At 39.8% G+C, this 122,703-nt stretch overlaps 10 protein-coding genes across 17 annotated transcripts; 7 read left to right on the forward strand and 3 right to left on the reverse strand.

The window, feature by feature from the left end:
• Positions 1–27,021: 27,021 nt before the first annotated feature.
• Positions 27,022–31,260, forward strand: LOC110975614 (alkaline ceramidase 2-like). Its single transcript, XM_022228213.2, has 4 exons — positions 27,022–27,328; positions 28,084–28,340; positions 29,182–29,319; positions 29,901–31,260. Exons 1-4 carry the CDS (start codon positions 27,236–27,238, stop codon positions 30,235–30,237), a joined length of 825 nt encoding a protein of 274 aa, XP_022083905.1. The 5' UTR covers positions 27,022–27,235; the 3' UTR covers positions 30,238–31,260.
• Positions 31,261–31,399: 139 nt separating this feature from the next.
• Positions 31,400–40,059, reverse strand: LOC110975721 (SHC SH2 domain-binding protein 1-like). Its single transcript, XM_022228438.2, has 10 exons — positions 39,383–40,059; positions 38,686–38,811; positions 38,428–38,522; positions 38,045–38,143; positions 36,372–37,016; positions 35,669–35,801; positions 34,730–34,883; positions 34,056–34,321; positions 33,578–33,697; positions 31,400–32,608 (listed from the first exon to the last, which is right to left on the reverse strand). Exons 1-10 carry the CDS (start codon positions 39,899–39,901, stop codon positions 32,351–32,353), a joined length of 2,415 nt encoding a protein of 804 aa, XP_022084130.2. The 5' UTR covers positions 39,902–40,059; the 3' UTR covers positions 31,400–32,350.
• Positions 40,060–41,465: 1,406 nt separating this feature from the next.
• Positions 41,466–65,327, forward strand: LOC110975625 (cytoplasmic dynein 1 light intermediate chain 2-like). 2 transcript variants are annotated; one of them, XM_022228237.2, is made up of 12 exons: positions 41,466–41,604; positions 41,689–41,762; positions 44,157–44,273; positions 52,569–52,799; positions 57,027–57,202; positions 57,375–57,468; positions 58,166–58,301; positions 58,411–58,522; positions 58,969–59,070; positions 59,763–59,858; positions 60,235–60,352; positions 61,206–65,327. In XM_022228237.2, exons 1-12 carry the CDS (start codon positions 41,528–41,530, stop codon positions 61,301–61,303), a joined length of 1,431 nt encoding a protein of 476 aa, XP_022083929.2. In that variant the 5' UTR covers positions 41,466–41,527; the 3' UTR covers positions 61,304–65,327. The 2 variants fall into 2 exon arrangements, with proteins under 2 accessions (XP_022083929.2, XP_022083930.2); XM_022228238.2 differs by having other exon boundaries at positions 59,766–59,858.
• impact (impact RWD domain protein) lies at positions 59,081–75,203 on the reverse strand. 2 transcript variants are annotated; one of them, XR_015425595.1, is made up of 11 exons: positions 75,087–75,203; positions 72,305–72,442; positions 71,470–71,522; positions 71,086–71,148; positions 70,735–70,826; positions 68,937–69,112; positions 68,357–68,430; positions 67,856–67,946; positions 67,258–67,389; positions 66,310–66,413; positions 59,081–59,262 (listed from the first exon to the last, which is right to left on the reverse strand). XR_015425595.1 is itself a non-coding variant. In XM_087137799.1 (10 exons), exons 1-10 carry the CDS (start codon positions 75,114–75,116, stop codon positions 66,369–66,371), a joined length of 894 nt encoding a protein of 297 aa, XP_086993925.1. In that variant the 5' UTR covers positions 75,117–75,203; the 3' UTR covers positions 65,205–66,368. The 2 variants fall into 2 exon arrangements, 1 of the variants encoding a protein (XP_086993925.1); XM_087137799.1 differs by lacking the exon at positions 59,081–59,262 and having other exon boundaries at positions 65,205–66,413.
• Positions 75,204–75,304: 101 nt separating this feature from the next.
• On the forward strand, positions 75,305–80,346 carry LOC110975722 (glucose-fructose oxidoreductase domain-containing protein 2-like). The gene is made up of 2 exons (XM_087137798.1): positions 75,305–75,470; positions 77,913–80,346. The coding sequence occupies exon 2, from the start codon at positions 77,962–77,964 to the stop codon at positions 79,081–79,083; it is 1,122 nt and encodes a 373-aa protein (XP_086993924.1). The 5' UTR covers positions 75,305–75,470; positions 77,913–77,961; the 3' UTR covers positions 79,084–80,346.
• An 882-nt stretch (positions 80,347–81,228) lies between these two features.
• cnot10 (CCR4-NOT transcription complex subunit 10) lies at positions 81,229–95,522 on the forward strand. Of its 6 annotated transcripts, none has more exons than XM_022228275.2 (14): positions 81,229–81,309; positions 86,076–86,597; positions 87,104–87,255; positions 87,627–87,701; positions 88,811–88,894; positions 89,008–89,260; positions 89,569–89,777; positions 90,323–90,447; positions 91,197–91,364; positions 91,751–91,945; positions 92,388–92,515; positions 92,721–92,908; positions 93,285–93,360; positions 93,917–95,522. In XM_022228275.2, exons 2-14 carry the CDS (start codon positions 86,162–86,164, stop codon positions 94,105–94,107), a joined length of 2,280 nt encoding a protein of 759 aa, XP_022083967.2. In that variant the 5' UTR covers positions 81,229–81,309; positions 86,076–86,161; the 3' UTR covers positions 94,108–95,522. The 6 variants fall into 6 exon arrangements, with proteins under 6 accessions (XP_022083967.2, XP_022083973.2, XP_022083968.2 ...); XM_022228281.2 differs by having other exon boundaries at positions 91,754–91,945; XM_022228276.2 differs by having other exon boundaries at positions 86,093–86,597.
• Positions 95,523–96,115: 593 nt separating this feature from the next.
• Positions 96,116–100,519, reverse strand: LOC110975644 (peptidyl-prolyl cis-trans isomerase B-like). The gene is made up of 4 exons (XM_022228282.2): positions 100,251–100,519; positions 99,584–99,794; positions 99,102–99,221; positions 96,116–97,496 (listed from the first exon to the last, which is right to left on the reverse strand). The coding sequence occupies exons 1-4, from the start codon at positions 100,317–100,319 to the stop codon at positions 97,234–97,236; spliced, it is 663 nt and encodes a 220-aa protein (XP_022083974.1). The 5' UTR covers positions 100,320–100,519; the 3' UTR covers positions 96,116–97,233.
• A 584-nt stretch (positions 100,520–101,103) lies between these two features.
• LOC147798798 (calmodulin-like) lies at positions 101,104–103,841 on the forward strand. Its single transcript, XM_087138400.1, has 6 exons — positions 101,104–101,265; positions 101,630–101,663; positions 101,875–102,018; positions 102,131–102,257; positions 102,360–102,475; positions 102,575–103,841. Exons 1-6 carry the CDS (start codon positions 101,263–101,265, stop codon positions 102,604–102,606), a joined length of 456 nt encoding a protein of 151 aa, XP_086994526.1. The 5' UTR covers positions 101,104–101,262; the 3' UTR covers positions 102,607–103,841.
• Positions 103,842–104,131: 290 nt separating this feature from the next.
• Positions 104,132–110,138, forward strand: LOC110975612 (calmodulin). Its single transcript, XM_022228210.2, has 6 exons — positions 104,132–104,334; positions 105,381–105,414; positions 107,086–107,229; positions 107,459–107,585; positions 107,725–107,840; positions 107,959–110,138. Exons 1-6 carry the CDS (start codon positions 104,332–104,334, stop codon positions 107,988–107,990), a joined length of 456 nt encoding a protein of 151 aa, XP_022083902.2. The 5' UTR covers positions 104,132–104,331; the 3' UTR covers positions 107,991–110,138.
• A 3,948-nt stretch (positions 110,139–114,086) lies between these two features.
• On the forward strand, positions 114,087–121,012 carry LOC110975611 (calmodulin-like). The gene is made up of 6 exons (XM_022228209.2): positions 114,087–114,241; positions 117,696–117,726; positions 118,180–118,323; positions 119,221–119,347; positions 119,525–119,640; positions 120,021–121,012. The coding sequence occupies exons 1-6, from the start codon at positions 114,239–114,241 to the stop codon at positions 120,056–120,058; spliced, it is 459 nt and encodes a 152-aa protein (XP_022083901.2). The 5' UTR covers positions 114,087–114,238; the 3' UTR covers positions 120,059–121,012.
• The last annotated feature ends 1,691 nt before the right edge of the window (positions 121,013–122,703 follow it).

Below are 122,703 nucleotides of genomic sequence, written 5' to 3' on the forward strand. Positions count from 1 at the left end.
GATATATCGCCTAATAAAAGACCTGAATAGTGTCCAAATCTCCAACTCTTGGTGGCATCTGAAAGGCCGTATGTTCCTCTTTCCATTGATGTAAGTTTTATATTCATATTCGTTGTAGTTATGAAATTATTAGCAAAAGAAGGCAGAAGTTCTGGTTTTGCTGCTTGCTTTTTTACGAAATTCCCGCTCTGTCTGCACATTACAAGTCGTGTTCCCGTCGAACGTTGGCCAGATATATCACCTCATTCAAGACCTGCATATTGTCCAAATCTCCAAATCCTGGTGGCATCTGAAAGGTCGTTTGTTCCTCTTTCCATTGATGTAAGTTTCACATTCATATTCGTTTTATTTATGAAATCATTAGCAAAAGAAGGCAGGGATTCTGGTTTTGCTGCTTGCTATTTTTTGGAATTCAGGCTTCGTCTTGACATTACCGGTCGTGTTTGGTCAAACGTTGGCCAGATATATCGCCTCATAAAAGAACTGAAAATTGTTCAAATCTCCAAATCTTGGGGGCATCTGAAAGGTCGTATGTTCCTCTTTCCATTGATGTAAGTTTCACATTCATATGTGTTTTATCTATGAAATCATTAGCAAAAGAAGGCAGGGGTTCTGGTTTTGCTGCTTGCTATTTTTTGGAATTCCCGCTCTGTCTGTACATTACAGGTCGTGTTTGGTCGAACGTTGGCCAGATATATCGCCTCATAAAAGAAATGAAAATTGTTCAAATCTCCAAATCTTGGCGGCATCTGAAAGGTCGTAAGTTCCCCTTTCCATTGATGTAAGTTTCATATTCATATTCGTTGTAGTTATGAAATTATTAGCAAAAGAAGGCAGAAGTTCTGGTTTTGCTGCTTGCTTTTTTACGAAATTCCCGCTCTGTCTGCACATTACAAGTCGTGTTCCCGTCGAACGTTGGCCAGATATATCACCTCATTCAAGACCTGCATATTGTCCAAATCTCCAAATCCTGGTGGCATCTGAAAGGTCGTTTGTTCCTCTTTCCATTGATGTAAGTTTCATATTCATATTCGTTGTAGTTATGAAATTATTAGCAAAAGAAGGCAGAAGTTCTGGTTTTGCTGCTTCCTTTTTTCCGGAATTACCGCTCTGTCTGCACATTACAGGTCGTGTTCCCGTCAAACGTTGGCCAGATATATCGCCTAATAAAAGACCTGAATAGTGTCCAAATCTCCAAATCTTGGTGGCATCTGAAAGGTCGTATGTTCCTCTTTCCATTGATGTAAGTTTCATATTCATATTCGTTGTAGATATGAAATTATTAGCAAAAGAAGGCAGAAGTTCTGGTTTTGCTGCTTCCTTTTTTTTGGAATTCCCGTCTGTCTGCACATTACAGGTCGTGTTCCCGTCAAACATTGGCCAGATATATCGCCTAATAAAAGACCTGAATAGTGTCCAAATCTCCAACTCTTGGTGGCATGTAAAAGGTCGTATGTTCCTCTTTCCATTGATGTAAGTTTCACGTTCATATTCGTTTTATTTATGAAATCATTAGCAAAAGAAGGCAGGGGTTCTGGTTTTGCTGCTTGCTATTTTTTGGAATTCCCGCTCTGTCTGTACATTACAGGTCGTGTTTGGTCGAACGTTGGCCAGATATATCGCCTCATAAAAGAACTGAAAATTGTTCAAATCTCCAAATCTTGGGGGCATCTGAAAGGTCGTAAATTCCTCTTTCCATTGATGTAAGTTTCATATTCATATTCGTTGTAGTTATGAAATTATTAGCAAAAGAAGGCAGAAGTTCTGGTTTTGCTGCTTCCTTTTTTCCCGGAATTACCGCTCTGTCTGCACATTACAGGTCGTGTTCCCGTCAAACGTTGGCCAGATATATCGCCTCATAAAAGAAATGAAAATTGTTCAAATCTCCAAATCTTAGAGGCATCTGAAAGGTCGTATGTTCCTCTTTCCATTGATGTAAGTTTCACATTCATATGTGTTTTATCTATGAAATCATTAGCAAAAGAAGGCAGGGGTTCTGGTTTTGCTGCTTGCTATTTTTGGGAATTCCCGCTTCATCTGGACATTACCGGTCGTGTTTGGTCGAACGTTGGCCAGATATATTGCCTCATAAAAGAACTGGAAATTGTTCAAATCTCCAAATCTTGGCGGCATCTGAAAGGTCGTAAGTTCCCCTTTCCATTGATGTAAGTTTCATATTCATATTCGTTGTAGTTATGAAATTATTAGCAAAAGAAGGCAGAAGTTCTGGTTTTGCTGCTTCCTTTTTTTCCGGAATTACCGCTCTGTCTGCACATTAAAGGTCGTGTTCCCGTCAAACGTTGGCCAGATATATCGCCTAATAAAAGACCTGAATAGTGTCCAAATCTCCAAATCTTGGTGGCATCTGAAAGGTCGTATGTTCCTCTTTCCATTGATGTAAGTTTCACATTCATATTCGTTTTATTTATGAAATCATTAGCAAAAGAAGGCAGGGGTTCTGGTTTTGCTGCTTGCTATTTTTGGGAATTCCCGCTTCATCTGGACATTACCGGTCGTATTTGGTCGAACGTTGGCCAGATATATCGCCTCATAAAAGAACTGAAAATTGTTCAAATCTCCAAATCTTGGGGGCATCTGAAAGGTCGTAAATTCCTCTTTCCATTGATGTAAGTTTCATATTCATATTCGTTGTAGTTATGAAATTATTAGCAAAAGAAGGCAGAAGTTCTGGTTTTGCTGCTTGCTTTTTTACGAAATTCCCGCTCTGTCTGCACATTACAGGTCGTGTTCCCGTCAAACGTTGGCCAGATATATCGCCTAATAAAAGACCTGAATATTGTCCAAATCTCCAAATCTTGGTGGCATCTGAAAGGTCGTATGTTCCTCTTTCCATTGATGTAAGTTTCACATTCATATTCGTTTTATTTATGAAATCATTAGCAAAAGAAGGCAGGGGTTCTGGTTTTGCTGCTTGCTATTTTTTGGAATTCCCGCTCTGTCTGTACATTACAGGTCGTGTTTGGTCGAACGTTGGCCAGATATATCGCCTCATAAAAGAAATGAAAATTGTTCAAATCTCCAAATCTTGGCGGCATCTGAAAGGTCGTAAGTTCCCCTTTCCATTGATGTAAGTTTCATATTCATATTCGTTGTAGTTATGAAATTATTAGCAAAAGAAGGCAGAAGTTCTGGTTTTGCTGCTTGCTTTTTTACGAAATTCCCGCTCTGTCTGCACATTACAAGTCGTGTTCCCGTCGAACGTTGGCCAGATATATCACCTCATTCAAGACCTGCATATTGTCCAAATCTCCAAATCTTGGTGGCATCTGAAAGGTCGTATGTTCCTCTTTCCATTGATGTAAGTTTCACATTCATATGTGTTTTATTTATGAAATCATAAGCAAAAGAAGGCAGGGATTCTGGTTTTGCTGCTTGCTATTTTTTGGAATTCAGGCTTCGTCTTGACATTACCGGTCGTGTTTGGTCAAAGGTTGGCCACATATATCGCCTCATAAAAGAACTGAAAATTGTTCAAATCTCCAAATCATGGGGGCATCTGAAAGGTCGTAAATTCCCCTTTCCATTGATGTAAGTTTTATATTCATATTCGTTGTAGTTATGAAATTATTAGCAAAAGAAGGCAGGGGTTCTGGTTTTGCTGCTTCCTTTTTTCCCGGAATTACCGCTCTGTCTGCACATTACAGGTCGTCTTCCCGTCAAACGTTGGCCAGATATATCGCCTAATAAAAGACCTGAATAGTGTCCAAATCTCCAAATCTTGGTGGCATCTGAAAGGTCGTAAGTTCCCCTTTCCATTGATGTAAGTTTCATATTCATATTCGTTGTAGTTATGAAATTATTAGCAAAAGAAGGCAGAAGTTCTGGTTTTGCTGCTTGCTTTTTTACGAAATTCCCGCTCTGTCTGCACATTACAAGTCGTGTTCCCGTCGAACGTTGGCCAGATATATCACCTCATTCAAGACCTGCATATTGTCCAAATCTCCAAATCCTGGTGGCATCTGAAAGGTCGTATGTTCCTCTTTCCATTGATGTAAGTTTCACATTCATATTCGTTTTATTTATGAAATCATTAGCAAAAGAAGGCAGGGATTCTGGTTTTGCTGCTTGCTATTTTTTGGAATTCAGGCTTCGTCTTGACATTACCGGTCGTGTTTGGTCAAACGTTGGCCAGATATATCGCCTCATAAAGGAAATGAAAATTGTTCAAATCTCCAAATCTTAGAGGCTTCTGAAAGGTCGTATGTTCCTCTTTCCATTGATGTAAGTTTCACATTCATATGTGTTTTATTTATGAAATCATAAGCAAAAGAAGGCAGGGATTCTGGTTTTGCTGCTTGCTATTTTTTGGAATTCCTGCTCTGTCTGTACATTACAGGTCGTGTTTGGTCGAACGTTGGCCAGATATATCGCCTCATAAAAGAACTGAAAATTGTTCAAATCTCCAAATCTTGGGGGCATCTGAAAGGTCGTAAATTCCTCTTTCCATTGATGTAAGTTTCATATTCATATTCGTTGCAGTTATGAAATTATTAGCAAAAGAAGGCAGAAGTTCTGGTTTTGCTGCTTCCTTTTTTTCCGGAATTATCGCTCTGTCTGCACATTAAAGGTCGTGTTCCCGTCAAACGTTGGCCAGATATATCGCCTAATAAAAGACCTGAATATTGTCCAAATCTCCAAATCTTGGTGGCATCTGAAAGGTCGTATGTTCTTCTTTCCATTGATGTAAGTTTCACATTCATATGTGTTTTATTTATGAAATCATAAGCAAAAGAAGGCAGGGATTCTGGTTTTGCTGCTTGCTATTTTTTGGAATTCAGGCTTCGTCTTGACATTACCGGTCGTGTTTGGTCAAACGTTGGCCAGATATATCGCCTCATAAAAGAACTGAAAATTGTTCAAATCTCCAAATCTTGGCGGCATCTGAAAGGTCGTAAGTTCCCCTTTCCATTGATGTAAGTTTCATATTCATATTCGTTGTAGTTATGAAATTATTAGCAAAAGAAGGCAGAAGTTCTGGTTTTGCTGCTTCCTTTTTTCCCGGAATTACCGCTCTGTCTGCACATTACAGGTCGTGTTCCCGTCAAACGTTGGCCAGATATATCGCCTAATAAAAGACCTGAATAGTGTCCAAATCTCCAAATCTTGGTGGCATCTGAAAGGTCGTATGTTCCTCTTTCCATTGATGTAAGTTTCACATTCATATTCGTTTTATTTATGAAATCATTAGCAAAAGAAGGCAGGGGTTCTGGTTTTGCTGCTTGCTATTTTTTGGAATTCCCGCTCTGTCTGTACATTACAGGTCGTGTTTGGTCGAACGTTGGCCAGATATATCGCCTCATAAAAGAAATGAAAATTGTTCAAATCTCCAAATCTTAGTGGCATCTGAAAGGTCGTATGTTCCTCTTTCCATTGATGTAAGTTTCATATTCATATTCGTTGTAGTTATGAAATTATTAGCAAAAGAAGGCAGAAGTTCTGGTTTTGCTGCTTGCTTTTTTACGAAATTCCCGCTCTGTCTGCACATTACAAGTCGTGTTCCCGTCGAACGTTGGCCAGATATATCACCTCATTCAAGACCTGCATATTGTCCAAATCTCCAAATCCTGGTGGCATCTGAAAGGTCGTTTGTTCCTCTTTCCATTGATGTAAGTTTCACATTCATATTCGTTTTATTTATGAAATCATTAGCAAAAGAAGGCAGGGGTTCTGGTTTTGCTGCTTGCTATTTTTTGGAATTCAGGCTTCGTCTTGACATTACCGGTCGTGTTTGGTCAAACGTTGGCCAGATATATCGCCTCATAAAAGAACTGAAAATTGTTCAAATCTCCAAATCATGGGGGCATCTGAAAGGTCGTAAATTCCTCTTTCCATTGATGTAAGTTTCATATTCATATTCGTTGTAGTTATGAAATTATTAGCAAAAGAAGGCAGAAGTTCTGGTTTTGCTGCTTCCTTTTTTTCTGGAATTACCGCTCTGTCTGCACATTACAGGTCGTGTTCCCGTCAAACGTTGGCCAGATATATCGCCTAATAAAAGACCTGAATAGTGTCCAAATCTCCAAATCTTGGTGGCATCTGAAAGGTCGTAAGTTCCTCTTTCCATTGATGTAAGTTTCATATTCATATTCGTTGTAGTTATGAAATTATTAGCAAAAGAAGGCAGAAGTTCTGGTTTTGCTGCTTGCTTTTTTACGAAATTCCCGCTCTGTCTGCACATTACAAGTCGTGTTCCCGTCGAACGTTGGCCAGATATATCACCTCATTCAAGACCTGCATATTGTCCAAATCTCCAAATCCTGGTGGCATCTGAAAGGTCGTATGTTCCTCTTTCCATTGATGTAAGTTTCACATTCATATTCGTTTTATTTATGAAATCATTAGCAAAAGAAGGCAGGGATTCTGGTTTTGCTGCTTGCTATTTTTTGGAATTCAGGCTTCGTCTTGACATTACCGGTCGTGTTTGGTCAAACGTTGGCCAGATATATCGCCTCATAAAAGAACTGAAAATTGTTCAAATCTCCAAATCTTGGGGGCATCTGAAAGGTCGTATGTTCCTCTTTCCATTGATGTAAGTTTCACATTCATATGTGTTTTATCTATGAAATCATTAGCAAAAGAAGGCAGGGGTTCTGGTTTTGCTGCTTGCTATTTTTTGGAATTCCCGCTCTGTCTGTACATTACAGGTCGTGTTTGGTCGAACATTGGCCAGATATATCGCCTCATAAAAGAAATGAAAATTGTTCAAATCTCCAAATCATGGCGGCATCTGAAAGGTCGTAAGTTCCTCTTTCCATTGATGTAAGTTTCATATTCATATTCGTTGTAGTTATGAAATTATTAGCAAAAGAAGGCAGAAGTTCTGGTTTTGCTGCTTGCTTTTTTACGAAATTCCCGCTCTGTCTGCACATTACAAGTCGTGTTCCCGTCGAACGTTGGCCAGATATATCGCCTCATTCAAGACCTGCATATTGTCCAAATCTCCAAATCCTGGTGGCATCTGAAAGGTCGTATGTTCCTCTTTCCATTGATGTAAGTTTCATATTCATATTCGTTGTAGTTATGAAATTATTAGCAAAAGAAGGCAGAAGTTCTGGTTTTGCTGCTTCCTTTTTTCCGGAATTACCGCTCTGTCTGCACATTACAGGTCGTGTTCCCGTCAAACGTTGGCCAGATATATCGCCTAATAAAAGACCTGAATAGTGTCCAAATCTCCAAATCTTGGTGGCATCTGAAAGGTCGTATGTTCCTCTTTCCATTGATGTAAGTTTCACATTCATATTCGTTGTAGTTATGAAATTATTAGCAAAAGAAGGCAGGGGTTCTGGTTTTGCTGCTTCCTTTTTTCCCGGAATTACCGCTCTGTCTGCACATTACAGGTCGTCTTCCCGTCAAACGTTGGCCAGATATATCGCCTAATAAAAGACCTGAATAGTGTCCAAATCTCCAAATCCTGGGGGCATCTGAAAGGTCGTATGTTCCTCTTTCCATTGATGTAAGTTTCACATTCATATTCGTTTTATTTATGAAATCATTAGCAAAAGAAGGCAGGGGTTCTGGTTTTGCTGCTTGCTATTTTTTGGAATTCCCGCTCTGTCTGTACATTACAGGTCGTGTTTGGTCGAACGTTGGCCAGATATATCGCCTCATAAAGGAAATGAAAATTGTTCAAATCTCCAAATCTTAGAGGCATCTGAAAGGTCGTAAATTCCTCTTTCCATTGATGTAAGTTTCACATTCATATTCATATTCGTTGTAGTTATGAAATTATTAGCAAAAGAAGGCAGAAGTTCTGGTTTTGCTGCTTCCTTTTTTCCCGGAATTACCGCTCTGTCTGCACATTACAGGTCGTGTTCCCGTCAAACGTTGGCCAGATATATCGCCTCATAAAAGAAATGAAAATTGTTCAAATCTCCAAATCTTAGAGGCATCTGAAAGGTCGTATGTTCCTCTTTCCATTGATGTAAGTTTCACATTCATATGTGTTTTATCTATGAAATCATTAGCAAAAGAAGGCAGGGGTTCTGGTTTTGCTGCTTGCTATTTTTGGGAATTCCCGCTTCATCTGGACATTACCGGTCGTGTTTGGTCGAACGTTGGCCAGATATATTGCCTCATAAAAGAACTGGAAATTGTTCAAATCTCCAAATCTTGGCGGCATCTGAAAGGTCGTAAGTTCCCCTTTCCATTGATGTAAGTTTCATATTCATATTCGTTGTAGTTATGAAATTATTAGCAAAAGAAGGCAGAAGTTCTGGTTTTGCTGCTTCCTTTTTTTCCGGAATTACCGCTCTGTCTGCACATTAAAGGTCGTGTTCCCGTCAAACGTTGGCCAGATATATCGCCTAATAAAAGACCTGAATAGTGTCCAAATCTCCAAATCTTGGTGGCATCTGAAAGGTCGTATGTTCCTCTTTCCATTGATGTAAGTTTCACATTCATATTCGTTTTATTTATGAAATCATTAGCAAAAGAAGGCAGGGGTTCTGGTTTTGCTGCTTGCTATTTTTGGGAATTCCCGCTTCATCTGGACATTACCGGTCGTATTTGGTCGAACGTTGGCCAGATATATCGCCTCATAAAAGAACTGAAAATTGTTCAAATCTCCAAATCTTGGGTGCATCTGAAAGGTCGTAAATTCCTCTTTCCATTGATGTAAGTTTCATATTCATATTCGTTGTAGTTATGAAATTATTAGCAAAAGAAGGCAGAAGTTCTGGTTTTGCTGCTTCCTTTTTTCCGGAATTACCGCTCTGTCTGCACATTACAGGTCGTGTTCCCGTCAAACGTTGGCCAGATATATCGCCTAATAAAAGACCTGAATAGTGTCCAAATCTCCAAATCTTGGTGGCATCTGAAAGGTCGTATGTTCCTCTTTCCATTGATGTAAGTTTCACATTCATATTCGTTTTATTTATGAAATCATTAGCAAAAGAAGGCAGGGGTTCTGGTTTTGCTGCTTGCTATTTTTTGGAATTCCCGCTCTGTCTGTACATTACAGGTCGTGTTTGGTCGAACGTTGGCCAGATATATCGCCTCATAAAAGAAATGAAAATTGTTCAAATCTCCAAATCTTGGCGGCATCTGAAAGGTCGTAAGTTCCCCTTTCCATTGATGTAAGTTTCATATTCATATTCGTTGTAGTTATGAAATTATTAGCAAAAGAAGGCAGAAGTTCTGGTTTTGCTGCTTGCTTTTTTACGAAATTCCCGCTCTGTCTGCACATTACAAGTCGTGTTCCCGTCGAACGTTGGCCAGATATATCACCTCATTCAAGACCTGCATATTGTCCAAATCTCCAAATCCTGGTGGCATCTGAAAGGTCGTTTGTTCCTCTTTCCATTGATGTAAGTTTCACATTCATATTCGTTTTATTTATGAAATCATTAGCAAAAGAAGGCAGGGGTTCTGGTTTTGCTGCTTGCTATTTTTTTGAAATTCAGGCTTCGTCTTGACATTACCGGTCGTGTTTGGTCAAACGTTGGCCAGATATATCGCCTCATAAAAGAACTGAAAATTGTTCAAATCTCCAAATCTTGGGGGCATCTGAAAGGTCGTAAATTCCTCTTTCCATTGATGTAAGTTTCATATTCATATTTGTTGTAGTTATGAAATTATTAGCAAAAGAAGGCAGAAGTTCTGGTTTTGCTGCTTCCTTTTTTTCCGGAATTACCGCTCTCTCTGCACATTAAAGGTTGTGTTCCCGTCAAACATTCGCCAGATATATCGCCTAATAAAAGACCTGAATATTGTCCAAATCTCCAAATCTTGGTGGCATCTGAAAGGTCGTAAGTTCCCCTTTCCATTGATGTAAGATTCATATTCATATTTGTTGTAGTTATGAAATTATTAGCAAAAGAAGGCAGAAGTTCTGGTTTTGCTGCTTGCTTTTTTACGAAATTCCCGCTCTGTCTGCACATTACAAGTCGTGTTCCCGTCGAACGTTGGCCAGATATATCACCTCATTCAAGACCTGCATATTGTCCAAATCTCCAAATCCTGGTGGCATCTGAAAGGTCGTATGTTCCTCTTTCCATTGATGTAAGTTTCACATTCATATTCGTTTTATTTATGAAATCATTAGCAAAAGAAGGCAGGGGTTCTGGTTTTGCTGCTTGCTATTTTTTGGAATTCAGGCTTCGTCTTGACATTTCCGGTCGTGTTTGGTCAAACGTTGGCCAGATATATCGCCTCATGAAAGAAATTAAAATTGTTCAAATCTCCAAATCTTAGTGGCATCTGAAAGGTCGTATGTTCCTCTTTCCATTGATGTAAGTTTCACATTCATATGTGTTTTATCTATGAAATCATTAGCAAAAGAAGGCAGGGGTTCTGGTTTTGCTGCTTGCTATTTTTTGGAATTCCCGCTCTGTCTGTACATTACAGGTCGTGTTTGGTCGAACGTTGGCCAGATATATCGCCTCATAAAAGAAATGAAAATTGTTCAAATCTCCAAATCATGGGGGCATCTGAAAGGTCGTAAATTCCTCTTTCCATTGATGTAAGTTTCATATTCATATTCGTTGTAGTTATGAATTTATTAGCAAAAGAAGGCAGAAGTTCTGGTTTTGCTGCTTCCTTTTTTCCCGGAATTACCGCTCTGTCTGCACATTAAAGGTCGTGTTCCCGTCAAACGTTGGCCAGGTATATCGCCTAATAAAAGACCTGAATAGTGTCCAAATCTCCAAATCCTGGTGGCATCTGAAAGGTCGTTTGTTCCTCTTTCCATTGATGTAAGTTTCACATTCATATTCGTTTTATTTATGAAATCATTAGCAAAAGAAGGCAGGGATTCTGGTTTTGCTGCTTGCTATTTTTTGGAATTCAGGCTTCGTCTTGACATTACCGGTCGTGTTTGGTCAAACGTTGGCCAGATATATCGCCTCATAAAAGAACTGAAAATTGTTCAAATCTCCAAATCCTGGACGAATCTGAAAGGTCGTAAGTTCCTCTTTCCATTGATGTAAGTTTCATATTCATATTCGTTGTAGTTATGAAATTATTAGCAAAAGAAGGCAGAAGTTCTGGTTTTGCTGCTTCCTTTTTTTCTGGAATTACCGCTCTGTCTGCACATTACAGGTCGTGTTCCCGTCAAACGTTGGCCAGATATATCGCCTAATAAAAGACCTGAATAGTGTCCAAATCTCCAAATCTTGGTGGCATCTGAAAGGTCGTATGTTCCTCTTTCCATTGATGTAAGTTTCACATTCATATTCGTTTTATTTATGAAATCATTAGCAAAAGAAGGCAGGGGTTCTGGTTTTGCTGCTTGCTATTTTTTGGAATTCCCGCTCTGTCTGTACATTACAGGTCGTGTTTGGTCGAACGTTGGCCAGATATATCGCCTCATAAAAGAACTGAAAATTGTTCAAATCTCCAAATCTTGGCGGCATCTGAAAGGTCGTAAGTTCCCCTTTCCATTGATGTAAGTTTCATATTCATATTCGTTGTAGTTATGAAATTATTAGCAAAAGAAGGCAGAAGTTCTGGTTTTGCTGCTTCCTTTTTTCCGGAATTACCGCTCTGTCTGCACATTACAGGTCGTGTTCCCGTCAAACGTTGGCCAGATATATCGCCTCATAAAAGAAATGAAAATTGTTCAAATCTCCAAATCTTAGAGGCATCTGAAAGGTCGTATGTTCCTCTTTCCATTGATGTAAGTTTCACATTCATATTCGTTTTATTTATGAAATCATTAGCAAAAGAAGGCAGGGGTTCTGGTTTTGCTGCTTGCTATTTTTGGGAATTCCCGCTTCATCTGGACATTACCGGTCGTATTTGGTCGAACGTTGGCCAGATATATCGCCTCATAAAAGAACTGAAAATTGTTCAAATCTCCAAATCCTGGCGGCACCTGAAAGGTCGTAAGTTCCTCTTTCCATTGATGTAAGTTTCATATTCATATTCGTTGTAGTTATGAAATTATTAGCAAAAGAAGGCAGAAGTTCTGGTTTTGCTGCTTCCTTTTTTTCCGGAATTACCGCTCTGTCTGCACATTAAAGGTCGTGTTCCCGTCAAACGTTGGCCAGATATATCGCCTAATAAAAGACCTGAATAGTGTCCAAATCTCCAAATCTTTGTGGCATCTGAAAGGTCGTAAATTCCTCTTTCCATTGATGTACGTTTCACATTCATATGTGTTTTATCTATGAAATCATTAGCAAAAGAAGGCAGGTGTTCTGGTTTTGCTGCTTGCTATTTTTTGGAATTCAGGCTTCGTCTTGACATTACCGGTCGTGTTTGGTCAAACGTTCGCCAGATATATCGCCTCATAAAAGAACTGAAAATTGTTCAAATCTCCAAATCCTGGACGAATCTGAAAGGTCGTAAGTTCCTCTTTCCATTGATGTAAGTTTCATATTCATATTCGTTGTAGTTATGAAATTATTAGCAAAAGAAGGCAGAAGTTCTGGTTTGGCTGCTTCCTTTTTTCCCGGAAGTACCGCTCTGTCTGCACATTACAGGTCGTGTTCCCGTCAAACGTTGGCCAGATATATCGCCTAATAAAAGACCTGAATAGTGTCCAAATCTCCAATTCTTGGTGGCATCTGAAAGGTCGTATGTTCCTCTTTCCATTGATGTAAGTTTCACATTCATATTCGTTTTTTTATGAAATCATTAGCAAAAGAAGGCAGGGGTTCTGGTTTTGCTGCTTGCTTGCTATTTTTTGGAATTCCCGCTCTGTCTGTACATTACAGGTCGTGTTTGGTCGAACGTTGGCCAGATATATCGCCTCATAAAAGAAATGAAAATTGTTCAAATCTCCAAATCTTGGCGGCATCTGAAAGGTCGTAAGTTCCCCTTTCCATTGATGTAAGTTTCATATTCATATTCGTTGTAGTTATGAAATTATTAGCAAAAGAAGGCAGAAGTTCTGGTTTTGCTGCTTGCTTTTTTACGAAATTCCCGCTCTGTCTGCACATTACAAGTTGTGTTCCCGTCGAACGTAGGCCAGATATATCACCTCATTCAAGACCTGCATATTGTCCAAATCTCCAAATCCTGGTGGCATCTGAAAGGTCGTTTGTTCCTCTTTCCATTGATGTAAGTTTCACATTCATATTCGTTTTATTTATGAAATCATTAGCAAAAGAAGGCAGGGGTTCTGGTTTTGCTGCTTGCTATTTTTTGGAATTCAGGCTTTGTCTTGACATTACCGGTCGTGTTTGGTCAAACGTTGGCCAGATATATCGCCTCATAAAAGAACTGAAAATTGTTCAAATCTCCAAATCTTGGAAGCATCTGAAAGGTCGTAAATTCCTCTTTCCATTGATGTAAGTTTCATATTCATATTCGTTGTAGTTATGAAATTATTAGCAAAAGAAGGCAGAAGTTCTGGTTTTGCTGCTTCCTTTTTTCCGGAATTACCGCTCTGTCTGCACATTACAGGTCGTGTTCCCGTCAAACGTTGGCCAGATATATCGCCTAATAAAAGACCTGAATAGTGTCCAAATCTCCAAATCTTGGTGGCATCTGAAAGGTCGTATGTTCCTCTTTCCATTGATGTAAGTTTCATATTCATATTCGTTGTAGTTATGAAATTATTAGCAAAAGAAGGCAGAAGTTCTGGTTTTGCTGCTTGCTTTTTACGAAATTCCCGCTCTGTCTGCACATTACAAGTCGTGTTCCCGTCAAACGTTGGCCAGATATATCACCTCATTCAAGACCTGCATATTGTCCAAATCTCCAAATCCTGGTGGCATCTGAAAGGTCGTATGTTCCTCTTTCCATTGATGTAAGTTTCACATTCATATTCGTTTTATTTATGAAATCATTAGCAAAAGAAGGCAGGGATTCTGGTTTTGCTGCTTGCTATTTTTTGGAATTCAGGCTTCGTCTTGACATTACCGGTCGTGTTTGGTCAAACGTTGGCCAGATATATCGCCTCATAAAAGAACTGAAAATTGTTCAAATCTCCAAATCTTGGAAGCATCTGAAAGGTCGTAAATTCCTCTTTCCATTGATGTAAGTTTCATATTCATATTCGTTGTAGTTATGAAATTATTAGCAAAAGAAGGCAGAAGTTCTGGTTTTGCTGCTTCCTTTTTTCCGGAATTACCGCTCTGTCTGCACATTACAGGTCGTGTTCCCGTCAAACGTTGGCCAGATATATCGCCTAATAAAAGACCTGAATAGTGTCCAAATCTCCAAATCTTGGTGGCATCTGAAAGGTCGTATGTTCCTCTTTCCATTGATGTAAGTTTCACATTCATATTCGTTTTATTTATGAAATCATTAGCAAAAGAAGGCAGGGGTTCTGGTTTTGCTGCTTGCTATTTTTTGGAATTCCCGCTCTGTCTGTACATTACAGGTCGTGTTTGGTCGAACGTTGGCCAGATATATCGCCTCATAAAAGAAATGAAAATTGTTCAAATCTCCAAATCTTAGAGGCATCTGAAAGGTCGTATGTTCCTCTTTCCATTGATGTAAGTTTCACATTCATATGTGTTTTATCTATGAAATCATTAGCAAAAGAAGGCAGGGGTTCTGGTTTTGCTGCTTGCTATTTTTGGGAATTCCCGCTCTGTCTGTACATTACAGGTCGTGTTTGGTCGAACGTTGGCCAGATATATCGCCTCATAAAAGAACTGAAAATTGTTCAAATCTCCAAATCATGGCGGCACCTGAAAGGTCGTAAGTTCCTCTTTCCATTGATGTAAGTTTCATATTCATATTCGTTGTAGTTATGAAATTATTAGCAAAAGAAGGCAGAAGTTCTGGTTTTGCTGCTTGCTTTTTTACGAAATTCCCGCTCTGTCTGCACATTACAAGTCGTGTTCCCGTCGAACGTTGGCCAGATATATCACCTCATTCAAGACCTGCATATTGTCCAAATCTCCAAATCCTGGTGGCATCTGAAAGGTCGTTTGTTCCTCTTTCCATTGATGTAAGTTTCACATTCATATTCGTTTTATTTATGAAATCATTAGCAAAAGAAGGCAGGGATTCTGGTTTTGCTGCTTGCTATTTTTTGGAATTCAGGCTTCGTCTTGACATTACCGGTCGTGTTTGGTCAAACGTTGGCCAGATATATCGCCTCATAAAAGAACTGAAAATTGTTCAAATCTCCAAATCTTGGGGGCATCTGAAAGGTCGTAAATTCCTCTTTCCATTGATGTAAGTTTCATATTCATATTCGTTGTAGTTATGAAATTATTAGCAAAAGAAGGCAGAAGTTCTGGTTTTGCTGCTTCCTTTTTTCCCGGAATTACCGCTCTGTCTGCACATTACAGGTCGTGTTCCCGTCAAACGTTGGCCAGATATATCGCCTAATAAAAGACCTGAATAGTGTCCAAATCTCCAAATCTTGGTGGCATCTGAAAGGTCGTATGTTCCTCTTTCCATTGATGTAAGTTTCACATTCATATTCGTTTTATTTATGAAATCATTAGCAAAAGAAGGCAGGGGTTCTGGTTTTGCTGCTTGCTATTTTTTGGAATTCCCGCTTCGTCTGGACATTACCGGTCGTGTTTGGTCGAACATTGGCCAGATATATCGCCTCATAAAAGAACTGAAAATTGTTCAAATGTCAAAATCCTAGGGGCATCTGAAAGGTCGCATGTTCCTCTTTCCACCGATGTAAGTTTCATATTCCTATTCGTTTTAATGATAAAATCATTAGCAAAAGAAGATATAAGTTCTTTCTTTGCTGCTTGCTATTTTTAGAAATTCCTGCTTTGTCTGCACATAACAGGTTGTGCTCCCTTTGAAAGTTGGCCACATATATCGCCTCATAAAAGACCTGAATATTGTCCAAATCTCCAAATCCTGGTGGCATCTGAAAGGTCGTATGTTCCTTTTTCTATTGATGTAAGTTTCATATTCATATTCGTTGTAGTTATGAAATTATGAGCAAAAGAAGGTATAGGTTCTTGCTTTCCTGCTTGCTATTTTTCTGGATTTCCCAGTCTGTCTGCACATAACAGGTTGTGCTCCCTTTGAACGTTGGCCACATATATCGCCTCATAAAAGAGCTTAAATTTGGTCAAATCCCCAAATCCTGGTGGCATCTAAAAGGTTGTATGTTCCTTTTTCTATTGATGTAAGTTTCATATTCATATTCGTTGTAGTTATGAAATTATTAGCAAAAGAAGGCAGGGGTTCTGGTTTTGCTGCTTGCTATTTTTTGGAATTCCCGCTCTGTCTGTACATTACAGGTCGTGTTTGGTCGAACGTTGGCCAGATATATCGCCTCATAAAAGAAATGAAAATTGTTCAAATCTCCAAATCTTAGAGGCATCTGAAAGGTCGTATGTTCCTCTTTCCATTGATGTAAGTTTCACATTCATATGTGTTTTATCTATGAAATCATTAGCAAAAGAAGGCAGGGGTTCTGGTTTTGCTGCTTGCTATTTTTTGGAATTCCCGCTCTGTCTGTACATTACAGGTCGTGTTTGGTCGAACGTTGGCCAGATATATCGCCTCATAAAAGAACTGAAAATTGTTCAAATCTCCAAATCTTGGCGGCATCTGAAAGGTCGTAAGTTCCCCTTTCCATTGATGTAAGTTTCATATTCATATTCGTTGTAGTTATGAAATTATTAGCAAAAGAAGGCAGAAGTTCTGGTTTTGCTGCTTGCTTTTTTACGAAATTCCCGCTCTGTCTGCACATTACAAGTCGTGTTCCCGTCGAACGTTGGCCAGATATATCACCTCATTCAAGACCTGCATATTGTCCAAATCTCCAAATCCTGGTGGCATCTGAAAGGTCGTTTGTTCCTCTTTCCATTGATGTAAGTTTCACATTCATATTCGTTTTATTTATGAAATCATTAGCAAAAGAAGGCAGGGGTTCTGGTTTTGCTGCTTGCTATTTTTTGGAATTCAGGCTTCGTCTTGACATTACCGGTCGTGTTTGGTCAAACGTTGGCCAGATATATCGCCTCATAAAAGAACTGAAAATTGTTTAAATCTCCAAATCCTGGACGAATCTGAAAGGTCGTAAGTTCCTCTTTCCATTGATGTAAGTTTCATATTCATATTCGTTGTAGTTATGAAATGATTAGCAAAAGAAGGCAGAAGTTCTGGTTTTCCTGCTTGCTTTTTTCTGGAATTCCTACTCTGTCTGCACATTACAGGTCGTGTTCCCGTCCAACGTTGGCCAGATATATCGCCTCATAAAAGACCTGAATATCGTCCAAATCTCCAAATCCTGGTGGCATCTGAAAGGTCGTATATTCCTCTTTCCATTGATGTAAGTTTCACATTCATATTCGTTTTATTTATGAAATCATTAGCAAAAGAAGGCAGGGGTTCTGGTTTTGCTGCTTGCTATTTTTTGGAATTCCCGCTCTGTCTGTACATTACAGGTCGTGTTTGGTCGAACGTTGGCCAGATATATCGCCTCATAAAAGAAATGAAAATTGTTCAAATCTCCAAATCTTAGAGGCATCTGAAAGGTCGTATGTTCCTCTTTCCATTGATGTAAGTTTCACATTCATATGTGTTTTATCTATGAAATCATTAGCAAAAGAAGGCAGGGGTTCTGGTTTTGCTGCTTGCTATTTTTGGGAATTCCCGCTTCATCTGGACATTACCGGTCGTATTTGGTCGAACGTTGGCCAGATATATCGCCTCATAAAAGAACTGAAAATTGTTCAAATCTCCAAATCTTGGCGGCATCTGAAAGGTCGTAAGTTCCTCTTTCCATTGATGTAAGTTTCATATTCATATTCGTTGTAGTTATGAAATTATTAGCAAAAGAAGGCAGAAGTTCTGGTTTTGCTGCTTGCTTTTTTACGAAATTCCCGCTCTGTCTGCACATTACAAGTCGTGTTCCCGTCGAACGTTGGCCAGATATATCACCTCATTCAAGACCTGCATATTGTCCAAATCTCCAAATCCTGGTGGCATCTGAAAGGTCGTATGTTCCTCTTTCCATTGATGTAAGTTTCACATTCATATTCGTTTTATTTATGAAATCATTAGCAAAAGAAGGCAGGGGTTCTGGTTTTGCTGCTTGCTATTTTTTGGAATTCCCGCTATGTCTGGACATTACCGGGCGTGTTTGGTCGAACGTTGGCCAGATATATCGCCTCATAAAAGACCTGAATATTGTCCAAATCTCCAAATCCTGGTGGCATCTGAAAGGTCGTATGTTCCTCTTTCCATTGATGTAAGTTTCATATTCATATTCTTTTTAGTGATAAAATCATTAGCAAAAGAATATATAGGTTCTTTCTTTGCTGCTTGCTATTTTTTGGAATTCCTGCTTCGTCTGGACATTACCGGTCGTGGTCCCGTCGAACGTTGGCCAGATATATCGCCTTGTAAAAGACCTGAATATTGTCTAAATCTCGAAATCCTGGTGGCATCTGAAAGGTCGTATGTTCCTCTTTCCATTGATGTCAGTTTCATATTCATATTCGTTGTAGTTATGAAATTATTAGCAAACAAAGGCAGAGGTTCTGGTTTTGCTGCTTGCTATTTTTCTGGATTTCCCAGTCTGTCTGCACATAACAGGTTGTGCTCCCTTTCAACGTTGGCCACATATATCGCCTCATAAAAGAGCTTAAAATTGGTCAAATCCCCAAATCCTTGTGGCATCTGAAAGGTCGTATGTTCCTTTGTTTTTGATTTAAGTTTCATATTCTCATTCGTTGTAGTTATGAAATTATTAGCAAAAGAAGGTAGAGCTTCTGGTTTTGCTGCTTCCTATTTTTCCGGAATTCCCGCTCTGTCTGCACATTACAGGTCGTTTTCCCGTCGAACGTTGGCCAGATATATCACCTCATTCAAGACCTGCATATTGTCCAAATCTCCAAATCCTGGTGGCATCTGAAAGGTCGTTTGTTCCTCTTTCCATTGATGTAAGTTTCACATTCATATTCGTTTTATTTATGAAATCATTAGCAAAAGAAGGCAGGGATTCTGGTTTTGCTGCTTGCTATTTTTTTGAAATTCAGGCTTCGTCTTGACATTACCGGTCGTGTTTGGTCAAACGTTGGCCAGATATATCGCCTCATAAAAGAACTGAAAATTGTTCAAATCTCCAAATCCTGGACGAATCTGAAAGGTCGTAAGTTCCTCTTTCCATTGATGTAAGTTTCATATTAATATTCGTTGTAGTTATGAAATTATTAGCAAAAGAAGGCAGAAGTTCTGGTTTTGCTGCTTCCTTTTTCCCGGAATTACCGCTCTGTCTGCACGTTACAGGTCGTGTTCCCGTCAAACGTTGGCCAGATATATCGCCTAATAAAAGACCTGAATAGTGTCCAAATCTCCAAATCTTCGTGGCATCTGAAAGGTCGTATGTTCCTCTTTCCATTGATGTAAGTTTCACATTCATATTCGTTTTATTTATGAAATCATTAGCAAAAGAAGGCAGGTGTTCTGGTTTTGCTGCTTGCTATTTTTTGGAATTCAGGCTTCGTCTTGACATTACCGGTCGTGTTTGGTCAAACGTTGGCCAGATATATCGCCTCATAAAAGAACTGAAAATTGTTCAAATCTCCAAATCCTGGACGAATCTGAAAGGTCGTAAGTTCCTCTTTCCATTGATGTAAGTTTCATATTCATATTCGTTGTAGTTATGAAATTATTAGCAAAAGAAGGCAGAAGTTCTGGTTTTGCTGCTTCCTTTTTTCCGGAATTACCGCTCTGTCTGCACATTACAGGTCGTGTTCCCGTCAAACGTTGGCCAGATATATCGCCTAATAAAAGACCTGAATAGTGTCCAAATCTCCAAATCTTGGTGGCATCTGAAAGGTCGTATGTTCCTCTTTCCATTGATGTAAGTTTCACATTCATATTCGTTTTATTTATGAAATCATTAGCAAAAGAAGGCAGGGGTTCTGGTTTTGCTGCTTGCTATTTTTTGGAATTCCCGCTTCGTCTGGACATTACCGGTCGTGTTTGGTCGAACGTTGGCCAGATATATCGCCTCATAAAAGAACTGAATATTCTCCAAATCTCCAAATCTTGGGGGCATCTGAAAGGTCGTATGTTCCTCTTTCCATTGATGTAAGTTTCACATTCATATTCGTTTTATTTATGAAATCATTAGCAAAAGAAGGCAGGGGTTCTGGTTTTGCTGCTTGCTATTTTTTGGAATTCCCGCTCTGTCTGTACATTACAGGTCGTGTTTGGTCGAAAGTTGGCCAGATATATCGCCTCATAAAGGAAATGAAAATTGTTCAAATCTCCAAATCTTAGGGGCATCTGAAAGGTCGTATGTTCCTCTTTCCATTGATGTAAGTTTCACATTCATATTCGTTTTATTTATGAAATCATCAGCAAAAGAAGGCAGGGATTCTGGTTTTGCTGCTTGCTATTTTTGGGAATTCCCGCTTCATCTGGACATTACCGGTCGTATTTGGTCGAACGTTGGCCAGATATATCGCCTCATAAAAGAACTGAAAATTGTTCAAATCTCCAAATCTTGGCGGCATCTGAAAGGTCGTAAGTTCCCCTTTCCATTGATGTAAGTTTCATATTCATATTCGTTGTAGTTATGAAATTATTAGCAAAAGAAGGCAGAAGTTCTGGTTTTGCTGCTTGCTTTTTTACGAAATTCCCGCTCTGTCTGCACATTACAAGTCGTGTTCCCGTCGAACGTTGGCCAGATATATCGCCTCATTCAAGACCTGCATATTGTCCAAATCTCCAAATCCTGGTGGCATCTGAAAGGTCGTTTGTTCCTCTTTCCATTGATGTAAGTTTCACATTCATATTCGTTTTATTTATGAAATCATTAGCAAAAGAAGGCATGGGATCTGGTTTTGCTGCTTGCTATTTTTTGAATTCAGGCTTCGTCTTGACATTACCGGTCGTGTTTGGTCAAACGTTGGCCAGATATATCGCCTCATAAAAGACCTGAATATTGTCCAAATCTCCAAATCTTGGTGGCATCTGAAAGGTCGTATGTTCCTCTTTCCATTGATGTAAGTTTCACATTCATATTCGTTTTATTTATGAAATCATTAGCAAAAGAAGGCAGGGGTTCTGGTTTTGCTGCTTGCTATTTTTCCAGAATTTCCGGTCTGTCTGCACATTACAGGTCGTGTTCCCGTCGAACGTTGGCCAGATATATCGCCTCATAAAAGACTTGAATATTGTCCAAATCTCCAAATCCTGGTGGCATCTGAAAGGTCGTATGTTCCTCTTTCCATTGATGTAAGTTTCATATTCATATTTGTTTTAGTGATAAAATCATTAGCAAAAGAAGATATAGGTTCTTTCTTTGCTACTTGCTATTTTTAGGAATTCCTGCTTCGTCTGCACATTACCAGTCGTCTTCCGTCGAACATTGGCCAGATATATCGCCTCATAAAAGACCTGAATATTGTCTAAATCTCCAAATCCTGGTGGCATCTGAAAGGTCGTATGTTCCTCTTTCCATTGATGTAAGTTTCACATTCATATTCGTTTTATTTATGAAATCATTAGCAAAAGAAGGCAGGGATTCTGGTTTTGCTGCTTGCTATTTTTCTGGATTTCCCAGTCTGTCTGCACATAACAGGTTGTGCTCCCTTTCAACGTTGGCCACATATATCGCCTCATAAAAGACCTGAATATTGTCTAAATCTCCAAATCCTGGTGGCATCTGAAAGGTCGTATGTTCCTCTTTCCATTGATATAACTTTCATATTATCATTCGTTGTAGTTATGAATTTATTAGCAAAGGAGGGTAGAGGTTCTGGTTTTGCTGCTTGCTTTTTTCCAGAATTCCCGCTCTGTCTGCAATTTACAGGTCGTTTTCCCGTCCAACGTTGGCCAGATTATGTAGTTATGAAATTATGAACAAAAGAAGGTATAGGTTCTTGCTTTGCTGCTTGCTATTTTTCTGGAATTCCCAGTCTGTCTGCACATTACAGGTCGTGCTCCCTTTGAACATTGGCCACATTTATCGCCTCATAAAAGACCTGAAAATTGTCCAAATCTCAAAATCCTGGTGGCATGTGAAAGGTCGTATGTTCCGTTTTTATTGATGTAAGTTTCATATTCATATTCGTTGTAGTTATGAAATCATTAGCAAAAGAAGGCAGGGTTCTGGTTTTGCTGATTGCCATTTTTTGGAATTCCCGCTTCGTCTGGACATTACCGGTCGTGTTTGGTCGAACGTTGGCCAGATATATCGCCTCATGAAAGAACTGAAAATTGTTCAAATTTTTAAATCCTGATGGCATCTAAAAGATCGTATGTTCCTCTTTCTATTGATGTCAGTTTCATATTCATATTCGTTGTAGTTATGAAATTATGAACAAAAGAAGGTATAGGTTCTTGCTTTGCTGCTTGCTATTTTTCTGGATTCCCCTTCTGTCTGCACATTACAGGTTGTGCTCCCTTTGAACGTGGGCCACATATATCGCCTCATAAAAGAACTGAAAATTGTTCCAATCTCCAAATGTTGGTGGCATCTGAAAGGTCGTATGTTTTTTGTTTTATTGATGTAAGTTTCATATTCATATTCGTTGTAGTTATGAAATTATGAGCAAAAGAAGGTATAGGTTCCTGCTTTGCTGCTTGCTATTTTTCTGTAATTCCCAGTCTGTCTGCACATTACAGGTCGTGCTCCCTTTGAACGTTGGCCACATTTATCGCCTCATAAAAGACCTGAAAATTGTCCAAATCTAAAAATCGTGGTGGCATCTGAAAGGTCGTATGTTCCTCTTTCCATTGATGTAAGTTTCACATTCATATTTGTTTTAAGTATGAAATTGTTAGCAAAAGAAAGCAGGGGTTCTGGTTTTGCTGATTGCTATTTTTTGGAATTCCAGCTTCGTCTGGACATTACAGGTCGTGTTTGGTCGAACGTTGGCCAGATATATCGCCTCATAAAAGACCTGAAAATTGTTCAAATCTCCAAATCTTGGTGGCATCTGAAAGGTCGTATGTTCCTTTTTCTATTGATGTAACTTTCATATTCTCATTCGTTGTAGTTATGAAATTATTAGCTCTTTGTTGAGATTTATGGACACGTCTCTAGCTTGATATTAAACCATACATAATTATCGGATTCTTGTAGACTCCATTCCAGTAGTTATTCGACATTAGAAATCACTCGCCACAGTTATTAGCAAACACAGCTAATAGAGTACCCCATGTACACCTAAAAACCAATACCGGGACGGTATACTTCCATCCCAACAGACGCGTCTCTAGCCGCTCAGTGAAGATCCGGTCGTGCCGTCCGCGTCGCACACCTGAAGAAGACAGCGCCCTCGCAGCTCCTGCTCCCACTGAAGGGGTGCGACGTCACAATACTTATGGTTGGTTTATGGTGAAATAACACAGTAACTAACAGACTCACCGATTGGGGGTTCGACATGCAGCTGCCATATTGTACACTCTACATTATGGGTCCTGTCCACTAATTCAAGCCCCATTGAAAACAGTGTAAAATCAGCACCGTTCAGGGCCCAATAGCATGCGCGCCAACATCTCTGAGATTTCTGAAACACAAATGAAATTCTTGTCTGGTCACATATCTTTCAATTTCTTTTCAATTTTTTGTGGGTTAACCAATTACATTTTTAACTATTCCCACAAAACAAAATCACCCCCCAAAAAGTGATTTTTCCGAAGTCTGATTGCAGCCATTTTTCAAGTGGCAACCCTCAACTTTCTGGGGCACTTAGGACCATTTTTCAACCGTAGTTTTCAGCCCTTCTGCCCTCATATGAAAGCTCAAAGACCCAGGGAGTTGATCCTGGCGACGATTTACACAATCTCACCATTTTGGGGGCCAAACAATCTCCGTTTTCAAAAGATACTGCGGGGGCACTTTTAATGCTAATGAGCAGGTCAGAAATTCTCACCTGAATTAGTGGTCTGCACCCTTATATATTCATGTATGTGGGTGCCTATAAAACGTGTAGTTCGTGCCATAACACGAAAACATAATACGATAGAGTTCTTGTCCTACTGGTTGCTACTTTTGTCAGTTCTCCATTTGTCTACACGTTTTTGGTCCTGTTCCCGCGCTAAGAGAGCTCCATTTATTGGATCAGAATAGACCTGAAACTCGTCTAAATCTGGCAATCTTGGTTACATCAGTAAGGGCGAATGGCCTTCTATCCATTGATGTACCTAAGTTTCATATCCATATTTGTTTTATTTAGGAATATATCTGGGAAAGAAGGCAGAAGTTGTGAACCTGCTGCTCGCTGTTTTTCTGAAATTTCCGCTTCGTATACATGCACAATATTGGTCCTGTGCCCGCGCAAACATGGCTCAATATTTTCCATCATAAAATACCTGACAATTGTCCAAATCTGGCAATACTGGTGGCTTCTCAAAGGGCGAATGTCCCTCTATCATTGATATAAGTTTCATATCCGTATTAGTTTTTGTTAGCAAAATATCCGCGAAATAAGGTAGAAGTTGTGATCCTGCTGCTCGCTGTTTTTCTGGAATTTTTCTGGACACGGGTCCAATACAGTGATAAGACAAGATACATGTTACTCCAGCTGAATTTGGCATAAAAGTCAGGCAGGGTTGTCCCTTTTGGGCTGTCAAAAGTATTCAGCTTAACGATCTTAATGGTATTCAGTATGCATGTTGCAATCTACTCCTACACACACACACAAGTGTGTATTTGCCCGCAACTGGGGACCCCCTATTGTTCCTCTTTTGTTTGTACTTTAACTTTTTTAGAAGACCACCCATATGTTTTGTACACAGTTGTCAATCGGGGACCCTCTGTCAATCGGGGACCTTATTGTCCTCTATTGTTCAGGGTCCCCAATTGAATGCAGAAACAAACTCAAACCAACTTACCGAAATTAGTGTGTAACTGTGTCGCGTGTGAAACGATGTTTTCAAATGCTCCCATTTCAACATGAATCACTCTCCTGGACTGAAATTTTGACATGAATGTTCCTCATTCGAAACACTTCAACTTGCGACGGATTGTTACGCATTAAAAATTTCTCCTCTTGAGCGATTGCCAAATATCAGTTTCGTGAAATCCTTGTGGAGACCTATACACCTTCAGAAATTCCTTGTGGAGACCTATTCGACCCATTCTCCTGGGTCTCTAAAAAGGCACCACATTTCGAAACACACATACAAACATACATGTAAAGTGTGGACATTCCTTTGTTCTCCTGTAGTTAAGAAAACTTGAGGAAAATGCTGCTTTTTCTCCAACTAGGATAACTCCTTCGAGCTGGATTTTTTATGATGATTTCCTGGACTTTACCTCTTCATTTTGCCTCAAATAACCTAGACCCTAATATGCCTCTTAAACCTTTTTTTTCAGAGAGGGGAAAACATTATGTGGACGTGTGCAAGTCCGCACAATGCCATCGAATCCTGCATTATGTGGACCTCTTTTGTGCAGATGTCCACACTATGTATGACACGCTTGCACACACTTTTCAAAACGGATTGACGCCCTTCGATACACGTAGGGTCTGCTACTGAACGAAACTACAGCCCTCGTCAGGGAAAAATGTACATTTTGAACGAAAAAGATGGTCGAACACCAATCACAAGGTGATATTTGGCCGCCCATACAAGTTGTAGTTGAAATGAGAATGGTCTGCTGCCAATTTCTTGTAGGCCTACGCCAGAAGACCCAAAACACGAGTTACTTTATCTTGAAGATCAATGTCATGACTAACGTGGTAGCTTCTCTTCGCATTTTTAAGAAAACCATTTGGGGAGTTCAGTTCTACAGCAAGAATGCTTAGAGAATATTTAAAAAATCGAAATGCGTCGTTGAGGGCCACAAACGAATCAAGCGATTTCATGATGCCATAATACAGCTCTCGTCCCTCAGTTTCTTGACCTTGCGGCAGTAATAGGGTTTATTGCACAAAAACAGAGAGGAAAAAACGGTAAACTAAGCTAGATTTCATTCTCGACAAGTGACTATGGCCACCTGCCGAAATTCATTAGGACCTTACTCCGGTTCAGACGGGACCGATCAACTTTGTCGTACTATCCAGTGTCGATCAACAATGCCGATGGGAAAGCAAACTTGCTCTCTCTGTCTTACATCGGGCGATTCACAACAACGCGCCTCCATGACTTTGCAACGCGTTGACTAATCATAGTGTGCAAAATCTGTCGACCCAATGCGCGTTTGAAAAGGGTCGACAGTAGGTTGCAGTAGTAATCATTAGGCATAAACACCGGTAAATGATGGTCGTGTTCCATGTATAATCACGACGCAAAGCTTCAGTTTAAGTCCAAAATTCAGTGAAGACCGAGTATTAACGTTCAGAAAGTGCTTGCTTACTTTTTGTCGTTTTATGCGCGCAAACATTATTTGTAGAACCTAATTCAACGACAAAAGAGAGAAAGCCAAGATCTTTTTGGAATATTTTATGGAATAGGGTTTTTCTTTCACCAGAGCTGAAACACGAGGAGAATATACTGCTTTGTGATGTCCCATGCAGACTATTTGGCAAGACCTACTCGGGTCCTCAGGCACGTCAGGAAGGACGTTCTTCCACTGGTAGGTTTCTGACAACCACCTGTCAAATAAACAGAAACTGAAGGGTGTAATGAGGCATTCCAAACCCAACCCCCCCCAAAAAAATCACGTTGACAGGGCATTAAGTGCATGAACGTAAATATTATGGAGATTATTTGCCATACTAAAACATTTGACAAGGGGCCTGCATGACAGTATCATCATTCCAATTGTGGGCCTACACTCTGTTACAAAAACGTAAAATAAAATCCAGTAGGCAAAGCAAGCAAAAAGTATTTTTCAATTAAACAATTGTTTACAAAGCATTAGGTAATTATTGGAATAGAAAGCTTTCTTTGATACAATGCCGTCAGGTTTGGTCGTGCTAAATACGCCAGAGAGCCTTGTACATGTACATGTGAATGAACGGAACAACGTTATGTGTTTACCCATCACAGAATTACCAGTGAGAGTGACAAGAACTCGGGACTGCCGGTTCTCTGCGTGCAGACTCGGAACTGTAGATTCGTGAACGAATGGACTTCGATTCTCTTTGACGTAATGTGGTATCCTGACATCTATTGTGCGAGCTAACCAGGATGATTGTCCATAAGATACAGGAATCAATGTAGCGAATTCAGGAACGTAAACCCGATCGATGCAACGTCAAAGCAACGGCCGGCTTTGGTCAAGCCAAGCGGTTTTACTGATGGCATTATTGAAGCAAACGCCACTGACAGCAGTCGGATCTTATCCATTTTTCTATTTTCACCAGTTTACCTTTAATCTGTGAATGTTATATTTCCAGTTCATCCTTAACCATAACTACGGTTGCCTTATTTTGTTTACAAAATCATCTTCAACATATCTTAAAACGATTTAGATTCAACGATGCTTAAGGGAATGAGTTGGGGCAGTGCTGATGTTGATTGGTGCGAGGATAACTACTCCATTTCTCCATTTGTGGCTGAATTTTACAACACTGTAAGTAGGTTTACATTTGCTTGAACATTAATTGGGTTATCTTTGAAATATTTAGTCTTTATCTGAAAATGGGAGTGCCTTGGAATATGAAAAATGTGACTTTTTTAGCTTCAAATTTGAGTATAAGGTCAAATTGAAAATATCTGTGTTTCCTGCCAAAACAATCTTATTCTAATGATGTGACCATCTCCTTGACTGGTAGCAAGCAGTGTAAGAGTGTATCGTTAATATCCTTATTATTCGCTCTAAAATCAACCTTTTCATCGGTGTACTTTTCTGCATTTGTGGTCTAAAATTTCGGCGTTGCTCGTGAAATTGTAAAACTAAAAGTTGGTGTGACATATTTCTATCCACATTATATGGTCCGCCCACCTATACATTTGATCCTCGCCAATGCCGTTATTTCTGAGACGACTCTTGACAAGTCAAAAGTATATTCTTCGTTGTCTATAAGACATCTCCGTTTTAACATTCCGTTCATATTTTAAAAAGTAGTTTGTTCGAATTCTTTAAATTCCGTGTTGAAGCAACAGCGTAAAGCAGTGGGTACTCCCCTAATGCCCATATGAAATCTGTATACATGTACAACATATATACAAGCTGTACTTTATTTTGCTTTCAGTGCCCCCTCCCCAAAGTTGCACCCCGGTCCCCCCCCCATTTCACCCCCACCGTGAACCACTGGTTAACAAAACTAGATATCAGTTTATTTAAGTTTACAATCGCCACTGATTCCCTTGTTCTTCTTGCTCCAGGTTAGTAACGCTGTCTTCTTTGTGTTCCCGCCCATCATGTGGATGCTCTGTAAGGAGTACGCCCGTTGCATCAATCCCTATATAAAACTGATGTGGGTTTTGCTGATGGTGGTTGGGGCGTTTTCCGCGTACTTCCACTGCACTTTAAGTCTGGTCGGGCAATTGCTAGATGAGGTGGCCATTTTGTGGGCGTTGTCCCTAGGGGCGGGACTCTGGTTTCCGAGGAGATACTATCCCAGGGTACTGAAGGGAGACAGGTATGTGCAGTAATATCTCGTGTATGAACGCTAACAGTATCGCATATAGCTCCACTCAAAAACAAGATGGTTACAATCTTAAAGTCCAGTGTTAAACGAGTGAAAATGTACACGTACATAATGTCCCCGTCCGCACAGTTACGGTTTACGGTTGACAATTTGGAGGATTCATTTTCGGATATATTCGAGGTAAAGCAGAAAACCGAAGGATACATTAATATGCACGCAAACTGCTTTGTGAGGTTCTCATTTTCTATTATGGTGGACATTCTGCCTATCCCGACAACGATCGTTTTTTAGTTCTTCAAAAAGAGGAAATATGCAAAGATTCAAGAAAGACATATACAAACATGTGACCTCGGAAACACCTTGGAAGTCACCAAAATTAATGAATTAGCTGTCTACCCCGGTGCTGGTTGTCTGGCGAAGTTCAAGTAAAGCTTTTAAAATCGCTCGAGCGGTAAACCATACGAGTATGTAAATTTTGCTCCATAAATCGTCTTTGATAAAACGAGACTGTCAGACAATGAAATACCAGTGAAGTAACTAACAAGAGGTGAAACTATATATAAAAGGTAAAAGTATTTCAAACAAAAGCTGTTTAAATAGAGCTCATCATGAACATCCTTGCTCAAATATTGACGAGTGTTGTTTAACTTTCAAACAGCGCGACTGGGAACATAAAATAATAACATATTTAAATAGATATCTAACATTTAGACAACCTTGTTTAATTAACATTTGAAAGAAGGTTTTTTATGTGCACTGTTTAAAAGAGTGTTTGTTTAAATTTTTATTAAATTTTTATACAGTAGGTGTTTAAAATTTGCATTATTTTCAGAAAGCTTTTCCGCAGAATGGTGTTTGCATTAACGCTTTGCGGGACGATGCTTGCTTTCATCAAGCCGTGGTTCAACTCGTTCTTACTTCTAGCCTTCGTCGTTCCGGGATTCTGGACGGCTAATCTTGAGCTTAAAAGGTAAGAGGAAGATGATAAGCGATTCAAAGAAGAGCAAGTCATCTTCTTCATTGTCTGCATTAGGGGAATGGGGAACTTTGAGGACAGGGGGTGACGATTGCTTTCTCGGTTTTTATTCGTGGAATTAATTCCCAGGTACAGAATCAGGGTTGGGTAATGACACGGAGGTGGCAACCATGCAGAAAATTGGGTAGGTCTACATGTACATTGTATCAGTGGTGTATAGTGGTGCATAGACGGGGTAAAGGGGGTAAGAGTCCCAGCCAACGGGGAAAGTGGCCCCATCCACCCCCACCCCCGCTCAGAAGTTTTGTAGGAGGCCTATCAATGAGTGTATTTTCGGCCAGTAGTATGGTCGTGCGAAAATTGCAACTGTAAAATCAACCTTCAGTTTAGAGTATTAATTAGACGGGTGCTCTGACCACCTTGACCGTAGCAACGGTGAGCGTTAGGTGAGTGATACTTATATTCTGTTTTGTTGCGTGCATTTAATCGACCAAAAAGGTTCAAGCACTTATTAAATTGTACAAAATGTTACCTGATATATTCATTGTCATTTGATAAAATCTGGTTAAATTCAGGTTGAAGAATCAGCGAGTAGACCAAATATTTCGAGCCGATGCCATCATGTGGGGAATCTCCATTGCCTGCTGGATTGCCGATCGCACCCTGTGCGATTTCTGGCTCTTTGTGTCTTTCCCCTACCTCCACAGCTTCTGGCATGTCTTCAGCTTGGTGGCTTGTTACTACTCCGTGGTTCTCTTTGCCTACTTCGACGCTACGAGCGAATGTGTCGAGCTGGGGCCTGTGCTACGTTACTGGCCCAACGACAGCGTCGCCAATTTCAAATTCGGTTTGCCGTACATTGCTCTAATGAGCAATCCTTACGAAGATGAACACATGAACAAGGGTTTGTAGCAAGCCTTTGTGATGGGATCTGGGTAAAAGTCCCTTTGGGTCAAACATTTTGTCTTCATGAGCAAAATAAATCATAGTTTCGTTGCACACCGTAAGCAAGTCTAGCTTAAGATGCGTAGGCTATTTTGTAAGATTCGATACCGGCAGTTCAACTTCAAATCGGGTTTTCTTCAATCCTGGTTAGGCACTCTCATTATAATTCCTTTGATCATATATTTTGATGTATGGGAGAACTCAGTCTCAGTTTGAAAATAAAAGGGGATTTTTCATTAGTGGTCCGGTATTTGGTGTGTGACATGAGGACCTATATAAATACAAATAAAAGTTTCATAGGCTTTTGGGAGCAAAAAGAAAAGGAATTTGATCCAAACCCCCAGGGGAATGTTGTGGAAACTCAAGGGACATGAAGGTGATGTTTAATGAAGGGCATGACAGAAGTCCACAGTGGGTAACAGTTGTCTCGGATGACAGCACGATATACGCATTGAAGAATAAAATCTCGAATAAAAAAGCAATATTTTCTGCGTACGCACGTAATAGATTTTTCGCAAGTAGGTGAAACTATCACATACGTACATGAAGCTGACAGGCACGTACGTGAAACTGTCACGTCCGTGCGTGACGCTAAAACTACCACGTAAGTGCATGTACGTGACAGTATCGAGTACGTACGCGAGTTTCAAGTTCACGTATGTTCGAGAAAAAAATATATATATTGTGTGTGAGGCGATAATTAATACGTCTCCGAAGTGAAGAGGTTTTTATACGTATTGAAACACATGTATTTATGCAAACTGGTTTTGTTTTTAATACGCAAAAATAATGTTAAATACATTCTTACGGCACCGTAGTTAGATTTGACTGTCACACGAGTTTTATTTTTAGTTAAATCCATTAAGCCTATATCTGATATATATTCATCCTTGGTTTATTCATATGATTATGAATTACATAAGTATCAAAAGTATCCAGCAACAAAGCTCGTTATTATAAGTTCCAGAATCCTGTGTGAAACTTGAAAGATATGTATTTTCCACAGAGAAGTCAAAATTTACATTCGTGTCCTCCCCCTCCCAAAAAAGTTATCGTGTGCAACTAAAAAGTATTCATACATTCTTAAATTTCATCAATGCAGCAAGGACAACTCGGACATTAATACATGTTCAAGTTTTGGAGAGTTTTTATTGAAAGTTTTTCACAATTTCAACGATCTGACAAACGAAATATTTCAACCAAAATAAAGTCATTCGTTTCTATCAACACAGATGTACTTCATAAAGAGCTTATACCGTGCACGTCCAAAAGACTCGAGTTTAATTTACTTTCAAACATACAGCAAGAGTTGCTCTGGTTTTTTTCTGAGTGTGTGTCTGTGTTTTCCTTTTTAGAATGCAAGTGTACATTTGAAACGTTGCAGAAACCTGAAACCCCAAACCAGACATGCCATGACAAAACGGCGGGGTTTCAGTAAATATAAACTGATAGCTTAAGCCACACCTTTGAGCAACTTTGAGTAAGCAGCAAGATTGCTGCATCTACTTTCTGTCGAAGTACATGATTTCTTGTCAAAATCTTCAAATGCAGCAGTAAATTTGCCAAGGAGATGACATTCCTACAGTGAAATTCACTCGAATGCTAGTTCACACCTTTACCCCTTGAAGTGTACATTTTGGAAAGGTACACCTGAAGTGTGAAGGACGTATGCATATCACCTGCCTGTTGGTCTGGTCAGACCATCCTAGTAATGGCTTCTTAAACTCTGGCGGGGGGTTAGACTGCTTGTTATTTACGTAAATTTGTTTGTTCCTCTTTACACTGTTTGTGAGTAATATTTGCACCTTTTATGAATTATTTTTCCACTTTTTATGGGGGTGAGTATCTGCAAATTCAATCACTGTTTTCGCCTGGCAAAATGGTTGTATCAAACTGTTGTTCCACATTTATCATTATTTCTCTGAACAATAAAGCTATAAATCTATTAAGAACATATTTTATATCATTCATGAGCTCCTAAACATGCTATCAATAACTGCAAGAAAATGCAATAAATTTGGAACAATTACAGAGTATTTTTTTTCGAGTTACTTTTTTAATTGTTAGTCTTGTTTTGTAATCACCATTCTTTTAATTTATAGTATGTTATCATAGCCACACCCATGGCATTTCCACTGAAATCATTGTCAGTGACCTGAAGGTCACGGCAGGTCAGAGAGCAAAGGTCACTGAGGTCAGTAGTCTTTGCCACCTCTTGTTTGTCCAAAGAGTAAATCTTGAGTAGAAGCCCCGGTCCAGCGCTGCGTTGAATCTTACAGCCTTGGATGTTCACTGATGTACTGCTTCTGGGAACTTTTCGTTCCAGCTGTTGTAGGGACTGTGATGAATAAGAAACAAATCCCTATTGTTTTGCAAATGAAGGGGTTCAGTTTACACTGCCAATAACAAAAGAGGGATTACAAAACATTACTGAGAACTTGACTTACATGATTTCCAAGCGATGAAGACTTTCAAGAAAGTTTGGCCTAATTTTGTCTCATCTGTGTTAATTTTCAAATCATTATGCAACAAAGCAATACTTGGGAGATGTTTTCTTTAGAGACAAATATTTCAATCGCTGTTAGTTAGGAAATACAGTGAGCCCAGGTAAGTGACCTTTGGGAGGTGAAATATACAGAAATGTCTGACCAAAATATCTAAACTACAAAAGAATAAATAAGAAGGATCAAAGGTCGGGAATTAAAACTAGACAATCACGAGAAATGTTCCATCTGCAATGGTGTATCACGTACAACACCTTGGCTCATACAGCAAGCATTACTCAATCTTTAGGGCACATACATTCACCAGGATGTTAAAAACAACCTGTTGGTTTCAGAGGTATTTAACACCAACACAAGACAAGCCCAGAACAGTGGCTGCTGATTGGCTATGACTCGATATAAGCAACTCAGGTGGGAAATGATAACTTCTCCCTCCCTTCTCCTGAGTAAAGGCCTCTTTTCACATGACATGTTGGTTGCATGAAAAATTGATGTGAGATATTTCGAAATGCAATTTATATTTTTGTGCTAAAGCAAATGCAACCAGTCCCCGAAAGACCCAGACAACGTCGTTACAGAGGTCAGATGACTGAACTTTGATATGGAGATTGACCTAACATTTCATGATTGGGCCAGTTCACACATGACTGTCACACCAGTCTGTTAAGCTTGCTTAATGCACAAACATCACACAGCCATGAACTATCGCCAAAAGCTGAAATCCACCAGTGCCCAGTGTTCACCACTGCATGACCAACTTTAAAGTAACTTCTGTACTTTGGGTAGATCACAGGGAAACATACATCGATACGGACTCCGCACATATCCTCCGCCATTACCGTCTCGCTGCCCTTGCCGCAATCATGGATGTAGCAGCCTTTCACGTGGAGTTTGGATCCTTGGAATGCATGGAGGCCTGGGGCCTGGTTGGTGAAAAAAAAATCATGCCACTTTGGTTTTTAGAAAGCTCTCAATGAATTCTAAATGTTTTTCTACACTCTATAAAATGGAAACATTTCCTCTCAGTTTGCCACAGCATTCCCATGATTTTGTGAATGTCTGATTATATTGTGTCAAGTGTACAATACTTTTTAAATCCCGAATTATTTCTTTTAAAATCCCGATTTTCAGTGGGTAACTCGTGAGAACATTTACCTGATATAAAGGCATTTTTTGGACATGTACATATAAATATTTGTGAAGGAAAGGACTAATAGTGTTTTCTGTTGGCATAGATTGAAGAATTTTGCACAACTCTTCTATGAACAAGAATGCACTTACCTGAGCTCCGTAGATTTCACAGTCTTGGATATCCAGATGACAATGGGTTACAACCACTCCAGTGGAACTGCAGAGAAACCGGCAGTTGGTCAGTTGTGTTGACCCAGAGACCACCTCAAGGAGTCCCCTAAAGTGGGTGGAGTCACTCTGATCGATGAAGGTCATGTTGCTCATGGAGAGACTGCGACCACAACAGCCTACAAACAAGTCATCTTCAGGATCTCGACACTTGCTGACGATCACAACATCCTCTGGACCTCCAATACCTAACAACAACTCATTTATATTTCTAATTGGCCAGTAAAACTGCTCATAAAGAGCACCTCTAAGGAAAACATGTTTTCTCTGATTTTGTCTGTTCAAATAAATGCGGAAACATCCAGATTGAATGTAGTGTCATTTGTCTTCAGAGCTCAAATATTACAAACTTAAACATGCTTTTTTCTGTTCATACAAAGATGTGAATTCTGAATGTAAAATACGTCATTCAGAGAAAACAGAAAAATGGGGAGCCCTCGCCCTGTGTTCGTAGTGGATACACCCATGTGCATGCCAAACAATGGGCTACATGCATTGTTGTGACTCCTTTTGTCAGGTTGGGTCATAAATGTTCCTTAACTTAACAACTGCTAAAGAGAAGGACTTACGGATTTGTAAATCCAACTCAATATTACCTCTTATTGTGACAGACCGTACAATGCTATTGAGACCGTCTCCAGGGTAGGTCCCGGGCAGAATGAGAATAGTGTCATCGTCATAGCAACTGGCTACAGCTGACGCGGGTGTGGCATGCGTCTCTACTACTGTCTCCTCAGGCAGCTGAAGGTCCTATGACAGATTTTTTGGGGGGTGGGGTTGTCGAATTGCTTAGTTGAAAACAATTATTCACAGATGTTTAAAGAGATCCGATTAGGATATAATGCCACAAGTGCAGGCATTATTGTGAGCCCACTTCATGGATACGTTGGGAAGTACTCAGGTCAAAAAACAACTGAGAAAGGAATCATAACAGTTACAGTTGACTCCCTCATTTTCACAAAGGGGAGTGGAAAAGAAGGAAAAACAAGAATTCTCAAAATTTGTTCTTTATAAGAGTATTTTGTTTTTAATAGTATTCTTTATAACAAGGGTCGACTGTAACATAGAATTAATTTTGGGCAGGGGACTCATCACTGCTTTGCGAATCAGTAACATTGGGTGCAATTTGCCGATCTGCGCAACGGGCCCAATCTGTGCAATTGGTCAACCCTGTATGAAATCTGCAACTTTACTGCTCTTTTTTTGAAACAATATTTCTCAACCGTAAATTAGAACAAAAATGATTGGCTGATGTTGAATTGTTGGCAAATCGTATAATATAAATTAAAGATTGACTTCTTTCACTAAGATTGAGCAATCATGCATCTCGACCAATCACTCCAAACATATAGACATGTATGTATTCTGAAGCACACTTCGAAAAGTGTATGGCAAAGAAAAGCTATCCAATGAAAGAAAGGCATGGAAAGGCAAACAATGGGAAATTGAATATAGTGGTGTTCTGCAATTCCAAATTTTAATGTAGACAAAAATTTTCCACCCTGAAGCTGGATAATCAATTTAGCAATACCAACCTGCATCATGCCAAGAGTAATTTTCTCAGCAACAATGTGTGTTACTGGCTCCTTGTGGCATCGCGTTTGACGACTCTCCACAGCCGACTTCAGCTTCCATTCCACGTCACCCCTAGGAATCTCCATCAGGTGCCTGAAAAAGAGTGACAGGGCACTAGAAGTCCTTTTCTGAAGGGCCGTAAAATATGCATTAAAAAGGGCATTCTTGTGATGGATATAAAAAATTCACGGAAAGAAACCATCAATTTCCATCAAAGTTAAATGGACAATTTGATTAAGCATAAATTGGGGGTCAAAACAAATAAGGAACCCTTGCTTCAAAGTGGAAAATAGAGAAAGGTTCAAGTAGCCATGGTGTTGAGTTTTAGTTCATATATTTTTCATTTGAGATATAAACTGCAGTGTGCACCACCGTTTGGAATGAATAACACCGGCAAGAGTCGGATGTTATCAAAAATCATCCACCCTATGACACAAAACAAAAAATCCTTTTTACTAATCCAAAAATAATGTATCGTATATGGAGAGAATATCCCAATGGATTCAGGCATTAAGACAATTTAATTTTGGATTCAAATTACTAGACGAGGAAAAACATCTATGACATGAGTTTACAATCTAACTGTTGGTTAACACACTGTTGATGAATGCTTTATTGCCAACCAAGTGATTCTGATGCACAGCCTAAGAACACCTGTTTCACCTCATTACAGGGTTCTCCATCATTTCCAAATCTCCTTCCAGAATCTCAATATCCTTCCACAGTTGTGCCATCTTGTAGACTTCTAGCTCAGGCAACGTCTTTGTAGGAAGGTCACTGGTTTGGCTGTCCTGGTCATTATCCCTCATTTTGGAGATGTCGCCACATTTGCCGTTATTGCTGTGGTCCCCAAGCTCACCTTGGTCACTCTTTTGCTCTTTGTCACCAAAACTGTCAATGTCCTCCTTATGTTTGTCACTGTCATCCATGTCCACATAGACTAGGTTCTTGTCACTCTCGATGGAAATGCCCTGGTCTTGCTCATCAATCTCTACCCGTATGTCACTGTCCATAACTTTATCAGTATGACATGTATTGCCATTGTCCTTGTCACTGTTACAATTCTGCCTGTCAGCATCCTTTTTATTGTCCCCACTCTTTTCACTTGTGTCTTTGTCTCTGCTAACATTATGGTCAACATCCTTGTCACTGTCACTGTCTGTGTCACTGTACCCAACTTCATCATACTTTTCTATGTAGTCTTGCTTTTTGCGGAGCACTCGGAACTTTGTCTGGTATTCTGTTATAGTGTTCTGGTACTTGAGTGTTAGTCCAGGGGAGACATTTTTCTCCATGACATCAAAATATCTGCAAATAAGAGGAGTCATGTATTCAGTGAATTGGTTGCAAAACATATAGTTGGCTCCACAAAACATCTGAATGTAATTGTGATTACCCTGGACAAGAAAAAGTGAGGAACTTCTTCATAAGAGAGGAATAAATCAGTGTAAATATCTCTGAACTTTCTGTTATGGTTTTATGATCAGCTAGTAGCACTGGTCCATCCAGACGAAATCCATACTTGATGCTCATATTTGTGCACTTTAATAGGTGTTTTTCAGTGAAACTATTACATCTTTAAATACCAGGATAATCAGGTCTGAGTTGAAACTCAAAGCTAAGTCAGTCCTTGTGCTTCCTAAATCAAACCTTCTGCAAGGACCAAAAATGTACTTGTGCCAAGTTCCATTAACAAAGTTTCACAGATAATATCAAACCATTATCTCCCTGATATTGAGATTGAGGCTCCCCCTGATGAGATTAAGGTGGCAAAAAACAAGAATCAAAATACATTAACACAATGGCCTGCAGCAAATGAGAGATATTTTAACCATACACGTACCAACAGGGCCTAAAATATCGGCCATAGTTTAATTCCAAAATCAAAATTAGAAGCCATTAGCCTACTGCGGTGGTGCAGCCCTTGTCCTAACCATGAAATACAAACCATGTTTTACAAATACATCACGTGCCTTTTTGACCAACACCTATACATTAAGCTTAAGAATGGGCACGAGAGTGACAATGGTACTGCAATTATGGCATCTCCTCAAAGTAGTGTTTATGATGTCATGGTCCTTCAAATAAATCAATCATGCATTCCGTGGCCTTCTTCGCCAGAATAATCTGAAGGTAAAACATTCCTCTAAATTCTTGCATTTCAGTTATTTTTACTCAGATTTTTCTTTTCTTGTTTAGCACGAATGGGCAACATTGCCCCCAAGAAAGGCTGAGGTGGCCACCAAAATGAGTGAGGTGGGCAGTCTCACATTGGAATAGGCCGGCTAAACTATGCAAATTTAGTTACCATCTGATAATACAAGTTCATATCTTACAGTTTCAATCTTGGTTGGAAATGGTGTTGGACAAACTTGCGAATTCCATACATGAAGTTGAAAACGTCACTGAGACGCCATATGTAGGTGAAGAAAAACCTGTGAGAGTGAAGTTGCCATTCAATGTTGATTTAAAGAGATAAAAATAAAATAGAAATTTTCAAGACACACTTTTATCCCTGCAATAAAGAGGGCCTTATGTTTGACCTGTGAAATGAAAATGTTTTCCCCGTCTTTCATCAGCACTAGTCAAGATCAGGCACAAGACCAGTGATACATGTAAGTAGGCCTACAGTAACAAGCTGAAGGAATGCTTTTTTACTACAGTTGATTAAAATGGCTTGTGACTTGAATTCAGATTGGTTAATTTACATATTTAGTACCTTGTGTGTTCTACAACCAATGCCGCCTCATCGATGTCGCCAGAGTCAACATGGACTGGGAACAACTCTATTACATTCACTTTGTAGTTGTGATCCTACAGAAGGAAGATTTTTGCAAACTGAGCTTGCTAAAGAAAAAAAGACAATGTTGTAGTGCTTGAAACTTGTACTTTCATTTTAACCTGTGCTCTATTTACACCTTATTATATACGATGGTCCAGGTAATTTTGAAGGGCTTCCTTCACCCAAGAAAATTACCTTCAGGTAAGAATTGACTTGTTCCTCCGTGACAGAAACACTGGTGGAACCTGGGAGGCAACAGAATGGCTCGGCTTTCTCCACAGTCATCATGATTGGAAACGACTCCCGTAGCACTACATCCATCTGGACAATTCAAAAAAAATTTAACAAATCTAAGTTTACAGGAGTGATTGAGAAAGGCTGTCCCTTTGCAAACAATTTCTGTAACTAATTCTTTGGGAACCGTCCACTTTTTCATCATTTTTCAGAAGTGTACAAGAACACTCATTTGCTGATCCCATCCTACTCTTGAGAATACTTGAACGGGTAAACATGAAATTCCTGTCCTGGGTGTAAAACTCATTTCACTATGTCTGAAAGACGTGAATCATAAAAAAAATGAAAAAAATTATGGCTCGTAACCGAAGAATTACTATGTCCTTGCTCTTTAGCAATTTTGCCTTAATTTTAAACTTGCGTTCACATTTCTGAACATTCTTCTGCAAACGAGAAAAAAAGTTGTAAGTATAGCATAAAATAACTTTTCGGGCATGATTCTGGAAAGAATTTGGGTAAATACATGTACACCTACTTCATCAGTTTGTTTTTACTTTTCGTTCATGTAGGCTACACAAGCTCCCCCATATTCATTTGTACAGTAAATTTTCAATGAAACAGCATGCAGAAACCAAAACCCCACAGTTGGCCATGCTACCTGAACCAGCAAGTCACAAGCAAGATCCACTGATCGCCATACGGCTTGATAACCCCTCAGCTCTGACGTGTTATCGGCAACATAGTAGGCAAATGTTTGCTGGACGTCGTGATGTGGTTTGTGGTACAACAAAATCTTCAAGATGCCATCACGCCGATCTTCGTAGCTCAGACTCGAAAAATCGAAAACCTCCGGCATCTTCAAGGCTGGTAGTCGGAAGTCGTCATCAGTGCGGCCTGGGTCATCCTCATTTACATGGTTAACTGGCTTTGGAACATTCTTGTCAACAAACAAGCTTTCCGCAACTTTGTTTGGTGACACGTCGGGCCTGTGGACATCTTGAATTTCCCGCCATTTATTAATGGGCGTCGTGTCTCCTCTTTTATTGCCGTTCTTTGCGCCAGGCGGATTGTCAAAATCTGAATCATCGACATCGTAACAGATCTTCTGTCTCTTCGCAGGGATGTTGAGGTCCTGGACATCGTCTGAGACCAATATTTCAGACACACCTGAGGACATTTTGACAATAGCCCTATGAACATGTATGGTGTCCACTCATGTTGAATCATTGAAGAGAAGGATTTAACTTAGCCTCACTGTCAAAGAGACCCCACGTGAAGCATAAGCAGCCGGCCTGCCGTGCAATCGTTACCACAACTTCGACCGCGTGTTACCAAAATATTGTTCAGCGTAGTAGAGGGCGCCCTGTGCCCGTTCTGAGTACGTTTGCCAAAGCTTTACGATAAGGGCGTTTTAAAATACATATTTAGTAGAAGACTGTTAACTTACGCTCGTCGATATAGCATCAGCAAGGACAGAAGGGGAAACGGAGGAGAACACACCCATCACCCATTTGCAGCGTGTAAAAGCCCTAGAACGTGGCATCACTCCTCGGGAAAGGCTGTATAACTTGAAGGTTGGCTGGAAAAATTCTACGGAAAGAAACATTTTGCAACCCCCCCCAAAAAATCCCCCCCCCAAAAAAGGATTCTGGATTAATAATGCTGGAGACATGACTAACACTGAATCTAGGTTGTATCATTGGCCTATTTTGAATTTTTTAGTCGTCGTCGATTTCGCAGTAGCAGTGTCGAGAACGGTTACGAAATCACCTTCAGCTTGAGTGTTCACACAGCTGGAAAGGCGTCCGTTATTCTGTAGTAGGTTTCATTTTTTTCGCGAACAAAAATGGGTTGACCTCGAAGCAAATTCGCCATTATCGTTATGATTCCATCCTCCAACATTGCTTCGTCTAACCTTTGATCCGAAAAAAAAAATCTATTTAAGTGTATGCATGGTGCATTGGGGTTGTTTGAATGAACAATGAATCGTATAATCTTTGAGTAGATAATTGAGGGGGATGGGTGGAGCTTTGGGGGCTGGGGTGCAGGGGACTGTGCTCTTGAAGATAAGTAGTATAGGCCAAGAGGTTATGTGAGCATCCTCAGCCAAGAATTTTTTATCACTAAGACACGCTCGTTACCAAGAAGGAGACCCTGTGCTAGTAATTAATTTTGGAATTCAAAATCTTGAACATGATTTTGGTCCCATTATTATTAGAGAACCAGTTTGCATCTTCGTTTTCTCTGATGTGGTTTTTAGAACTGTTCTATTTCTGTTATATCATAACTGACAGCCACAGACAACCTAAACATGATTGAGCTATTCCTCAGACCCAAATATTCTTTCCGGAATCATAAAGTTTGGCGATTACTCTTTGATTATTTCCACAATGAGCGCTGAAATTAAATCAATGACTCCTGCACATTAATGCTCAAACCAAAAACAAATCGCGAGCCACGCCTTCAAAAGGTGTGTCGATCACACAACCACATGATAATGTTGTCAGGGCGCCCTCTCCTGTCACTTCGAGCAGATGAGGTTTCTAAACCTTGTTATCATTTTCACATTGGATTATTTTTTGAGAATTCGTCCCGTGGATTAAGACCCCATCCCTCGATACCGCTTAGTTTTGTACGCCAGACATATCCCCGAGTATTTTTAAGCCATAAGTCTGGGTGTATTTCTTTTCTTTAACCGTACATTTTGAAAACATTTCTGGGGCACAAGCTGAAGCCGTATCGAAACCCTAACCGAGATTTAAATGACGTAAAGTCTCATCCGGGAATTTCGTACGAATCCAAGATGGCGCCGGTCGGCGAAAAAAGTGGAGCCCGATCATCAGGCATGGAAAACGGCGAAGACGAGCTGCAGAATTTATGGTAAGTTCACTTTCGATTGCGAACTTCTCATGGTGTCAGCTTGAGCTTTGTCTTGTCTAACGTTTGGTGTTTTTCACTTTTCAGGTCGTCAATTTTAGGTGAGGTTTCGTCTCATTCTGGTTCGAAGTTGCCGTCATGCAAAAACATCCTGGTTCTCGGTAAGTCGTCTGCGTGCTTTACAGTCACTTCGCCCCATTTCCACTTCACTCCCGGCCCTGACCACTTCGGCCCTATTGCCCTATTGCCACTTTTACTGTGACCAATGCGTTTCAGCCCATGGACACCGGTCAGAAGATCCATCTGACCGCCTGGTGAAGCGTTTGTTGCATTTGTCTAATCATGGAACTGCTTTTTTCTAAGGCAGTTTTCCCTACTGCCTACCTTCCATGGTCTGATTACTTCGAAGTTAAACCTACAAACTTTCAAGTGCATAAAATTGCTCAAGGAGAATATAAAGGAGAGACATGCATTTTTTTCTGTCTTATAAGTAAAGTTTGTTTGGAAACAGATTCACAGAAGTAATGGCTCAAGTGAACACGATGAAAGGATATAAATGAGACAAGACCACGGGGAATTGTGACATGTTTAATGAAACTTAAAACTAAGGAATAATGTCATTTCTTTCTTTATTCCAATTTATTATCAAATCCATTGTCACCTGCTGTCACAATCCACGCCACTTACGAAAAGGCTCCTTGTTTATGCCAGAGTTACCAAACTCAATCAGGCAAAGCTGGGGCAAAGTAGGAACTAAGAGATATGGGAATGGGGCTACAAGTGGCAATGGGGCAAAGTGGAAACGGGGCAAAGTGACTGACACCCGTCTGCATTATGTCACTGTAATACACTGTCACTGTCATCAGTCCTTCATTTTAAAGGAGTGCAGTTGCACAGGCGCTCCTACCACGTTCCTCAACACTCCTAAAGGAGCGTAACAAATCACGCCCTTACAAAAATGTTAGGGCACTTTACAAATATACCAATGATATGACAAACACAGTGGATAACATCACCAAAAAAGGACTGTGATTCATTTGTAACTTAGGCTTTCAATTTATCCCGCCGCGACTTTCATATTTGGGCCTATAATTATTATACGAATATATTACGATCATTGCATCGCAAGCACAGCCTGCTTTCACACCAGCTCTCACACCAGCTCTGCACACAACTGTACATGTACACATACGTATGCTTGCATGTGTATTGTATGTCGTGCACAGTTTTGCTGTACATGATACAATTTGTTAGGTATTTTTATCGGTCAGTAAAAAGTTTTCAGTAAAAAGAGAACAAATCGGTATCGATCTTCTTTACAGGGCACTTAAGCGGAAGGCGGTGTGCCTTGAGCTTTTGTCATCGTGAAACACTGCTCCATGCATACATACAGCTTGTGTGCTTATTGAATTTATGTCCAGCATGTCGGACCATAATCATATGTAAACATTGTTATGTTCACACGTGCATGCACGTGTGTTGGTGTGACATTTTCCTATTTTGATTGAGGTGGGTTCATTACAGTCTGCATCAACTGAACAAAGTTGAAGTGCATTTTCAACTTTCAAATCCCCTTCAGGTTTCTTTTGAAAGCAATGCTCAAATCAGGATGAAAAGGCTCATTTCCACTTTTATTTAAATCAAAGGGACAAGTACATGACGTACAACTGTGTTGAACTGTACATGTACATGTAGGTTGAAACTTACAAGTACAATGTAACAGTTAGTCAGGCCTAAATAGTTAATTTTTTAATTTGGAAGTATAAAAATTCTGGTTCAAATAAAAACAAGCAGTGAGATTATCAGTATGTATCGTAAACCTGTTTCTAACTGAACTAAAACTAACTTAATTTTAAAAATTGCCCCAAGAACATTATAAACAATCAGAGAAAGTGGAAACAATAGACTCCAGGGTACAAACTATCATTTGACCTCATTTTCCACTTCTTTTAATTGGTTTTTTTTTAAGGGAGAGATTTGAGGAGAGCAATTTATAGCTCTCCTGGATTTTCTTAAACTGTGTCATGCCCACCAGAAACTGGACCTTTTTTTCAAGGATGCAGAAACATATTCTTCTAAAGATTACTTTGTAGTGTTAGGATAGGCAATAATGTTTCAGTTAGGCATGTCAGGTTGAACATGACATGCAGACATGGATGCATGCCTTTGCATGGCTGAAGCAAAGAAATGAAATGGGATACTGGTAGGGCAAAAGCATACCTGACAAAATTTCAATTTCCTAGTTATTCAAATAATCTGATACTTTGACAGTTGTGATAAACTCTGACAACTGACATTCACTTAATAGCAATTCTTAGTTTAAGGACGGTGCTACATTTCTGTTTCAATTTTTAACTTTCACAAGGTAGGCTTAGCAGCCAAATCAGTCCAAAATTACTTCACTTGTTTTGAAAAAATCTTATGGTTTACACAGTTCTGGAACTCAGGAGTCATTGACTTGTGAACAAAGACCTTTCTACCATGCACTTTAGGCTTCCCTTTAGGAATTGTTCGAGAACCAAAATGAATGTCAGAAATTTCCGTTTGGTGTGCAGGTGAAGATGAATGTGGGAAGACAACTCTTATATCAAGGCTTCAGGGTGCAGATGATCCCAAGAAAGGTCATGGGTTGGAGTATTTATATCTGGACGTCCAGGATGAAGATCAAGATGGTGAGTAGTGTCAAGAATGCTGCCAATACTTGATAAAGTGCAAACTAGACCTGAAACTAACCTGACCTGACCCAAAACTGAGTTTGAGTTGAGTTGGGTTTTTGTTTCCACCATTTCTTAACCCCTTCGCACCGAGAAGCTGTAAGAGCTGCCGTAAAAATTGAGATCTGTCAGCCCGCTTTTCAGCTATTGTTCTCGGCCCGCTCGAGCAAACACGGTGAAAGAAGGCATACCCTGGCTCTTGTATATATGGTGATTGGCCTTTGTGTGTTGCCAAAAAATGAAAAGACCGAATTTGCATCATAATCACCAGCTTCACAATAGTACCCACTTTGAAAAGAGGCAACAGGAATGTGGAAGCATGAGTAGAGCCGCATGCCACCGAACATTAAGCCTTTTTGCTGTGTAAATCAAAGCTTGCAGAGCACGCGGGGCCACAAACCGAGAATTTGCAGTTTGGCAGGTGGCCTTCGTGGTCAAGCGAGGCTGGAATTCTCAGAGTCGGCTTTCAGAAAAAGTCCTGGTATCAAGGGGTTAACTTAAGTTGTTTCAAGTAAACCAAAACAAACAAGTATTGTAAACAGTTTGGACATTGGCATGGTGTATCACAGTACTTGTATGGCCTAGTTACAAATGTTTCCTAGATGATCCAAACAATCCAACATTCAGGCGGCATCGGCCAAAGTGTAAGAGTTGCTCAAACTCAGGTTGGTGTAGTGGTTTTTTCCTCGCCTTCCACCTTTGCGGCCCAGGTTCGATTCCCGGCTCAGTCCACATTTGGGTTGGGTTTGCAGTCCCTACGTGATTCCATGGGTTTTACCCAGGATACATGTATTTTCCTGGGGTTTTCCTCCCACCCCTAAAAGTGTAAGTGCTTCTCATACATGTACATGTACTAGTCTCCTATCTTCTCCAGATGTGGGCCATTTGGCAGCTGCCGCTGGCATCCTTGTAAGCCTTCAACCCTCAATGTTGTAAATCCGAGAGCCTCCATGGGAAACACTGATCGAAGCTTACCCTCATTAATAGATGATATACAGAAAATACAAAATACAAATACAAAACTTGCCCATAGATGTGGCAGCACAACAGAATGTTACATGTACATGTATGTGGGTTTCATTCAACAACAAGAGAAGGTGTTTTGCTATCTGGCGGTGATTTTCCTTCAGTCTGAAACGACTTTACAATGTATGCTTTTAGTTGATGCAGACTGTTTTTCTTTTATTTAATGGACATGTACATTTCCCTGGGGCTGGAAGTTGTCTTTTTCCAATCTATACATCGTTCTAACTGATGAATTGTGGAGATGGGAACTAGACAGTTGGCCCAGACATTCTGCTGTCTACCATTGAAAGGGTATTTGTACACTAAGCTCACACAGTATTCGTACTTACATGTACATGTATATAAGTAAAGTGGATATATCTGTTTACTTAGCTAAAGAGGGTCCACGTCTTTTGCACACACTGTTTGGAATAAAGACAGTTTTGGACACTGTATCAGTCCACCACACTTCTCAGCAACAGAGTCTTGGAGACAGGGTGATTTGGGGGAAAAAAATAATGGGGACCCCCTTTTAAAACATGTCATGAGCAACCTGTTTGGACACTTTTTTTTCAGTTGTAGCCAATTTTTACAGGTGTTTATAATTCATTGCCTGTCTAATTTGGGTGTTACATGTACACTTTTACAATCAACCTGAACTGTGAGACTGGCCACCTGACCTCAACTGTGAGGACATGCTAAGCCTTCACAGCTTCTTAAGTGTTACTTGTTGCTGTGACAGTTCATCCATCACCGTCGACCGATAGTCCAAGTTTTCAAGTATGCTTATTGTATATAAAGAAAGCAAAAACCCATGCAATGCAAAGATATGTTAGCATTAAGCTCTTGATGTATCCAGGTTTTGGTTTGGGACAGGAGGGGAGGCAAAAAGGGGGGTGTCAAAAAAGATTTTTATTTTTTTTAATCTGCAACAAAATTTCCCCAAGGAAAGGTGGGAGTACCATACCATTTCTGTTGTGATACTCGTAGCACTTTCAATTCCTAAAAAATGGCAATGTTTTCAATGGTTCCACTGCTGTATTATACTGAAGCTCGGGTTTAATTCACATGCTGATGACCCTGTATCTAGGATAACAAGGCAGCATTTGTGACACCTAATCTATAAGTCTCTGTGTCCTTGCAGAATTCATGGCAATTACAAATAAGTAAAAAACAAAAGGCCATTTTCATGTGTGTCTTTTAAACTTCATACTTTTCATGGTTTTCACTATCCAAGTTATTGAACACACACAACTGTCAAACAGCAAGACTTTGCGTAGCCAACTATCATCAGTACTTTCCAGTGGCGGACAATACAATGTACATAAACAGTGTGATGCACAGAAAGCCTACCAGCATTTTGGAATTGCCAGACATGCACTTTATGTTAATAAACTTCTCTAATGTCAAACACTCAAATCTGTTATTCTAAATTCTGTACATCAAGTGAATGGCATCAGAAACACATGTATGTCATGTGCTTCAATGTGCAATGATTGATATTTGAGCTGTAATTACTCAGTTCTGTCCACTGTACTTTCTGCGTTAAGTTCGGCGCCCAATTTTGAAGCTGTTTCGCAGACTGAGGCAACTCTAACATTTAGTCATTTTCACCTTAGAAATTGTCGTAAAGTTTTATTTTCATTTCAGGGATGAACAGAGATGCACATACACAAAATTTCGGCCAAACAAGTCGGTTTTGCTTTTCTGTGGACTGACCTACCGGTACATGTAACCTGGGAAATCATGCAGAGCCTGTTTCCTTTTGGTTAAAAAGTCTAATAAAAGATTTTAAAAACACATACAGCAGCAACCAAAACCTGAAGCCTATTAATTTTTAGGCCATCGTCCTGAATTTTTTCCTTGACGTTTTAAGCTGTCTGGCTTGAAAAATGTGTGCAGCTCTTGTGTATTTGTATAACCTGCTGTGAAATTTAACCACTCAACCAGTGAAAATTAATAGTTATGCACAGCATTAAGTCTGACATTGTCACTATTGATACAAAAATAACTAACCATCATCTTACCCCGATAGTTTTGGCTAAAATAATGTAGACTTTTATTGTAGAGCCCCTTCCCCCAATTTACCCACTTGTACATCCTGCCTGTACTCTAATGTATATTTAATTCATAGTGAAACTTTGGAAATGCGACTACTTTTCTTATTAAGGCAATATTATGTCTCCCTGATAGGTGTTTTGAAAAACAGGGTGTCCAATGTGCTGACGTGCTTTTACACTCAAACCTTTACATTTGTGTATACATGTACTTGTACTTGTGAATGAAAATGAGTGTTTCAAATGTGCCCTGAACCCCTGGCTCAAATGCCTCACCCCAGCGACAAGTGTTGTACATGTACCCATAGGGCAGAGGTATTGTTCGTAAGCAGGATATACGTGTATGTAGGACTCAGTATGCTCAGTATGTACCACTTAAGTTAATCAAAGTTTGATTAAAGTTGTCTGCAGTCTACTTGCTGTGATTACTGTTTTGCACTACTGTGAATCATGCAGTTATACTTTTTAGCACATACGTGTAGTTTACATTAGGTATCTGTGTTGTGCATTTACGCACATTCAAATAGGACAGATATGGATGATTCTCAATGCAGTGTACATAAAGGGGGGAAAAACACATGCACATGAACTACATGTATGCATGTAGTGTAGTTGCCTTGCTGAAACTAAACATTTCCTGTCTTGTATGAGGGACTGAAATTTTCATCAATCAAATTGCGTGCAACATACCGGTACATGTGCATGTACATGAAAGTGTACATGCACTGGTAATTGATAGCACGGTTAATGCCATTTAGGCCCACTCAGACTTAATTTCAATGAGGTTCATTCATCCTCCAGTGTGGAGTGCTAACTTCCAACACTCAACATAAACTCCAATGTATCACTTGCAGAACTCTCACATCAAACCCACTGTATTTTTCTTGAACTTGGAAAAATAGTCGCACTCCATGTGCGATGTGTGAAAATGGTTGCAGTACTAGTACACTCTTTCAATATCAAGGATGGGTTTCATAATCAGCCATTCCAAGGGTCATTGTGACTGCAAATTGGCAGTGCATTCGCCACCTGTCATTGATTTCCACATGTTGTCTAGGTAAGGGCCCTTGCCTGGTGATAAATACATGTATGTGACCTTAATGGTGGGCCAAAACAAAAAGAGCTGGCAGGTACATGTACATGTATGCACCTTGTAGTGTGTAGGCGTACATGTACGTGCAGGCCCATGTTATTTTATCACGTCACATTCATTGCATGTACAGGCATATTTTGGGTATTTTTTCCAGTGTACATGTATGTATTGTATTGAACATATTACACATATTTGTAATATTGTTTCAATTAGGGTCATCACCTTGTCAGTTTTGTTTTACCTTGAACTTGGAAGTATACAGTGTAGTTTCCAGATATATTTGTCTGTTTGTATGGCACATGCATGTGCATGTACATTGTAAAAGTACATGCACATTAAGATTTTCCTAAATAAAACATGTCTATGTCCCATGCTGAAAAAAAGGTAATCCGTGAAATCATGTGTCTAATTTTAATGAAGCAAGCAAAAATCAACTAGTACTTGATCATTTATTTGACAAAATGTCTTTAGTGTTTTCAATCCCAAGATATCTTCAGAATTTATGAGAAATATGAGCCCTTGGTGCAAAAAACCCAGAAATATATGTGTAGTGAATGTACATGTATACGATAGTCAAGTGTACATGTACATGAGCTGACATTGTACACTGTACATTATGGTTGCAGACCAGTAAATCAGTTGCCATAGACAACAGTGATAAATATCCCTACTTCAAAAATCAAGAAAAATACTCGCAAGTTTCACATTTGTTCCAAGACGCATATCGAATTAAAGCTCACTTCCTCATCTTTCATTTTCTTTTCAATTTTTAGTGGCTTAACCAATGACTTTTGAAGATATTTCTCTCCATGCAGAGAAAATCACCCCTAAAAACAGTCAGGAGGCCCATCGCCATTTTGGAAATTGATGCCTACACTCCATGGCATAATAGAGCAATTTGGAGGGCCCCGTTTGGTCCGATACTTTCAGAAAAACAAGCTGACAGTCCTGCCGCTGCATTTCGTCCACCTTTTTAGCAAACCCCCCAGTCCACGTGCCAAGAAAGGCTCTAACAGCAGAGAAATTGACAGCCTACAGTACAAATCGTGATTTGGTCCGCACAGGCAATTTTGGACCTGTACACACATGTATGTATTTATTGGCCTGCAACCTTTATGGTACATGTATGCTGCTTTTTATAAGCTTGTAAATGAATGTGTTAAAGCTTAGTCTTGTTCCAACATCCACACATGTACATGTAAACATGTACATGTAGTAGCCTGCATACCAGACTTCTTACTGTACATGTATGTACATTGCACACAAGTAAATGTAGTGTACATGGACATGTATCGGTACATGTATGGTACATGTACATGTACATGTACATAGTGGTACAATTGTACGTGTACATATTCTTCTGGATGTTCACCTACATGTAGCTGATTGATAACATTTAAAAAGAGTAGTCTGCAGTTTCTGTGTTCTTCCCCATGCTTTGGTAACATTTAACAATTGTTGACCACTGTGGAGTGGGATATGACGTTTTGAACTCCCGAGGGACGCATAGTGCCCCAAGGCGAAGTCATGGGCGCTATGTGTGCCCAAGCAGTCAACAATTGTTTTGTTATACCTCTATCTTAAGAAATTTATCCAAAGAAACAAGGTCTGAATTTCAGAAGACGATGAGCCTACTGTAAAACTGTACAATTAACACAACAGACGTAAACGATATCATTTGTGCACTGTCCCCTCACTTTCGTTAATTACGTAAACTCTAATGTGAAACTAGTGCGGGTACCAGTGATTACATTTATATAGTCTGGTTAGCGGTCCCAACATTACCTTATATACTGCAGGAATGGGAACTAGTGTTGTACGAGCACAATCATTGATCAAATTCCCGGGTAGCCTATGCACAAAATGTATCATGGGTATCATGCAAAACTGACTAAAGGACCGCAAGTTATGTTCATCCTCAAACTTCCCAAAGCTCTTCTGTTTCACGCGCATATGCGTGGGCATGAACGCACCATCAGTAGAATGAAATGTCTCACGGTGAGTGTCATATGCAGATATGTCGCCCTGTCATGTGATCGATCTGGGCCAATAAACAAACAGTATCCAAGACAGATGTATGACAAAGACAGTTGTTTGCCCACAGGCATTTAAAGAAAGGTACGATTTTCCTGCGGGAATTCAGAAGTTGTCCTTTTGAAGACAGTTTCCTTTTTCTAGTGTTACTTTTGGGGGAACTAGTGTGAGTGAGGAAGACCATCTCTTTAACTTTTCAGTTTAGACTCCGGCACAGATGGATACTTTAAAGAATTCAACAGTAAGGGCTTAAAGGGCTTTCAACATCACATGTAGAATTTATTCAGCAATGGGATCTGGGCAGACCAAGACCATTAAGGGAACTTCATCATCTACAATATCTACCATTACTTACATGCACATACATGTATGCATGTATGCCCAACCAGTTTTTCAATTTGTGCAAACCACAGCATACTGTGCAAGAGATGACACAGGTTTTTGTACACTGCTGGCAGATTATCTTCAACATGGACACCCTTTGGCTGTGTCAGAAACAACTGGCTATCGCTGGGAATAACACAAACGTCTATGAGAAGTGGCTGTACAGGGTCTGCTTCATGTACATGTAGCTAGTAGTTTCCATACGCACATGTTCTTTCCAGCCACAGTCACAGTCACAACTTTGAACACACAGCCTCAGTACATGTACCCGGTACCTACATGTATGCTCTGTACATACAACCTGTCCATGTACATCTAACATGCCATTTCCATTGTTATGCAGTCCGAAAAGGTACTACATGCAGTTGTTTCTGGCAGTTGGTTAGCAAAACATAAGATCACCCTAATGGCACCCTGTAGCAAATAGTTATAAAAAACAAAACAGTGACAGGCATCAAAAAGGAACTGAATTGTTTTGCTACTCATGTGTACGCATTCTACCGGGGTAATTTCCCAGGATTTTATTACAAACACTTTTTTAGGCTAAGCATCATTCCTCCAATCTTCATGTACATTATGCATTCACGGTAGTCTCCTTTAAGAGTCTTCATATTTGAGTGGAATCAGGTGGTAGCAATATCTGGTTGCTGTGCTGTGGGAAGTAATCAACTGCCCATGAACCAGTCAATGGGACCTGTCTAACTAAGTGTACTCTTACATGTAGATGTTACATGTACATGTACTGTACTACACTGTACAGAGCAATTGCTATTAGTACCATCTGTTATTGAATCGCCTAGACACCTTACTGTAGAATGGTAAGAAATCGGAAGTGAAGATTATGTATCCCATTATGTGGTACATGTACCGGTACATGCACTAAATGACATTCTATAATGAATAAATTTATACATTCATGTTGCTGTTGAGACTCTCTTTGGTTTCCTGCATTAATTTCTTTCTTGCCTTGATAAATTTTCAGTGTCCTTGCCAGAATACCAGCCACTGTTTGGGCTCATCTACATTTTGTAGCCAGTGCAAAGCACAGAAAGTTGGCCATGCATTGAAAATGAAAATATGTTAACAGCTATGCTGGGAAGTTGTTTTGAACAGCTGGATGTTTTTGTTCGTCATGAATTTTTCTGGTCAGTAATTAGCAGCTCTGTTAGACCCAGTATGCTCTAATTAATCAAAATTAATTTTTGATTCCAGCATTTATTTATATTTGAAAACATTGTTCTCAAAATTCTAAATTTTAAACTGAGTGGGGACTGATAAAAATATTGAAATGGGGGAGGGTAGGGCAAAGCCAATTAGGACAAGGTTACGAGCCCTCTTGCTGGAAACACCCTCTCCCATTTCTTAGTTCGGGTCTGGTGTATTTCTGGACATCTAAAGGGTAGTTTGGGTTTTTTCCCATAAGAAATGAAAGCAGTTTTACACATTTGGAGACATTTTTTTCCATCTATTATTTTACATTACATTTATATTTGTGTTAGATGAAATATTACAGAACTTTAATGTAGCACCCAGAAGTTTAAACTTGGTGGCCAGATTTCAAAGCTTACCGCTACTTATTATACTTGGCATCAGACAAGCAAAACTTGGTAGACAGCCAGGCTGCTTCCATCAGTTGGAAGACACTGCTTAAATGTTGTGTGTGACTCTTGTGCCTGGCAGACAGTACACGGTGCGGCGTGTGGATCTTGGGTGGGGAGGACGAGCACTCGGAGCTTCTCAAGTTTGCGCTGACCCCGGCCAGCCTGAGCCACAGCCTGGCCATCCTGATGGTGGACATGTCCAAGCCCTGGTCAATCCTGGATATGCTGAACAAGTGGGCGGGGCTGCTTCGACGACACATAGACACGCTGAGGATGCCGCCTGAGAGACTACGGGAACTGGAGGAGAGATGTAAGTCACTTTCTCCTTTTTGATGTGAATTTTTTATAGGGCAGCATTTGGTGTAAATTTATTGTTTTTTTTCTCACTGCTCACTCTCTTTTTCTGTCCTCCTTTTAGTTAAATTTCAAAACAATTTCACATTTTTTTGTTTCTAAAAAAAAAAAGTTAAAACTTGTTGGACTAGGTTGGATTTGAATTAGACTTTATACACGTAACAGTCAATAGTCACAAATAGTCTTGGATTGGCCGTCTTTGAAAAGATTTTTTTTTACTTGAGGTGGATTCTTCATCTTAAAACCCGAAAAAGTGTAAAGTAAACAATCTTGTTGTGTACGCGTTGCTGGAAACTGTATTGTTGATGGCATGTGCTTCCCAAAGTTCGGACTAAAATTGGTTTAGCAAAACCGCCTCAGTGCTACTGATGTCATTGACAAGATATTCCAATTAGGAGTGAGAAGAAACCGACTTATCATCAGCGTCACTGTCAGAAAACACCCTGAAGCTGAGACTGGTACTAGGCATGGAGCCCTTTATTATTATGTACATGCTGTACAGCAGCAAATAGTCGTAGGTACTGTATTCCGTCTCCCACATATTATGTAACACTTTCACAGAATGACAAATGAAACCAATGACTGTTGTTTTTCTTTTTGAGTCCGCCAGACCCCTAAAACTGCAAACTTCTTTCTTGCCATTGAGTTTTAAATACACTGTTTAAAACCTTGTCTCTGTGATGGGTATACCCTACATTATAAGACATATTGTTGGAAAGTCTCCTCCATCGTTGAACTACATCTTTAACATCACAGTAATAGAAGTGTTTTATTTGAGTTGTAGATTTCAGTGCTTGTAATTTGCAAAATCAGCTAAGGTTGTGTCATTCAAAATACATGTACATGTCAAAAATAAGTGGAACCTCAATAAAACCTGATGTACAATATTGGTGAACTGATGGACTTCATTATAAAGTGTAGAAAAATGCAGTTGGCGTACTTATTACTGTACAGTTACTCCCCATGGTAGAATTACACTGAACAAATACACATGCGCACAATTTGTGTCGGGCGAAATACCAAAATTGTACAATAACAAAAGGAATGCCCGCATTGAAAAAAAAGTAAAATAAATTTCAGTGAATGGTGGATAAGGTTAAGTTTATGTTAACGATTGGTTTTGGCTAAGCAGGCATGAGCTGTATACTTAAAATGCACGGTGACTATGACTCACTCCAGCTGAACTATAATTTGGTTTTATTATAAACAGATCCAGGTACGTGCAAATATTTTAAGTACAGATGTTGTCATTTCATTTATGTACGTAAACGATCAATCAGAATACAATTTTTTTTTTTTCAAAAGAGAGTTTCGTCCAGGATTTGGGAAGAAGAATCAATTTACATCATGTACAACTGATTTTGACTGGCATGATATTTTGGCTTGGAAATATCCTGAATTTAAAAAAACAACTAGTGTGCAGTATTACAACTAATGGGGAATCTTTGGACTGCAACAAATTGAGACATTGTGTCCATAAATGTTTTTAGGCAAAAGCCTGATTTCCGGCTATTTTAGGGGTGAGATTTCTCAGCTTTGTTTTGGATTTCAGTGTTTTATCCTCACTGGCTGTGTACGTTGTACAAAAGTATAGGATATTTTCACAGGTCAGCTTCTTTATGCCTTTTTTCAGCTGTTTTCAGCTACATGTATTTTTATCATTGGTTTAATCTCACCCCTGATATTTCATGTCAAATTTTGGGCTACTTTGAGGCCGTATTAAGGTATTCAGGCTTCTATGGCCTTATTTTTTCGCTCTGGGCAAGAACCAGACTAACATCACCGGTTTTCTGTCACGTACATTGTTTGCCAACTCTCATTACTGTGTACATGTACTGGTACCGGTTGATACATGTAGGTACCGGTAGCTGGTATTTACATGAAGATGAGGAGGTTTAAACTGTTAATCAACTGGTGCATTTTTCGAATAAGTGTCAAAATGGCACCTTAATTCCCGATACTACAGTACGTATCAGATGGCATATTGCACAGCCATCTTTAATGCAGATATTGCTGTTTAAATATGCATGCACGTTTGATACGCACAGCAATGTTTACAAATAGCAAGGCAAATGTAAATGAATCAATTTACATGTCATAGCAACGCAAACAGTTGCAAATGTCATTTTAAAAGGCCAGTGTACATTTACGTACATGTACACGTTCATGATACCGGCACGTGAAGTAAAACATCATTTTATAAAAATGTTTTACAATGCACTGCATTTTATTTAGGTTGAGTCTGCCAACTATTAATATCAGTCAGATCAATACTAGCACATGGTGTTTGAGTCCAGAATTCTTTGGAAAACACCTATCATGTTTGAGGATACCGGTATCTTTTTCCAAACTAAGTTTGGAGCAGTGTACATACAGTGTATGTACATGTGTGTACACATCTTTGTAAGCTGTACTCCCCCGATTGTTCCCCTTTTGTTCAAACCTACACTTGAACTTTTCAGGAAGACATGCCATACATGTATGTTAGGTATGCGATTGTCCATTGTGGACTTCAGTCAGTCGCACACCCTATTGTTCTGTACTGCTCAACGTCCACACTTTGAACGTGTACACTGTACACATACCGGAACAAGTACATGTACTTGAACATTTACATTATTCTCGCAATGTGCATGTGATTGCAAATCATTGCGTATTAACTGACAAGAAGCTAGGAACTTCATAGCACAAATAGGATGCACAGTCAATGACAGACAATGATATACCGTACATGTGCCTGTGAACTAAAACTCTAGCTGGCACATGCCATTGTTCTGTTTATAGCAGCTGGGCAGTCCTTGTCCATGGAAAAATCAATTAATTATGAATTATATATGTAAATTAGTTGTAAAATTAATGCATGTTGTTGTTAAGACTGGTGCATTCATCAGTAATCAAAGCATGCATTGCTTTGCTCGTCAAAGTGATGAAGAAATCACATTCCCTCCCATCTCAGTGTGACAGGTGCATCATTGTACAGAAAAAGTGATTACTGTACATGTACATGCATGCTTACATGATGTATTTAGTGACAGACTCCATTAACTACTGCTCAGCAAAATTAACTTAGTGGAGACTGAGCATGCTCCCCCCCCCCGAGTTAGGTGCTCTGTTTCATCATTAATTATTTGTAATCATTGGGTGATACTATATGCAGCAAATATGATCTTTCCTATTCAGATTTCAGAGCAAGGATTGAAAGAAACCCAGTTTTTAACCTTTAACCCCTTTGGTTATTTTGATTTGACATTCTTACAGTAACATGTTTTGTCTTGTCCTTATTTACTGTTTTTCAAAACATGTCTGCAAAGGAATGTGTTTTTTCATGGCATAGTTGTACATGTACTTGGACATGCAGTCTCATTACAACCTCACTTAAAATTTCTCGGAAAGTACATGACATTATTAACTGTCATGATACATGTCTGTGATATCCTAGCGGTAGTATTGTTATTCGCTTCCTGTCTGGCTTACGAAGGCTAACAACCTTACATTAGTGAGTGCTGATACATGTACATGTATTTCACGTACACCTTTAATTAGGTTTTGCTTCCCTGAAAGGGACATCGGTAAGATCCAATAATGTACAAGTAGAGGATAAATTTATCACATCTGTGTCCAGGACTGCTTCGTTTGGCCACTGGCACTTTGGAGGACACAGTTCACAGTGTAGCATATGTTTGTGGTGTGACCCATTGAAATGAGTGATCACAGTTACAGTATGGAATGTGCTATTCAGGTAGAGAATAGGGTGCATGTACACTGTATGTATATTTCCAGGTAGAACGGACAGAAGCCCATGTGTGTGCAGATTTGCATGTATTTAGTTAATGTGCTTTTAGCTGTTTTATTTTCTTCCCTTTTTCTGTTTGGAGGGACAGGTCATAGAATTGTAAAGCAAAGAAAGATGTTCCAAACATAGTGCTCAAATCAACACCTTACATGTAATTTGTGTGGATTCTCATTAATGGATTTCAGAGCCCTCAAGCCCAGATAAGATTACTTTTAAATTATAGGCATTATTGCCCACAGAATGTAAGGCACATGCCACCAGGGTCTTGTATCTGTACAAGATTTTGGAGGATTCAGAAAAGTTTCCAGCAGAAATGCTTGGGGAGTTACAATGACGATCTTGGTTTGATAAAAATTTGTGTCTCAACGGATTTTCTTCTGGTTCCAACAGTGGTGCAACAATTCCAAGAGTATGTTGAACCGGAAGAGGGGGAGGACCCAAAGTCACCCAGGAGAACAACAGCTCCTGGCACCGTGGGTGGGGAAGATGAGAAGATCCTGCTTCCATTAGGAGAAACCACACTCACACATAACCTGGGAATACCGATGGTGGTTGTTGTTACAAAGGTAAAGCCCATGAAGACTAAGCCATTGACTGCAGTGAAAGTGTATTTCCGTTTTGTTTGATCTAATTCTTTGGACTAAAATTATGCTTGTAAGGTTTTGAAGACTTCGGGTCATTTTAATTTTTTTAATGGCATTCTAGTATGTGAATTGCTTTATGTTGTTCATTTTACAGTCAGATGCAATCTCTAGTTTGGAAAAGGAGCATGACTTTAAGATGGAACATCTAGACTTCATCCAACAACATATCAGAAAGTTCTGCCTGAATTGTATCCTTTCCAGATTTGTTTGTTGTGCAAAATAGTGTTGGGAGATTTACTTGTGCAGAAATAGACACATGATGTTGCAGGATAAGTTGAAGAGGAGGTTGCATTCTTAAGAATATTTCCAGTAACACTGATCAAACATTGGACGGTAACTAGACAGCAATTATTGAAGCCACTGTGAACGACTTGAAGTGGACATTGGCCTCTTTCCATGAATTTTGTTCCATGGATAATGGCACACTTTTGTAAAATAGTTTCATGTCATGTTTAATAAGGAGTGAGTTCAAAAAATATGTCAGTTGTGGCCTACACTGTGTATGCTACTGGGAGGCCATGGATATCCATAAGAAATGTTGTGTTTGTTGTCTCAAAATGAAATACCTGTTTTGCCCAAGCTTTTAAAGAGTAGACTAGTTCATACATTTATTTACATTGGTAGTCAAACAGCCAATACTGTGCATGTTTGATCCACCCAAAACCTGTGGGATAACAAGTTATTGGACTTCAACCAGATGTACACTGCACACTTTGAACAGGGGAAGGTTTAAGTTATAAGAGGGATAAATCTACATGTATGTTAGTTAAAAGGTTTGTGTAAATGTACTTGCTTGAAAATCTGACAATTGCAGTATTGCCAATATGACTGTTAAAAGCTTGGCCCGTGACTATATTTATATTCCTTAAGTTATCTGTCATGTAGATGGTGCAGCATTATTCTATACATCGGTAAAGGAGGGCAAGAACTGTGATCTACTTTACAAATACCTGCTGCACAGGATATATGGCTTTCCCTTCCACAAGCCAGCACTAGTCGTAGAGAAGGACGCCTTGTTTGTGTAAGTAGTCTTTCTCTTTCCTTTTCCAACACCCCTCCTTACCTCCCTACCGACAGTGTGGTACTATGGCTCTTAACTATAATTGATGTGTATCGTTCTTTTTGTGTAGGCCTTCTGGTTGGGATAATCTTCAGAAGATAGGCATTCTTTATGAAAATATGCCCAATATAAACCCTGAAGAACCGTTTGGGGAAGTCATAGAAAAACCAGCTATCAGAAAGGTAAGTACATGTAACTGTACTCAATCAAAAAAAGCCAAGTGTTCAGATTTTTCAACTTTCCATAGGCCTAAAAATTGCACTGTTAAGATTTTCCAATTTTACAGAAGAAAAAGTAACTACCTGAAAGGATATCTTGTAAATTACCTGGCAACTTCTGGAAAGTTTGCTTGTCCCTACTGCCACAACAGCACAGTGCACTGAGAAAGGTTTATCTCCTCTGATCCAAATTTCTTGGCTGTGGCTTTATATTACATTCTATACTTGGACCCAACCTGTACAGGGTTTCGCGCCAAGACACTTGCATTGTTTGCACACTCGGTGTTCTGTTTTCTGACTTCCAATGTTGGCGTGTGCGGTGTACTGTCAAAATTGTTAATGCCTTTAGCTGCCAGCATACTTTAAGTATCGCATCAATTAATTTGTTTAGTTTTCTCTGTGAATCACAGCCATTACAAGACAGTAAAGAAGTAACAGCTGAAGATGAACAGGTCTTCCTGATGAAACAGCAAGCCATGTTGAGCAAGAACATCCCTCCAGCCAAGCAGCAGGTAAGTCTTTCCATGTGTGGTTCTTTGTCTGTCAAGCCAGCGAGAACAACCCTCTAGCCAAGCAGCAGGTTCCGGTAAGTCTCTCCTTGTGTAGTTCTGTGTCTGTCAGACTGTCAAATGAGCAAGAGTACCCTTCCAGCTAAGCAGTGGGGAAGTCTCTCCCTGTGTAGCTGTCTACCAGTATCTGTCAATCTGTCCAGTGAAATAACTAAACTATGTCAAGCAAAAATAACCCTCCAGCAATGAAACCAATGGGGAAGTCTCTCCTTGTGTATTTCTGTGTCTGAATGCCTTTCTGTCAGTCTGTCCAGTGAAACAACTAAAACCATTTTGAGCAAGATCATTCCTACAGCCAAGCAGCGAGAAAGTGTCACCATGTGTTGCTGTAAGAATGCCTGCCTATCTGTCAGTCTTGCTTTTAAAAGAAGCTGTGTTGAGCTGTGATATATTTTTCCAGCAAAGCCTCATCATGTGTTGCTTTGTTACGGTCCACCTACGTTCTAGTCTGCTTGTTAAAATAACCTGCCACATTCAACAAGATCACTTCTCCAGTTAAACAACAGATAAGCCTCAGTGTTTTTATTTTGTGCATTTCCTTGTTCATCAGCTTGTCTGCTGAAACAGCCAGCTTAGTTGAACAGTCTAGCAATCCACATTATTGTTTCCTTTTTACGTTTTTACCCGTCATACAGCAGGAATCTCCACAGAGACCGATGGGCATGAGGACGCCAGAAAGGAAAGCTAACGTAGCCAGTGTCTCACCCATCACAGCATCAGGAAAAGCAAAGGTCAGAAAGTTTGGCAAGAAATGCTCCTTTTTTTCTGTACTTTCCTCCAGTTACTACAGGTATGAATGGCATGAATAGGCGCCATGTCAGAGATGTCTAACTCCATTAACACTACAAATCTAGTTTTCTTCATTGTTATATTTCCCTTTTGCATGAATCAGTAGGCAGAGTCTGTAATTTTCTTAAGCGGCATTCACTTCCAGTACCTTAAACATAAGAAATAAACTAGATTGATTTCAGATGCAGTCCGGTTAACCTTGTTTTATTACTTTTAGGTCTCATTTGTTGGTTTTGGATTTTAGTAATGGAAACTTTTTTTTTAGACTTGTAAATTTAGGCCATTTATTGTTCAATTTTGGTGTTCCTCCTTGATCAGATGGAGCCGGGCAAGCCAGGGGCCACCAACGAGGGAGTGTTAGCGAATTTCTTCAACAGTTTACTCAGTAAGAAAACAGGGGCAGGTTCACCAGGGTCACCGGCAAGTCCGAAACCAGGTCAGTAACTGCAGATAATATCAGTGCCTCTGGGCTCATGCAGTCTAAATTGGGTATCATGATTTTACCTTTAATTTGGGATCATGGGGTCATTGGAAATTAGTGCAGATGGGAAGAACATTTATAGCATGGGTATTAGGTCAATCCTCAGTGTGCCTTTCCTAGAAGCACTGGTTAGAAATCTATCTTTCTTGACTGTTCAAGACTGTTGATATATCTCCTGATGCAGCTGCTCATGTAGCTGTTTCATGTAGATGTGCAAACTGGCCTGGAGTCTTTTCCAGATCATGGGAAATTGTTTGAAATGAGGGATAAAACACTACAAAACTGCTGACCAACTATACTATGTACTATGTTGGTATGAACTATACCACGCTTGAAAGATAGAGGGGATAGAGATTTTGCCAGGAATTCAAAGCTTTTTATTAGATCATGCCATTTCCTTTTTTCATACTTCATGCACTTTCCATGTCTTGTAGAAATTTGCCTGTTTTTCTGACTGCCCAGTACCCGAGTGCTCCTTTGAGCGAGGCTGAATTTGATCACTTCTACAGCATTAAGACTTAGAGCCTTCACTGCCAGTTTGGATAACTTTTGGTTTGCTCCAGTAACATTGCTGGCTACCTCATGCAATTTTTAGAAATAGCATGACATGACACCAGCTGTTAGCTATGTGTCTTTCTCCATAATGATTTCTGAGGGCAAGATCTGACCCGGGCAACTTTATTTTTCTGTATGCCCATAGGCAGAACAGTTCTTATATGCTCGGTTTATGTCTAAATAATTTTACCATAAATCATAGCAGCAGGTGTCTTTATAATCAGGTTTTGGGGTTTTTTTCTTGCTTCGGCAGGAGACAAATCAGTACGCAGCGATGCAGCAGCGGAGTTAGACCGCATGACAAGGGGGCGCAAGTCTGTACCCGGTCAAAACTCAACTGGCGCATCCTAGCAAGGTGATGTCTGGGTACCAGGGAACAGTAATACCAGTGGCGGCAGAACTATCAGTGTAAATGTACATGAAACCTTTTAAAGAAAATTCCGCAAATGGACGTCGCTCTTTAATTGCAGATTGAAAAGTAAATTCTGGTGCCAGTCTCTCGAGGTATGTGCGAAAAAGCTTGCCATTATGTGGAGTAAGAAATTCAATTTTGGGGTAGTTTCATGGGACGTAAATATGTGTCGCAGTTTGGCACTTGATGATGTAATGAATAAAATACTGAATAAGGTGACTTTAGGGAACACCACAGGCTCCTCATATGGCTGTGATAGAGTGATTGCATGGTTGCATATGTATTATACACAACAAATCCGGAGCTGAAGTAACTGCTGTCTGTCGCTAACTCATGCGAGGGCTCCACTTGGCATGCCAAATTTCACAGGATCAAGGAACGGCATTGTTCCTGCTCCCAAGAGGTCAAAACTGTATTACAAGGCAATGATGCTCTTTGAGGCCATATCACTGCTTGTGCGTGAACTTGTTCCCTCGTTTAAGGCGCAAAATTCATGAGCAGTTTCCTCCTGAAAGTGCACCAAGTTCCATGGGCAGTGATTTGCAGCCTCTCTCTTTGTCACAAGAGAGGGAGGTGTTGTGCAACGGCTTTATACACCCTGCCGAATCCAACAAGACCTGACAGCAAGAGCCAAATAGGTCTCATGAACTTGTCAACAAAATGCAACGGTACTTCCCTGCTGCAGGACACTTTTGCATTCAGCAGCATTATTAACTACACGCACTTGTAGCACATTAGTGTATGTCACTTTATTCTGCTCTATATTCAGGTGCTTGTCAGCTGAACGTCATATTCCTTATTTAATAGACTTTTAGACATTTCTCAAAGAACCTGACTCATTTAAAACAATGCTCATGAAAGTACCCTTTAACCTGATCCAAATAGTTTCCCTGTTTTGCTCTGCACTAATAGCTTCATTACAAAACATTTACATTTTTCAGACCGAAATCTCTGCTTGGCTCCATTTTTTTATACAAAACAACTAATGAGGTTAACCATTCTGTTTCTATTTGTACAACTTGTCTTTTTTGTCCAATGCAGAACAAAGTTTGTAATAGTATTTAAGATTGTTTCAATGGATGGAATTGTTAATGGCTGCTTCAATTCCATGATAAGCTGAGGTAACAGTTATGAACTAGTGGGTTTTTAGGGACATTTGGTAAAAGTGTGGCAGCAGTAATGTGTGCATTCCTAGGGCTTCATTAGTGGCTTCAAATTTGCACAGCTGTCAAGTCCTTTTTTTTATTCAAATAAAATTCACTTTACATTTACATTGTTTATTTTGAATCGCAACAATTTCGACCATTTTTGTAAGGTAATAAGGTTAGGTGAAGTTTTCCATTGACATAATGAGAGTTCACTTTTAATTAATGCGGCATAATTTGCTACCTCTATAAAAGATGCTTTTTTTTTCTTACATTGAAATAAATTTGAAGTTTCTTCAGTGGGCTGCTTCTCTCTAGGTTGAATATTTTTGGCAACTTGCTTGTGACAATCAAAGCTTCAAAGCAAATATCAAGTTAGTTGCACTGTCAGATTGACTGCATGTTGCAGGCACATGCTGGGGGGAATTTCTACGTTTTCAAATTAAGATTTGGTGTGGTCATTTTCACATTGGCAAGACAAGGAGGAAGACCTTCTCAGTTCATACATGTATGTAGTCTCTGTAGAGATTCTGGTAAGCAGGGAAAAAGTACAAGTTGCAGACAGTCAGTGATTGTCTGTGATGTTTTCAGTTTGGAGCCACAGTCTGTTGCAGTTACTACAAATGTAAGCACTATAAGTGCATCCATGTTAATACTTATTCAATCATTTTCATTTTCTCCAGATACCGGGGTCATTGTGCTTAAAAGAGGGCTTTTTTTATTAGAAATCGGAATCTGAAATGGGCCAGTTAATGTTCCTGGCATCACAGACTATTTCATAGTACAGTAGTTAGTATGTACAGTTCATATCACTCTTTAATGATGTCTTTTTCCCCTGCAGCAAGAATTACTTACGGTAAAAGGGAACTTCAGCTACTTTGTCTTGTCAGTAGGGAGATGGGATTTTTCTTCTGGAACTCCAGTTGAGTCATTCCTGTCCCATTGTAGATTAATGAATGTCTGTATGCGTCAGTGTGTTTCAGATAGCCCTGTCGCATGTATGAGTTTGCATCAGAAAACATGCGAATTTGTTTTGCCATTATTTGTACCCTTGGTTGTCTTTTCTACAAATCTAGATTTTTTTTTAATGGATCTGGAACTGGTCAGAGTACTAATCCTGGCATGTTAGTAAAGTGAAGCAATCAACAAGGCCAGTTGCATATTTATGTACACATAAGGTATTTATAAAAACCGCTACAAGATTTATGTGGTAACAAGTGAAAAGAAACCTCCTCATATCCACGTTTACAGCCCATACTTGTGAACATCTCTTATGTCTCGCGTATCAGTAGATATTCAGAGGACTGCAGCGAAACATTGTCCCAGAAAGCAGCTTGAAGCACACTTAGGAAAGAGATTTCAACTTGAAGTTCAAAGAAACCCCCACCTCCCCCTCCTAAAGTCTGATAATTGTCATGTTGTTGTCACATTATTAATATACTGATGAAAATAAAGGAGTATAAACAGAGCCTTTAATGAACAAGCCTCTTGTTACTTCTGCTCTAAACATGTCATGACCGATCCCAAGATCTGTCAGGAAGTTAGTACTCCGTAATGATTGACACATGATGTCGGCTCTGCCAGAAAGTAAATCGACCCGTTTTTTTGTGAGCAATGGCTTGTGTAGTCATTTTGCCATTACTGGGGGTTTCTAAAGCTGTGAATGAAGGCAAGATTTGGAAAATAGCTGCACGGATGTGTTCTTTGAGGGAAAACAAGAAAAGTGTGATAGCTAGTGTGTTAATGGCAAAAACACAATGTAGCTTTTTTAAATGCAGTCTTCGTAAAAAGCGGGGAAAAACCTGGAAGTGTTAGAGCACATTTTAGGGGAATTCTCAGTGTTTATGCATTTTTTTAAATAATTTTGATTTTTGTTAAGTATATCAAGTTGAACTGATAAAATCCCAATTTTAAATGCTTGCTGCTTAATCATATAAAAACAGTGTATAATGTGCAATTTATGACAAAAAAAAAACGGAATTGCAAACTTTGGAGCTATGACCAAAGTGGCATGGTGTTCTTCAAGTCAATGAAGCAAGCATGCAGTTTTTTAAAAAAAGTATTTTTGGAAATTCAAAACCTGTTTTGTGCTGTAAAGGGACTACATGTAGAATAGGGCAAAGGAAGAAATTTTGGGGTTGGTTTATTGAAATGATTAATTGTAACAATATGGAATGATTAATCCAATGCCCTAGCCCCCAAGTCCTTTGGCATTTTGTGGCAAGGAAGCTTTTCAACTCCACCAAAATCTGACACTGTCCAGTTCATTACTTGCAGCTTTAACCTCGCCTACTCACGGAATTGTGACAATGGGACAACTGCAGTCAGAAGTAATGCCAAGGTGGCTTATTGGCCAATGGGTGATCCGAATCAGTACAATGAGCATGACAAAATCTCTGACGAACCAGACAGTGATCAATTTTTTTATTTTTTTGGTACAAAACAGAGCGAGTCTAGGGCTTTGGAGAGATTGGGGAGGTTAGTGGTGTGAATGGAAGGATGCCGTTAGACGTAATGCTTGTTATATTGTTCAACTGTGTATATATATCTGTATATGTCCTCATGTATTTGTAGGTGTAGTATATAATTGTAGCAGCAGATGTTACCATTCAATTATAATCGGGGCTGAAAGCTCCGATTTCTGTAATGACTTCACTAATTAAAATGCAGAATGTAGAATGGAAAGAAAAAACAATTTGTTTATAAATCTACAGATTTGGGTTTTATTTTTCCAAATTTTTTTTTCTCAGTTTTCTTGAAAATGTTTGTTTTTCAAGGCACATGAAGAAATAAATTATGTAATGCGATGCATGCCACATTTCCTGGAGTTAGTATTTGCCCTCTTATTTTGTCGTTTGAAATGAGGCAAGGGCTCAGTTAGGTTAATAAAAGTGTTCAAAAATGGCAAAAAAGTTTCCATTGGTAAATCCTCCTGCGTCAACTTAAAAAGCAACATAGTTCGTTGGAGGCCATAAAAACCATTTGTTTTCTGCTCATGGTTGAGACGGGATTTACTACTACTAAATTTAGGTAACAGGCATAATTTGGAATATAAATTTTCTGTAGAGAATATTTAAAAGACACCTATGGGCATGGGAGTTTTGTTCAGAAGCACAAAGGATAGTGGGTGAACAACGTGAAGTAACAGAGTAAGCAAAACTATTTTGGTGGCGATCCCTTAAAATCAAAATGTTCTGGGTACTAGTGCAACACACGCACACAGTACAGTACGCACACTGCGCTAACCTTACCTACCTAGTGTGGACTTGTGAACAAAAGATGTCCACATGGTGCAGGAAAGGAAGATGTTCTGTGGACTTACAAACATCCACAGGACGTTTCCCCTTCTGTGAAAAAGTTTAGAGGCATTTTGTGGTAGGGGTCATCTGTCATAAAAGGAAGAGGAATAGTCAAGGAAACCTTGTACAAAAAGCCAGCTGAAAAACCGTGTTCCCAGTTCAAGAAAAATGAGTATTTTCACTGAGTTTTCTAAACTGCATGAAAAGAAAGGAATGTCCACAGTAGGTATGTAAGGTAAGTGTGTGTGTTCTCAAGGGATTATCTCGGCATGTAACAAAGATCACACAGATTTCCTGCACAGACTCCAAACAGGAGCAATTCCTGACTGAGAATGGGAAAAATACAAACGGATTGGCACCAGAAGCCAACGTTTGTGCAGCAGCATGGAGGGGCACGCTGTAAGGAAAATGATTCTCAGAAGCGTCCGCGGTTCCACCACATACATGTAAGCATCTCTGTGTGCGCATTCGAGTACTCCGAGTCATCTTGAGTCATCTTACCCATTCATCGTGGTGCTGGTCTACCGCTGAATTTACACATCAGCTGACTCTCCAGGTGATCATCTGCTTTTCTGCTTTCCCTTCTTCTTGGATCTTCCCTCATTCTGAGATGGAGATCAGAAGCAATAAGAGAATGAGACAATACTTCCATGGTGTAATCAGCAAGCAGCGTACATGTGCGGCAGTGCCATAAGACAGTACATCTCTGATATGGTTCTGAAGGAAAAGTCAGTATTCAGTCAGTAACTGGTCAGTCATTCCCTACAAACAGATCTGGCATATGGCCAAAAATGTTCAGTTTCTGCAGGGTTCTTTTCAGAACGCAGACTTGCAAGACAAATAAGCCATTACCTAATGCAACCAAATTTACTTTTGATATCAAGGAGACATCAACACAGCCAAATGCCAACTAGTGTGTGCTTTATTCTTGAAAGACCTTGCCTTTTTGAAATACTGAACTGGCTCATTTCACAGAGTGGTTAATAAGCTTTAAGATTGGCATGCCCGAACAATATTTGCTAAGCAAAAATAAGTTTAATACCAGCCAAAAGTTAATGTATGTGTATGCACACTCCATGTGACTGGTGCTCTGCTAACTCTTGTTAACACATAAAATTTGCTGAGCAGGAACACAATTGAAAGGCAAGACAAGATAGGTATTGCCAATACAACCAAAGGTTAACACACTGACTGCCGACTACGGGTATACTGAATGAAAGGCTGTTGTGATGTAAATTGAATGAACTGGCGTCACCAAAGCACACAACAAATACGCTGCTGGTAGTGTTGAAGACATACATCTGTAAAATGCTCATGTTCAAATTGACACATGAAAGGTATCTATTAAATATACATGCATGCGTACAAGACTTGGCAAATGGGAATGCCCCTTTGAAATTATGCGCAGCAATCAACGTGTTAAGATAAAATTCAAAGGCCCAGTTTTACCTTTTGTATATACCCATGCTCATCCAGGATGTTTCGGGCAGCGTTGTTGATGTGTTTGAAGCGATCTGGACCCAACATTATACCGCCATACCACCGACTTACAACTACCATCACATTCTGCACATCTAAGATCTTTGATTAAAATGAACAGTAAACAATGGGAAAATATTGATGTTGTAAAAATAAAATAAAAAATACCTCGATACAAAATTTTTTCCTGATTTCCCTAAAAGTGTTGAATAAAATTTTAGAGCTTGTTACTCTCCCTCTGAACATCCTGAGCACCTGTAGATACATGTATGCCAGTAGCATATACACAAGTAGCATGTATGTGAGTAGCTCTCTCTTTTGTTGAAAAGACCGAGAGAATATCTCAGACGTAGCCACTTTATTTTCAAACTTGGCTTTGGGAGGTTGAAAAGCCTCGTTTCAGTTTTCTTTTCATGATCCACATTTCAGACATTGGGAAAGAAGGAGCAAATGCAGCACTCCACACTGGAAAAAAATTCCTCTTTCATCCCCTATTCTGTTACTGGCTCCGCCCTTCACTGTGGGTGATCTACATGCATTCTCTAAATGCGACAGTCTTGTATCCCACCTCAAGCAGATGTAGCAACCTTGGACCAGCGGCAGCTTCCCCATCATTATCGCAGTCTTGAAGGAAGGTACCGCGATCTTCACAGTATATCCTAAAATAAGGAAGAAGACACAAATTAAAGAGATGTGACTTAAATCCAGGCATCAGCATCTCAGGCCTTAACCTCCTGGATTATTTTCAGGAAAGTGTCTGCTTCAAATGTACATGTAGAGTTCTGAGTCCATCCAAGTCATGAAAACCCAAGAGTTGAGCAGATTTGAGAGAATTATGGATAAAAGTAAAAATTCCTGAAATATCACAACAGAATGCTCTGTCATTCTCTCCAGAGAAGCAAAAATCAAAATCCATATAAAAAAATTAAGAACAGCTTACTCCAGGTTACAGTGGATTACAGTGGATTACAGTGGATTAGGGTGTGAAATCAGCCAAGGCCATAACAGTAATACATGTATTTTACCACCTCGCTGTGTTCACGGTATTAATATAAAGGGCAACGCGTACCTGTAGGCCAGGATATTGTGGGTTGCGTTGGCTATCTTCCTATTTTCTAACAACATCCGGCGTACCTGAGTGACCTGAAAGAAAACACTTCAATTGTCATGAAAAACCATGATGTGACTATTGCAATCAAATCGGTTCATGCAAGGTCTTTGTAATGTCACTATCATCTGAACTAAACAAAAAAAAACAATCTCAAGCATACATATTCACTGAGGGTATTCAGGGTATGTAGAGTGAACCACTGGGAAGAAGTTGGTTTGTGGTGTAATTCTATGCTACAAACTCCTCAAGGGCCTTACTAGCAAACCATAGGAACATGAGGCCAACAAAGTGATGAGGCAAATTCTTCAAATCTGTGTGAAGCTCCCACATACATGTACAAAGTATTCCAGCACGCAACGGACGGTACATGGATTGGTTTCCATTTTTTTTATCCTTTGGATCAAAATCTAGTACTGTTTTCATATTATCAGACGGTTCAGACCTATAAAATTGGCCTATGATTGTGGTTTTCTAAACTGTTCACTTGTCGATGGTTTGAGATGAAGATGATCATATCTGGGCAGGATGACCAACCTACCTGTTGCGCGGTGCTGATTGGTGCAGCCAAGTGGGCTTGGAATGTACTGCGTCGGTCTGTGATTGGCTCCCCATGCTTGATGGCAGGTATCTCGCAGTCAGTGGCTGACGGGAAGGCAAGCCTGGAGTGCAAATCCGATGAGAGCGACGAGCTGTCGTGATGGGAAGAGCTGTTTACTGTAAAGGAAAGCTTGGTAAATGTAACATAAGACAACATACAAGTATGTTCACCCCTTCCACTTAGTGTACATGTGCTGAAATTTGGCAAAGTCATGGTCACTTTCTGTTGCTTGTTAAAATGGGGATGCCAGCCAGCAAACGACTATACCAATATTCATCTGCGGAGATTTTCCGCATTATGTAAACGTTTGCTGAATTTATTCCAGAGAAATATAATCAGGCTTCAGATTTCATTTTGTGATGTGTTTCTTGTTAATCATAAGTGACATTTGGGAGGAAATGGGGTGAAAGATGTCTGTTTACGTTACATTTCCGAACGTAAGAAAGGGTTTTTAAACTCAAAAATTTGAATTGTTCTCCAGTTTTTCCACACACGCTGCTACCATGTTACGTTTAAGCTATTGCAAATTGTCCTTTGTTAGTTTGATCAATTTCAACTTTGGCTCTCGGTCGACCCGTTGGCTATGATATAGGTGTGCACATGTACATGTAGTGTACATGTACTCCATCAATGCACGTAAATGTATACTTGCACTACTACAAACAAATGATTCTCAATTTCTAATGCAAAATATTCAATTCACAATAACTTGAAAATACTACCGACCTTTTATCGGGTCTTAACATGCACGGCACTTTATTTCATTTGTTTAGATAAACTTATTTGGATCATTTATATAACGGGCTTTGCCCTTACCCAACTTATACATTAATAAGCACAGTATGCTCAGTGCTTGTCTGAGAGCTTGCGAAAAAAGTCACAAGCTTACTCAGGTGGGAGTCGAACCCACGACCTCCTGCTTACTAGTGCAGACGTCTTAACCACTCGACCACCGAGCTTGCCGGGGTCAGCTGGCCGGTCCGAGACAGGTGAAGCAGCTGGTACCACAAACTATTTTCAAGATGTATTTTTGCATTGGGATGTTATTAATTGGGTTCGAGTCCCACCCGAGTAAGCTTGTGACTTTTTTCGCAAGCTCTCGGACAAGCACTGAGCATACAGTGTCTATTAATATATATGTTGGGTAAGGGCAAAACCTGTTATATAAATTAACATCTCCCCAACGCAAAAAAAATACCTCTTGAAAATTATTTGGATAAACTGGAGAAGTTGTTTTAAAATGGGAAGACCGTGGACATATTTTCTTTCGCATCCGATTGTTTTTACTTTTAGTAAAAATCACTTTTTCAGAATTCGTTTCCAATTTTGTGCAACTAGGTTCATTATAATACGGGGGTTTATTGTTTTCTGATCATTTTTTAGTTATGAAGTTATCTCTGTGAACTTCATTTGTTTGCATTTTGTTAAAAATAAATAAAGGTTCCCATCCGAGGAAAGAAGAGTTGGAACCATGTCCGATGTGGCCTGCCTCAAAATCCACAGTAAAGTGATAGAGTGCACATGCGCTAACTCTCAACTAAGTGGTGCACAAGGGCATGGGAGTGAGCATACATGCAGGTTCCCTGAAGCAAGCTCTGAACATGCTGAAAGTCTGCCTTTGATTCAGACTCTCAACTGATTCCATCCCAAACCAATAAAAGCAAATATGAAGTCGTTTACAAAAGTAAAACATTTTGACCTAATTACACACAGAAAATGCCCCAAAATACATACATACCATCAACCTGCTCCGCCTTCTGCGCTCTATCCAAAAGGTATTCTCGGAGTTGTTCAAAGAGCAAGTAAAGCACACATTCACCAGAGTTTTCACTGTAAAACACGTGTCAAGAGCACATGTAGAGAGAGAATATCACTCTCATCCAAGGTAAACTTTTGTAAGTCAGTAACAATCAATCATGAGAAAGGCAACATTCTATTACAAACAGGAATGTGCTGCTTTCTCAAAAATGTTTTTAAAGACTTCTTGGATCTGTGGATTAACTTCTCAAGTCTTTTGCTCTGAGGCATTGGAAACAAGTGAATGGAAACAGGAAAAACCTTTCACTGGATTTTGAAAGAATTCTCTGACCTGCAGACTTGCTCCAGAGTTGTAACCACTGTTTGTCTCTCAGCATCTTTCAGCCACGGCGCACTGCAGCAAAGACAAATCAAATGAAATAACATTATTACCTGTCTCGGTTTACAAAACTTGCCTCTCCTCACTTGAACCACATTATATAAGTTAAGTCATCTTTTCATGAAGTTATGTATTTCCCAACTCCCCTCTCTACAAACAAAAAGGCTTACAAGTCTAGTGTCATGGACTGTAAAACATGTCTATTCAAGAGCTGCTTAAGGAGGAAAAACTCAAACAGAATAAGCTTGAAACATGTGTCTTACGTTTAATAAATTAACAACTCCACGAGCATGTTCAATAAGCTACTGATCCTTGCTTTTGGGAGGGGGGTCTTACTTGATTTGATAGACCGGGGGTGCTGCATTGGGGTATTCAGGAGGCAGGCAAATCTGGAATGAATTGAATAAACAAGCTGCTTCAAAACCTGCATCATTTGGCACTATGTTACCTGGGTTGTGTGTTGAACTTGGGCACTGAACAACTTTTAACTGGAAGGTTGCCTGCAGAACAATCTGATATATGTAACTCCAGGGCTTCAGGACAACAAACAGAGGCAGGATTGATCAACGGACCTTATTCATGATTCGGCCATATTAAGATTGAAAGTGAGGATGAGTCTTCATTTTCATGAATTGAAAGCATCAATGAAATAATAAAATGAAAATTCCTGTCAAATTACTACTTGTCTACTCTTACCTTAGTGTTTTATGCCAGATTTTAAAAAACAGAAAGGGAGGCTTAGAACCCACATGCATTTTAAAATGGTCTGATACCACCCCATTCAACAATTAATAATTTAAGATAAAAAAATGGCATCCTCAGGAATAAGGTCTCCTGAGCTAAAGATATATGTAGATAGTGTATCACCTCCAACTAGTTATGTTTCTTGACTGTAAGATCATCATAAAGACAACAAATCACTTAAGTTTGTTGGATTTTATAGCAAATTATATTTTTACATGTATCAGCAGAAACTGGCTCAGCACTGAAACTTTATTTCCCAAGTTACTGGCTTGATAAACCTACAAGCTCTGGTAAATTTGCCGTTTTTTTATGATGGGCAAACCTAGTAAAGAAATCTAGAAGCAGAACCAGAAAATGCCCAAACCACAAAGCTCTACTCAAGCTTTAAGGATACAGATCAGATCACACAGCACTTACATGTACATACCTGCAAACAAATCTTCAGATCTTTGGTTTTATCTTGTTCATTATGATGGGTGATAGCGATGCAATAAATCCGGTTGGCCTCATCAACTACACACCAATCATCTTCATATATTGCTGTCAATGCTTCTATCTCATCTGCCTTGAAACAGCAAGAATAATACAAAAAGATACTTTCAAAGTTCAAAGCTCAGATAAATCTTGGATTCCAGAACTACATCACCCAAGCATTGGCATGTCCCAAGAGGGCTGTTATGTCACAACTATGGCCTCGGCCCCAACTACACTTGGGCTGGTACTAAGTTTAGTCAGGTCCGTCTTCAGCTGGCCCAACTACAGCCCAAGTATAGTTTGGGATTGAGGCCATACTTGGGGCATAACACAGGAAGGGGGCCACAGCCCGCTAAATGAGCACGAGACAAACAATTAAAGGGGCCGGGGGAGGAAGAATACACAAAAACATGAGATACTGCAGCTTAAAGGTTTATTTCCCTTCCTTATTCTTCTGAAAGCATGTGAAAAGCCTAAGAGGAGCCTGAGAAAGGCCTTGTCTTATTGAAGGTTAGGCTAAAGAAGTATGAACATTAAAAAAATCAAAAATTTTGGATCCCTCAGCCCCATGTACATGTTGCGTCTACCACCATGGACATGGTCATGATGGTGACCATTCTCCCACAGAAGCGAATGCCAGAGTTCTGGGGGCAGGCCTTGCCCAGTCGATGTCGTCTATATTGCATTGTGTGAATGAAGACAACGTCCAACCTACATGTAGGCTAGGGGTTAGGCAGGTAGGCGTATGCCTATGGCTATGCATTACATGAACATAGGCCTAGGCCTGGACATGTATGTTAATCCCTTCCACTTAGTTTCTGCACATGCGCTAAAATTCGGCAAAGTCGTGATCACTTTCTGTTGCTCATTAAAATGGCAACTCCAGCCAGCAAACAACTACATGTACACCAAAATCTAGTTTATCAAGTTTGTTAAATATAATCAGGCTTCAGATTTCAGTTTGTGATGTGTCTCTTGTTAATCATAAGCGACATTTGGGAGGAAAAGGGGTGAAAGATGTCAGTGTACATTACATTTCTGAATGTAAAAAAGGGTATTTTATACTCAAAAATTTGAATTGTTCTCCAGTTTTTGCACACATGCTGCATATCTTGATAATTGAATGTGTTGAAAGAGTGTTTGAAAAAAGGTTACCATGTTATGTTTTAAGCTATTGCAAATTGTCCTTTGTTAATTGGATTAATTTCAATTTTGGCTATCTGTCAACTGGTCAGCCATGATTTATGTGTGCACATGTACACGTTCATGTACATGTACTGTGCATGTACTCCATCAACGCACGTATACCTACATGTATACATGCACTACTACGGGCAAATGATTCTCATTTTCTAATGCAAAATATTCAATTCACAATACCTTGAAAATAATACCGATGTTTTTATCGGGTCTTAATATGCACGGCACTTTATTTAGTTTGTTAAGATAAACTGGAGAAATTATTTTAAAACGAGAAAGACCATGGAGGTATTTTCTTTCATATCTGATTGTGTTTTTTTTTAAATCACCTTTTCAGAATTTGTTTCAAATTTTGTGCAACTGGGTTCATATAATATGGTGGTTTAATGCTGTCTTATCAATTTTTAGTTATCAGGGCATCTCCTTGAACATTATTTGTTTGTATTCTGTTAAAAAAATTATGGTCTTTGAACGTGTCGGAACAGCAGTGTCGGAACGATGTCAATGTCATGGATGTTGCCTTCCTGGAAAGTCTGGATACCAGATGCGATGATCATGCCTACTCTACGAATCACAAGGGTCCGGTCTGGTATCACCATGTTCACATGATCAAGACTGGAGGAATTCCTCCACTTTTCCGGAAATAGCCAAAATATTCCAGAGCCGAAGTCATCCTATCTACATTCGGCATGTTCAGATAGTACTGTTGATGTTCAATTATACCCGGCCAAGTAGGCCAAGGAAGCTGTTGGAACGTAAAATCCCGTATCCTAATGACAGCTGTAGATCCTACAATATATGACTTTAAAATCAATGGTCGCCTTGGCCGAATTCAATGCCAGGGGAAATGCAGAATATAATGTCCACACACCCGGACTCTAAACAATGACCCCTGACACTTGTATCATCTTCTTCTTCAGCACTGTTCTGAATAACAGTTGTTGGGCCCATAACATGCATGCCAACATCCCTGAGATTTCTGAAACACAAATGAAATTCTTGTCTGGTCACTTATCTTTCAATTTCTTTTCAATTTTTGTGGGTTAACCAATTACACTTTTAATTATTCCCACAAAACAAAATCACCCCCCAAAAAGTGATTTTTCCAAAGTCTGATTGCAGCCATTTTCAAGTGGCAACCCTCAACTTTCTCGGGCACTTACATGTAGGACCATTTTTCAACCGTAGTTTTTAGCCATTCTGCTCTCATGTGAAAGCTCAAAGACCCAGGGAGTTGATCCTGGCAAGAAATTACACAATCTCACCATTTTGGGGGCAAAACAATCTCCTTTTTCAAAAGATACTGTGGGGGCACTTTTAATGCTAATGAGCTGGCCAGAAACTCTCACTTGAATTAGTGGTCTGCACGTACCCTAGGCTAGTACTGCAACAACCTCCACTATCATCACTACGGGAAATTTAAAGTTGTAGGTACGTGGTGGCTAGCTAACTTACTCTAAAACATGTGGTGGGTCCCCAATATTTATGACATTTAATTTGATAATCCTAGACAGTTTTGTTTTGAAGGTTATTACCTGTCGTGTCAAATTATCTTCTTCAGCCATTGCAATGAAAATCTATCGAGATATGATATCAGCAGCAGACAGGTCGCTCTGCAATGCAATGGCGCCCTCCCTTGTCATAAGTAAAATCAGAGATCGCTCTGAAAGCCTGAAAGTTTAGGCTTATATGACTGCAAAGACTACATAGGCCTACATGGAATCAGAGATCGCTCCTGAGGGAAGCCACTGGCAAGCGGCAGCAACCTTTGCCGGTAGACGTTCATGTTATTTTCCAGCCGTGGCCAGTTAATACGGAGAGGAAATCTTGCAGAAGGCTCACTTTGACTTGCGCTGGCGCTATCGCGAGTGAACACTCGGCAGATGCGCGGTGTATTAAGCTGATTAAGAGAAACTGAGGTAAACATATATGCTATAATTTGACGGCTGTACACTTTTAACCTATTGATAGTATTGTTTTATGTAATAACCCTGTTATTTTTGTTGTTTGTCAACATGCATGCTCCGCCAGCTCTGGTCATGCTTTGGCTGTACAACTCATACTAGTAATGGGATCAGGTCAACTCGGACCCAAACCAACTCGGACCCATTCCAACTCGGACCCATGCCAACTCGGACCCAGGACCAACTCGGACCCACGCCAACTCGGACCCAGTACTAACTCGGACCCACGACCATCTCGGACCCACAACCAACTCGGACCCACGTCAACTCGGACCCACGCCATTTCGGACCCACTTCGAGTCAACTCGGACCCCCTGAGTCTTACGGTTGCATTACACCAAATACGCGCCCGTACTAGACCGAAATAGCGCCGACTCTTGAACCTCCGAGGTTGGCCTTCATTTTTTTCGCTGGAAATTCAAGATAATTTTTTTTCCACTTGAAATTCAAGATTATGGCCAGATTGATCACTTTTCGTTTCAATTTTATGAACTTTTTTTTCGCATTTTCCCGAAGATACCCCCTAATAGTAGTAAAACTATGCGCTCCTATGAATGTAGCCGCCTGCCTCTATCCAAAATAGGCCCGCATTGTGGGGCGTTTTGTGAAAGAAATACTCTGAACCGGAAACTATTAATCCCAAATTCGGGATTTATATAAATAATTCTATGATCCCTCGTGATTATGGCACTATTAAAGGTCAATGTTCGTGACATTGGTGTATATCTGCAGTATCTGTTGTACGTATGCAGCATCTCTTATGTACATCAGAAGGCCTATCTGTGGCTTTTTATTGCAACAAAAACTTTGGGGGCTGTTTGGTGAAAGTTCATTCGATTTCTGCTGGTGATCTGGAGTGCCAAAAAAGAAACTTCGGCGAAAGGGCGTCAATGATTTGGTACTGTCAATCACACTCCAAAAGCTGCTCCCATTGGTTGTCCCAAGCTCCCACTCCCCGATCATAGGGTTTCAAGAATGGAAGGTGACAAAATCAGTCTTTATGGTTAATCACGCAAGTACCTCAGCAGCTAATACCTGATTAAGATTCCAGATTACAAGCGGCAAATAAGACATCATAGGAAATGTGCCTCCATAAAAATACGACGCTTGTCGGTTACTTATCACTTGTTCCAGGACATCACAGATATCAAATCTAGTCCTGTACGTTTTTCAATCACCATGCCTGTTCAAACTCGAAAACGGAGAAATTCTGGGAATCCTGTGCCACTGTTTCCCTGCATAACGTGTAGAGAGGACGTTAAATCTCGGCAGCATGCAGTGCAAAAGTGTCATTTACCAAATGCTTAAATGTAAAAGTGGACAAAATAAAAATGCTTAAATGTAAAAGTGGACAAAAGAAAAATTTTCAACAAGTTAATCACGCTCCTTGGGTTGGGTCCGAGTTGACTCATGGTGGGTCCGAGTTGGTCGTGGGTCCGAGTTAGTATTGGGTCCGAGTTGGTTGTGGGTCCGAGTTGGTCGCGGGTCCGAGTTAGTATTGGGGCCGAGTTGGCATGGGTCCAAGTTGGTCGTGGGTCCGAGTTGGCATGGGTCCGAGTTGGTATGGGTCCGAGTTGGTTTGGGTCCGAGTTGACTCGAAACCCTAGTAATTAGGCCCTATTACTTAATTTAGTACTGGAGGCCTAGCTGACTAGAGTACTCCAGCCCCAGAACTGTCACATACATGTACTGGGGTCCGACGTCCGCTCCACTGTGGCGTCGGACCCCACAGTTCTGGGGGTACTACAGTACAGCTACAACTTTTGTACAAATTCATCTGTTCATGTGGGAGTTTGAGGGCCAGCAAGCTGGCAAGGCCAGACTTTCACCAAGATCACATAGGACAATTTGCTAGGATTGGAGTTTTATGCATCCGTTGTAAATTAATTGAAATAATAAAAAACAGCCTCCTGAAGCACCAGCAATAACCTGTTTACCCACATGACCCAGGTACCCCTATCCTCACAGGACATTTGCCAAATGATTTTCCATCCCAGTAGTAGTATTACTAGTAGGGCCTACTAATTTTTTACTGCAGTTGTTGTCAGCCCACCTGGATCATCATTCAGTTGTCATGATCATGCATGTAATGCGGAGGTGTCTGCCAATCCTTCAAGAAATCTCACTGCACCATGTTTTCTTCACCTAAATTTTCCAAAGCAGTCTTTTACAACTGAAGTCATGAAAGTACATGTATAAAATATAATGATGATAAAATGATGCACTGGAAGGATTGGTAGTTCAGGCCACAAATTCAACTTATAAGGCAGCGATCACTCATGCAAATAATCGACAGTGCCCAAAAAGGATGCAACCCTCTTTCCTTTGTGTGTATTGTAATGGTATTTCTTTCAAATTAATGAACATAAAAATCTTTGTTTTTGTTAACCTTGGCAGAAGTGTCAATTCTTGAGTTATCTACATAAGACAACAAACATTCTTGAGAATGCTTGAAGGTGTAGGAGTGGTAGGGACAGGGTCCCTTGCAAGAATCCTCATTCCAACCCTCCAGGCCGTCGGCATCAAAATAGTGGCTCTCTGGGGTCCCACTCTGGAGAAAGCTGCAGAGCTAGCAAGGTTGTTCAACATCTCCTTCTATACAGACCAAATCGACAACGTCCTCCTGAACCCTGAGGTGGACCTCGTCTGTATCAACACCCCACCCCACCTCCACGCACAGGTGGCTTCCAAGGCCCTTGGTATTGGCAAGCATGTGCTGTGCGAGCGCCCGGCAGGACTGAACAAGAATGACGCCCACAAGATGGTGACGGCTGCCCAGTATTACCCGTCTCTCATGTCCATCATGAACCACTGCCTGAGATTCTTGCCCGCATTTGTCCGCCTTAAGCGGATGATCCAAGATGGCGAGGTGGGAGAGGTTTTCCTGTGCGACGTCCGGGTGACCTGCGGATCTCTCCTCCGGGATAAGTACAACTGGATGTGTGATGAGAACATGGGAGGTGGGGTCTTGAACACGTTTGGCTCCCACCTCATCGACATCATTACTTTCATCACTGGCCAGAAGGCCATCCGTGTGAGGGGCATGCTGAAGACATTTGTGCGACAGACGGACAAGATCAATGGCATCCGGCACATCACCAGCGACGACTTTTGCTCCTTCCAGATGGAGCTGAGCCAGCAGGTATGCGTCTCTGTGACTCTGAACACCCACGTGCCCGGCCAGTTCAAGCAAGAGATCCTCGTAGTGGGGTCGGAGGGCCGACTGACCCTCAAGGAGGCGGACCTGTATGGCCAAGTAGGCGCGATGGGCCGAGAACAGCTCCTCATGGCCGACATCCAGCACATCACTGAGAGGCAGAAGCAGGGCATTCCGACCAATCAGATCCCACTGCCGTATCTCAAAGGGATGCTGAAACTCATTGATGCCCTGAAGGAATCCTTTGAGAGGAAGAAAGAACGACTGAGCTGGGAGCAAGAACCAGTGGCCTTGGCTGCAAACTTTGAAGATGCAGAGTATGTACAAGCTGTGTTGGATGCAATCCGAGAATCCAATCGCTCTGGTGCTTGGGAACCAGTTAATTTGTCAAATGATGGTGATCCTTGGTGATAGTTATCTCAGCAACTTTTCCCCCCTGAAATTTGACACCAGTAGCAATGTTCAATGGTCATCTAGTTGGTGAAAATACATTCAGTGTAAAAACTCAAATTAGTTAATACAAATTGTGGACAGCATTTTTAAGAGGAACATTCCAAAATACAATCATGTCACACATGTATTCCAACGCTCTGGTACATGTACAATGTGCATGTACATGTACCTAATGGCACTTATTATTTTGTACCTGTACAGCAATGGAATATAAAACTTCTAAGAAGTACATACATCTATGTATGAGGACCGGGGCTCTTTGACACTGAAACCATCAATGATCTTTGAATCGTGCGATATCCATTTTGAAAGATGGATGACCATGTATACCACTTCACACAGTATTTCTCAAATTTTGTCTGCTATTTATGCTTGTAATTTTTTTTAGATTACTGCATAGATGTGCATGTATTTATTCCAGAATATATCAAATTCCTGTTGACGTTTGATATGGTCATGTGCTGTCTTGAAATTGTTGTTTTCCTACATTGTACGTTGACATCACTAGCATACTTCGAGAAAATAATTTGCGTGCATGAACTGTACACTGTACATATATAAACATATGTATAATGTGTAGTCTGTAATGTGTCAACAAATGCGTTACTGATATTCCTAAATTTTCTGAGCATCTACAATTGTATCTAAAATTCAGCTGAATAAACAAACTGTGAAGTACATGTACATGTACTCCTTGTCATCAGTTTAAAGAAAAAATAAATCCAAGCATACAAGTATATCTACATGTCAGCTGAAATGAATGAGAGCTTCAAGGATTAACCATAAAATGGGACATTGTGACTACTAGGACAATTTGCAGATGTACAATGTATATGAGCACCTGTATATCTAGGCCATTAGGTAGATTTAGGCATTAAGGTGTGTATGGAGAACATCGCTTACATTGTTGCATGTTCACCATGTGTGCATATTGGAGATTAAAATTTTTTTATCCGTGGGGAATAAATATTGATAGTTACATTCTACTTCAATTTTGAATTCTCAAATGAGAAGGTACGTGTACATGGCCCCTATGGGCACAGCAGCACAGACGTAAAAGACTTTCTATTTGTATGAACTTGCGACTGCATTCACTCATTACTGAGCGTTGAATACTATACATTTGGTTGGAAATTAGTATTGATCAGTATCAGTTCAATTATATTTGGATACAGTTCACCTGTAAGAAATAAAATAAAAGAAAGTTAATGCAGACTCAAAGTTCATGCTGGATTTCTCTTTGAATATATTATTTAATAATAATTATAAAAATCTTAAATTTCAGAAAACAAGTTGTGATCTCAGTTTGTGGGTACAAATTTAATCTCCAACTGATTCATAAGGATCCATCTTCAATGAAATCCTAGTTATTTATGTGCACTTTTAATTAGTGGGCTGCAATTTTAAGTTCCGTTTGTCAAACATAGCTAGGTCAGTGGGCAGGAGAATTATCTAGAATAATGATATGCTCAAGTGATTTGACAGAAATGATAAATGGATACAGAAGGCGTGATGTGAGAGTGCAGGTAGCGAATGCTCGGAAATTCATTTTTTTATTCCTCAGTGGAGGAATTGTCTCAGCTGCAACCCTAGTCATTTTGGCAGGATTCAAAGGAATCAAATCAAATTACAATTCAATCAAATTAATAATACAGTGCACTATGTCTGACCCACATCACATTATTTTGTTTCAGGCCTTCCAATTTTTTACTAGTGTACTCTCTTTCCCACCCCCTCACTTGTTGGTATTCCACCCGTCCTACACAGTTTTTGGTAAGGGGAATGGGCCATTTAATCATCCCCCTACTTTCGGTGGTACATAACAAAAATTGCTTATTTCAGGTCATTTTGTTTGCTTTAAATATCCAACAGACATGGTTTTGAGAACAAAAAATCAAATGTGTCATTTTTATTTAGGGTCTGCTCAAAAGCATGCATATACACATTTTTATCATAATGTCTCCTGGTGTAAATAAAATGTGTCATCAATTCCCCCCCCCCCCCCATTGCCACAGCCCGGTACTTTGGAACTAACATGATTAAGATCATCCTTCGCCTGCCGTCGACATGGAGAAAGAATGTCAATTGAGGGCGCCCTTAAAGCTTCGTCATCGCGACCCGTTTTGGCATGTGGAGATGGCGCCTCAATTCACTTATCCAGCAAATTTTCACCCAATAGTAACTGTAAGTTCCACTTCGACTTAAGATTTAAGTCCAAATGTGTCATGGAAAATTTCTCGTTCTGCTGTAGATGATGTTGGACCGTGCGAATTCGCCGTAAATTTAAATCAGAAAATCGACTTCAATCTCAGCCGGGTCAGTGCTACATGTAGGTGGTATTGCAAGCCCCACTACCGTACCTGGCACTAGTCATGCTCTGATGCTAGTATGGCACGGACTCTCGCTACCACTCCATCCTTAGCCACACATCCGTATGTATACGCAATTTGCATGTCGGCGTAGACATATCTAAACTGCTGCCCAAGTTTTTGAAGAGGCCATTGGTACAAATGTACATGTACATGTTTTTATCTATTGCTCAGTCCGTGTATTAGATATGTCTTGACATGGAAGAGCCATCAAGACGATGAGGGGGCAAATGACGTAATGTTCAACTACCTTATTTTAAAGATGGCGACTGTAAGGGCAAGCCCGTGAGATTGAATGGGTGAAGGCAAAAAGACTGGAAAATACCAGAACAACATGAGTGAAATCATTCAATAAATCATTAAATGGCGCTAAGAAAGCGGAGAGGCTAAGAATCATCTCTGTGTGCAAAAAATATTGCACTTGCAATTATAAGAGGGTGCGCCGAAATTTTTCACTTCGCTGACAAGCAAATTGCGTATACTGATTTGTGGCTAAGGATGTAGCGGTAACGAGAGTCCCTGCCACACTAGTGGGGCTAGGTCATTGCCAGCAGATATCCGTAGGGCCTAGGCCTACATGTGATATGCCGGTCTCTTCATGTGCGCGGATATCAACTAATGATGATCATGGTTATGCCACCGGCGTGGTTATGGCAGAGAACTAAGTCAATACTAGTACAATACCATGACTACTACATGTAGTACTCTGTGTGACTTAAATAATGTTTTATGTTACGCCCCAACTAAAGCGTCTGTCCCAAGTATAGTTGGGCCAGCCCAACTACAGTGACACCAGGTCCAGTGTGCACAGGTCAGGGACCAAACCACAATCTAGCAACGTCCCTAGTTTCTGCTTATGTCACTTGTTCAAGCAGCAGTGACATCATTTTTATCAGGTCACGTGATATGATGGATCATATAATTTTCTCGCACGATTTTGGGAAAATAACGAGATTTGAAGTGCCGGCAGCCAACATGGCAGTATTTTGGAAAATCGCCATGGTAAACATAAAATTTGCCACGGTGAATCGATGGAGATTTTTAATGGCAACATTTTCGTTCATAAAATAAACTGTGGCAAAGTTATTGTTTTTGCGTAGACGTTTTCATCAGCAGAATTGGACTCGCCTGCCCAACAAATTCGACACATCAGTGCAGGATGCGACCGAAAAATCTCCTTGATCCTTTTTTATAGATACCAAATGAAAGGAAAGTTTCATTGAGATCTTGGGTAGCATGTTTCCTGTAAATTTGATCAATCAGGAATTTGTATTGAAGTTTTTGGCTGATAAAGAGATCAATGTCATGTACAAACCTTGACCTAAAAAAATAGTTCAAAAATTATGTCATCGGTGCACAAACGAGCGGCATATGCATAGTCTGGCATTGTCGCTAGATTGTGGTTGGGTCCCCGACCTGATGCATGTCTCCGTATGTATGTATCATTGTCCCCAGCAAGGTCATTTTGTTATACAATGTCATCATGGTCATGCACGTCATAGTATAGATGAAGTGCCATATTTTAGATGAATGTGTCAAGTGTGAAATGCATAAACTTTGGAAGTTTGAGAAATTTTCAATAGGAACTGGCAGACAATAGGCCCCTTGGGTCAACTGCTGCACTATAGTTGGGACTGTGCTAACTATAGTTGGGACTGATGCTATAGTCTGATAGTTTTTTAAAATCGATCTTTTCATTAAATGTCCAGAAGGCTTTTGGTCCTGAATTTCAAAACATGAAATACTATGTGATAACTAAAGGTTCCACTGCTGACTGCAGGGGTTAAGGTTATCATATGTGGAACTCATTATTTCAAACAAACACAAAAGTTGCTTCCAGGTAAGTCCAGTTACATGTACCTGTATGATGAAATACACACAAACTCTAGTATAGATAAACTGTTTATGCAAATTTCAATGATAAAACAAGATGATCAAAGATCATTGTCTTTGATTCTTCAATTGGGATAAAACTCTTGCACTTGCTTATTCCTGGCATGCCTTATGTAACATTTCAAAACTTTATTGAATGAGTACACATCTTTGGTGTTCCAATTTGGGCATGTACATCAGGAACATGTAAATATCGATTGGTGTATAAAAGAGAAACATTATAAACATTTCCTAATTCTGGTTGTGTGGATAAATTATGTTTTAAAGGCATCAATATATTAAATTCAGCCATTTATTCCTCTCAGATACCCAAAAGAATTTAGGGTTTCTTTAACATGAATGATGTCATGAAAATGATTTTTGATTTTTTAAAGCAATTTAAATCATGATTTAAATCGTAATTTAAATCATTTGATGTAAATTGAACAACCTTGGTCACAACTACACAGTGCAGTGCATATTGTGTAATGGTGTCAGCTTAGGTTGCACAATGAAAACCAGATGCCGTCCACCCGCCACCGGAAATGGTCAAACCAAAATGCGGAGCAAGCTTGGCCATTATGCAGCCCGATGCATGCGAAATGTGATAAACACAAACGGCTTGAACGATGCGATCATTGTCGGGTAGAAATTGGAGATTAATAAGTAGAATGTGGCATACATTTATTTCAACAAATACTTGGTCTCATGGTCTGAGAACCTCCATTACACCATTTTAAGAGCTATAAGTTCCCACCCGTGCTCTCACGGAAAACATTTATTGAAAAAGCGGAGTCAGCGTTACCAGATCACCACCGCAAAAACTGGATTAAAAAAACACATAGTGTTGGGATACCATGTAAACAAGTCGCATGTACATGTAGTAGTGACTTAAGAGACCTCTAGGTAGTATGGCAAGTGCATGGCAGCTGGGAAAGAATTCCATATGGATGTCACTAATTTTCCATCACGTCCATTCTCACGGTCGGAGGTTGTTCCATTTATTGCACTCACATCTGGGCAAGGGGCAACTCTCCTGTCATTTGGTATGGGGATTTTGTCTTATTTTTGCTTAAAATAACTGAAACCTTTTAGGTAGAGTTTGGGAAATATTCATAGCGTATGAACAGTGAAATTTCAGGCATGTACATTTGGCGTGAAAGGTTAGGAGTTTTGTCAATTCAGATTTTCCCCATACATTTACATGTAGATGACAACACTAATTTTGCCCCTTTGAGTCCCAAGTGTGAAATATGGAACATCCACCAATGGACCAATCAGAGAAAAGAACCCAGACTCAGTGATGTCATTTCGACTGTGAGAATGTATTGACCTACAGTATCCCCATCTGAAGGAATTGAAATGACCAAGGAGTCAAATGTACAGTTTGTAGGCGTAGAAATATTGAGGTAGGCTATTTACGTGTACATGCACATGTACTTAGAAAACCCTTAAAAAGTTTTTAGATCAGTCCCATGGGGCATGTAGGATTAGTGCACATGGTGGTCAAGCGGCGTCAATTTATGGAATTCTTTCCGTCCGCTGTCCCAACTTTCACCACGACCCAGTTGGGGCATGCCCTTGATTTGAAAGAACATGAAGAAACACACATCCATTTATGTTGGGCACGATTAAAGTCTGTTACTATATAGTCACTTGGTCCCTAATTTTGTCACCCATTGTCAAGTGAATTGGTTTTCACAGTAAGCAGCAAAATAAGGGACCTGGCAACTATACGGTCATATAATAGTAACTGCAAATCAGAAAAGGCGATTGACTAATGGATGAAGTATTGACAAATATTTGTCATGCAAGAAGATTGACATATTGCACAATGATCAAGCAGTCATTCATGCCCCACATGTATATACATGTTGGGCATGAATGACTGCTTGATCATATAAAGCTTTAACTGCTTTATATATAAAGCCTAATGTTCCCTTTGAGGCTGATTTTGAAGGAAAGCGTTACATGTATACATTTTAGGACTCTAAATTTGTTTTACTTCACTTACACCAAAAGTGTTTAAAAAGGTTACCTTTATATTTCTTTGTTTTGGGGTAGGCTTTATTAAGAAAGGGGGCTCAGCTTCAATCATGTCAATACATGAAGAGACACAAGAGCAACCTCTCTGGCCCCTTTTTAAACTTCATGGTGTTCATGAAACTGACAAGTCATGGAGGTGGGATGCAAAACTCTTTCAATCAAGAATGTGTTGGGCACAATCACGTCATTGCACTGTACTGTTAGTCAATCATGGACAAAATCGTGGACTTTTGAAGTTTGTGACCCTTTTCAAAGCAGTCTTCCATGAACTAGAAAATGTGATTAATTAACAGTGGCAGGATTGGTAGATTTCTTACAGGATTGATTTATAGTGCTGTGCAGTTCTGCAGCTGCACAGATTTATTCCATCTTCCAACTGCGCTCCAAACTCCTACACCTTGCATTTATGTCACTGTCAGTATTGAGGTTCATTTGAAATTCGATTTTGGGTCTGTTTAGTTACTCATCTTTGGAAATCTGGAGCTAAACATTGCATCAACGTGTACCAGGAGAGTTAAACGAGATGTTGTGGTAGCATTGTACCAAGTATACATGTATGCACCCTTCATCTTTTGACTACATGAATATGTAAACCAATTTGGCCATAAGATAACCGCTCATCAACAGTAAACATTGGTCACGTGATACTTTAAAATTGACCAGATTACTCTCAAGTACAGATGTGACTCCTGCAACTCTGCTATGTAGAGTGCTGCACATACCAGGACCAATCTTGGACTTGGCTAACCATGGCCGACAAGGACAGCGGCAAGGAGAAGGAGTGTCCGGCCGAATCTCCTGCCCCCTCCCCAATTCCAGTCATCACCGAGGAAGAGAAGGAGATGGCATCTGTCGCTAGCACTGACTTTGAGGCTGGCCAGTATGCCCCCTGCCTGGAAAAGCTGCATGCGTTGTCCAAACTGAGGGGCAGTGACGTCAAAGTCGGCCACAACCTGATGGTGGCCAAGTTCTACCAGTCGGGCTGCACTCGGAATGACGACCTGCGCAAGGCACTGGGCCAGGTCTGCACTCAGGCCCAGGTGAACCTGAGTGGAGTTGACTCATTGGAAGACACAGACCATGCTATTCTTTTCTTCAATCACGCCATCATCCTGTACCACATGAGACAGCACCATGAAGCTATCCAAATTCTGGAAAAGCTCTTCCAAATCATTGAGCCCCTCGGTGAGTGAGGATCTCTTTTCTCAGATGTTAACTTTTTCATTCCTTTAAATCCCCGCTGAAATTGGACTTTGTCTTTGTTTTGATTGAAGTATTAATCCTTGAAAGTCCAACTGGACCAGCCAGTGGCACAAACGTAGTGTAACATTGCACCGTGTGTGAGCTCTTTGCCACAAGTTTGTGGTGTTACTGGGCAATATAGTCATGGTTGATTTCACTAGAAGTTGCTTAGTCTGCAACATTTTGTTTATTTTAGCATATTAATCAGAGACAGTTATAATATGAAAGTTGCTCCTATGGAATTTTACAGCAGTCATTAAACAGTCGTTGGATAAGGTCTGCCTGCTGTCTTAAAAAACTGTTTGTCTTTGTCAGAACCAGACATCAAATCTTGAAATTCTCTCACAACCAAACAGGCATTCATTACCCCTAAGATCCACAGTTTCCAGTCTGCTCAGATGTAACTCATCTCTGACTCATCCTCTTTTCTTTTTCTCTTTCACCCACAGAAGAAAACCTCGCTCACAAGATCCTCTTGTTGCTGATTGAGACCTACCTGTGCACTTATCAACCTGAGAAAGCCTTAGGCATCTTAGCTTACTTGGAGAAGCTTCTCTTCTCTACGGAATCCTCCGGCAACAAAGGAGGATCGGAATCAAGTGTAAGTTCTTTGAAGTTGAAACATTCTTGGTGAAGTGATTCAGCACTAGGGTGAAAATACATTTGACTTGAGGGACATTACCTATACTCACTAAATTATCCTTCAAGAAATTTTTCCCAATCTTTCAAATTCACTTGTGTCAAGAATCACAATGCTTCATGTCAGAATTATAAAATTATTTCAGCAAATTTGCAAGTAACCTGTAAAAGTTGTAATAAAACAGTTTCCAACAAAATGCAATAGATTTGTGAGTCTACAGTGGCCAGAGTTTAATAGTCCACTGTTCATATATACACGTGGATCTTCACATCAGTTTTATAAAGTCAGTTAAATTTGTTATGTCTCTCAACTATGTTTTTTCTGATGTTAAGAATAAAGACAACAAGGACTCAAACACAGAGGAATCGAACATTGACCCTGAGAAATACCGGCCAACTTTGCATCTGGTAAGTAAGACTTTCCTCTCGGTAAGGTCAAACAGGTTAGCAAAAAAAGGTTATCTTGTCCAGCAACCATTTCTGCACCGGCGTTCTAGCCAGGATGAAATTAAAGGATAGGGGCATCTGCCCGACCTGCCGGATGCAGGGGGGAGGGGTTAATGGATATTATTTGACACCCAAGGGCACTGTTTAACATTGATTACATTAAATATAACAGCTTTGTTTTAAGTTCCCATTACCTCCATTCAGTCACTGTAAAAAGCAGTTATCAGTTTGAGACAGACTTCTACCCTTTTTCTCTCCTTTTTGGGGGAGGGGGGCTTCACTTTGTGTTTTTGTTGTGCTTTTGCTACGGAAAGGGGCAAATGTCTAATAAACTGTGGAACATCTGATCCATGTTTCATTACTGCACAATCGTATTTCACATGTGCTTGTTCTTGTATGAGAAGCTACATGGTACAAAATTGTTTTAATGTGCATCAATGAAAAATAACTACAAAACAAGCTTATCAGGCCTACACGGAACACCTCAGTTTTCATTTCATTTTGAAAAACTTCAATCTGAATAGTTTCTTGAGGTTTTAACTCAACATGTGTGATTATTCTACGTGTACAAATATAGGCATGGCTACTTATAAATTAACTTAATGCACCTAGGCCCATGCGATCGTTTGTACTTTCTTGCTGGGTTCTGAAACTTCTGTCTAAAAGAATATAATTTTTGTTAACTTTCACCCATGCTTTGTTGCATCCTCCAAAACGTTTCTGTGATTACCTCAAGAAAATGCCCCATGCTTCATGGACAGACGACCCACTGCAGTTGCAATGTACTATACACCCCAAGGAATATCAGACTAATTCCTGTTTTTTTCCAATGGTGCCCTCAAATGCTTCCATTTGGACTCTCAGCTGATAAAATTTGGTATTCTCCAGTGCATGGAAGGTATTGTCATGTCCAAATGACTGGAAAAAAAACCTTCACTGAGTTTTGTAGGGAGCAATCACCATTCTACTCTAGGTATTCTTTAGCATAAGAGTTTCTGGACCTTCTCTTTTGCTTGCTTTAGCTTGTTAGAATTTGTCCCATTAATTCCTCCTTTATTTTTTCATTGCAGTTAAAAACTAGATGCTACCTGCAGATGAAACATGTGAAAGTCTGCAAACGTGAGATTAAGACAGTCATGAACTCAGCTGGACCGGTGAGAACAAAGTAGATCGGCAAATGCTTAGAAGCCACGACTTTTGAATCTTTGTTGGCTCCCAGTCTTTAGAAGCAAACCATCAACTTGCATGTTTCTGTGCCATATTTCAGTGTGCGGTCTCCTTGTTCCTCAAGAGCAATTTCGAATACATCCGTCAGAATTACCGCAAGGCTATCAAGCTGCTGAACAGTGCCACGCCCACAGCCGACTCCCTCAAGACGGGCCAGGTCATTCCAGTCATGTACTTCAACAACCTGGCCATTATTCACTTTTACATGGGAAAGTATCACTTAGCCGCCTACTACGGACGTCGTGCCTTGCAGGAGAATGCTAATGCCATTGCTGAGTTGCCAAAGAGAAAAGGTAAGATTTTTCTCTCTTTTTTATGTTTCTCTTTCCTGAGAATCATCACAATCCTGAAAAATTGCCCTTACCCTAACTTTGGAGCAATTCCAGGCTTCAAGGAACCTTTCTGATTTTTCTAAAAAAGCAAAAGCTGTTGCTTTTTTACTTTACCTTTCAAAGAGCATTGAGCCTTACATAAACTAACTCAGCTCTTTGCTAATACTGTAAAAACCCTTATTAACTTTAAGGATCAAGAAGGTTGTAGTGTCCCTAAGGAGGCATGCATTGACTTAATCCCTCCCCTCACCCTCCCATTGGTTCCTCAGGTCAGTCTCTGAACAATCGTCACATCAAGACGCTCGGGATGAACCGTCGCTACGAGCTCCTGTACAACGTGGGCATACAGCTTCTGCATGAAGGGCGCCCTCTAGCAGCCTTTGAGTGCCTGACAGAAGCCATACAGGTGTACCCGACCAACCCGAGGTTGTGGCTGAGACTGGCCGAGTGTTGCATCGCAGCCAACGCACTACCTCAGGTCAGGCGGCACTAACCTCCTCTCTCCAGTTTGTGTCTTTTTCTGTTCGGCATTTGGGATTCAACACATTTGCCATCAGCTCTCTGAATCTTGTGCTGCATTTGCCTTGTCCATCCATTCGTGCATCCAAAACAATTTTCCTTTTATGATTGAGAAAGACTCGACGTATCAACTTCAAATCTGGTGAGTTGGTCTTGGCATTCTCCAGAAGCCTGTCCGGTTCGTAAGTCTGACGTCGCATCAGTTTAAATCACGCCCACTGCACGTAAAATTACGTGGAACCCTGGAACTGGAAGTTAATGTGCAACCGTAGGGTACGTCCTATGGGAGCCTGCAATCAGCGGAGTGTCTGCATGTATGATGAAGTCACTTACGAACTGGATTGATTTTAATGTAGTTGGTCAAGGATCAAGGCCATTATTTTCATAACAAAGGAAATAGTTTTTCCTGATGGAGGCATTATTTTGTGTTAAAGTCATATGTGTAAGTATGAGTTGACAGAACATCGGTGTTCAACACGCCATTCATGTTCTTTTACAACCTAGAACTCAGAGGCTGAAGGGAAGAGCTCGTTGGATTCCACTAGACGAGGCATCGTGCGTAACGTGATAGGTTCTGGCCCTCATCGCAAAGTGATTTTATCCCCTGGATCCTCTGAGTATAAATACAGGTGAGAAATAATTTCTGCCTTGTCATAATTTCAAATAAACATTATGAAATTATAAAGCATCTGATCAAATACTTTTGTACTCTTTGCCTGAAAGAAAGGACTTTGTCTGCATATTGAATAAAGTAAGAATTTCTGTTTTGTTTTTTCGAATAGGGAAATCATCAATACTGCATATTCCTCCTTTCATATGCATGTAGTTAGTAGCAATGTTGCACAATTTCAGTGTAGAGTAGGTTTTGAAGGAATCAGTATGATATCAGTTTCCACAAAAGTGCTAGAACCTCTTCCAATCATTCTTAATAATAGCCGCTACTTCTTAAGCATTCTTAAAACACGCACACAAGTATTGAATACCATTGTTGTGTGCCGCAATAGAATGCAAAATTATCACACGTGGATATCCAATGTGCCTGGGTGTTAACTTAAACCATGGTGCAATTTCACCCCACGGACATTTCTTTTCAAATCCCAACAAGATTTATTAGCTCCAGTAAGATGTAAAGTATAAAAGTATGTAAGGTAAGTTGTATTAACTGCTTCAAAATCATTCGTAATTCGCAAAGGGTTATAATAACCACAGGAATGAGAATTTGTAATAGTTTATGTTAAGCATCTGTCACAATATTGTAATTTTTTAATGTTAAAGTGCATTTTGTTGCTGAAAATTATTTCCATTCTGTCAAAACATTTAACTTTCTTCACAGTCAAATACCCAAGCAGTCTTACTTGACCTTTTGTATGTTTGTTAGTGATGGCCAATCAGCAGCATTTCCAGCACCAACGTTAGAATTTGCCTCTCTGTGTCTCTCCAATGCCCTGTCTCTTCTCCCTGAAGAGACTACACCCTCCACATTAAGTAGGATAACATCGCGAGGAAGCGTGGGTAGCGACTCCTCAGAAGTCGCAGACACAATCAGGTAAATTTCTAACTTTTATTATTCAATTAGTGCCGGATAAACCTGTCACTTTGTTTTATTTGTGTTGTATTTTTTTACAAAAGAATGAGAGAAAGGTTTAAGTTCACAGAGAGAAAAAGAATTTCTTCTGAGCTTGTGGTTTCAACGCTATCCTTGTCACAACATTTTGAAATGTTAAAAAATATACTGTTACTTTCCCTTGATTGGGAAAAGGAGATGGACTTGTTTTATACATATTGATGCTTTGTACATATCAATACAGCAATTATAATTTCATGTGTATGAAATGAGCCTAGCAGGAGGTTAAAGTTTATTTTTATTTTTAAGGTTTATTCTTACTTGGTCTTTAGCTTGGAAACACTTCCTAATTTTCGGTGTTTTCCCAGCAGCAATAAGCAAACCAGCATCAGCAATCCCACCGCACCCCCGGGCCAGTCCGTCAAACCGACTGACATCGTTTGCCTGCGTTGCTCCATCTTGGCCAGCAGCAGCTATGTGGCCCTGTCATTGGGTGACAACGTCCATGCGTTGGAGTACGCCAGGTTGCTGCTGGAGCAAACCAGGCTGCCGGGATCGCTCAGGTAGGAATGAATCACAGCAGGAAAGAGGTTGGTTTAGTTCTCTTCATCCGGGGTTTTCTCTTTCCTGGATGCCATACTAGTTGTATGAGTCTTAAAACACCACTGTGCCTTATCTAATTCCTGGATGTAGACTTAAGACACAATAAGCAACATCATTTTTGATAAAAATAACAGTATTTTCAGAGCTGTGGTTTAGGTTTGGTTGAGGAAGTTACATTCTCATTGCCAAAGAGTCAAGAAAAGTCTATGCAAATTTTTCTCTCACATCTTTAAACATTTGTTTCACAGTAACATTTCACTTCATAGAATCATAAAATCACTCATAGGATGAACAACCAAGAGACGTGATGACAAACTAGGCACAAATTGAAAGAAGGTGTAGAAGCGTGGATTGCACACAAGTCGATGATGCATTGTCTTTTTGGTTTTCTGTTTTATCCAGGTTCCTGGGCCACCTGTATGCTGCTGAAGCCTTAATTAACATGGACCAGATAGTTGAGGCAATCCAACACCTGGCCCCAGACTCTGTATGTGATGTGTCCGTTGTGCTTCCAGTTCTACCTGAACAAGGTCAGTCTGCAGCCTAGTGATGGCATTATACTTGCAATCCTAGAATCCCGAGTTCAACCTGGTTCTGAAGATATAACGAAGTACGGTAGAAATTTAGCCTACCAAACTGTTAGACAAATTGAAATCAACTGGAATGCCTCTTGTCATGCTTTGCTGATAAACAATAATACAATGGGATTTTCTGCCATTGTGACCTTTGACCTAGGCGATAAACAAGGGGATAAATCAGAGGCCGGTCCCGGGGACATCCAGGAGAGCACGGAGGGTCACATTGCCGTGTCCAAGCACTACCCAGCTTCCGTGCAGGTTGCCAGGGCAACCATGTTGCTCAACCTGGCGTGTGCGCATTCACTGCGGAGTGAATGGGACAAGGCCAAGAAATGCCTCAAGCAGGTAGGAAAACTGGGCCTGACATGGAGACCTGTCATCATACGTGTATGTGCCATCATTCATGTACGTCAGGACAGGCAGTGACCTCTAACGAAAATAATGCACAGTCCAGACAGGACACCTGACCAACATTAGCACCTGACCTGTCCTTGTACATTTTTCTGAAGATTGGCAATGCCCTGTGCTCATCTGAAATTAAACTATGCAATCTGAAGATAAAAATTATGAATTTGCTTGTTAATGAGGTTTGTAGCATCTTCTCGTCTCTTCAAGGCTGATAAGCTCTACTGGTGCTGTTATATGTGCTGCACTTCGCATACTTCTAGTCTCATTTTCACAGCCATTGATACCCACCATTTGTTTGTTTACTCCATGACAGATGTGCAGCATTTTACCTCCCAGTGAGATCCCAGAGCAAGCCCTCTTCCTTGGCATATACATTGAGCTGCAGACAGGTATTTTCTGCCATTTACTGCCATCAATTTTAGGTTTTCCTGATCAACAATGGGACACTGTCCTCTCTCAGCACGGTGTCCAGCTTCAAACCAGAAAGGGACTCAGAACAGAACGTTAGTTGCTGGCGCATGGGATGGAATGAGGTAGTTGATTCAAATGACTGATTTACGCATTCACAATAATGAGACGGTGATGCTTAAATGTAAATCTCCCTGCATCTGTACATTTGGCAGAGAAACCTTAAGTGTAGGAAATACAGAAAGACTACTCGGAACTGAGACATTTGGGAAAATTTGCACCCTGCAGGTTGCTAGCATACCCTGTAATATGCAACAGATAAAGGAAGACAGAGTAAGATTCCAGTTATGAGTAGTGAGCCCCGTACTTTACTCTTTGAAAAAAACCCCGCATCAACTAGGCACTGATAAACAAATCACTAAGTGCACTGAACAGGATTTGTACCAGGGTCCCAAAGAGAATATGGTGAGAAGAGTATGAATGTATTAATCAAACAAACCCTCATTTTCGTGGTAATGTAACATTTCCCATTGATAGGCAGTCACCAGATGGCACTGCACATGGTTAAGAAGCAACAGCTCATCCCATACCTCAAGCCGTCTCAGTCCCGCCCGCTGCCCATCGGCACCATGGCAGCCTTCAACAATGCCTCGCCATCACCGCAGGGGGTCTTTAGTTCCGGAACCGCCAGCAAAGCTGGGCGGAGTAAGGATCCATGGCAGAAATAGTCAGAGACGGTGATGTAACTTTTGTGTAGTGTTGCCAGGCCTTTCAGTGACTTTACAGAGCTATACCACAGTCATCATTTTGTAGGATGGATCCATCCACAGTTTTTATTATTCTGCATCCGATTGCATTAAGGAGCATCAGTTTCAGGCATTCATGCACTTTGCGTAACAGCATTTAGCTTGTTGTTAACAGCCTTTCTTGTTCTACCATCAAGTAAGAAAAGCACAGAGGTGATGTTGAGAAATGAAATTTTAAATCCCCAGATTGTGCTGCATAGATATTGGCATTGACTTCATTTGCAAAAATTGATAATTGATCTGTTGAAATAACCCACAACATAGCCCTGTGATAAAATACATGTAGCTACCTGACACAGGCCTCTTCAAGTGGGGAAAAAAATGCTTACTGTAGTCGGTTTGAGCATTTTTGAAAGATTTCCCGAGATTTAGGCTTTACCTATGTACATGCAGGTCATTGGAAAACAATCTTGCTGAAGACAGAGGTTTGTTAAAATTATGGCCAGTCATGGATGTGAAATTATCTACATCCTTAATACGAACCCTGGTGAACCAGTAAAGATCAATTGGCAGGTTTCTTGGAAAAGAAAGTAGGGTCAAAAAGGGATTGTGGATTTAAAGTTATGACAAGGGACTCTCTTCCTCTAGAATAGGTTATTTTCCATGCATTCCCAACAAAAAATTACATCTGGAAATTTTTATTGCTTGCGGGGGGGTTCCAAGTGGCCAATATCAGAATTTACCATCAAAACAAATTTCCGCTTTAAACAGCCATGGTAATTAGATTGACCTCTCGTCCTACAGAATGTATGATTTTCACCGCCAAGTTTGCTGAAACTTTGTACAAAATGTAGGATAAAAGCTGGTTGCCACCAGCTAATGTTTATATTACATATGTATAAATTCTGCATTGTAATAACTTGAGGAATGCAATTTTGAATTAGAAGGGTGAGCATAGGTATCCTGTCATTGTATTGGTACTACAGTCAAATTCCCAAATTTGAAATCTTCCCTCTGCTAGTTGTTTGCATTTAGAACAAAGGAGTCATCTTTCTGTGGAGGTGGTGGGTATTATTTGTGTGAACACTGTGCATTCCAAGAACAAACAAGCAGTGTTTCTAGCATGTTGCACACATCTCCTAGATTATCTGGATAAAGACAGTGATAGTTCAAAGTTGTGCAAACAACCAATTTAACCATTTTCAGTTACTTCTAGATTAATCAATTTTAGACAAAAAAACTAGAGCTTCTTCACAATTAAATCTGCTAGTTTAGAGCAAGGTTTGATTACAATGGACAGGCCTCATCAAGGCAATGTAAAGATTTGAAATTGTTGAATTAACTGAATAGAAACCTCTGCGGGTACGTTTGGAATAAAATATTCAATTATCCTTCGATGAGGCGTCAAACTGCGACAGTTCTTATGTGTGTGAAATTAGGATGTCACTAAAGCCCATTTTATCTGAGATCACATTATTCCAAAACACCCTCCTGTTATGTCAGACATAATTTCATGTGGCTCTAAAAAAGGCTAATGTCAGCCTTGGAGCTAATGAAATACAGGAAACAAGTTAAAGTAGATGTTATAGGCACAGTTTTAGCAGAGTCTGAACCCAGGGACAGAGCAGTGGTGTAACCAGGGTGAAAGTTCTAGGAGGGTGGGAGGGACGACTAGAGCGCCCACCCATCATTTTCAAGCGAGCGCTGAAAACTAATGAACTGCATCTTGAGTAGTTCTTAATCCCAAGATTTCAAATGGGGGTTGGGCGCTTACCCTTTACAAGGGGTGAAATGTACAGGTCTTGCCCACCATCTCCATTAACCCCTCCCTACCAATCCATCCATTTATCCACTTAATAAGTGTATAATAAAATGTTTCAATGAGTCATTTTTGAAAAAGGGGTTTGAGCTAGTTGGTTCCTGTGTAATTTTCAGGTTGAAGGTTTTCCCATGTTTGGTTATTGAAAGACCACACATAGGAAAAAGTCAGTTGTATGTTCAAATAACTTGTTTAATTTTTTTAACAATATTAAAAAAATTAATATATCACAAGATTTCAAACACGGAAGTATATAAAATGGCAAGGCAATTTAAAGTTAGTCATCAAAGAAAGCTGAAGAAACCTTAAACAAAACTGCTAAACTGCTCTGGCACAGATGATTCAATGGCACGCAAAAAGACGTCTAGCTAAAGAAGAGCTCAATTTCTGGTGGAAAATGTGTTTTCTGCCCAGTACAGAAACCGCTTTTCATCTTCACTGTTTACAGAGCATGATACAAACTTGACTGGGTGAAAGAGTGGGTGATGCACCTGCAAAGAGCAAGAACTTCAGTAGGTCCAGAAGCTTTCTGTAATGTTTAGATGCCCCATAGGAGTGAACCGTTCATTGCATGTATATGCAATATTTTGTGAAGTCAAGCGACACCTCTACTTTGGAACTCCAGACAGCAGCATGTAAGAATGATTTACTAAAAACAAATTAAGTTCCAGCTGGATTCCAGTGTGTAAGATACTTATGAAATAAAATTCCGTTAAAAAGAATTTTGCACACTGTAAATCATTAAGAACTGGAGATTTCTCACGCACATAATCTCCATTTTTTATCTGGATGCCAAACTGAGTGATACATCAAACGAAGGGCTCAGTTTGCTCCATTGCAAACTCATTTTATGGGATCTTGTCACCAGTGTAGTGTATTGTAAATTTTTCTGATTTGTTCCTCGCAGATTTTGGCTCAAACATTTTTGAAGCACCAGTTCCTGCTGAGCCACTGTTTGAAATTTGGCCCAGATTAAAATGACAGCATTTCACTTTTGTCAACAAAGAAGGCGAAGGGTAAAGCCAGCTGGGTATTACCCCTATCCCTTAGGGCAAAATACTCACTTTGAAACATGGGACAAAGTTACATTATGAGTTTGTAAAGGCACTGAATTGTTGAAGTTGTATATAAAGTGTACAAAAGCGGCTTTATAAAATGGGCTGTATCCAAGCACCCAAAACTGGTTCCAAAAATAGAAAAAGCAGTTGCCCATATTGTCTTTGCAAGGTTTTTCACTGAGCATCAAATCCGTGAGCCAAACACAGAATGGAGTGATACTGACACAACCTTTAAACCACCGGCGGTCGGGCCACTCCATCTTTGGCCTCCACACCTTCTTTGGTCACCTCAAAGGGTGTGTCAACCTCCTGTATACCACAGTCCCAGATGATTGCCTTCTTGAGAGGTCGGTCTAGCTCATCTGTCTCAACCGCCTCGATGGCCTTGACGACATCCATGCCTTCCAAGACCTTGGCGAAAACCGTGTGTTTACCGTCCAGCCATGGAGTCTTAACAGTTGTGATGAAGAATTGGCAGCCGTTGGTGTTCGGACCTGCCGCAAATGGGGGGGGGGAAAAATGAGTTTCTTGTTGACAGAGCGTGTGTTGCAGAGCTAAAGATTTCAGTGCCTGTGCCTACTTAGGCAACTCATGCTACTCTAACAGACCAACTAGCACCTGGAACTACTTTCCTGGCTGTATTCTCTGTGTATCAATGGTGCAGAGTAAAATAAGATATAACCAAAAGTCCATTATTCCATAGGATACGGAAGTCTGAGATATAATTTGTACTGGCTGGCTAGATATGAATTTAACTGTGTCCCATACAGCAGATGCTTATCAGAGATTAGTTACAAAAAGACAGAGAACAAAAGGTGGTAGCTAGCAGTGAATTGCTGTGAAAGACTAAAAGTCCAGGACACCTGGTGCCACTGGAACCCCAGCCTTCAAATTCTCTGACAAAGAAAGAATGATGACATAAGTAGCAGCTAAATGGGTGGTTGTCAGTGCGTTATACCTGTACTCATGCTTTCTACAGATCTTGCAGCAACAATTTTGAGGCAACCTAATTGTGTTAAGTGTTGTTTCTGTCATGTTAGTTATTTCACAGTTTATTTAATCTTCAGTTGATATGTTCTGTTTTTTTTCAGAGGGCTTTTTTTGTCAATGAATCCATTTGTTGACCAATCTGTTTATTGGCTATTGGAATTATTAGCATTAATTCTGTCAAAAAAGACAAGTCCTTCAATAGTCAAAACAAATAAAGGATCCTTATGACTACAACAGAAAACACAAGTTGGAAAAATAAATATCAATGGCATAACCATTTACCTGCACACTTTGCACTTCGAGGACAGTAAAATGCCCGTAGAACGAAATGAGCTCATTGACAAATCCACCTTATGCAAACGGGGACGATTGCAATGCATTTCAAATGAAAGAGTTATTTTTTGTCCCTGTTAAAAAAAGGAAAACCCAAAAAGAAACACCAGTTATGTGTTTGAGAAAGTGACAAAGTTCTATCCAATTCTTTTAAATAGATTTTTCTTTCAAAGCATGTTCTTGCCAATGTCAGTCGCTCACAAACATCCAACCAATATTTTGTTGGAATGAACAAGGTCCATGCTAAAGAATCAGATAGTCAAACACATATAAAAAGAGCACTGTTAATACATGGTCATGTTTATAACAAGGACAATTTTAGGTCCCAAGTCTTTGTTTTTCTCTTTTCCATTACTGATAATAGAAGGTAACTTTTATAACAAGGTAATTTCTAAAGCCCCAAGGACTTTGTAATAACAGTGTTCCACTGTATACATGCTTCTGAACCCACCCCAAATAGTTTGCTTTTATCCAAAATGTAACAATGTGTAAAAGGTTATAGAACATACTGACTTATGGATTCCCCTCCAAAAAAGGCCATTCAATAGCTTTGCTAATTTTGTGGTCCATTACATGTACACCTCTTCTGTTGTTGGCCCCTTAAAAACTCCTTTTGAGCAAGACTTACTCTTGTTTCATGCCCACATTTGGAATGCCTTCCATGGCACACTTAACAGAAAGGACAATTACTAAATGAACTGCCTTGAAGGTGGACAATAGTTATATGTTGTTGGATGAGGGTTGGCATGGTAACTGGAGTTGGTTCCCCATCTTACCAGCATTGGCCATGCTGAGCCAGCCTGCTCCGTAGTGCTTCAAGTCAAAATTTTCATCCTCAAAGTACCGGCCATAGATACTGATGGATCCGCTGCCGTCCTTATTAGCAACATCACCACCTGTAAAGACAGACAAAAAAGAAATCACTGTAGCTTTGAAGAAATTGAAATGGAAAAACAGGCCAACTCAAGCTTTCAAAGAATTGCAGCATTTTGTTATAGAAGAAACATTGAATGAACCTCAAGACATGATTTACAATAAGGTAGGCATCCAAGTAATTAGTGAATATTTTTTAAACACATTTTGTCCAAAGGTATTTTCCAGACAAAGGATCCTTCCTTTTTTGTACATGTGTCATTTAGGGAAAGAAGGCCAATGGTGCAAGGAAGCTGGACAGGATTGTACGTATTTCTGCTTCCATACTGCCACATATTTGCAGGAGATGAAGAATTCTTTTTTGAATGGGACAGTCTTTACCTACCTTGAATCAAGAAGTCACTGATGACTCTGTGGAACTGTGTCCCTTTGTATGATTTTTCCTTGGTTTTGTCGGCATAATGGAGGAAATTCTTGACAGTTAAGGGAACGATATCGCCAAACAAACCAACAACTATACGTCCCACATCCTTGTTGTCAATCTGGATGTCAAAGTACACCTTGTCTGTGACAACTGCTGGTGCTTCTTTATCAGGCTGAGAAAAATCAAAATTAGTGGGTTTTTATTGTTTTAATCAAGCAGTGAGTAGATAAATTAATCAAATGAATACTATCAGTCACACATGGACTGTTCCAAGGAGATTTGTACAAAAGTTTTACCTCCCCCCACCATAAAAAGAAAGCCAAAAATTGCCAAACAACTCCATGGCTCCATATTTGATCCATTACTTTCCAGACATTTTATTTGCAATTCGAAAAGAATTCTACTCTTCTAAAATGTCCTAATTTATAAAGAAAAGATCTTGTCTTGAGATTATACAGGAGTCATCCGTCAAAATGACTCCCGTTAAAAAACAAACGCAGCACAATACAAATGTTTTTCATCATCCAACATCTTGTTATTCCAATTATTCTGATACATGTACATGTACAATGTATCAACATTTCGTCGCAAATGATGCATTCTCGTACCATAACATTAATTCGCTTACCGGAGCAGCAACAGTAGGCCTAAATAGAACAAGCAAGCAACCGATCAAGGTAACAAGTAAATTATCCATGTTGAATCAAACTTGTAAGTTTTACGCCAGGAGATGATCGAGTTTCTTACTTCTCCAGCTTCACAGGAAATGAGACACTGGATCCACGTCTGGCCGTTTTGACTCTACGTGGCAGCCGGTTGCCAGATTCGAACCTTCCCAGGCCAGAAGTGCTCAGATTTCAATCGGCCACGTAGGCGAACTTCGCTGATTATAATATTCTTGACCTCGATAATGTAATGCAGCTGGGCTAAGAAATCATCGTGGGGGGGCTAATGATTTCCTCTTTTGGAACCAACAGCGCTAAGCGCGAATTTCAAGTTTATTTGCCAACTTTTGAGAGAGAAGGAGCCTATTGGAAACAGTGTATGCATGTATAGTCATTTCGGTCGGAGTTTTTTGCCCCAAACCTCAGCCTATTTTTTTCAATGACCCCATGGAAACATTTTTGCACAGAAAGTACTTATAATAATAAGTAGGCCACTTCTCCGTAAGTGAAGTGTTGTTAAATTACAACGGCCGCGAAGAAGAATTCAGGTCCATTTTCAACCAATTCGCGATTCACTGTTCATGCAAGAACAAAATCGAGACCGGGACTGTGTAACTTTTTATTTTAAAAAATGTCGTAGAGTGAGAATGCATGTACATGTACACTGTACATGCCGGCTTAACTGCCACATACCATCTACGGAAGCCAGATAGTGCCGACTGACTGTGGATTATTTTAAATATACAGTACACATGTTGTATGACGTACTTGCTAAGCATTCTTGTCACATGCGCGTGTGAACCCATCGTACATCACGGTGTGCGGTTCCATGGCGTGAACAAGGTGCGCATTGCGCAGCTTTCAAGGATAAAGGGTACACAAGCAAGCGCATGTGGTACTAGAAGGTACCCTCACACTCGATCAAGTGCTTCGCCCTTTCACTAGATCTGCCGAAACGAAACCTTCAAACCAAGCATGGTATGTGAAGATTTTTTCAAATTTTGTTTTGTTTCGTAGAATTTGAAGATACGCTCTCACGATTTGACCAAGGAGCGGGGAACTTGCTTCACGATTTGTCAAACTTGAATGCTGCCCCAGACTGCAAACAGTCAATGGACCAGGCACCAACATGAAAGTGATAAGTCGTTGCATTACACGATTCGATTATAATGTCTGTGTAGCGCATAGCAATGGAGAATAGCTTTTGACCATGGAGGAATAGAAATGGCTTTTTGTTCCTCCACGAGATGACAAAGAATGTACGGGAGTCATGTATTTTGTCAACAATCTTGCTTTCCTGATCCTATCGTAAAGTCAGTATTTCTTTTTCACCTCATTACAGAGTGCCGAAACACTGAGCGAGGAGCAAATCGCCGGTATGTCTCATATTCTTTATCACTGACTGCTGAGGGGGGAGGGGCAAACAGAACTGTGCCCCCTCTCCCCAAAATGCATAAAATATATCTGTACAGAAAAATAAGAGAGAAACGATGTTTTCTTTTATTATGCCATTTTTATTTCCTTTGAGAGTGCCTTACCTTATAATAATGGTTGCCATTTTGCTCGCCTCTGTACTTGCTGAAACAGAATTCAAGGAGGCATTTTCGCTCTTTGACAAGGACGGTGACGGTACCATCACCACCAAGGAGCTGGGAACAGTTATGAGGTCACTTGGTCAAAACCCCACTGAGGCTGAGCTGCAGGACATGATAAACGAGGTTGACGCTGATGGTAAATCTTTCCAGTACAGTTGATATAAAAGTACGCTTATTTGGTTAATGTTTTCACAAATGATCACACCACAATTTCACGCTTCAAATAAATGTTTATTAAAAATCGCCAGGAAATGGGACGATCGATTTCCCCGAGTTTTTGACAATGATGGCTAGGAAGATGAAGGAAACAGATTCTGAAGAGGAGATCAGAGAAGCATTCAGAGTCTTCGATAAGGATGGCAACGGATACATCAGGTAAAGATGAAAATATCGAGCCAAGACTCAGTGATTCCATGCCTATGAAGTTAAGACATTGCGGAGAAAATAAGTTAATGGCATTTTTGTCTCTGCTTCCAGCGCTGCCGAGCTTCGTCACGTGATGACCAATCTTGGTGAAAAGTTGACGGATGAGGAAGTTGATGAGATGATTAGAGAGGCTGATGTTGATGGAGATGGACAAGTCAACTACGAAGGTAAAGTGTTTCTGTAGCTTATCAACTGATTGTGTAAAACGTGACCTCGTGCATTGAAAAAAATCAAAGTGATCACGGATTTGTGATTCTTTTCCACAGAATTTGTGAGTATGATGACATCATCAAAATAGAGGTGTCATCGAAATGTGCTGACGTGGACCCATGCTTTAGGAAGAGGCGTTTGAGTAGCTCTGAAAAAGCTCTCCTCTGCCCATTTCATCACATGGTTCATCATGACCCATACTGTAGCATTTCATCTTCATGGTCAAACTTATTCATTGCTATGACAACCTTGCTTCCAGCTCCAGTCGTAAACCTGCAAATCTCGTAGTGTAAGCATGGCTATACGGCTGATGGTGGATTCCCTCCACTTGGATTTCCCTAGTTAATACATATTATCTATCACTTCTCCAAAGGATCTTTTACAAAACAGAGTGGCTTTTTACAAAGACGAATATTGGCTGACCATCACGGTCAGTTTAACGGGGCGGTCGTCTGTCGAAAAGTTTGAGTTGCGTTGATGTGTATCAAGAACTTTGAGGAGGGTTTAATTCTCCTGTGCGGTACAGACGCTGAGAAAAGGCCATGTAAGCTCTTTATTTTCGACTTCATTTGCAAATCTGATCCACCATGCGATAAAAGTTTCTCGTACAGGTACACTTCAGGATCTTGTGTACACGACTGAAGTATAGTATGGTGTTTAAAGGTGTCATTCAAAATGTGAGATAAAAAGACACTGGTTGTAACGAATGCGATGGGATAGTCACGTTGTGTTATGGAATGATGGATTGCCTCTCCCTAGGGCATAAACAGTATAAAACGCCCCTTTAAAAGCAGTGAGGTGTTCATTGGTGACAGCATTACTGGAGGACCAGACGATCAGAAGCTTTCTTCTTTCTTTGCATAACTTTTAGCTCGGATACATATAATTATTTGACATTTTAAAATTTCTTAGAAGCTATATTTTTAAAACTTTGAAATTTTTAGCAATATGAAATGTAATATTAGTCGTGGCACACTCGTGAGGAGAGAGACCTGGCGCCCTGGCTTACCAAGAGCCCTTCAGACAAATGCCGTGTGTTGCTGTTCCGCTGCAAATATGAACTTATCGAATCCAGTCAGTTTTATGCATGGTTCTTTATTGGTTGTTGCATCATGAAACAAAAGACTTTTTCATGCTCAAAAACGGTGTCCATCGGTTATGATGGAGCTTATTTTATATTAAGCTTATATAGACCTGTATGATAGCTTACTTGTGCCGTGTTTGTTTTAATGTCACATCAGTATCACGAGGCTATTGTCGCTTCCAAGTTTAATGTTTAATTAATAAAAATAAAAGAGACAGACGCATTATCAAACAACAAAACAGTTAAGTCTAATTGACTCATTCGTGCGTTTACCACGGGAATTTCATTTTACACGATCAATATCATCAAATTTTAAAGGAGCCAGGTATATTTTTTAACAATATTTTGCAATTCGAAAGCTTCCAGGATAAAACAACAGCACAGTCTTTTGTACATGTGTAAATTTAAAAGAGGCTGGCAGTAAATGCCTCTCTGTCCAGTCATGGAGGAATAGTCTCATCAATTGATTACGTGCTATTACGTAATATTTGTGATGGACTGAAAACCCTATGCCACAGTGGCGGTCCTGTATCACATACATTATGAATGAACAAGTAAACACAAGTGCGCATTGCGCATCCAGTTTGCCCGTCAGCTAACCATAAAATCAACACAGCCCTACCGGCTTCTGGAAATCAATTTCAGCATTTGCAATTTAGCGTACGAGTCGATACGTTACCCGGTATTTCCCCTGGAGCACCCAGCACAAGCAAATTCCCGGCCTCAAGCATGGTATGTTCTTCACTATATTTTAATAATATTGCTTAATCTACATGTCATTATAGGTTTTATGACAGACAGATATATCCCGTGAGATGAGGCTGTTTTGTTGCTATTTTCTCCGTGCAATTCGCACGGAAACCATTTTCATCAAAATGCATGTCTCTCAATTAGAGTTGCCATCACGTCACTTTCGTTGCGTTATTCATACGATCTGAGAAGCCACGGAGAGTCACTTAACGACTTGGTGCCTGCTTCATATTTTATTCATCTAAATGTCACCTCAAGATACGACTGCTTATCCTTGTTTGGTGGACCATGTTTACTCCTTTGTCTGTGCATATGAGCAGGATAGGGTATTCTAATAACCTATACTCCCGTAAAATATCTCAAGTCAAGAGCACGATTGAGCTGCATGTATGTACATGTGCTGCTAACTCTCACCCGACCTCGTCATAATCTTTGGCTTAATTCTTCCTGCTGATAATTAGGTCATTGTATAGGCCTACATTAAGATTTTGTTTCTCTGAATTTGAACATTCTGGTGGGATGTGTTCTCCACTAGTCTGAACGGCTACATTCAATATTAACCATTTGTGTGACAGGACTTATTACAATCGAAATCATCCGTCGTAAACTGCATGCCTTGCTTGGCGTGTTTGTTTTTTTTACCAGTACTTGTACATGTAATAACGTACATGCAGTGCGTATGGAGTGTTTTGTGGCACTTTGGTCTGTAAGCCTGCTCACTCAACGTTAAACCAAATTCCCTTCGCTTGACAGCTCCTAAATTCGTCAAAATCCAAGCCTAAAATTATATACAATATAGTGCTGGAATAATCATCAGCATCGAATGAACTCAGTTAATCTATTATGCGTCCGTCAGGATTGAATGGGCACAAAATGATCTATTCGTTCGTCAGCGCAATGCGAACTAGGCGTAGAATTTGACGGGAGTGAATCTTCGTTTCTTGTTTTTAGTTGTCAATAAATCATCTACATTAGTAAATGCGATATTGAATTGTCTTATTATTTCAAAATTTCCATTTTTTCAACAGTCGACTGAGCAGCTCTCAGAGGAACAAATTAGTGGTAAGTTCATTGCTTCACTTGCAAGATGGACAAAATTGCACTTAATACTCAGGATTATTTGCAATACACGCAAGATTTTAGCCACTACTGTCTTCCTTATAGGTGTATCCAGATACGGGGTCTTATAGAATCTGATTCAAAATGGGAAATGAAGACAAAGGCATAGACAGAATTATAAACTGTAAAAAAGGAAAAACTCTAATCACATTAATTTTCTAAACACATTTTTGTACCCACCTTTGACAGCTTTTGACTCAGACATTGACATTGAAATGCGTTTAGGAATGTGTTTAAACGCTGATTTAACCAAGCTGAACGTGAACCATATAAAAGCGTTCAGCACATCCCTAAACGCATGTCAAAAAGCATGTCGTGGGTTAAACGTGTTTAGAAGTGGATACAGAAATGTTTAAACTCTCAGCGCTGTCTTCACAATGTTTGTATATGAATGATGTTCCTTCCTTCCTTGCGCAATGAAGGTCAATGCTTTGTATTTTTAATAAAAATTCTCGAAAATGCGCCTGGCGCTGGTAGCCCATGCCTTCAATTTTGTTCCGTCATTATTAAGGGCATATCTGACGCATTTTTGCTTTTTTATATAAATGTGATGTCAGCCCAGTAAGGAACTTCAACATAACAATTATCTCGGCACAAAATCTTGCCATAATCTTTGATATTTTGCTGTACACGTATTAAGTTGCTTTTCTTTGGAGATATGTGTATGCTGTTTAAGTTCATGATAGTAAGCCAGTAAACAAGGTTTTCAAAAAAAACATATTTTCACTTAGCAATCTGGGGCTCAAAATACGAGCAGAGGATCCCTTTTGGGAATATGATTGTCTTCCTGGAATGACAAAAGAACCCTTGAAATGAACTTCGAAGGAGTATTCCGTGGCATTTCACAATTATCAACGTCTTGCCTCACGTCTGCATTTCACTTCAAAACATGATCAGGAAATCTCGTTTATCTCGCTTCTAGCCTTCATATCCTACTGTATCATAAGGCAGAATTGCCGTCCTGTGACTTTCTCATTAAAGTATAATTCGACTGAATCTTCCCTTTTAGTCAGCAGTTAGTCACCTAGGATGGGGGGCTCAGACCGAAATTTACCTCAAAATAGCCCATGACGCTCAAGTCCCCCCCCCCTCTTTTTCCTCAAGGAACTCGGGTATGCGTCCATGTGACAGATGTACATGTACAGCTTCATTCTTCAGAAAGTAAAAAGATGGAAAACCTGGGGGGATCGAGCCACTGCTTGTAGTGTGGCTGTGTTGTCGATTACTTGAGTCTTTTGAATCGGTACTCAGTAGAGATTGTCACCGCCCGTTAATGTACCGCTACATGGATTAACTTCGTCGAACCAAGTCAATATGTTGGAGATAGGCCCTAATGGTAGAAAGTCAGTTCCTCAGATAATTAGAAAATTTCGACCCAGCTCCATCTATAGCTCGATCCTCTCGCTGGCTCGGTAATGCAGTCGGTGATGGCTCAGGCCTAATGGACTTACGAACACCTATAAAAGCATTAGTGTTAATTAGCTGCTATCATGATGTTTGGGTCTATGTCAATCGTGGGTTCATTTACTCAATGAGAAATTTCTTACTGCATTGTCTGTTGGTGCAGTTTTAAAGGAAATGTCAAAAAGCAATTTCCACTTGGTTGTGCTTTAGAATTCAAGGAGGCGTTTTCGCTGTTTGACAAGGATGGTGACGGTACTATAACCACCAAGGAGCTGGGAACTGTCATGAGGTCGCTGGGTCAGAACCCCACCGAGGCTGAGCTGCAGGACATGATCAACGAAGTTGATGCTGACGGTAAGTACATCTCTTACCTCATACAACGATGCTTATTGTACATCGGAAGCCGAGCTAATAACTTAATGGAAGGAAACCCTTACTTTTCTATTCTCCGTTATTCCATTATAGTTTTGTTCCTCTTTGTCTGGAATCAAGACAAAATGGTAAGGCCGAAATCTCGTTAACATTAAGTTCTGAGTAATCTGGGCCATACTGACTCTCTGTGCTGCATTTTCTTCTGTTTAAGGTAATGGGACCATTGATTTCCCCGAATTTCTAACTATGATGGCTCGAAAAATGAAGGAAACTGACAGCGAAGAAGAAATCAAAGACGCCTTCAGAGTTTTTGACAAAGACGGGAATGGATTTATCAGGTAACGGACAATAGTTGTGGGTGGCTCATACATGTACACTGCATTTTGATTCTGACGACTGTTTCGTTATATAGTCAGGTCTTCTTTATTACATAACAGCGGGTTTAAATAAAAATTGGGTGTTGTCTTTGCTTGTCAGTGCGGCTGAGCTTCGTCACGTGATGACCAACCTTGGTGAGAAGTTGACGGATGAGGAAGTTGATGAGATGATCAGAGAGGCTGACATTGACGGAGATGGACAAGTTAATTATGAAGGTAGGGGCACTGCAATAAGCTGTGAAATGTTTGAATTTAAAACTTCAATTTACACTGCATTCAAATATACTGACCTCTTAATTGTTTCTCAATCAATTCTTGCATTATCTTTCTGCAGAATTTGTGGCCATGATGACCTCGACAAGGTAGATCACAGCCGATGACGAGCTATGAACCCTCTGTGACATCGACATGAATTGAAACAACCTTGCCGCTTTTGTGGACCCAAAAACCCCAGCACTTTCAATCCATAAAAGCGAGGAGTGAAACGACGCCATGCTAACATAAATAGTATTCTTGACTCGGCTACATGTAGTCTGTTTGCCTGCATGGGCCTATTCTCATTTAAAAATCACGCACATTGAGTAAACATTATTATCATGCAGGACAACTTGGCATCAAGGTTGAGTTCATTTCTATGGAATTAGTACTGCAAACCTAGAACGACACACAATCTTACAATTTTTGAAATATTTGTAGTATATGGTTCAGAGTATTTTGCGGTGCATTTTTAGTGTTATGATGTGTAAGTAGTGGGTGTGCAATGGAAGTAACAAGTATTTATATCATTTTAAAGAATTATATTTATTGTTACATTTAATCGTACATAATAGGTTTAACTTAATTACACATTTTCTTCAATTGAAATCTCTTCCTGACATATCGCGTACATGTATATTCCCTTATATACATCTTGCAGAGATTCCATGATTTTGGAATTTTACAGTGGTTGATGCTGGATCCTAAAAAGACGACACGTTGAATTTTGTTTGGGGCGCATAAATGAAACCATGGCAGAACATGACACAAGCAACGACTTCCATTTTAGCCGGCATCTTCGGTGGACCAAGATTTTGTACTTGCCTCCGGTTTACGCCGCTCGCGTATTTCACCAGAGTGGGAGACACCAATGTCCGAAGGTCATCCTACTTCCGACTCCTTTTTATGAGGTGCGGCCAGAGGTCTCTTCAAGCTGTCTCTACGTCAGCTCGTACGTATCGCTACAATTCACATCTTGTTCCATTCTGTTAATTTTTGAATTCATCTACCACCAATTTCACGCCACTTATTGTTTGAAATTTTATCTATAAAAGGGGCACTACATATTGCGTGTTTTCCCGAACATTTTAACCCCTTTTTCGATCAAACTCAAAACTTCAAATTCGTCTTGAGAAGACAAGAACGCGCAAATGCTTCGTTGAATTTGGTTGGTGGTCATCAATAGTCGATCTTGTTCAACATATTTGTCCATTCGATTTCGTCAGATTTCTAAGAAATCGCCTCACCTGATGATCATGTTTGCAGTGTCAGGATTAAATTCATCTATGTTTTATTGATTTCAAGAATGGTGTACAGACATACACAGACTTATTTGGCCCCAGACGTTAAAAAATTGAAGGTTGAACGACCGATCCCGAAGGACAAGAACAGAATTATTTGTGGCGGATGTGAAAATATAAATACCATCCTTGTCAGAAGTAGGCCTACTTATTTCTTGAATGAATAGGAAGCATTTGCCTATATACGCGTAGACTAAGTGTCTTCCAATTGTTGACCTATAAAATTGTCAAAACTACTAAAATGTACACACAAGTAAGTATTACAAAGATATAATGTTGCTTTTACTGTTCTATTGTAGATCTGTATTAAACAAGAAAAATATGAAACATACAGAAAATAAATTGAACATTTAGTGAGTAGAAATGGACGAATGAAGATGTTGAAATACTGAAGGAAGTATGCAATCGTGTGACGAATTTTTTCAATGAAAATTATGCATTATATTGATCGCAATGACGAAATTGCGGACAACGAAACCAAATTGCTTTTCACGAAAAAGTATGGTAAATGTATGATTTTTTGGAACAAAGTACAACCCCGAGCGGTCAAAGAGGAAATTAACCGTAGGATATGAAAATTGAAAGGTCGTGACTTTGGGACACGAATTTGAACTTAACCGTTTGTGGATTTGAACAAAAAAAGTTGGAAATGTGCGAGAAAACCTATAAAATAATACAGGTATTTGATATGTATAATCTTTAAAGTATACATTACGAATAATGTGTGTTAGAATGTAAGAATACTAAGGTTTTGGTGTTTTGGTGACAAGTAACATATAAAAAAGTGCATAAAATAATTAAAAAGGTGCAAAGATAGCAAACCTCATGACATCAACCAGTACATGGCCATCTGAAGTTTTGCATTTTGATTTCTTCATGGGCATATGAATGCAGATTTTATATTACGATTATATTTGAACTCTTTTGTAATAAATTCGGTTTATTTGTATGAACGCCAGTTACTGTGTTTTGTCGTATCTCGGTCTCCACTTTAATCCCAAGGGGAAATGTTACAAGGCACATGTATTCATGTAAGCCTATCATTGTCAAATCGTTCATTTTAAAAAGCCTATTTTGGAGATTTTAATTCCATGTTGATTTTGGCCGAATATCAAAGCAACTGGTCTTCTTATTTTATTTTCAGTATTGACCTTAAAAAATTGAAACAGTTCTTAAGAGCTCTTTGAAATAGAGGCCCATTACTTTGTTTAAAAAATGATAAAAATGAAATAACATAAAGCCTGGGTAAGGTAAGGAAATGATTTGAATAACTTGCGATTCTCTTGTAGCAAAGTGGATCGAACGTGCCCGGTAAACGGCAGTAAATGGGGGAGGTGGGCAGGTGCGCATAAATACTGAAAGTATAAATCTGGCTAACGCCTTACGTTTGGTATTGTCAATCTCAGACTTCATAGTCTACCACTCAACCGTGAAGAAAACGCGACTGGAATTACCTGGAGGTGATATGAAACACCCACTTCGATAAAGCTAGGCGGACACTCAATGGATAATCTGACCCAGACACCGTTTCTATTTCAATGGACAGTAATGTTGGTAATTTTAATGACCAATATATTATTGTTTAACATTTTAATGGACAGTAAGTTTAATGGACGATGTTAACTAATATTGTTGAATTAAGAGACCTTTCCTTTTCTAGAGCAGACGCGGCCACATAGCTTCATACTAATTCTTTCAGATATAGGTCCCATGCATGGCTTGTGTTCGAAATGCAGGAACCGGAATGTAATGACAAAATAAAAGCACGCGCATTTTCCTGTTAAATCATTGATTGATGGATTGGTTGTGTTTACACATGAGATACTTTATCCACCCCTGTGGTCTTCAGTTACGTTCGCAAAACGTAAAGACTATCGATAGCAAAAAACTGGATTTTGTATAAAAGCTAACACCCAAACAACAAACAAACAAGAGTGAATAACCCAATGCATACTGCACTGCATCGCACGTACATGTACATGTACACATGTACCTGTACATGTACAATCACATGCATCTATGCAGAGAATCGATCCGTAGCTCCTGTAGGAGTTCGTTGCACGTATGTAAAGGATGCATCGCCTCACCTGTCGGCACCACCAATACGGGGACGATTGACCTTTTTTGTCAATTAACTTGTTTCCCGCCAAATTATAACAAAGAATTCTGGGATAGGGTTGCGGCATGAGGGTTATCTTCCGATGACGCACCGTCAACATGTATTATGCATGATCGTTGAGTCGCTCATCACACAGAGGAAATAAAGATTTTTTTCTTTTATCCGCGCATGTATTATTCATAAGAAGAGTTGATACACCAGACACAATCGATCACTGTGACCACACAGGCGTGGGCATCTCTGCCACCGTCGTATGAGAGTGAGCTGCATAAAAAGACCAACGGGACTTCAAGCCCACTTTGAATTCAGACCTATTTTCAAATGCGTAAAATAACCACAGCGAACAAAGACAAGAAAGAGGAGATGCGATAAGGGATCCAATTTATTCGTTTCTTTTTCCTGTAGAAGTTGTGTAGTTGATAGGTATGAAGTTAGCTGGTAACAGTGCACACATGGGTCGGTACTAGGGCGGATATTTGTGCTGGAAACTGCGAGACGCGTGGGATGACTTGTCCGGCCATAGATATTCAGATATTTGAAAAGAGGGAGTGGGGGTGCTGACACCACTTGACACTAGGGGTTGATGTTCATAATTCAGCTATACATCTGTAATTGCATTTCCTGCAGAACCTTACATCAAGTGACCTATTAATGGCTTCTTTTTTATTTTTCTCCCTTTATTGAATACATTCTGCTTGTTGGTAAGTCCAAAAAACTTCTTCACAATCCGCCTCAGTATTTCTCACTACCTATTAGAGGGGGGATGATTCAATAGCCCAACCCACCCTCCAAAAAGAGGGGAATAATATACCCTAACCCTGGGATTTACGACCATTTAACCATTGGTCCCTTTCTTCCCGCCGTAGTAACCATGGCGAAGCACACCAATTTATCTAACATCACACGTATAACTATAACGGTGTGTCATGCACGTGCAGATCTGGGTCTGTGGTCCGTGCTCCGTGGTCTGAGTGAAATTCTGCACGGGAAGCAGACAGGCGTTGGCCCGGAAACAGACTTGTGCTCAGTGGTGTTGCCTTTCCGCGTCATCACCAGTTAAGTCAGTATCATCGGCAAGAGAGATTAGCCATGGAGCTAGAATTATAACAAAACATTTCTCAGCAGTCCATGTCTCACGCAAAATATTTTTAAAATGCAATACAGTAAATAATACAGTCGGATTTTCTTATCCATTGAAATTCTGTCCTCCTGAAATTGTGCTCATGAAAACATCATATGCCGCTTTGGGACTGCTGATGGCTAAATTGAAAAGAAAATCACTCAGAAAGTGTTGAACAATTCTAACTCGACAAACTGGGTTTCTTTATCCTCTCGTTTGACTGTGCTGACCTTTTTGTCGGTCATCTGCTTTTAACACTTAGTATCTTCTATCCTTAGTATAGAAATATCCATTCTATATCTAAATGCTTTATACAATAGTACTGAAAAGTCAGTATATACACAGTAAAGCCATCGCCACCATAAGCAGGTATAGCGACTAATCAATCCAACCCATTGAATAATATTGGCCACATTTTTCGTGAGCTACATATCAGTCGTGGGATATAGGCCTATAGGGAGCACTGAAACTCTTCGGTGTTGCCAGATGCCTGGGACGACTGGCACCAGCTGAAGTTGCAATTATGGAAATCATTGTATAAAAGCTGTCCCGGGAAGGGGCGTTGCCAGAAAGGGACAAATTCCGAGGGGGGATCACTTAGCAGCAGCAAAACGACAAAACCATCATCGATGGGAAGGGGTCATTTCCCAGGTGTTTCGAAACAAGTGAATGATTTTCATCCCCTTTCCCCCTTTCTTCGTCGTTTATTCCCTTTTTCTTTTCTAATATTTGTTTTGACAGCACCCGACACCCATGTTCTAGGGTAAAATACAACGACAAGCTACATTTTCCTTTTCGGAATTCACCGTCCTTTTTGCCCACCTCCCCCTCTTAACTTAGGGGGGAGCTTTTTTCCCTCCCCAGCGACTCCGCCACCCTGCACTACTCTGATATCATGATAAGCAAACTGTACGGTGGTAACTACACCAATTAAGGAGAACGTCATATCGCTAGATCAAACTCTAGCGAAGACTCGCATGTTTTGGATGATTTTTTCGGTCAGTGAATCAATTGATGACTGTATCAATGAATTATCCACTCACATATCGCCGATATGTTGAAAACACATAATACCGAATACTGTTAAATAAGCAACCCTCTTTACATTCGCCGCCCCAACCTGCAAATTCATCTCTGAGCTACGTGACCAAAAAATCCCACACTGAGCAACAAATGTCGGACCCGAAGGGTCCACCATGAGGGAAAATACGGTTGAAATGAAGAATCATTCTTCATTTCAACCGTATCGAAAAGAAGGGATCCGTCCGCTGTCCTCTCTCTCCCTCATTCCTTAACTTACAACGACGGTGGCACGAACAGCAAAATTTCCACATGCAGACGACGGTTGTATGTCGATCTAGGCCTACAGTGTTTTCAGCATCCGATTCCAAACCCTAGATTACACTCTATGCATAGCATTAGTACTGGGACACAAAACTAGCAATGCGTGACATAGTCAGCCTTCCGTCATGGTGATAGCCGCTGAGCCTACGTGACCCTGCAATTTAATTGGGTCCGAAATTGCAACCCGTTATTACTGTATCAAAGATATGTGTCTTAACCACCGGGCTATCGCGTTGAAGAGTTAAACCTGCTTAATCTTTGATACTCTTTGACAATGTCATGTACACAACCTATCGAGCCATTAATGTACACAGAGCGATGGCAAAAAAGAGGGGACCAGACGAAATGAATAATATATCAATGCGCACTGCGCATTTTATTTTTCCTGCAACAACCGGGAAATCGGGGACCCTGCGTCAGCTAAGACTGAGAGGTCTTTCACCATACACGGCTCGTCATATACCGCATTACAAAAATGGTATGTATGTTTCCTTTATTTTGTAGCACCACCTGTATAAAGCGAGGTGAGGTTTTGTTTCCTGTCGTTGATTGGATCATGGATTTTCATTCCCTGGTAGGTAACCGTTTCATCGAGGAAAGTTTAGTGATTCTCCAACAGCCCGACTCGGAAAGCAGTGATTGAAATCTGTGCACAATTGATTAGGACAGGCGAATTGGGGGCGGAGTGGATAGATGACCTGTCGTTTCCATTACTGAAAAGAAAATGAAAATATGATTAGTTTTTTCCGACCAAAGTGTCACGGGCTCTACTTTGCATCTTTGCTGCTGACTGTTTGACAGATGGTTTGGGAGCGAGAGAACGTCCCCTCTCTAGCCAGACCATTGTGGGTTAATTTTGTAGTTGATTCCTGTCAAACACTAAAAAAATTAATGGTGATTATCAAAGCAATATGTTCTCGTTGAGAAAAGGGCCTGTCATCGTTAGAGGATATACGCATTGCTGGTGTCTGTAGGGGCTGTTTTTCTTAATTATTCTAAACTAGTTACAACGAATATTCAAAAGGTTCACGTGAGTGTATCCTAGCTACAGCCTAGTAGTAACCGCCCCGGCCTGCCCTCCAACTCTACCTCAGTGACAAGTTTGCAATCGTCGCTGGACCGAATGTAAATTCGAGTAGGCCTGCATCGTGTCCTTAAACCAAAAACACATGTAGAGTACCTGTGCACGCAGACTTATTTTAATTGCTGATAGGAAATTTAAAATAACCTCAGCCCTGCCCTCTCGACCCTCTACCCTTTGTATGCCAATGACGTCAATTGGCCTATTATGATATAGCCCCGGAAGCGTGTTTTCAAATACACAACTGTCTTGCACGTGCACGCACAAGCGCGCATGCGCTCTTTATTTTCAAGCCGACAACAACGGTTTTTCGTGCAAGCAGACGACATTACAGAGCGGAATTTTTCAACGACTGACCTCGTAATCTACCAAAGTGTAGAAGCATAAACAAATTTCAGAAGGAACTAAATACGCACCACGGACAACACACAATTTTCCTCCATTAGTGAGATGTTCAAATAACAGTAAATCTCAGAACAGTATAAATATGTGGGCCCGTAACATGGAGACGACTCTGCAGGCTAGGCCCCAAAGGCAACAGCCACAAAGGTAGCGGAAACCACCTGTAGGGTTTGCCTGCGCATGCGCACGCCGAAAATAGCCGAATCATCCAAAAAGGTTCGGAACTTCGGACTGAACACCGTCAAAAAGATTGGATGTTTTTAACGCGGGAGTTTTAGAAATTTGGATGCTTTCTCAATGCAGATGTTTTCTCAATTCGGATGCTTTCTCAATTCGGATGAAATGAGATTTCGGGTAAAATGCGTGCGTCGAATGATAGCTTTACGTTTAGAAAAGTGTTCCAATTTGTTGAGAATATATTCGGAGTCAACAATTTTATTCCAACCTTTAAAAAAATATTTGGACTTTAAAAATCGTTCCAATGTTGAGAAAATGTTGAATTTGTAAACTCTGATTCAAATTTTGAAAACATGTTCACCCTATACAAATTTATTCCAATCTAGAAAATTCAGCCCCTCTTTAAAAATTCATTCTAATCTTTAAAACTTTGTTTGGGGTTTTAAAAATTACATTGCAAAATTTAAAAATACGATTTTTAAAAATGACATTCGTTTAAAAAACATTTGATTCTTAAAAAAACGTTCGATTTTGAAAAAAGGCATTCCGTTTAACAAAAACACGTTCCAATCTTTTAGACCTCGATTCTGCTTCGTAAATACTGCAAGTGTATCCCAAATGAGAGCATGTTTCAGGCAAAAAGCGTACACTGGTCGAAGAAAATTACATTCTGCATTTCGCCTGGCATTTCGGCTAAGGCGACCTTTGATCTCAGTGTATAAAGTCAAATATTGTAGGATCAAGGGCTGCCATTAGGATACGGGAGTTTACCTTCAACAGCTAGCCTACCTACCTGGCCGGGAATAACCGAACATCGACGGTACCATCCGAACATGCCGAATGGCTATTTCCGGAAAAAAGGAGGAGTAGTCAGAATCATCGGCTCTCATGTTCATCAGCTCTGCCATATGCAGCAAGGTATGAGACGGAGAGAGCCCCCCCTGCTTTGTGTTGGTCATTGTCTCGCAGGAATCTGGGAATTCCTTTCAGACATCTTAGGGGGATGTGTTAAGTAACAATAGTCTGGAATGTGTATAGGGATTGGACATGTTGGGGGGCTACCCCTCGGTCTCATTTCTTGCTGGGTATAAGCTCTGCTGCGGTGGACACTGACCAATGCGGTACCCAGACGACAAGTCCACTCCAGCACATGTGCACATGTGCATGAACATGTACAATGTACATGTACATACAGTACATGTCACGCGTACACATGTAAACACGGATACACGACTGCACTTGACCTGTGACTCGCCGCAAAAAGAACGTTATCCAAAAGTTTGCCTTTACAAAAGTATGGTGCAAGGGTATCCTCTTTTTTTGGTCAAAAGTTTGACAGAGCAATAAGTCCAAACTTTAAGAAGTAAGTGTTATTAGAACATAAGTTTTTTTTAGATGAGATACATGTATATGTATATGACATATTTTTCCATTACAAAATGTCTGGATTCACACGATTTTACGCGAAAATTTGGTTCAAAATTAAAATCATTTTACAAAACTTTTTATTCGGCGGATTCCCAGTTTTTGAGTGCAATCAATTCAGACAGTCTTCTAGTTTATATGAATCTAGTTCTTATAACAAGGAAGTCTCATTTTATTTAAAAACCACATTTTTCATTAATGAAAACTTTTTATTCAAATTTCATTTGAGACAGGGCACAAAATTCAGTGCTCCTGAAAAATAAAACAAATAATGGAACTTGGTTTGTTATGAAAAATCCATTCATAAAGATAATGCTTCGTTTTGCAATCAGAGTGCACAGACATGTCCTGTATTTATGTCTTTGTTAAGTGCAAATCTTGCGTACACGCACTTTGGTAATGAGCGCCGTGAACATAAATGCTGGGGCGCGGATGCGCATTTATATAGCAGGGAAATTGGCTCTTGAGAGCAGACTAGTCTTTGTGCCTCGTGGAAACTTCCCTTCGTAAAAAAAAAACAGTTCTCCAGAGTCACGATTATAGCCTTTATTCAAGTAGGATTTCCCCAGCCTGTAGTGTAAAATATTGCGCTTCGGAGAATATACTGCAGCCTATGGACGCAATCAGTGTTTGAAACTTATGCAGTCTAATTATTGTCATTTTGAATGTAAGTAAGTAAGGGAAATAAAACGTAAAAGCAGTTCTTCATTTATAAAAATGTATCTTTCATTTCCCATAAAACATTGCACTATTTCAAAATTGAAATATAGGCCGTGGTCTCAGTAGGAATTATCAAATAACAATTCGTCAAAGTGCCAACAGTGCCGTCCTCTGTTTATTTTGACAGGCTGATCATCTTACAGAGGAGCAAATTGCTGGTAAGTTGAACCGAGTAAAAGATAATTGTCATCACAAAAACTGTACCTTAATTTAAGAAACACGCGAGACAGTAACCTGTTCACCGGAAATTACGAGACGTATTTTGAAAATCTTAGTGCATGATTCGCTATATGGTTCTAAATAAGGTTTTTTTTTGTTTTTAAAGACATAACTGCGACGAATGATTGAGAATATGGCCTAAACAGTAATTACCTTCACAAATTTGTAAGGAATTATTCTCTTCATAAATCAGTACAATTCACGTATCTCCATGTTTTAATTTATTTACAATTTCACTGAGTATAACATTTATATACTCGGCGTAGTGCTTCCAAACATTTGTTTTCACACTTCATAAGAAACAACATTTTACTTTTTGATAAAAACAGTATACATTTACAATGCATGCAGTTCCTGAAAATTTCCATAGAGACGCTTCATTCACATTCCAGAATTCAAGGAGGCGTTTTCGCTGTTTGACAAGGATGGTGACGGTACCATCACCACTAAGGAGTTGGGAACAGTCATGAGGTCGCTTGGTCAGAACCCCACTGAGGCTGAGCTGCAGGACATGATCAACGAGGTTGATGCCGATGGTAAAACAAAGTCATACACACTGGCATTGTTAAAATTACTGGCTGACTCTGAATCATTCAATGGTCGGTCCAGAACCAGTTTTTGTGGATGTGGACAACATGTATTGGGGGAGGCAAACTGAAATTGAGACGTGAGTCTTAAATCAAGGGCTTGTAACACGTTTTTAGGGGGGAAAAGAAGTGAAGTGCCCTCCAAATAAGTTTTTTTCTTTCAGGAGGAGGGGGCGTAGCCCCTGTTGCCCCCCGGGGGAATCCACCAGTGAAACCATGCATGCATCATTGTACACATCTCACTTTATTGACACGAACGCAATTACAGAAACTGCTTTTGCTTTGGACGTATCAGTTACATGACGACAACCTTGTGAAACTATGCTTTAGAAATTTTCTTGATCTCTTGATATTGAACCACGGAAGTAGTTTTCATTTTTAAAATATTATACTTTGCTAAAGTCTGATCTGATGTCTCGCTTTTTCAGCGAATTATGGATGTTTTCCACTTCCATAATCGTTTATAAGAACCCTTTATATTTAAGACTTAAAGGTTTTCATGGTAAAAGAAACTAGATTTATAGGAAAGATTGCGGTAACACCATGTATTTATCTCTTCTTTGAGTATGTGTGGTTCTGAGGTTCTGTTCCCGCCTTAATGCCTCACCGAGCTAATCCCTACATCTGGATCCCTCTCCACACCATATAAGCTCCACTCCCAGTTAGAATCCTGCAGTCTCCTGAAGACGGACAGAGTACACTGTTTGAAACGTCGAGTTATTCCCCGGTTCTTCTCAGAACCACACATACTCAAAGAAGAGATAAATACATGGTGTTACCGCAATCTTTACTATAAACCCTTTATATTTTTAATGAATCATTACCTAATTGCTTCATGCATTGTAGGCAATGGAACCATTGACTTCCCAGAGTTTTTGACGATGATGGCGAGAAAGATGAAAGACACGGATTCTGAGGAGGAGATCAGAGAAGCGTTCAGAGTGTTCGACAAAGACGGCAACGGATTCATCAGGTAGACTTTGACCACAAATCCAGTTTTAATTCGCTTTGCGTGCAATGCAATGCGGTACACGCCTTTTTCTACAAGACCTAAAATGTCGAGTGGACGAGCAGACTTTTTCGGACATTTAAGGTTGAGAACGCAGTTGGTTGAAATGTAATGTTTATATTTCCATCCCATTTGTTTAAGTGCTGCTGAACTTCGTCACGTGATGACCAACCTTGGTGAGAAGTTGACGGATGAGGAAGTTGATGAGATGATCAGAGAGGCTGACATTGACGGAGATGGGCAAGTTAATTATGAAGGTAGGCACATCAGCCCCTTTCTTTTCAATGAGACGACAAAGGGAACTTTGCAATAAGCCTTTGCGTGTTAAAATATGACATAGTAAGTCCTTTAAATTCAAGTGAATATAGCAATTTCAATTCTCCATACTATAAACACACTGTTGTCATACCCTGTGATTCGGGACAGGCATTTACTTCATAAGAGACGCCTTGCATCAATACACTATTTTTCAATGGATAAGGAGGTCACAAAGGAACCAGTCTATTCCAGAGATGGTAGTCGCTATGCAAACGCCCCAAATCACAAGGTATAGCGACAAGGAATAGTCTGAGGATTCAAATTGTTATGTTTATGTGCACTCAGATAATTCAGTGTATAATTCTTTTTTTCTCTTCAGAATTCGTGAGTATGATGCAGAGTACAGGCAAGCCATAACTTCACGTATCCAGTCGCACTTGACGCTATATATTCCGAACTTCAGTATTACTAATAGTCGAACCCGTACACGCCGTTGAACTCCTGCGGGCCACTCCATGCTTGGTGTCACCACCAGTCACCAATTACAAAAATCGTATAGGCGTATGTCAACTATAATCTCCACTACTTAGTCACCCCCTGATGATAAAATAAGATATAGTATCAACAATTAAGTCTTCTCCAAATTCCATTTTAAGAAAACCATCTCATTGACGTTACATCTGTATTGTATATATTATACTCAGGCTGTTTAAGTGATGAAAATTTTCAGTCGTGTAATTTCAAAATAGAAAAATGATTGTGCGAAATCAGTTTGTACTGAGTGAAATTTTGTTTGTCATATGAATTGCTCTTTACAAAAAAAAAGCTCAGGAGGCTGAAACAGAATTTTTGTGCGGGCAAGTGGTATGCAATGCTTAAAAAATTAACGTATAGGCCCTCATCAACTGATCATTTGCATCAGCAATACCAGTGGCAGCTAATCGCGTTCACCTTGGAAATTCATTGAGGATAGCACGTTCACCTTTGAAATACTTCAAGGCGATCTATGTGGATAATACAGAAGACATGGGCCTGATATTCACAATTTTTCTGCACGGCCGAAAGACCCAAGGCGCTAGAAAAAAAATGAGTAGGCATTAATGTATGAAAAAAGGAGAGGGTGGTGATCTAATAAACAGTATTGTGTTTTCAATGCTACATTTCTCGTTTCCTCGGTTTAGCATTTACAAGCAGCTCATAAACCTTTGTCATATCGAGTTCATAAAAGTTATACAAGGAAGGCAAACATATTTATGAATAACTGTATTGTATTTTCTTTGATTGTCATGGAAATTTATTTTACTATACATGTACATGTTGCTCGGTAAGTTTGAGATGCGTTTGGATAATTAAATCGACGATTTTATGGTATATGCGCTTTGTCTTGCTTCCTGTGAGCTGTGAATTCATTTAACGCGTGTGACCGTGATATTATTTTATTCTGGATATCCACTGAAACAATTATAACCAACTGTATTCCAGAAACAAGGCGTACATGAAACTATTTGGGAATAGCTACACTGAAGAATGAGAGTTATTTGCAATTCTTTCGAACAAAACACAGTGAGAGATAAATTATGCACGTTTCCTCTACATTTTATAGAATTGGTCTGGTTTAGTTTTGAAGTATTCGAACACAGAACATTACAAATATTTCTGGAAACTTGGATAAGACGATAAAAAGATACAGTAGAGGTTTGTTTTACGTCAAACATTGTAGTTCGCGAAGTAGTGTTTATTTTTCCATAGTGTTATAGGCCTAAGCTGCGATAACACAATCGCGTCGAGAATGATTTTATTAAAATGTCCATTTGTATGTATTAGTAAACACTCGACATTTTTTGATTTGCGAAACCGTGCGAGACGCCCTGAAAACGGCACTGAAAACAGTTCGATTTTCCGTTTGGGGCGCAAACCCCTTGTTGAGGAGTGGAGACTACCTGATATAAGAAATTAATACACGGATATGGATATGATTGACGCATGTTGACCTTTTTTTCTGCCATTGTATTTTTTATCGTGAGTGGTAAAATAATCCATCCAAATTGAAAGGGTAGCTGCCATCATTTTTTAACTCCAAAATGCACCTTTGCGTCTCAGTTAACCTTATTTTCAACTTTTGTTTCGCCATTTCAAAGGTTATTTTGCCGCTTTTTTGTTTTTATGCTAATCGTATTGCCATATGCAAGAGCAAAACTGTGACGTCATCTTAAGAAGAAGTCTCAATATTACATTGGTTTATACACAAAAAAGGTCTAGCATTTTTGTAGATTTTCCTGGACTCGTCCTTGTTTGTATGCATACCTCTCTCAAAAATGTTTTCAGTTATAGTATTTCTTGGTTCACAATTTTAACAGAAGCACCTATGCACTGAATAACCATGTCTTCCTACAGTGCTTTCAGTTGTCCGGGAGAGCATGGAAAACTTTAATTGTTTCTTAAAAACATGCATTTTTAAATGAATATTAACCAAATAGAAAAATAAAAGAGTTTTCATACATTGATGAAAAATCCAAAGTTGAAGAAAGATTAACGCCATATCTCATTTTCATATATAGTCGACCTAAGTCGATTTCCATCACTGGACTCTCTCTAAAATTGATCATCTCATCCACTCCCTAATCTGTCAACGTTTCACCAGCACTGGTTTAACCGTATCGTGTGACGAAGCTCAGCTGAACTGAAAATGCAAATACACGAAGAAAGGAGGAAAATAAAAAAAACAGTGAACGGCGTTTTCATGAAACCTTTTAAATGATAAGACTGTCTTCTGCAGTCACTTGATGTAGGGGGGAAACGAAACTTACAAAAAAGATTGTGAATTTCGTAAAATAATAATAAAAACAACAGTCAAGAACAACCAAAATTATGGGTGTCAGCAGACAGATAATATTTGCTGAGTGCAATACTTCACGTAGGCCTATCTTTCCCATAAATGAAATTGAAAATGAAATGAGACACGGTGCTCTCATTATCAAAAGATATCCTTTATCAAAATAAAAAAAATCCCTATTTGTTGCTAAAAATGCTTTTTTAAGTAGGCTATATCACATGACCGATCT

The sequence above is a fragment of the Acanthaster planci genome, linkage group LG06, assembly GCF_054643075.1.
Source record: "Acanthaster planci isolate LZ-2023a linkage group LG06, COTS_SCS, whole genome shotgun sequence".
Taxonomy (NCBI): Eukaryota; Metazoa; Echinodermata; class Asteroidea; order Valvatida; family Acanthasteridae; genus Acanthaster; species Acanthaster planci.

Bases quoted from the DNA above. Each gene is read 5' to 3' on its own strand.
- LOC110975614 (XM_022228213.2), top strand. From the start codon at position 27,236: ATGCTTAAGGGAATGAGTTGGGGCAGTGCTGATGTTGATTGGTGCGAG. The intron at 27,329-28,083 runs GTAAGTAGGTTT...TTCTTGCTCCAG, and splicing joins TGGCTGAATTTTACAACACT to GTTAGTAACGCTGTCTTCTT. The intron at 28,341-29,181 runs GTATGTGCAGTA...CATTATTTTCAG, and splicing joins AGGGTACTGAAGGGAGACAG to AAAGCTTTTCCGCAGAATGG.
- LOC110975721 (XM_022228438.2), bottom strand. From the start codon at position 39,901: ATGTCCTCAGGTGTGTCTGAAATATTGGTCTCAGACGATGTCCAGGAC. The intron at 34,322-34,729 runs GTAATATTGAGT...AGTTGTTGTTAG, and splicing joins ACGGTCTGTCACAATAAGAG to GTATTGGAGGTCCAGAGGAT. The intron at 32,609-33,577 runs GTATGTTTCCCT...TATTCATCACAG, and splicing joins TGTGCGGAGTCCGTATCGAT to TCCCTACAACAGCTGGAACG.
- LOC110975625 (XM_022228237.2), top strand. From the start codon at position 41,528: ATGGCGCCGGTCGGCGAAAAAAGTGGAGCCCGATCATCAGGCATGGAA. The intron at 57,203-57,374 runs GTAAAGCCCATG...TTCATTTTACAG, and splicing joins TGGTGGTTGTTGTTACAAAG to TCAGATGCAATCTCTAGTTT. The intron at 59,071-59,762 runs GTAAGTCTTTCC...CCCGTCATACAG, and splicing joins TCCCTCCAGCCAAGCAGCAG to CAGGAATCTCCACAGAGACC.
- impact (XM_087137799.1), bottom strand. From the start codon at position 75,116: ATGGCTGAAGAAGATAATTTGACACGACAG. The intron at 72,443-75,086 runs GTAATAACCTTC...TGCTGTTTCAAG, and splicing joins AAGATAATTTGACACGACAG to GCAGATGAGATAGAAGCATT. The intron at 71,149-71,469 runs GTAAGACCCCCC...TCTTTGCTGCAG, and splicing joins CCCCCGGTCTATCAAATCAA to TGCGCCGTGGCTGAAAGATG.
- LOC110975722 (XM_087137798.1), top strand. From the start codon at position 77,962: ATGCTTGAAGGTGTAGGAGTGGTAGGGACAGGGTCCCTTGCAAGAATC.
- cnot10 (XM_022228275.2), top strand. From the start codon at position 86,162: ATGGCCGACAAGGACAGCGGCAAGGAGAAGGAGTGTCCGGCCGAATCT. The intron at 89,778-90,322 runs GTCAGGCGGCAC...TTTACAACCTAG, and splicing joins CAGCCAACGCACTACCTCAG to AACTCAGAGGCTGAAGGGAA. The intron at 92,516-92,720 runs GTCAGTCTGCAG...CCTTTGACCTAG, and splicing joins TCCAGTTCTACCTGAACAAG to GCGATAAACAAGGGGATAAA.
- LOC110975644 (XM_022228282.2), bottom strand. From the start codon at position 100,319: ATGGATAATTTACTTGTTACCTTGATCGGTTGCTTGCTTGTTCTATTT. The intron at 99,795-100,250 runs GTAAGCGAATTA...GATTTTTCTCAG, and splicing joins GGCCTACTGTTGCTGCTCCG to CCTGATAAAGAAGCACCAGC. The intron at 99,222-99,583 runs GTAGGTAAAGAC...CTGTCTTTACAG, and splicing joins CAGTGACTTCTTGATTCAAG to GTGGTGATGTTGCTAATAAG.
- LOC147798798 (XM_087138400.1), top strand. The intron at 101,664-101,874 runs GTATGTCTCATA...TTGCTGAAACAG, and splicing joins GAGCGAGGAGCAAATCGCCG to AATTCAAGGAGGCATTTTCG. The intron at 102,019-102,130 runs GTAAATCTTTCC...AAAAATCGCCAG, and splicing joins AAACGAGGTTGACGCTGATG to GAAATGGGACGATCGATTTC.
- LOC110975612 (XM_022228210.2), top strand. The intron at 105,415-107,085 runs GTAAGTTCATTG...GTTGTGCTTTAG, and splicing joins CTCAGAGGAACAAATTAGTG to AATTCAAGGAGGCGTTTTCG. The intron at 107,230-107,458 runs GTAAGTACATCT...CTTCTGTTTAAG, and splicing joins CAACGAAGTTGATGCTGACG to GTAATGGGACCATTGATTTC.
- LOC110975611 (XM_022228209.2), top strand. The intron at 119,348-119,524 runs GTAGACTTTGAC...CATTTGTTTAAG, and splicing joins GACGGCAACGGATTCATCAG to TGCTGCTGAACTTCGTCACG. The intron at 119,641-120,020 runs GTAGGCACATCA...TTTTCTCTTCAG, and splicing joins TGGGCAAGTTAATTATGAAG to AATTCGTGAGTATGATGCAG.